Source organism: Arabidopsis lyrata (genome assembly GCF_000004255.2).
Source record: "Arabidopsis lyrata subsp. lyrata unplaced genomic scaffold ARALYscaffold_3, whole genome shotgun sequence".
Lineage (NCBI taxonomy): Eukaryota > Viridiplantae > Streptophyta > Magnoliopsida > Brassicales > Brassicaceae > Arabidopsis > Arabidopsis lyrata.
This window is the reverse complement of record NW_003302553.1, coordinates 19,858,600-20,002,778: the sequence shown is the minus strand read 5'-3', so window position 1 is coordinate 20,002,778 and position 144,179 is coordinate 19,858,600. Positions and strand designations below refer to the sequence as shown.

Genomic DNA, 144,179 nt, shown 5'->3' with positions numbered 1-144,179 from the left:
TAAAATCTAGCACTAGAATTTAAATTGATGAGTGAAATTAAAAAAAAATAAGATAGAAGTTATCCTTGGATCTTTGATGATTTTAATTAGATTGAAGTTCATATGGTTTTTATAAGATAAATAAATTTAGTTTGCTATTTGTAAAATAATATGAATTTTAACTATTATGTGAGAGTTTATATCAACAAACAAACAAATTATCTGTGAGTTTATATCAACAATTTATTTTGTAAAAGTAATAGATAACATATGTTTATTGATGTTTACATACATAAATAATAGTAAAGTAAAAAACAATACTAAAATATGAGCAAATGCAAGATATCAAATCTTTTTTTTTTGACATCTTTGGATTGACAAGACCCGATCCATAGCCAATCCCTACTACGCGAGATAACGCGACTTACTGGAGTCGAACTCCGATGGGGAAGGCGGAGTCAAATGGACTTAACCACTTGACTAAAGGTACATCCCCTGCAAGATATCAAATCTAAAGAGCCTTTAAAAAAAACTAGATGAATACTCACGCTATGCGTGGGTTTGTTTTGAAATTTTTTAAGAAAAATTATGTTGATTGTTCTTGTTGCTAATTTATGTTTATTTTTTAATTTGTCATTGTGTAATTAATAAAATTAAATTCATATTATGTAGTTACAATTTTTATGATTAGATTCATTTTTGACTTAAAATATTAATTTATACATTTTAATGTATAAATCTGACTATTTATATATTTAAGATAATAATATTTTTTCACAATCATGAATACATACAACATCAATATAGGATATTTTTATACAATCATATGTAATTATGTCATTTGTGTGGTTTGAAACTCACTTAACTTGATTATAAATATAATTTCTTGTTCTGTTAACTCTCCTGATCTAGTACTCCAACCACATCGTGATAGACTTATTATTAAATACTAGGATATGAACCGCGGTACACCGCGGGATAAATAAATTTTTTTTTGTGTTTTCTTATAACTTGATTAAACAAAATTTACATATTTGACTAAGAAACTTTTTGATTATAATCTTATGAATGTTTGTATTTGGCTTGTAATAAAGCTATATTTTACCCCACAATATACCTCATAGTTAATTTTGTTTGTTTTGTTTAGTATTTAAGATTGTATAATTATATTTTGATAGTTAATTCTAGGATTTCACCAGTGGTATAACGTCCCGTATTAATATCGACCCAAATCTATCCCACCATATAACCCCGTCCCGTGAAATTATACATCATTTTGTTATTTTTATTTCAATAATATTTTATTTTAAAGACGTATAATTCGAGTCAATTTAAAAGTTTGTTTTTAAATAGTTTCCATAATATTTATATTTTTAATTTTTATATAGTTTAAATATTATTAATATTAAAAAAATTTCTATAACTTAAATATTATAAATACTTTGTTATTTATGATTTTTAATAAATGAACAATTGGTTGTGTATAGTTTTGGTTGTTGTTTGTGGTGATAGATAATTCTTTAGAGAGGTTGAGTATCGTTTAAAAATCACTTTAAGTTTACGATAGTATTAAGTCTAATATTATTTTTGTCTTTTATTTATATGGTTTACATAATAATTATTTTCTTGTAAGCTAACAGTATAATAAGTTTTATATGGTAATAATTTTTTATTATGAAATTGTAATCTAGTTAACAGAAAATTAATCTACGAAGCCCAATAAGTAAAATTGAAGCCCAAACATTATAAGCCCAAAAGAAGTATTTGTTTTGGAAAAAAAAAATTAGGCCTAGCCAAATAAACCGAACTGAATGTACCGAACCGAAACCAAAGTAAAAAAAACCGAACCAAACTGAACCGAGAATTTGAAAATAACCGAATGGATACGCAATTCTATAACCAAAATAACCGTAACCGAATCGGTACCGAACCGAAATATTTCAGGTAACCGAAATACCCGAAATACAATAATTATATTTTCAAAATAATTAGTTATTTATAGACCAAATAATCAAAAATACTTGAAAAATATATATAAATAGTAAAAATACTCGAAAATAACCGAAATATATCCAAAAATATCCGAAAATACTCAAAAATAACTGAAATATCCGAAAATATTTTAAACAAAATAACAAAATGGATACTAAATTTTAAAACCGAAAGAATCGGAACCGAACCGAAACCGAACCGAAATTTTAAAATATCCGAATAGATATAAAATTTTGAAACCGAAAGAACCGAAACCGAATGGACCCAACCGATAACCGAAAGCCGAGGCCAAAAAAAAATGATGAAACCAAATTATAGATCTGCCACAATAAAACATTTCTCGGCACAAAAAAAAAAAAAAGGAAAAAAAAAAGAATTCGTAACCCGATGAATGACGAACTTGTTTATCTTCAAGCTCTCACCGATTATACCACCAAAACGCGATTTTTTTTTCTGTTTGAACTACATGATCCGATTGTAATCGGTTATACATGTTCATAGCTTGGCCAGTTGCTCGGATTTGAATCTAATTTTGGGTCAAACCATTTGTATTCACTCTTCGCTTGCAATTTTTTTATCGATTGAGTAGCTTCTGAACCATGAATTGATGGCTGTAATTTTAGTTTGTTTACAAAAACGAATTGATTTTGGAATTGATTAATAGTAATGGTCATTCGGATTTTTACACAACTTTTGTGATAGCAATTTCCATGGATAACATGTTTTCTTATAATTATATCTTCTCTCATTCTCAATAACTGAGTTAAGCTGGATTACCAATACATCTTATCTTTACAGACATGTTGTTTCTTATGACAGGAGCTTTAGTGTATGATCCTATGAGGAAGGAAGTTTATGTGGTTCGTAAGAAGATTGATAGTGTTAACAAAGAACTCAAACCCTTTAGGTTCCACTGTTCAAAAGAAGGTAACATTTGATTTCAGTTCTGTCCTCCATGAATACAAATCTATATGTCTTAAGTAAGCGTTTTGAAAGGATGTACACACACACACACCAATGATTTGATCTTTATGGTAACCAATTGAATCCCTAAATGCATAAACTTTAACAAAATTGGGTTTGCTAGACCTGAATGAACTATTTGCGTTTGTCGAAAGGCTGAACAAAAGCCGAATCTTTTTAAAGTTTGTAGGTTGTCAAGCGCAAATCCTTTCTTGTCATCCACAAATCTGCATGAAACAAAAAAACAAAAAGAATGAATTTGGAAACTGATTGTGATGTTTGAGTTCAGAATCTCACCAGTTTTGGTTGTGTATTGCCGTTATGATGCAGAATCTTAATTTGGACTTGTCATGCAATATTGTAAAGCCGCTTCTAAGATAGTCAAAAGAAACAACCATGGAGATATTGAAAAGCTTTCTTCATGGATGTAAAAGGTAAAATGTTTCTTGATGCCCTGGTGTTTTTCTTGCATGTGTTGGCATGTTATGTTATATATAGAGGTTGTAGATGTTTAGGGTTAGGTGTGATTGTAAAGCGAGAAAATCTTGGTGATCAAGTTCAAAATTTTGTTAACACAATTACGTATCATTAATCAAAATTTTAATCGTATAATTAATCAAAATTAGAATGATGCACAAATGTTTAAGGGAAGATTGCGAAATCATTATGAAACAAAAATAATATTCTTGTTAACACAATTACGTTAGAATGTTCTATATGTTTTAGTTTAGGCAATATTCTGATATTTGAATATCTTGAGAATATGCTTGTTGTTAGTTTACAAATCAAAACAAAATCAAAACGCAATTGTTAATGTAGTTTCCTTTTTTGTAGGGAAATCTTCTCAAAAGATACATTAACGACGATTGACGAAAATTTAGGAATATTCGAACTCAAGATTTGCGGTTTTATCACAGATTTTTTTTAGGAAAGTCTCTAATTATTCGGATCCAAATAATTAATTCCAATCCGGGTCGAAATAAATTAATTCCGGGTCAAAATTTTGACCCGATTTGGGTACCCCAAAAACTGCTGCAAAAATGTATAGTAGATTGGATAAACATAAATTGAACAAGATCTCAAAAGTTTTCATATGAAAATAGAAAAATAAAGCAAAACTAAAGTGTCATTTAGGTCAACACTTTTAGATCTTCTATCATTGCATACAAACATATAAGAGAAATAGTCGTGTCTTGAATTATTTGGTATGTATAACGTTTCAAAGGTCCATCGCTTGAAAAAACTTGCATGTCAATGTTACCAACTTATCATAAGACATAAAAATAAAAAGAGAGAAAGTCATATCATAAGTCATATATGAACAACAAAACGTAATCATATATATAAAAATTGGTCAACTCTCTCCATATGTATGAAAGTTTGTCAACTCTCTCCATGTGATAGCAAACAACCAAATTACAAAAAAAATAAAGTTTCAGTCATAATCTAGTGGTAACCATTGATAAAAAAAATTTATTAAAAAAAGAAGAGTATATTGAAAGTAGTGTTTTTTATTAACATAATTTTGTATTTTTTTTTTCAATTTTGAATAATTAACTTAAAAGTATAATTGATGGAGGATTTAATGCAATAAAGAACTTTTAATTTTTTCTCATTTAATTTGGCTAATTTTTTTTAAAATAATACAAAATGACACATGTCATTTTCTTGTGTGATAAATTACAAAAAAAATAAAGTTTCAGTCATTATCTAGTGGTAACCATTGACAAAAAAATTTATAAAAATAAGATGAGTATATTGAAAGTAGTGTTTTTTATTAAAATAATTTTGTATATATTTTTTTTCAATTTTGAATAATTAACTTAAAAGTATAATTGATAGAGGATTTAATGCAATAAAGAACTTTTAATTTTTTCTCATTTCATTTGGCTAATTTTTTATTTAAATAATACAAAATGACACATGTCATTTTTTTGTGTGATGATGTGGCACTCATATGGAGAGAGTTGGCCAACTTTCATATATATGATTTCAATCATATTTATATTGAAACAAATGTCATCCACATCATTAGCATGTAACAATTTAAGATTTTTCTATAATAATATATAATAATTATATTTATGTATTTTCTCATATTTTGTAACCTCCATACTAATAATAATCGTTATGTTGTTAATGCTCACACTAAATTACAACAATACTTTAAATACAATTAATACAAAATGATATTAACTTACTCATAAATGATATTTAAACATAATTGTTAAAGTTGAATAGTGTAAAACATAAATATTTTGTCTTCTATAAATAGTAATATACACATATCACTAACCATCATATTCCAAATTTCATAATATTGATAAATTTTATAACATTTTCTTTTATAATCCGACTAATGGTGTTTCAATATTACATTTTTGTCAATTTTGTAAGAGGCTGTGAAGAGGAGATGACATGTAACTAATAAACATTACTCACAATCAATCGTATGTGCTATTTTAGAGGTCTTTTAAAAGGAGCGAGTAGAGAAACCCGAAGTTTGTAATGCAACAAGAGAAGATATACTAAGGTTGGTTTTCTTTGTCCAAAACAATCAATCTATATAGACCTGAATTTTGATTGACTCAAAATAAATTTGATATTTTTGAAGTGAGCTTAAGAAGAAAATCAAAAAGACTAATGATGAGTAGAAGGAAAAAATACAACTGAGTATGCTACAACATAAATGTTAAGTGGTAGTGGAAACATACGCTTGAATTGTATAATTGAATAATTCATCTCTCTTCACTTATCTCTTACAATATAATTCATCTTCATTCCTACATCTATTTCTTAAAGTGTAAAAAATATTACGGAATAAATTATTTGTTATACATTTCTCAAATAAATTATGCTTTTACAAGTAGCATAAAATGGTTATTTTATTAACGGAGAATAAACTAATAAAATGGTGTTTCAACATTTGTTACGTCATTTATGTGATTTAAAATATTTTCATTAAGTAGATAAACAACTTCGAATTAAGTTGTATCAAAATATAATGGTATACTCAATTCAAAACTCAGCTCAAACCCAATATGTATAACATTTGGTTATGATATTTCTATTAAGTAGAAAATAATAGAAAATTTGTTGTATTACCATTATATTTAAATTCTTTAAAATGCAACAATAACTTTTAAAATTGGATAAATTTAGAATATTAACTTTACTATTAAAATATAAATTATAAATTGAAAACGATGTAACTTAATTTTCATAGTAGGGTTTAATATTTTCACATTTTAACAAAATAAGTATTATTTATGTATACGTATTATATTACTATAATCATTAATTTTATCATCAACACTCTTAAAATGTCTAATTGGCATCAAATATTGTATTGATTAAAAACAGTAATATACTCTTCATTATTTTTTAAAAAACATAAATATCATTGTATATAGATGAGTACAATTCAAATTTTACAGAAAAAAATCAAATTTGAATTTACTGTCATTCATTTATTTATTTTTCTTTAAATTTTAAATTCAAACAAAAAAACTAAGTAAAATAAATAGCAAACATATGACATAGTATGCAAGAAGCCGCGAGTATCGCGGCTAAATAACCTAGTATTGATAAATAATACATCATTAGGATAAAAATGTTCAACTATTAAGAAGAAATTATAAAATAGTTTAATAATAACGTTACGTGATTTTGAAAACTTAATAATTTTAAAAACTTAATAATTTTAAAAATATATGTCGAATGTACCAATATGATAAAAAAATATCTATTTTTAGAACTAAATTAAAAAAGACAAAATTAAAATGAAAGAGGACAAGTCACTACAAGAAAACACGTCATTAGCGACGTTATTCAGCGACTGATAAATTAGTCGCTGAATTTGAGGACTGAATTGCTACATTTAGGCGACTGAATGTTGCCTAAACAACATTAGTCGCTAATCCGTCTGCATTTGGCGACGGATAACAATAGTCGTTGTATAGTCGCCAAATTAGGCGACTAAGTAGCTTCTAAATATTTAGTCTATAAACTGGGCTACTAATTAGCCACTTTATAGCGACTATAATTTCTAATTGGGCCTTTTAATTGGTCTCGGTCCATTAGATTTACTGCGTTGGCCCATAGTATAAATTCCCTATTTCTAACCGAGGAAACCCTATTTCCGCATTTCTCTAACCCTAGATCCCTAATTCTCTCTATCTCGACGAACCCTAACCCTAACCCTGCAATTTCTCTCCAATTCTCTACAAATCTACTTCTTTTAGGTCTAATCGATGGCTCCTCGTGTTCGCGGTGGAAGAGGAAGCGGAAGAGGGAAGAGGGGACCGAAGTCTCCGGTGAAGCGACCCACTGTCGTCCCTACTCGACCCACATCTTCCGGTGTATCGAGTCGAAGACCAAGGAGCCTTCCGTCGCAGTATGAGTTCACGCCGGCGAACCCTGAAGATCCAAATCATGGGACTGAGCATCCGCCGAATCGTCAGCTTCACCGCAACTGAGTCTAAGAGACTATCCACCTCCGCTGCAGCTTTTCCAGTCGGGCGAAGGATCTCAGCATGCAGCTGGTGGATCTCCTCGGGGCTCTAGAACGACTCCGTTTCGAGCATCTGTCTCCTCTGTTCATCGTTTAGCATCCGGATCTCCCCGTGCCTCTCAGTCTCCAGCTCCAGTTCAGCCTCCAGCGCCGGTTCCTTCTCCAGTGGTTAATCAACAACGACCACCAAGAGCCTCTCTGTCTGGTCACAGTTCTCAAGCTCAGAACGTTGAAGAAGAATAAGCTGCATTGAATGAAGAAGCTGATGATGAAAATACATCGGAGGATGAAGGTTTGAGGGATTCAACACTCCCAGAAGATGTCCTCGCGACTTTACATGATACGCTTGTCATCCCAGGCCGTGAGCTCTATACTACTCTCATCTCTCCGACTTTAGAGCCTGGGACGACATGGTAAGGATTCTGAATGTTTATAGGATTGTTTGTATAGAATTGTGTATAGGATTGTCTAGAATTGTGTATAGGATTAGGTATGGTTTAGGTCTGTTTGTGTTAAGGTATGGTTTGTGTATAGGTTTAGGTATGGTTTAGGTCTGTTTGTGTATAGGTTCTGGTTCTTGTTTAGGGTTTAGGTATGGTTCTGGTTCTTGTTTAGGGTTTAGGTATGGTTCTGTTTAGGTATAGTTTGTGAAGAGGTTTAGGTCTGTTTGTATTCTTGTGTATAGATTGTAAGTTTGTTTATTTGATTGTAGGTTTGGTAAGGATAAGGGTAAGCTAACCCGGAAGGTCACCAAGTGTTTTACTAACAAGTTTGATGGACCATACTACAATTGGAGTTGTGTGCCAACTGGAAGAAGAGAAAGATACTTTCTTGAATTCGCTGTAAGCTTCTATCCCTCTTCTACTACTGTATTTTCATATTGTATTTTGATAACTAACATCTGCTTCACTGTCCTCTTGTTTTGGTAGAAAACACACACCTGGCATCCCTCAGTTACAGGTGTGGTTGAAGCCAAGTTCTACAAGATCATTGCACTGCGTATGAAAGACATGGTTAGTAAGGCAGGGTCAAAAAGCCCAAGAGTGAGGCCGTATTGGATTGAGAAAACTCTGTGGAGAGAGATGTGTAAGTATTGGGATACTGAAGAAGCCCAAGCCAAGAGTTCAACCACATCAGCAGCTAGGATGTCTGACCGTAATGGTCTTGGTCCTCACAAGCATGTTTCTGGTCCAAAGTCCTTTTTACAAGTGGAGCAAGAGATGGTAAGTTACATGTCTGTTTTAAATACTTGTTTTGTTTATTACTTGCTGACATCTCTGTTACTATATTTCATGAAGTTGAATTGGGAAGACCTCCTACTATTGGAGAAGTGTTCATCAGAACTCATACCAAGAAGGATGGGATATTTGTGGATAGGAAGGCGCAGGAAATCCATGAGGCATATCTCAAGAACAAGGCAGCTAAGTTGGCTGCCCTGCAAGAGAATGATGAACAGGATGATGGTAATTCGCGTCAGTCTGAGCTGTCTCAGGAGGAGGATGATGAGATATTTCTTCAGGTAGTAGTCTTGTCTTTTGCTCTGTAGTCTACTTTTATCTGTTAAGCACTAATGTTTTTACTTTGTTTTGCAGTCTACTGTCACAAATGATAGAGGGGATTACTTTGGAATTGGCAGCTTAGGGGTTTACATCAACGGGAAGCGCAAGTACGCAGGAAGCAGTTCTTCTTTCACAACCCTGCAGTCACAGCTTGAGGATGCTAACCGCAAGATAGAGGAACAAGCAGCTCTACAAGCAGCACGTGAAGCAGAGGCATTGCGGGTCGCAGCATCACAAGCAGCTAAGATCAAGCATTTGTCGATGGTGAAGAAGTACCTGAGTGAAACTGACCCTAATTTCCTGGCCTTCCTCAATTCCCAATCAATTCCTGTACTTATGGTACAAGTATGTTTGTATTTATGTCTTGTGAACTTGATATTTTGGACTTGTACTTTTGGTCTTGTGAACTTGTATGTTTTTATGTTTATTAAGAACTTGTATGTTTTGGTCTTGTGAACTTGTATGTTTTGTATGTTTGGTTTTAATTAGTAAATGCAAACGTAATTGGAATCAAAATAAGCAGGCAAAATCCAAAAATAAACCTCCAATAAGTCGCAAAACGATAGCCATTCAGTCACTAAAACATTCATAAAACAGTCGCCTTGTAGTGTCTTTTTGGCGATTCCACAGTCACCTATTAGTCGCCAAACCAGTCGCCAAATAGTGACATATTAGTAGCAGAACCGTCGCCACTTTAGCGACTCATACGCGACGCACAGGCGACTTCAAATAGTTGTCGCAGAATAGTCGCTATTTAGCGACTATTAGGCTACAATTTATTTTAGCGACGCAGTGTTCGGCGACAACGTTTATTAGTCGCTAATTAGTGGTTATTATGTGTTTAGCGACTCTTTAGTTACGTTTCTTGTAGTCGCTAAATCCATGTTTTCTTGTAGTGAATGTCATCAAAAGAGAGTGCCAAATATCGCAATGTTAGGAAAATTAGGAAAAGTTAGAAAAAAAACTTCTCATATTATAAAAGAGATATGAACACACCACAAACTTTCTCTAACCAAACAGTGGCTAAAGCTAGTCTTCAAAGACAAACAAGTTACAATCCATCTCACAAAATTTAACATGTTTTGTTTTTCTACTTTCGAACATTCAACTCTTCCATAAACTTGTTAACATCATTATAAGAAGACCCTCCTTCCTCCACAGCGGCTTTAGCCATCTCACCTAGCTTCTTCGCCCGTATCCGCCTTTCCTCTGCTTCTTCCCCAGCTATCACTTCCCTCACTGCTTTCTCCACTTCCTCTCTACTAATCATCTTTCCTTTTTTCACCAACTCTGTAGCTCCTACATTCACTCCTATTCTCAACACTTTTGTCAAAAGCTTCTCGTTGTAGAACTGTTCTGCCCCCATCGGCCAAGTCACCATAGGCAGCCCCGCAGCAATGCCCTCCATAGTCGAGTTCCATCCGCAATGCGTCACAAATCCTCCAATTGCTTTGTGGTCAAGTATCAGAACTTGCGGGGCCCATCCGCGTATTATCAGCCCTTTTCCTGTAATCCTCTCCTCAAACCCTTTAGGCAACCACTCTTCATTTTCACCTGTCCAACCACACAAACAGCAAGTCATAATTGTTAGGAGAATTCTACAAAGTCATATATAAATTACATGAACCGATCTACGCATTGCTATGGCCTCATAGCATATTTGCATTAGGAAACTATACAAAAATGTTAACATTGAGTATAATATGAAAAAGACCACGTTGATTAACAATGGTTAAGGAGGAACAAATTACCTTGGTTTTCATTTTTGCTAACCACCCAGATGAAATTTTGTTCAGAGCTTTCAAGACCGAAAGCGATCTCTAACAACTGTTTGTTCGGTAAGCCAGTTCCGCTGCCAAAGGACAAGTAAACTACTGAACCAGGTGTCTTAGAGTCAACCCATTTGAGGCATTCTTGCTCATCAATGTTAGCCTTTTTCCCTCTTCCAGCTTTCTCCGCAAACTCTCTGTTGGATAGCGAAAGCGGACCAATATGCCAACTTCTTTTTGCCACAAAACTACGGTAAAAATCAGCATAAGCAGATTCCAGCTCGTAGAAGCTATTCACCAAAACACCAAAGCTACTGGTCTCTGATTCCCTGACCTCTATCCAAAACTTTCCAAATGGCGTTTCTTCATCGGCAACATTGGCTTGGTCTTCTGTGATTACTATCTCCCCTGGGAGACCAGGGATTACAAAAGGAGTAGAAGTCGTGGCGACTTTCTTGTGTGGCTTATGAATCCTCATGTTATACGAACAACACAAGGCAAAGGATGATGTGCCGTGGAACACAAGTCTTAGGACACCGAACTTCTCAGCAGATTCTGTAGCCCAGGGGAAGAACATATCGGCTACAAGAGCACTTGGTTTGGTTGTTTCAATGAAACTCTCCAACTGCTGTTTCATATACTTGGTAGAGAAGAGAAACTTCAAGAACAAGTCACCTGAGTCAGATTTGTGGTATGAGTTGATGAAGTCACGGTTCTCGCATCCTTCTGGCAATCCAAGCTCCACACATGGGAAATTGAGGATCTTGATTCCGATTTCGAGATTAGGGTTTTGAAATTTGAATGCTTCAATGGGTTTCTCCAAGATCTTAGCATTGATTGGTGTTGTGAGGAGGGTTGATTTGGCTCCTCTTCTGGCGAAAAGCTTGGCCATGTCTAAAATTGGAATCATGTGGCCATGAGCCATGAAGGGAAAGAACAAAATATGAACTCGCTCTCTGTTCATGTTTGGTTGTAGTAACCAAATTCTTGGTTTTAGGACGAAGTAGAAAAATCAAAAGAAAACAGATCAAAAATGGAAAAAATTCTGCCAGACAAAACAGAGAGGGTTTCTTGTCGCTTAGCTTGGGACTTTCTTTCTTTGTCTGAATTGTTGTTCCAGTATCGGATATATCGAGAGATTTATACACACTGACACACACGTGTGCACGTAAAAGAAGACAGTGGAAGAAGATCAGATAAAATTAATTAACGAATCTTACTTACGTGTTTGCATACGTCATCTTTTACTTTTGTGTTGCCGTATTCTGGTTCGTCATCTTTGGTTGGCTACAAACCGGGAATCGAGTCAGCACATGGGTTGTGTTTCTCGTACGTGGAAGCAAACTTTGACTTCTCACATATGACCTAATAGGATAAATCTAAATTTTCGAATAAAACATTCTAGCTTTTTTGGATTCGGATTTGGGTTACGTTCGGATTTGGATTTTCGGATATATAGTTTATGATTCAACAGGATAAATCCAAATTCTCGGATTTGATTTCGGATTGAGTTTTTCGGATTATCATAGATTTCACAGACATTCTAAAAAAAAAAAAAAAAAAAATGGTAAGAATTAATGCTAAAAACTGGTTATTTGGCTCTTATATAAGAGCTGGTTCTTAAAATTTAAACCATTTATTTATTTATTTTTCGTAAGAATTAATGTTAAGAACCCATCGATAAAGATGGTCTTAGGCTTTAGCGATGAGTATTGAGCCAGGATTATTGCTTTTTCTTAGTACACCAAAAATTTCGAGTGCTTTGCATTTTTTAGAAGAAAAAAAAAACAGATATAGGTTGTTAGAAAATAGGGTTTGTGGAAACAGCAAGGAGTCTCTTTTCCTTACTTTTTAGATTTTAGAACTCGGTATACAGTTTTGTAAAATGCTAGGATAAAGCACCTAGATCAAAGCCCAAGTGACATACGCGAAGAGTTTGGTGGAATAACTTGAAACTATACAAGTTTAGGCCTTAGCCCTAGATTCATTACCTACGCATTAGGTAAAAGGAGTTAGTAAAAGACAAAGGTAAGTGGGAAGAGATTGGAAAAAAAAGAAAGAGAGAGTTAGCGCAGAGGTAAAAACAGAGAGGCAAATTAGTGTAGAGGTAGTTGACTGCTTTGACTCCAAGTATCGGAAAAAGAGCCTCACTTAGCTTCTGCTCTTCGATTTCTTCGAAATAACGAAAAAATCAGGCGCTTACGTATCCATGCGAGTGGGATAACAACTTTGACTTTTTTGGCAAAAAAGGGATGAAACAACGTCTCTCTGTTTCGGACATGACGGTTACGCGGCGACAGAAAGAAGGAGGCGACTTCCATTTAATGCAAACCTGCAGACTGTCTAAGTAGATCTGTGGATATCTACAATACAACAACCGATACTTGGCAAATATACATTAATAGATACAAATCTAAGTAGATTTGTGGATATCTAAAACAAACAATAGATGTTTGACAAAATATACATGAATAAATATAGATCTACAGGGGAAGTTGAATATCTAAACTCAGGGATAATTAAAAAATTGCAGATCTAAATATAGATATGTGGATATAGAGACGGAATTTAGTGAGGGAAGCGAGAAAAACACAAAAAAAAAAAACTAGATTACAATCGTGAAAGCAATGGAATGAAAACAAGTACATGAAAAAACTTTTGAATTTTGTCGCTTGACAACATTAAGTTGTCGGATTAACAGAAAGTGAGCCAATTTGCCAGAGAAGACAGGTTTGAAGTAGACATCAAGAAGTTTCCCGAAGCAAGGCCTAATGCTTTCAATCTCTTCAGGAGTAAGAGCTTTCAGCACAACCTTGATCATATTGAGCTTAAAGCACATATTCACCCTATCGCCAGCAGGTCCTCTCTATCGGCGAACAATCGGGAAAGCAGCTCCAGATCAGCCATATTTCTAAACAGGAAAAAAATTGAACAATAAGTTATGTATCAACATCAAGTGGAAATAAAAGAGAAAAAATAGACGTCTACAAAAAAAGATGCACATCAAAATACAGATCTATAAATTATAGATGTGGATCTAAGTAGATCTGTGTATATCTACAATAGAACAACAGATGTTTGACAAATATACATATACACGCATTCGTCTCGGAAGAAACAAAAAAAAAACTGTTGCGTTTCTCTTAGCGCGTGAAGCTAAAAACGGAAAGATAATGGGCTAATATTGTAATTGTTTTAGGCCCCGACAAGATTTTATCAAAAACTAATTTAAGCTCAGATCCTTACCTCTAAGTTAATTATCTAAAAAACAAAGGTCCTATTTATGTCCAATATAAAATTTTGGATCCCATCCCATTTAAAATTTGGGACGGGTATTAGTAGACTCATATATGAAATTTAAAAATAGTGTTTTATGAAAAGTTCAAAAGCTCAGATAATGGCCAATGTAACTAGAGTTCTTAACAAGATAAAGATTTCTATATGTAGTCTTGTAATGAGAATTTTAATTGTAACTTTGAGAATTGTCTCAAAACAACTCTCCTTCTTCCCCTTGATTTTGGTGACAATTTAAGCTTTGTCTCCTTTTAGTTTGTTTGCACAATAAAGTTCTTTATGAGCTATTCACTTTCTAATTTTAGATTTCTCTTTCAATTAATGATCATGAATTTATTTTTGTTTTGAGATTGCTTACAACGGAAACGGGATGAGAATTGAGAGAAGCAGAAATTCCCTATTACAAGAACTAACTAAGAAGCAAATGGAAAAAAACTGTGTTACAAGACAAACCAACCTATTAATCCATCAAATATAAATTACATAGTAAGATCACAAGAAGTAAAATATGTACAACGAAGATTGAAAATGCATGTCTTCCGCCTTCCGGTCTATTCTTTTTGACTTAATAAAGCTTTCTTATGTAGAAACACACACTACGGACTTTCTCTTACTAAACAGTGGCAAAATCTATAAGACCGTCTGTGACAAAAAGAAGAACTCCAAAGCGGAACACAAAGTCAACAATCTATCTCACAACATTAAACTTTTTTTTTTAAATTTCGGTAAAATCTCACAACATTAAACATTTTCTCTCTTCCTCTACTTTCTACCATTCAGCTCTTCCATAAACTTATTAACATCATTATAAGAAGACCCTCCTTCTTCCACAGCGGCTTTCGCCATCTCGCCAAGCTTCTTAGCACATAGCCGCCTTTCCTCTGCCTTCTCACCAGCTATCACTTCCCTCACTGCCTTCTCCACTTGTTCTCTACTAATCAACTTTCCTTTTTTCACCAACTCGGTAGCTCCCACGTTCACTCCTATTCTCAACACTTTTGTCAATAGCTTCTCGTTGTAGAACTGTTCTGCCCCCATTGGCCACGTTACCATAGGCAGCCCCGCGGCAATACCCTCTATAGCCGAGTTCCATCCGCAGTGCGTCACAAATCCTCCAATTGCTTTATGGTCAAGTATCAGCACTTGCGGCGCCCATCCACGTATTATCAGCCCTTTTCCTGTTGTCCTCTCTTCAAACCCTTCAGGCAACCACTCCTCATTTTCACCTGTCCAACCACACCAACACCAAGTCATAATTAGGAGAATTCTACATCATCACAAATAAATTGATACAAGGTAATATAAAATACATGAGCCAATCTACTAATTGTCATGGTATCAGAACATATTTAGCAATACGAAAATGTACACAAATGTTAACATTGCCATGTTGATTAATGATGGCAGCTGGGGAGTAACAAATTACCTTGGTTTTCATTTTTCCTAACCACCCAGATGAAATTTTGTCCAGAACCTTCAAGACCAAAAGCGATCTCTAACAGCTGGTCGTTGGTGAAATTAGTTCCACTCCCGAAGGACAAGTAAATTACTGAACCAGGTGTCTTAGAGTCGAGCCATTTGAGGCATTCTTGCTCATCAATGTTAGCCTTTTTGCCTCTTCCAGCTTTCTCTGCAAACTCTCTGTTAGATAGCGAAAGTGGACCAATATGCCAAGCTCTTTTCGCCACAAAACTTCGGTAAAAATCAGCATAAGCAGATTCCAGCTCGTAGAAGCTATTAACCAATACACCAAAGCTATTGGTCTCTGATTCCCTAACTTCTTTCATAAACTTTCCCATTGGCGTTTCTTCGTTGGCAACATTGGCTTGGTCTTCTGTAATAACTATTTCTCCGGGGAGACCAGGGATTACAAAAGGAGTAGAACTCGTAGCGACTTTTTTGTGTGGCTTATGAATCCTCATGTTATACGAACAACACAAGGAAAAGAAAGATGTACCGTGGAACACAAGTCTTGGAACACCAAACTTCTCTGCAGATTCTGTCGCCCAAGGGAAGAACATATCGGCCACAAGAGCACTTGGTTTGGTTGTTTCAATGAAACTCTCCAACTGCTGTTTCATATACTTGGTAGAGAAAAGAAACTTCAAGAACAAGTCACCTGAGTCAGATTTTTGGTATGAGTTGATGAAGTCAGCGTTCTCGCATCCTTCAGGCAAACCGAGCTCTACACAAGGGAAATTGAAGATCTTGATTCCGATTTCAAGATCAGGGTTTTGATTTTTGAATGCTTCAATAGATTTCTCGAAGATCTTAGCGTTGATTGGGGTTGTGAGAAGGGTTGATTTGGCTCCTCTGCTCGAGAAAAGCTTGGCCATGTCTAGAATTGGAATCATGTGGCCTTGAGCCATGAAGGGGAAGAACAAAATATGAATTCTTTCAGAGACTTCTCTGTTCATGTTTGGTTGTAGAAACCAACTTCTAGGTTTCACAATATGAAGAAGAAAATCAAAAGAAAACAGAACAAAAATAGAAAAATTCTGCAGATCTAAGAACTCAAATGTGTTATGTGATCAGACAAAACATGGAGGGTTTCTTGTCTGGATTGGATTTTTTTCTTACTCTGTCTTGAATTGTTCTTCCAGATTCAGACATTCGAGATATATATACACACACGTCACACGTGTACACGTAGAAGAAGACAGTGGAAGAAGATCAGATAAATTAATGGAGTTCCAGGCGGCGAATGTCACGTCTTTGCACACGTCATGTTGTAGTTCTTTTGTGTTGCCTTATTCTGGTTCGTTAAGGACTTAGTCTTCTTTGGTTGGCTATAAATTGGGAATCGAATCTGAACATGTGTTGTGTTTTGTAGAAGCAAACTTTGACTTCTCACTTTAGTGACGACGAGTAAGCCTTGACGTTTGCTTTTTTTTTCTTCTTTTTGTACCATATGTCTTTTTAAGGCTGGCATTTCCACAAGAAAATAATAAAATTGAATAATGCCATTCACTACTTTGATAAATATAAACGATTCTCTCTGATTGGTAAAACAATTGTGTGAATTGTAAGGTTTTGAAAATCTAATTAAATTATATAGTGCAGCCTCCATAAATTAACAGTGGAAAATTTTCGAGTCATGGCATTGTAAAATTTGAAAAATACGATAAATTGATAAAGTAATAATTTTAATAACTTTCTATGTAAATGAACGATCTCATTAGTATTATAAACTAGGATTCAGGATCCCCGCGATGTCCCGGAGATAATAAAAACCGTTTAACAAAAATATCAAACGAAAAATTATAATAAATTTTAACAATTTTGAATTTTTTTAATAATAAATTAATATATATATATATATATATATATATATATATATATATATATATTTTACGAAAATATGATAAAAAAAAACTCTCACAAGCATTGTTAAGTATATTAGTATTAGAAAAACATTAATTTGTAACTAAAAAATATTCCAATATTTAAAAGGCATGAAATAGATCAAATGTTACAATGGACAAATAAAAATAAAAGAAAAAAGAAAAAACAAAGTAAAAACACTTTGGTATTAATCGCGATGGCTGGACGACGGCGGATCTAGGGTTTTGAGATGTCTTCGGTTTGGTTTCTTACGGTTTTGCTTTGGTTTTTTGAGGGGTTTGTCTATGAGGCTTTAATCTTTGGTCAATCAGGTGACGGTGAGGGAGAGGGGAGATTGAGAGAGCTCCGTAATGGGTTTTGGAAGGTTCTTTTTTGGACAAAATTAGGAGGTTGGTCGTGGGTGATAAGAACCCAACGATGTCTTCATATCTGGGTTCGATTTGGGGAAGAAATAGTGGATTTGAGAACAATCTTCACAAGGAGATTGGATTTGGTGGTTAATTCTTATCGGTTGGGTCATGGGGATGATCTGGATTCAAGGTTGCGAGTATCTCGGATAGCTAGGACGGAAATTTCAGTGGCTGAATCTTTAGATAACAAGTTCGAATCCTTGTTTCTGGTGATTCAAGAGAGGATTGAGATTGTTCTAAAGATGAGAAATCGCTGGGTTACGATGGCAGTGCGGAGGGTTTTTGTATTTCAAAGAATTATGGTTTTGGAAATTTGGTTTTGGTTCCCGGATTTCCAAGAGATTGAGTCTTTAGATAGATCCAGATCATATCTCCTTGATCCGGCTGCATTTAGGGTATGTATACAAGGCACAGAGGTGATGTTTTGGATACTTAAAGGAAGCGTATCAAGAGCTTTCATAAATAAAAGAGCTCAAAGCATAAGCATGTGTATTGGTTTTGTTTTATTTGGAAATCTTTTAGTAACCAGAGAATTTTTGGAGGTAGTAAATGTAAAGAATGATGCCCTCTTGATTGAGGGAGGTATGTTTACTAACCATGTAATAGCTGATGAAATGGAGGTTGTAATCGAAAAAAAAAAAAAAATGGTTTTTTTTCCGGTTGTATTTGGGGTTTGAGTTTTTGGGTTTGAGCTTCGGTGGAATATATATTGTGGATAGGGAGGTGTTGTTATTGGAATTTGAGATTGTTTCAGCTGCAGTTTGGTCTTGGACTGCGGATCAAAGAGGTTTTCGGTTGAAAACGATTGAGGAGAGAAGGTCAGATGAAGGAGTTTTTAACAGATGGTTTTCCGGTGATAGGAGAAGGAGGGCTTTGAGTACTCTTCCATGGGCTATTGTGGGTGGTCGGAATATTTCTGAAAGTTATGATGTGGGTCGGTTGATTTTGGATTTTGAGTGTATCGAGTGGAGTTTCATTGGTTGTAACAAACGTTTTTACAACAGTTTGATTTCTGGTTTTTCATGGTTGGATGTGGATACTTTAAGGGTAAGAATATCAATGGTCAATTGTAATTTGGTTTCTCTAAGAAATAATCAAGGGAATGAAGGGCATAACCCGACGCACCATGGCACGGTGAAGGGATTAACAGGTGGACGCAACCCACTTAATCGAAAGGTTGATAATAAATGAAAGTTTTAAGTTGAAATTGTCAAGGGTTAGGAAATAAGGCAACAATTGGGTATCTTCGGGATTTGTGGAAGCAACATAGGCCGGATTTTTTATTTCTGTCGGAAACTAAACAATCCTCTTCTTTTATGGAAAAATTTGTAGGTCACTTTGGTTATAAAAATTTTAAAACGGTGGATCCTATTGGTTGTAGTGGCGGTTTAGCCCTTTTTTTTAATAATGATTATCATGTTTTGGTTTTATTTGCAAGTAATCGTGTGATCGATATTGAAGCAAACTATAAGGGCAAAGTAATTTATCTCACTTTTGTTTATGGAGACCCGGTTCCTAGTAAGCGGGAACAAGTGTGGGAGCGGTTAACTAGAACCGGTTTATCTCGGGATTCTCCGTGGTTTTTAATTGGTGATTTTAACGAATTAACTGGAAATCATGAAAAGCGAGGGGGTAAATTAAGACACGCGTCTTCTTTTATTCCGTTTAATCTAATGATTCAAAATTGTGGTCTTCTGGAATTTCCTTATATCGGCGATTGGTTGTCTTGGCGGGGGTGGCGGGATAAAAAACCAATACGATGTCGTCTAGATCGGGCTCTAGCGAATGAAGATTGGCATGAATTATTCTGCAACACATTTGTAGAATATTTACAAATGGTAGCTTCTGACCATTCACCGGTCTTAGCTACGATTGCGGATAAGATGCCACGCGGGAAACATAGTTTCAGGTTTGACAAAAGGTGGATAGGGAAAGAAGGTTTACTGGAGACAATTGCAGATGGTTGGAATTTTGATTCTGAACCAGGCGACGGGAAATTTGTGGAAAAGTTGACTAATTGCCGGCGAGCTATTTCGCAATGGCGACGAGAGTTGACTCCCTATGGTCGGCAAACGATTGAAGATTTAAATCGGAACTATATGCGGCGCAAAGAGACGATAGGCGATCACGGGAAGAAATTACGGATTTAACATTGCGGTTGAAAGAGGCCTATCGGGACGAGGAATTGTATTGGCACCAGAAAAGCAGAAGCTCTTTGATGCAATTAGGGGACAATAACTCAAAATATTTTCACGCTTTAACGAAGCAGAGACGGGCGAGGAATCGAATCACGGGTTTACATGATGAGAATGGGACATGGTCAACGGAAGATAAAGAGGTTCAAAATATAGTGGTTTCCTACTTTAAGACTTTATTCACTACAACAAAACCTGAGGTTTTTGAGGATGCGTTGGAAGAAGTACAAAGTCTGATCACAGATCAGATTAATGATTTTTTAATAGCCCCGGCAACAGAGGATGAAGTGAGAGCAGCACTTTTTATGATGCACCCGGAGAAGGCACCGGGGCCAGATGGTATGACGGCTTTGTTTTTTCAGAAAGCATGGGCTACCATTAAAGTAGATCTTTTATGTTTGGTTAATTCTTTTTTAGAGGATGGGAATTTTGACAAACGGTTAAATACGACAAATATTTGTCTTATTCCAAAAACGGAAAGACCGACTCGGATGACGGAACTACGACCTATTAGTCTCTGCAATGTTGGTTACAAGATTATATCAAAGATTCTTTGCCAAAGACTAAAGACAGTACTACCAAAACTGATCTCGGAAACACAATCAGCTTTTGTAGAAGGACGGTTAATTTCGGATAACATTCTTATTGCACAAGAGATGTTCCATGGGTTACGAACTAACCCATCATGTAAAGGAAAATTCATGGCAATTAAAACTGACATGAGTAAGGCTTATGATAGAGTGGAATGGATTTTCGTTGAAAAAGTTTTAACCAAACTGGGGTTTTGTGAAAAATGGATTAGTTGGATAATGTGGTGTATCTGTACTGTCCAATATAGGGTTCTTCTTAATGGACAACCTCGAGGACTAATAGTACCAGAGAGGGGTTTACGGCAAGGAGATCCGCTGTCTCCTTATCTATTTATTCTTTGTACTGAAGTATTAATTGCGAACATACGGAAAGCAGAACGGGATAAATTAATTACGGGTATCAAGGTGGCAACTGCAAGCCCATCGGTTTCTCACCTGCTTTTTGCGGATGATAGTCTATTTTTTTGTAAGGCTAACAAGGATCAGTGTGGGGTAATCTTGGGGATCTTAAAGCAATATGAAGCGGTCTCGGGACAACAAATAAATTATTCCAAATCTTCAATCCAGTTTGGGCATAAGGTAGATGACGGTGTGAAGGAAGATATCAAATCTACCTTAGGTATCACTAATATTGGTGGTATGGGTTCATATCTTGGGTTGCCAGAAAGTCTCGGTGGTTCAAAAACAAAAAATTTCTCTTTTGTTAGAGACAGGTTACAGACAAGGATTAACGGATGGTCGGCAAATTTTTTATCAAAAGGTGGGAAAGAAGTGATGATTAAATCGGTAGCTGCGGCATTACCAACTTATGTTATGTCGTGCTTCAGACTACCGAAAACAATCACTTCTAAACTCACTAGTGCGGTTGCTAATTTCTGGTGGAGCTCGAATGGTGCCTCAAGAGGTATGCATTGGATGGCTTGGGATAAATTATGTATTAATAAATCGGAAGGAGGGATAGGATTTCGAAACGTCGATGATTTTAATTCGGCCTTACTTGCAAAACAGTTGTGGCGGTTGATCACGGTTCCGGATTCTCTCTTTGCGAGGGTTTTTAAAGGGCGGTATTATAGGAAATCCAATCCTTTGGAAAATATAAAGTCATATTCCCCATCGTATGGGTGGCGGAGTATATGCTCAGCTAGATCTCTGGTTAATAAAAGACTTATTAAAAGAGTCGGATCTGGGAATTCCATCTCAGTTTGGGAGGATCCGTGGATTCCAGCTCAATTTCTGAGACCAGCAAAAAGTAATGGATCTATTAATGACCCATCTTTAAAAGTTAACATGCTTATAGATAGTCGATCTAATTTTTGGGACATTGATCTCCTCAAAGCGGTCTTTGACCAGGAAGATATCGAGTTAATAAGTGCCCTACCGGTGGGTGCGCCAACCAAGGAGGACACCTTGGGTTGGCATTTTACAATATCCGGCAAATATTCAGTTAAGTCGGGGTATCATACCGCACGGTTGGATAAGTTGGAGACCAACTCATCTTTCATTGGGCCAGATTTCAATATGTTAAAGGCTCATACTTGGAAAGTACAGTGTCCACCTAGGATACGTCATTTTTTATGGCAAATCTTAACGGGTTGTGTACCGGTTACAGAGAACTTACGAAAAAGAGGAATTGATTGTGACAGTGGTTTTGCCAGATGTGGTGCACTGGAGGAAACAGTCAATCACACACTCTTTCAGTGCCATCCAGCAAGACAGGTTTGGGCACTTTCTCAGATTCCTACGGTAATGGGGACTTTTCCCACAGATTCTATTTTTGCAAACTTGGATCATTTATTTTGGAGAATACCATCGGAGTTTGATTCTATAGCTTTTCCTTGGATTATTTGGTATATTTGGAAAGCACGGAATGAAAAATTGTTTGAAAATGTGGATAACGATCCGTTAGAGGTTTTACGGTTAGCGGAAAGAGAGGCACAATTGTGGCACTCAGCTCAAGTGGAGCTTCATACTGAAACTCCGGCTTCAGTGGAATTTCCAAATCGGCCTCAAACGAGGGGGGTGTCCCTAGATTCGGATTTTACAGGATACCGTTGTTTTGTGGATGGATCCTGGAAAGACAGCGACAAGTTTTCTGGGATAGGGTGGTTTTGTACACCATCAAACGGTGAGCCATCAACAATGGGAGCTGCCAACCTCCGTAGAAGCCTATCTCCGCTACATGCCGAATTCGAGGCACTCCTTTGGGCGATGAAGTGTATGATTGGTGCAGATAATCAAGAGGTAGCATTCCTTACAGACTGTTCTGACCTGGTGAAGATGGTGTCTTCCCCAACCGAATGGCCGGCCTTCTCAGTGTATCTGGAGGAATTTCAGAGCGACAAGGAAGAGTTCTCTACCTTCTCTTTATCTTTAATTTCTCGTTGTGCAAATGTAAAAGCGGATAATCTGGCACGAAAAGTTCGTACGGAACCGCTTCATATCACTTATGTAAACAACATTCCACAAGAATGGCTCTTTTGAGCACTATTTAATTACGGATGACAAAAAAAAAAAAGATCAAATGTTACAATGGTTTGATAAATAAGCGAAAATGTTCATTGGTTCGTCAAATAAACCAAATGTTACTATGTTAAATTAAAAGGTAGCAACAATTCAATTAAATATACTAGAAAATGACTCATGCGTTGTATGGGTTTAGTAATATATTATGTTTTTATAGAAGTCAAAATTTTATAATTATAACAGCTGAATATAACTCTAAATGTTAAAAATTTGACTAATATCTATATAAAAAATGTATATTTGATATTTTTAGACAATTTCTATGAAAATTTTATAGATTGCATAATCTAATGTTTAAATACACTTAAAAAAGTTTCTATGAAAATATTATAGTCTTTTTTTTTGTTTTCAAAACACTTAAATAAGGTGACTCATCTTCATCTGTAATAGTGTCATTAAGATTTCAAACCACTCTTTAGCCTACCATATTTTGTGATTTCAAACCACTATTTGGCTTACCGTTTTTGTTATTTTGAGTTATTAATCTTGTGATGCAACTTTAACATCGTTTTGTCAAATAAAAACATAATATACAATTTAAATATGCTTTTTTCACCAATTTTTTGGGTTAAAAAACATTTGATTTACGTACATATCACTTTTTTTGTTAACAACTTACATATCACTTTATGTATGTTTTGTTATACAATTCATGAATAATATAACCATTGTTATTATTAATTTTCTAAAAGATAGATTATAAAGTTTTTGAATTTTCATGATTTGTTTCTATATTTTATCTTTGTCATCGATTTCTTTCTATAGTTTCACAAAAAAGTGTGACTCTCTTTTAATGTCTTTGTCTTAAATGAAAATTTTAAGTTGAGTTTAGTAATTTTTTTTTTTTTTGATAACTCAGGTGATCCTAAAGGTTTTCTAGACCCAAAGACTAATCCTGGGGCCCGGAGAAACCATGTTAGAATTCGAACCCCGGTAGCCAATGCTACTCGAACCCAGGTGACGGATAATAGAATAGGAATACAAATATACGTTTGTGTATATTAGGAAAGCTTAGTTAATAGCCTTAACGGCTCTCTTGTACAATCTCTGTTATATATTCACATCAATACTATAGCTCCGATCATCGATTGGATTAACCTAATCAAACATGGTATCAGAGCTAGTACTCTAACCAGCCGCCTCCCTCTCAAAATTTTCTTTTCTCTCTTTTCTCTGTTATCTTCTAAAAACCCTCTCTGTTTCTCCTTTTATCTCACGAGTCTCTTGTTCTGTTTTTCTCTTCTCTCTCCTACTAATCCCTCTGCTCTTTCTCATTTCTTACTTTTTTTTTTTTTGTGACAAACCATGGCAGCCCCTAATCCTCCTGCTCTAGCCACCACCGATCGTATCCTAAGCCTCACTCAAATCAAAGCTCATATCCCAATCATTTTGGATATGAACCAAATGAATTATGATATTTGGCGTGAACTTTTCGAAACTCACTGTCATAGCTTCACAGTTCTTGGCCATCTCGACGGCACATCGGTTCCCACTGGCCCAACAGACACACAATGGTCACAAACCGACGGCACCATCAAGATGTGGATCTATGGCACTATATCTGAATCTCTCCTCAAATCAGTCTTGAAGACGAAGTGCACCGCACGAGAGCTTTGGACCACCATCGAGAATCACTTTTCTATCATTTACCACTAGACCAAGGCGACTTGGTTGAGTTTAGTAATTTTTTCTTAGGTGAACATTTAATAATAAAGAAAAAATCTTGTAGTATATTGCTCTTATAAATTAATGTTTCAATTTAAATTTTATTTTTCTCTTTAAAATTGTAGAAACACAATTACGTAAAAAAACATTTACTCTACCATGCACTTAAATTTGACTTCCATTCTAAAACTAATTAACACATTCAAAAATTTGAAGTATGATCATTTTAATTTTTTATTGTTAAAAGTTGAATTATATTATTATTACTAATAAAAATTTCATAGTATTACATATACTATTTTAAAATTTGATTTGTTACATTTAATTCATTTTTATTTAATTAAATTTCTATTAATTATAACTAACATCAAGATAAATAAATATGAATTAGATGAACATTGTAATTAGACTTTAATGTAAAAATTAGAAGATATTGAGTAATGACATGGCTTTTTTTAATTGGATGTTTAACATGATGATGTGGACACCTTAAGAGGAGAGAAAACTCTCCCATTATATATATATAGATTTTAATAATTAAATATTTGTTTTAAAATATGACGAACTTTAACCAAGAGACGCTACCGTAGATATCAAATATACCAAAATTTGTAACGATTCGTCAAATATACCACATCTTGCAATGGTTCATCATATATACTAAAGATTACAATGGTTTGTAAACAAAACCAAAATTTGCAATGATTCGTCAAATAAACCAAATGTTACAACAGTTCAATTAAACAGTTAAAATCTCATTTAAATACATTTTAGTAATTAAAAATTAAGAATTAAAAATTAAGAATCAAAAATCAAGAATTAAAAATATTAATTTAAAAGAAATAAATAGGATCTCTCTTTAAAAATTAAGAATATGGTGGTGCATGCGGAGAGGTTTAAAAGAATCGATTTGGCCACCTATGTCACTAAAGTGCACTTATCTTTTTGGTCAACTGTCCTGAGAGAACTCCACAATTAAGCATGCTTAAGCTGGAGCAATTTCACGATGGGTGACTTTCCGAGAAGTGATTATCGGAACTGTGTGAGTGAGGACAAAACACAGGGAAAGATCATGTGGTGATTTGTAGGGTCGGTAAACAAGTCTTTAAAGCTTCCCGGACGTAGCGGACCGGCCGTCGGAAGATGGTGGGCCCACGGGCTGAGAGAAGACGTGGGGTCCATTAAGAGAGATGGCGGTCGGGGCGTTACATTTTCCATCCATAAGATGTAGAGTAAGATTTTATTTGGTCCAGGGGATTGGATTTTCGAAAATACCGTCCTCTGAAAACCTTCGCAAAAACCGAATCAGGAACCGTAATTAATTTCCATAATTGTTTTGCTAATCGGGCCGAATTAAAGTCATCCACACTTCGGAACCCAAGCCCACCTTCCGATTTACCAATACATAGTTTATTCCAATTCATCCAATGCATACCCTTTGACTGACCATTGGAGCTCGACCAAAATTTTGCTAATGTACTTGTAAGTTTGGAAGTGATTGTTTTTGGTAGTCTAAAAATTGACATAACATAAATTGGTAATGCATAGCTACCGATTTAATCAACACCTCTGTTGATACCGGATCCAGCCCACTGGATCACTTAGTGCTTTGGAGGCCCGTCGATTTACAAGCCCAAGGAAGTCCATGTTGCACAAAAAACGTAGTCAAATCTTGACATTAATTTGTAGTTTAATTCATGAATTAATGACTATGGTCAAAGAAGTAAACTTGTCTTTCTTTTCAGATTTATGAATTGATTGTGGGAGTTATTTTGTGAGTTAATTCTAAGATTAATGGTCAAGTAATGACACTTTAGGAGAAGGAAAGTGGCTATAAAAGAGAAGTGAAGACTCCAAGAAAAGGGGGAGACATCCTACATTTTTACCAAAAATCTTAGACTTAAGCATTGTTATTTTGCCATAAATATATAAAATATTATTTTTTTTCTATTTTTGATTAAGATCTTTACATTATGAATACAATACCATTTTCTCTCTACAAACCGAGGAATTTGCTGTCACCACTTTTATACCAGTAATCAATTTATCTTGTTCTGCTTTCCGAATGTTTGCAATCAAAGCTTCTGTACAAAGGATAAATAAATAAGGAGATAGTGGATCTCCATGTCTTAATCTCCTTTCTGGTACTATTAGTCATTTAGGTTGTTTTTTAAAGAGAACTATGTATTGGACTGACGTGATACACCACATTATCCACGAGAACCACTTCTTATAGAAACCCATCTTCTTTAGTGACTGATCAATAATTTTCATTCGACTCGATCATATGCTTTACTCTTATCCGTTTTAATCGCCATAAATTTTCCTTTACATCATTGAATCATTCTTAGCCCATGAAACATCTGATGTGCTACGAGAATATTATCTTAGATCAAACATCCTTCAACAAAGGCAGATTGTGTTTCCGAAATAAGATTTGATAGCACCGTTTTTAGTCGTTGACAAAGAAACTTGGAGATAACTTTGTAACCGACATTACAAAGACTTATGGGGCTCAGTTCCGTCATTCGAGTCGGTCTCTCCGTCTTTGGAATAAGACATATATTAGTATTATTTGACCTCTTAACAAAAACCTCCTGTTGTAAAAATGAATTGACGGGGTATATTAAATCCGATTTAATGGTATTCCAACCTTTTTGAAAGAACAAAGCTGTCATACCATCTGGTCCAGGCGCCTTCTCCGTATGCATCATAAATAAATCTGCTCTCACTTTGCTTTCCGTAGCGGGAGCGGTTAGAAAGTCATTTACCTGATTCGTTATCATGATTTTAATCTCTTTTAAATATTATAGTTATGATATTATTAATTTCTTGAAATTTCCCTGTATAAAAATAGGTAATTCTCAGAAATAGTACAAAAATAAGTTTTGTGTCCAGATTTAGGAGTTCAAGGTTGAAACCGACAATTCCACCATCGACAAGTCTTTCAATAAAATAACAATTTTTCAAATTGAGTGTTAGAGATGTGGGCTGTACACCCTCCAATTAGCCCACTTTAAACCAAGAATATCCCAAAGAAATAAGAGATCGGTCCACGAACATAAGCTTCACGACTTTGCGCCAACCTATGAAGAAAAAGGAACAGATAGGATTAAATCTTGAAATGAAGGAAAAATCCGAAAATAGGAAACATGAGAGATATTTGCTCAAGAAATAAGGATGTAGTCCATATCGCAAACCAACCACCCCTTTGCATAAACAAAGAGTCTTCAATCAAAACAAGCCATCCTCAACTTACGAAAGAGACCTAGGCTTTTTTTTTTTTTTTTCTTATCTTTTTAAAAAACAAAAAGCTTACCCATTCATAAAACAAAGCCAAGAACACTTGACATCAACAAGAGTGCCTCATATATGAGTAACACCTGAAGCAAATAAACATAAAGACAACACAAGAGCACATTAAGGTTGGAAGAGTCCTAACCAAGTAGCTAAATATGATATTTTTGGAGGAGTAAACCGCTGAGCTCTCGAGAGAGGGTCAAGGTGACAACGAATGATGGATTTAGCTTCAAGGATTAAAGCAGAGGCCGACTTTGAGGAAGAGTTGTAAAGTCTTGAGTTGCGTTCTTTCCACAGGAGATAAACAGAAGCATGGAAAGCAAGTTTCAGAACTAAAGAGATGTTCTTATCCCTAGAAGGAGTCTTCAGCCAAAGGATTGCATCCTCAAAATGATTTGGAGGAGACACAACAGCCCTAGCTGTGAAAAAAGACCACACTTCTGCAGAAAAACAACAATCGAAAAATAGGTGCTGCCTTGATTCATCTTGAGTATTGCAGAGAAGGCACACTGAAGGCACAGCTAGACCCCAACCAATTAGCCTATCTCTAGTGTTTAACCTGTGACGAGCATTCACCCAAGCAATAAAGGCGTGCTTGGGAATCCTTCCTTTAAACCAAACTGCCTTAAACCAGTCCTTCTTTTCCCCTTGGGGATGTAGAAAATGCCAAGTCTTTGCAAAAGAGAATATCCCTGAAGCTTCACTGTCCCCCACCTTCCAAAGATAGCAGTCATCAAGATCCTCCTCCACTTGGGAAACAACACCCGAAGGTGAAGGAAGACAGTCTTTTAATAATCGGATAGTAGGATTTCTGCTTCTATTACTAGAGATCCACCAATCCCCATCTCTAATAGCATCCATCACTACCGCATCCCTTGGAAGAGATCCACCAATCCCCATCTATAATCCTATTATCTGTCCAGAATCTGCAGCTTATCCCTGTTTCCACCTTACACACAATGAAAGGCCTAGCTAAAGACCTTAGCTTGCCAATGCATTTCCATATCCAACGTCCAGAGTTTGAAAAATCCATATCCCAGAAACATTCTTTATCCTAGGTCTTTTAATAATCGGAAAGAGACCTAGGCTATATCATTCTTTACGTTAAAAAAACTAGTTTGTTACTTCGACGAGTTAGAATTTCCTCTGTACTCTTTGAGCTTCGATCTAAAATCATTAATAAAGAAAACACCTTTTCTCCTTACCTCTTGTTTATATCGGTTTGTTGAAATCTTACATCAACATCAAGTAAGGGCAATCTAGCTCAGATTTGGGACCCATGTGGATCTAATTTCATATATGTAATTAGTGTAAAGAAACTATGGCCAAACTATTTCAACAAAAGTCGTATTAGATCCTTCCCGGTGAGGAATTCCGGTGAGGTCGGTGCTCTCTTATTCTCAAAAAACTCAACCGATGACAGTGATATCCCAAAATCATTAACAATATATGGGGATGGTGGGGCTCTTTTCTTCCCAAGGTTATCATTTGCCTCTCAACCAATAAAAAAGTGCGAAGAGAGACTTAACAGATTACATATGTTGTCTACAAGTCTACCACAAGATTGACTTCTACTCTTTCATCCAAAATTATATCTACTAGATTTGTGACCCCGCGCAATACGCGGGATTTTACTTATAAACTATTAACAATATAAGACGTGAATATAAATATATATATTGAATTTTAAAAGATAAATCTATAATGACATAAACCTATTTAATTATGAATGATATATAACATAGATTTTATTGAGAATAATGTTTCTCTTGAAAAAAACCAACAAATTTTTAGGTAACACGTGGTAAAAAATTAGTTGAAAAAATTCAGAGAAATATAATACAATCTCGACCATGTCATGTTCATACATCTTTTTGAATTTAGTCAATTTCTCTTGAAATTATTTCGCTGTCATTTTATTCGTCATATTCTAATATGCAGTCGTCCACCTCGCGACATTTTATCTCTTTTCACGTTCTTTTCGTTAAAATAATTGATTAAATTTTTGATTCATTATAAACTTATATTAAAATTATATTCTCTTTATCTATTTCATTTTTATATTTTATTTTTTCTTGTCTATTATAAAATGTTCTTTTTCCTACATATTAAATTTTATATTTGGATTCTTCCTATTCTCATACATTGCATTTTCCATGAAACATTGCACTCTAACGTTATTGTTTAAAGAAATCTTGTATCTAATTGTACTTTTAAATCACAATTCTTTCCTTAAATATATTATACAATTTTATATATATTTTATCTTGATTTTGGATACATACTTTTTTCTTGAAAAATAGATATTCTTATTTCGTGTAATCTAAATTCTATAGTTTACTATCATATAAACTTTTTTAATTTAAATATTTTATAACTCTTGAAAAGGTTAATGTCTTTCTAGCGTGATAACATATTTTTTTGTTTTCTACTTCTCATATATAAATTATATGTATTTGAAAATTATCTATATGCTTCTAATTTTTATTCATATTGTTATCTTATATATTTTTGTGCTGTGTTTTATTAATTCATTAACTTCTATTTTTGAATTATCTATTTGTATATTAACTTCTATTCACATATTTTTGTGTGTTATATTATATTACTTTTTATTTATATTAAACAATGTTATTGTTTATGAAAAAATATTTTCTTTTATTAAAAGATGATAATATAAAAGTATGTGAAATTTTTTTAAATGTTTCTTCGTTTAATAAATAAATTGAGTGGGAGTTTTATAAAGTCATATATATAATTTAAATTTTGATATCAATCAAAACGATTTAAATGGCAATTTGGTTTGAAATGAACCTATTAAATGTATTGGGTAAGGGGTTCGAATCTTTTTGGTAACATTTTATACCTATTAAAAATGTATGATGACGTGTACGCTGATGTGTCGCCTATGTGGACACTCTAGATGGAGAGAAAACTCTCTCATTATATATATAGATTTCCTATATATGCGTTTCAACAATTGTATTGTAACGTTTCTGTATTTTGTAAACACATTTTGATTTCAATAAAATTAATACACATCAATTTTTTTTTTTTTTAATAACTCAGGGTAAATCCCCAGACTTATGGAGGGGTCTAGGACTAATCCCTGGGGAGAGGGTGTCTCACGGGTAGGGTCCCCCCCCAAATTTGCAAATAGGCCGTAAACAATGAGCCCAATACCCATGTGACCAAAGAGATAAAGCTGAGTAATTCTGTGTCTGGGGATAATCGATCCCTACCCTAAACCAACAGAACACTCTTCCACCAGACTAGAACCACACGTCAAATTTTCTAAACTAGTTACGTAAGTTTTCAAACTTTAACACGTCAACCTTTGCAAATAACCCATGTCAGCATCTATATGATGATGAAAGCGGTTTCTCATCATCATTTATATAATATATATATATATATATGGCATCTTATAAGTTTTGGCCAATAACACTTATCCAATTAGAATTTGAAAACATCATCAAATTCTATGTATCACAAATTTATCTATCGGAATTTTTATTGTCTTTGCTTAGGACGACTACGTTCTTATCAATCTCATGTATACTCGAAACATTTTTTTGTCAATTTTAAATTACTTAGATGATTCATAAGAGTCAAGCTAGGGGAATATTGTTTACATATAAAATAAAACGGGTTGTACACGAACTTTGCCTACCAACTTATCCACTTTAATATTATCTCCTCAAAAAAAAATAAGATATATCAAAAAAGAAAAAAAATACTCCTTTTTCTCTCTCAATGTCCTCCAAATATATATATAAAAAGAAAATTCTATGCATACCAACTTATCTGCTTTAGTTTTATTTTCATTTTTAATATAAAGTTAAGATATGAATGCGAAAAGAATAGTTTTTGCATATTCATATCATATTATATTTTGGTCATAGATAACTTATACACATAAATATATGAATTTGAATCCACATCATAATTCAATGGAGATATTAGCATAAAAATCTATACCACAAACCATATAAAAATGTTTTATTACTTTATATATTAATTTATTTTTATCTTTTGTCAACATTACAAATCTTGTGATTTGAATGTAACTGGTGACACAATGGTAATACTAATCCAACCACTAAATTACATGGTTTATAACTTTATTTTAAGGCATATTATGTAAGAATATGATATTTCTTAATGCTTTTTATAAAAAAACATTAAGGGCGTTGGCAAGAAAAACTGCAATTGCACTGCATGCCTTTTCCTTGAGAGATGCATTTACCCATTCCTTTATACTTGAGCTCACACAAAAGAGCACAACTTCCTGCAATACATTCTCCCTTCCTTCTTCCGAAAATTAGAGGCGTAGAACAATTTTGTTTTGGTTGTGCACTCACCATTCCTGATACCGTTATATTAAAACATAAATTTTGTGTTTTTATATTAAAAAGAAAAAAGTATTTTTTTTTTGTAAAAAATAGATATTTTGAATGTATTACAACTATATTACTTTTTCTTATCCGTTGAGATTTTTATTAAAAAATTTATTTATATTTATACTAAAAATTATAGCGCATAAATATTTATGAAAAATGGGACTTGAAACATTCATTTATGCGGTTTAAAACAGAGAAAAAAAACTGATAGTGAATAAGCGTAGATATATTCAAAGAAATCATATCACAATAATTATGAATAGATATAACGACAATGAATTTTTGAAAGAACTAACCAAGATAGGTAGAGAAATGATAATAATAATTAGTTTATTTTAGAAAGATTATATGTAATATAATAAAACTATTTTAATCTAAATACATACCTGCTACAAGAATGATGAAGATAGTTAGAACGGTGAACGAGCGTTGAAACGATTTCCTCATCTTAAATAATAAAAGTGAATTGGTGCTGTTTCACAAATTTTAAATGAAAGTACTATATGTTTTTTCCATTCAAACATATCTATATATGTTGTGGAACTTATGGTTGTATCTTCTCATTCCATGAATAATGATACATATATATAAGCATATAAACCTAGGGTTTTAGAATACATAATGAATAACCCTAATGGATTTATTGAGCCCGGTTATAAGTCCAATATGATGTATTATAACACTCCCTCTTGGACGGAGTAACCGGACCTGATGGTCAATCGGGATCTCGATAATGCGCTGGGGAATGTTGCCTCATTAAAACCTTACCAGGAAAACCCAGTGGGAAAAACCATGGTGAAGGAAAAAGAGTACAACACGCATTACTCCCCCTGATTAAAGCATCACCGTAGATCTCTAAGTCTACGCATTCCTATTTGTTGGATGAGCTTCCGGAGTGTTGAAGCGGGCAATGATTTGGTGAAAAGGTCGGCGGAGTTCTCGCTTGATCGGACCTGTTGAACGCTGATCGTACCATCCTTCTGCCAATCCGAGGTTGAGAAGAATTTCGGTAGGATGTGCTTCGTCCAATCTCCTTTGATATAAGCTTCCTTGAGTTGAGCAATGCAAGCCGCGTTGTCTTCAAACATAACCGTGGGCTCCTTATCTTCTTTCATACCACAATCTGATCGGATGTGCTGAGTCATGGATCGTAGCCAAACACATTCTCTGCTGGCTTCGTGAATGGCCAAAATTTCTGCATGGTTTGATGAGGTTGCAGCGATTGTCTGCTTCATAGATCTCCACGAGATAGTTGTTCCTCCATGCGTGAAAACATAACCAGTCTGTAACTTACCACAGTGCGGATCCGATAGATATCCTGCATCAACAAAACCAACTAGTCCATCCTTGTTGTGGTTAGTGTAAAACAGTCCTAAGTCTTTAGTACCTTGAAGGTATCTTAGGAGGTGTTTGATACCGTTCCAGTGCCTCTGAGTTGGACATGAGCTGAAGCGAGCTAGGAGGTTCACGGCAAAGCAAATGTCTGGTCTAGTGTGACTAGCCAGGTACATTAACACTCCTACAGCATTGAGGTATGGCTTTTCTGGACCGAGAATTTCTTCATCGTCCTTCTTGGGACCGAGTGGATCAGTGTCCAATCCTAGGCTCCGAACAACCATTGGGCTGGTCAATGGATGGGCCTGGTCCATGTTGAATCGCTTGAGTACTTTTTCAGTATAAGCCGATTGTTGCACAAGGATTCCTCCTTTGACGTACTCAAGTTGTAAACCCAAACAGAATTTAGTTTTACCTAGGTCTTTCATTTCGAATTCTGTTTTCAAGCAGTCGACTGTTTGGGAGATTTCACCAGATGTTCCGAGGATGTTTAGATCATCCACGTAAACTGCTATGATTACAAATCTTTTGTTTGAGTATTTCTTGATGAAAATGCATGGACTGATGGGATCGTTTTTGTAGCCTTCTCTGATGAGATATTCACTTAACCGGTTATACCACATACGTCCACTTTGTTTCAGTCCATACAAGGATTTGTTCAGCCTGATGCAGTACTGATCTCGAGATGCATGCTTATCTTTAAGCTCTATGCCATCTGGTAATCTCATGTATATTTCATTGTCCAGGGGCCCATAGAGATATGCGGTGACAACATCCATTAACCGCAAATCTAGATTTTCTCTTATGGCCAGACTTGTGAGGAATCGAAAAGTAGTTGTATCCACCACCGGAGAATAAGTCTCCTCATAATCGATTCCAGGTCTCTGTGAGAATCCTTGTGCTACAAGCCGTGCTTTATAACGAACAACTTCACCGAGTTCGTTTCTCTTACGCACAAAGACCCATTTATGGCCCACTGGTTTGACATTGAATGGTGTCCGGATGATCAGACCAAACACATTCCTGAGTTTGAGACTCTTTAACTCCACGTTTATGGCTTCTTTCCATTTTAGCCAGTCTGTTCTATGAGTGCACTCTGTGATAGACGTGGGTTTTAGATCCTCTTGCGTGTTCGCAATATCAAGTGATACTTTGTATGCAAAGAGTGCATTTAAGTCGACTTCTTTTCTGTTCCATTTGGGTTCCAGACATGTTGTAATTGATAGAGATCTCATCGTTATCGATCTCGTCAGAACCTAGAGATTCGGCGTCCCGAACCTCTTCTGGTGGTTCATTAGAGTGAGTCTCAGCGCGCGCTATGTCTGTTATATTGGGAATCCCGGTTTCAACTATTGCACCTTTCTTTGATTTCCGTGGATTCTTGTCTTTGGAACCTAGAGGTCTGCCACGTTTATTTTGTGATGCAGACTCTGTAGCAACTTGAACTTGTCCCGTTGGGACAGTGATTCGTACTGGTGCATTACAAGCTGGTATGTACGATTTGGTTACTTTGTTCGGGTCAGCAAAGGAATCTGGCAATTAATTAGCTAGCTTTTGATAGTGTATAATCTTTTGGATCTCTGAATCACATTCTAGAGTCCGAGGATCTTGCCAATTTAAGGATGTTTGATTCCATGATAGCTCTTTGACCAGCTTGTGTTTCTCTCCACCCAATGTTGGATATACCGATTCATCAAATTGGCAATCCGCATATCTGGCCTTAAATAGGTCTCTAGTGGTCGACTCGAGATATTTGATGATGGTGGGAGAATCAAAACCAACATATATTCCCATCCTCCTTTGAGGTCCCATTTTGGTTCTATGTGGTGGAGCAATGGGTACATAGACTGAGCACCCAAATGTTTTAAGATGGGAGATGTCTGGCTCATGACCCGTTAATAATTGGGATAGGGAATATCTATGCTCACTAGATGGTCGGATGCGTATTAATTCAGCAGCATGTAATACTGCATGTCCCCAAGCTGAGACCGGGAGCTTCGACCTCATGAGTAATGGTCGAGCAATCCATTGGATTCGTTTAATGAATGATTCAGCAAGTCCATTCTGAGTATGGACATGTGCCACAGGATGTTCAACGGTCACCCCCATGGCCATACAGTAATCATTAAACGCTTGGAAAGTGAATTCACCAGCATTATCAAGACGTATAGTCTTTAGTGGGAAGTCTGGAAAGTGGGCTCGTAATCTGATGATTTGAGCCAACAACCTAGCAAAAGCTTGGTTCCGAGAAGACAATAGGCAGACATACGACCAACGGGTCGAAGTGTCTATTAGTACCATGAAGTACCGGAATGTCTCAGAAGGTGGGTGAATGGGACCACAGATGTCTCCTTGGATTCTTTCCAGAAAATGTAATGTCTCTTTGGACACTTTTACTGGTGAAGGCCGAGTGATCAACTTCCCTTGGGAGCAAGCTATGCACGTGAGGTGCTGAGGGAAGACTCGGTTTTCTCGAATGGTGTGTCCTTGAGAATTTTGGATTAATTTACGCATCATGGTTGTACCGGGATGACCAAGCCGGTCGTGCCAAATAGTGTAGTCTTGGAACCGGGCTTTGAGAGCATTATTAGCCTCAATCGTACTGACCTTAGCATAGTAAAGGCCAGTAGATAATGCGGGTATAGTCTCGAGGACTTGTTTATGGCCAAGTGTGATCTTAGTGATCAGTAGGGATTCTTTGTTCCCTTCACCCTGAGTTTCTAAGTGGAAACCATTAAGTCTGATATCTTTAAAACTTAAAAAGTTTCTTTTTGAGCTGGGTGAGTATAATGCATCTGGAATGTTCAGATGTGTGCCGTTTGATAACAACACATGGGCCTGGCCGTGGCCTTCTATTAAGTTCGAGGTACCCGCTCTGAAAATAAATAGCAAATGAAAAATAAAACAAATCCCCAAAATGAAAAAACAAAATCAAAATAAGCAAGTGTTCAGATGATAGAATCAATCGAGGAGATCTGAGATCTCGTAGTCCATGGGATCGGTCGGCTCGGTGGTGGTGTCGTCAGCATCAACTTGCTGGGCCATGTTAGCTTCAGCAGGTGCTTTCCCATGTTTCTGATACAAATCGCAATGAAACTTGGGAGCACGACAGTTCTTTGTCCAGTGATTGAACAGACCACATCTGGTGCAGGCAGACTGATTGGTTGGGTGGGCAGGGCGGTTTGGTTTAGAGATACCACGGCCCTTACCGGAACCATAACCGAGGTTATGTCGGTTGCCACGTCCATTTCCGCGTCCACGCTTTCCACGTCCATTTCCATTTCCACGGCCACGATCTGAGGATCTGTCTCGCTGGACATTGTAGGATTCTTTGCGGGAATCTGGTACTGGAGCCGATCCCGAGGGCCTCTGGGCACTGTTCCTCATTAATAACTCGTTGTTTTTCTCGGCGAAGAGCAAACAAGATAACAAATCTTCGTACAATGTATGTTTCATTGCACGATATTGCTGCTGAAGCACAATGTTTTGGGTATGGAAGGTGGATAATGTTTTCTCGAGGAGATCATTATCAGATACCTCTTCACCACATAGTTTCATGATTGAAACTATCCGAAAGAGTTCGGAGTTGTAGTCATCCACAGATTTGTAATCTTGGAACCGGAGTTCCTTCCAGTCAAACTTGGCTTGTGGCAAGAGCACCGTTTTCTGGTGATCATACCGTTTTTTCAGGGCCACCAAAGTTCGAGTGGGTTCTCAAGAGTGAGATATTGCTGTTTGAGGCTCGCGGCCAAATGATGGTGGATATGAAATATCGCCTGGGACCGGTCTTTATCAGATGCGGTGTTATCCGCTTTGATACACTCACCCAGTCCCTCTGAGTTGAGGAAAATCCTGGTGTCCAGGGCCCATTCGAGATAGTTTTCACCGGAGACCTTGAGGGCCTCGAACTCGACTTTCTGAATGTTTGTCATCTGAAAACATGAAATTGATTTCATTAGGGGTTTTATTTAGGGGTTTCTAATTGAGGAAACTTTATATTTGAGGAAAGTTTCTAATTTGGGAAACTTTCTAAATGAGGAAAGTTTCTATTTCGGGAAACTTTCTAAATGAGGAAAGTTTTCATTCCGGGTCATTCGCTATTTGAGGAAAGTTTCTAATTTGGGAAACTTTCTAAATGAGGAAAGTTTCTATTTGAGGAAAGTTTCTAATTTAGGAAACTTTCTCGGGAATCGTAAATTTTAAGGATACGGTTTAATGGTTTAAAGTTGAACCGGAATATTAGATTCCGGTTTAGGGATTTTTGGTTGGGGTTGGGCCGAATTGATTTCCGGTTTAGAATAACCGGTTTGAACCGGCTTACCCAGATTGAGATCCGGTTATTATTTTCGGAACCGGTTTGATAATCGGTTTAACCGATGAACCGAATTGATATTTGGGTTTAGAAGTTAACCGAGAATGATTTCCGGTTTAGGGGATACACGAAAATTGTGGTTTTGGACATAGAAGCGGTTGAGCCGCGATTTTACAAAAGTAAGCGGTTGAGCCGCTAGGTTTCAATCGGTATTAGGGTTTATGTTTCAATGATGAGAACGATTTGAATTCGCGATTGTAGACATGCGGTTGAAAACGTTTGAATAAAACGCATTAGGGTTTTCGTTTCTCTTTGAGGAACACTACAAGAAAACACGACATTTGCGACCCCCATATTGGTTGCAAAACGGTCGCAAAATAGGGTTTTGCGACTCTTTCACGACTAACTAAGATAGTTGCTAAAAAACGGTCGCAAATTTTTCCAGTCCCAAGATAGTCGCTAATTTGCGACTCTTTTCCAACATAAATTGTAGCGTCGCATATTAACGACTAATCTGTGACGGGTTAATGTCGTTGTATATTTCCGACTAAAGAGCGACTAACGTAAGTTAGCAACTAGTTTGCGACTTGTTCGGTTCAAACGAAAGAGTTCTTGGATCGAATATTTAGTCCCACATTAGTCGCAGACGATATATCTTTTAGTACCAATTTAGTCGCAAAAGAGTCTTAATTGTTTGCGACCAATTAAGACTCTCATTGTTGTGTAGCAAAAGAGTCTTCTATTAGTAACCATTTTGATACTAGATTTGGAGTTTCTTGTAATAATGTGTAGTCACACATTGGTCACATTTGTTAATTAGTTTGGTCACATATTGGTTACACGTTAATAATCCCAAACCTGCAAATTCGCTTTAATGCAAATAATCCCAAACCTGCAATACTTCATTCAAATGCAAATAATCAATCATTCAAAAACACTAATAAAAACCATCCTAACAAAGTATTATAGAGTACAAAAACATAAGCAAATAAAAGACTAGTTTACAAGTTTACATAATATCATACCAAGTCTTATACTAATATCATAAGTGATGCCTAAGTCTAAAAACAAAATAAAACTAATATAGATAGAGTCGAATTTCTTGAAGTGAGCTAGCTTAAAAGAGTAAAAACAATCAACTTTCAGTGGTGAAGGAAAGTGACGAACTTCTTGAAGCCTTACTAGCAGCGTTCTCTTGTTCCTCTGCCAATGTTCAAGTTGATTAAGGTCTCCAAGAACTACATCAGTTATGGTTGGAGAGATGAGATGATTAAGGTCTCCAACTGTACAAAACAAAAAAGCTTATTACCAAAGTGAAGACAATCAAGAGCTGATCAAGCAATACATCAAAACTGTTGAATAATCTTAGTCATTTAAGAGACAGAACCATTCATGAAGCATACAATATTAGACCTCTTTAGGAAAAATTTTTATATTAATTCCGTGTGACATGTGTGTTCCTTATACAATGCATATCTAGTGAAGTCACAATCTCTTTCAGCTAAATGACTTTGAGCTGATTCTAATTCCTAACTTTTACGAATGCATAAAAAAGCAAAAGAACTTACTTTTGTATATCCTGACACAACCCAATGAACATCTGTAGGCCAACCACATAACCAAGTAAGAAACAATGACTTAGTGCATCTTTTGTTAATTAAGTAAACAAACTACTGGAAGGTCCAAAGTCACTAATTATTAAAAGGAAATTTGCTTTAGCCTTCTGGACCATCCTTCCTTTGGTCTCGATGTTAACACACCCATGTTTTAAACACATAACAAAGATGACCCAAATTCTTGAAATTATGATTTGACGAGTAGATAAACGTTGATGATAAGAAAAGAGATTTTACTTACTCTTCTCTGTTGCCAGTCCATTGTTCTTCAAGATTTCAGAGATTGTCACCATAGTATAATTGTGATTGCTGAATTCACTGAAGATTAGGTTATACATGTTTAAGTGATGGTAAGAGTCTTTAGATGAAGCTGAATCAACCATATTCAGCTCATAATATCTAGTTACTTGCTCCAAAACTATACCTATGATGGCAACATAAAAATTGAAATGAACCAGATTTAGCTCTAGTTCATGCTCCGGATTCACATTTATATCAACCTCTCTAAGATTTCATCAGCCGTAACAATACATACTCAAAATACGTTCTCATTGGATCAAAACCAGAAACAAAATGCATACTTAAAAGGATTCAATTTTAAGAGTTGAAAGAAGAGTAATTACCCCATTGGCAATAACGACCCCGGTGACCACATGGACAAGAGAGAAGTAAGTCAACCAAGCCTCTCTCTTAAGCCTCATCCGGTAAGCAAACACGGCGGTGAAAAACGGCGTCCAAGCACCAATCGCTTGGTTAAACGAAACAGGAAGAAAGAAAAGAGAGATGTTTCCAAAGACCACCGACATACAAAAAACGAGACTTAGATCTAAGATCTTAAAGAACTGAACTCGGGATCGAATCGTCTACATCGGCACCATCTTCAACCAAGCAATGGCGACGTAGATGAGTAGCGAACAAGCCGTCATGTGACACTTTTAGAACGATTCGGCTCCTGAGGCGGCGGTTGATGCTCCGGATTTAGAGGAGGCGGCGGTTGATGATGGGGATTCTGGTACATTGGTTGTGAAGCTTGAGCCGCAGGTTGTGGCTGACGGAGAGGTCATTTTTGAGACGATGAGAATGAAGCGAAAGAGAAGAAGAGAAGGAATCGATTCAGGGAGAGAGAGATTGAAACCCTAGATCGAGAGAGAAGAAGAAGAATCGCAGAGTTAGAGAGAAAAAACCCTAGATCGAGAGAGAAAGAAGATCGAGAGAGAATGAAGAAAGTGAAAAGTCGAGTGTGTGTTTTGCCTAGTAATTAACGAAAAGGAGTCGCTCTTTAGTCGCAAAACAATCGCAACATCAATTATTTGGGGGGGAAAATTAAGCGCCCAAATACTTAGGGAAAATTTCATAAGATTTAACAAAAGTTGCAAAACAGTTGCAATAATCGTCGGAAAATGGTCACAAAACTTGTCGTAATTTAGTCACAATAAAGGTACAGGTCGCAATAATGTCACACAATAGTCGCAAACTGTAACTAAGTTGAGACAGACAATAAAAAGTCACAACACAAAAAATTCAAAATATATGGATTTGATTCATTCTATTGATAGAAATCACTCATAAACACTCACTTTAGTAGCATAGAATACATGTATAAGTGTTAGGTTGGTCAAACCTGGCTTTCTCAACATATTTTATAAATTTTACAAAATTCTCTATCATGTTCATAAAGTAACATGATGAGTTCATATGGATTTAGAACTTTTGAATGTTTGGATTGTAAACATTGAATTTCAAGAGGTTGGTTGAGTCTTTTTTTACTAACTTCAATAAAATCAAAGTAGTAACATATAAGAAAACATGTAAACAAACTTCAATTTACAAATTTTGAATTGAAAATATCGAGCGTTGGTAATCAGTAGCAAAATAGTCGCTAATCTCAGGTGCTAGACGCGAAAGGGTCACAAAATAGTTAGCAAAATTTCTTAAAATATAACAAACATCGCAAAAGTCGCAAAACCGTTGCAATATTCGTCGGCAAATAGTCACAAAACCTGTCGTAATTTAGTCACAATATAGGTACAACCGCGAAAATGTCACAAACTAGTCGCAAAGTGTGACTAAGTTGAGACAGATAATGAGTAGTCACTATAGAAAAATACAAAAGTTTTGGATTTGATTCACTATACTGATAGAAATCACTAGTAAACACTCACTTTAGTAGCATAGAGTACATATATAAGTGTTAGGTTGATCAAACCTGACATTCTTAACTTATTTTAGAAATTTTACAAAATTCCCTATTATGTTCATAAAGAGACATGCTTAGTTCATATGGATTTGGAACTTTTGAATGCATGGATTGTAAACATTGAATTTCAAGAGGTTGGTTAAGTCTTTTCTAACTAACTTCAATAAAATCAAAGTAGTAATATATAAGAAAACATGTAAACAAACCTCAATTCACAAATTTCGAATTGAAAATATCGAGTGTTGGTAATATGTAGCAAAATAGTCACTAATCTCAGGTGCTAGACGCGAAAGGGTCACAACATCAGTCGTACAATGGTCACACAATATGTCGGATTATGGTCACAAACCTCAAATCTGATATTTCGAATGTTTAATATCGAGAGTTGTTAATATGTAACAAAGTGGTCGCTAAATCTCAGATAAATGTGATCGATTATCTTTGTTCGTCGCAAATATGTTGCAAAATTTGTGACCGTTTTGTGACCTTTAGTCAAATTGTAAAAAAAAAGAGTTCTATAGATAACAAGTCGCTAAGTGGTCTCAAAGTGCGACCTTGTTGCGACCAAAAATATTGAATCGGTAAAAGGTCGGATAGTAGTCGCTTAATTAAGACTTTTTTCCGACTACTTATTTCCGTCGCTAATAAGCGACCAGTTTCCATCTGTTTCGTTTGTAGTTGTTTAACAGTCGCAAAACAGACACAAAGTAGTCGTGCTTTTTTGCGACCATAAAAATAGTCACAACAAAGAGTCCCAAATTGCAGGTTTTCTTGTAGTTCGAAAACGATTTTAATTTTGCGGTTTTCAAACGCAAAAACGTTTTTAGGGTTCATGCGATTTTAGGTTTTGATTTCTATCAATTTATGCATGCAATCAATCATAGAAATAATCAATATAAACAACCTAAACAACCTCAATCAATCGATTTATATTTTAGGGATTTCGGATTTGATTTGATTTAGGTTTTAAGGTTTCAGCCATGGCCTAGTGTTTTCGAGTTTGAGATTTAGGTTTAAGCAATAACTTTTCTAACAACTTAAACGAGTCAAGCAATAGAATCATACAAGCAAAAGCAATCACTTAATCAATCATTATCCGTTTTTAAGATTTCGCTTTGCATTAGGTTCAAGTTCGATTTTTGGTCTTTAAGCTTTTAAGGTTTCGTTTTTACCTTTCACCAATTGGGGTTGAACGGATTGAACCGGGAGCTTAAGACCTCAGTAACTCACGCTGGGATGAACAGTGTCTATGAACAGTATCGATGAGCAGTACCGATGAACAGTGCCGATGAAAAGTGTCGACGTGAACAGTGCCGATGAACAGTGTCGACGTGAACAGTGTTTTACGATTTTTAGGGTTAGGGTTGATAAAAGCAAACTCATGCTGATAACGTGTTGTGAAACTTATGGTTGTATCTTCTCATTCCATGAATAATGATACATATATATAGGCATATAAACCTAGGGTTTTAGAATACATAATGAATAACCCTGATGGGCTTATTGGACCCGGTTATAAGTCCAATATTGATGTATTATAACAATATATACTTATTGGTGGAAGCTAAATGATCACAGATTCAACATACCTAATTTAAGTTATCTATTTTATAATTCCGATTTAAAATATATACCTCTTTTACTTCCGGTCTCAAGGGATATTGTTTTTCTTTGTACCATAGAAATATTTTTAGGACTTTTTGTAAATTAGATTACTTTAAATCAAAACTATAAGAGATATTTAGGATGTCAAAATGGATAAACCAACCTATAACCAGTGAGGTTACACTTAAATTGTTTATGAGTTGCCCAATTTATTTATTAAATGGAAAAAATCTATCCATAAACTCAATCAATTTGATGATTTGTAGTTAAATGAGTTGACCCATCAAAATAAAACAATCAATTAATTGATAAATAATTAATTAAAATAACAATTAATAATTATTCATATATAATCATTTTTCCATCATTTATCAATGATATAAAATATGGATTCATGTTTTAGACGAGAAAATTGTGAAACCGTGTTTTCAAAGAAAAAATATTTGACTCGCGTTTTTTGGCGAAAAAATTGTTAAACCGTATTTTTGGTGGGAAAAAATTGCAGAAACACGTTTTTGCCGAAAAAAATTGTAAAACCTAGTTTTAGGCGAGAAACTATGTTTTTGATGGAAAATGTAGACTCACATTTTTGGTGGAAAAATTGTGAAACAGTGTTTTAATGGAAAAATTGTGAAACCGTGTTATTGGCGAAATTTTTTATTGAGTTGTGTTTTTTTGCAGCAAAAGTATGTATGATGATGATGATATGGCAATGATAATATGATGATAATAGTATGGAGATAATGATGATGTTGAGTATCATAATTCAATGAGTTTATAGTTAACCATAAACAATTACAACCCAACCTATATAACCCAACAAACTCATTGACCCATCAATTCATTAGGATCCAAATAGTAAAATCATTAGCGTTGATGAGTTGGATCAGATTGGATAGACCAATAAAATTTGACCCATTTTGAGACTTCTAAAAATAGGTAGCCTAAATTAAACATTTTTGAATATGAAATCATCTAATACCATTAATTCATTTTTAACATTTAGATTCTTCACTATTTTGTTTGTCAACCATTTCTACGTGTGACTTTGGAACTAATGTCAATAAACCTAGTCGAAAACTTAGAATTAAAGGCATCATCACGTCTTCACATGTAAGTAATCTTTGGAGACTCATCTCGGAAGATACCAAGAGGTAAAGTAAAAATCTATAACTCATGGTGCGAAACTATATCGTTCCAACTGATTTTCATGTCATAGAAACGAAAAAGCACTTTAGAGACCGCTAATTTTTGGACAACCATTCTTAGCTATTACAGGTGCAGTCATTAGTTACATCAACAACAAAACTATCTTCATGAGGAGTCAACGAAATGGTTTATTACCCAACGATTTTCCATGAAGAACCAATTCTACAGAAAAAGTACATAGCAGACAAACCAGACCTACTAATTGATAAGAAGAAGATCGACGGAAAAAAACATCCAACATTGTGGTACAAAGATCGAGAGGATGTCACCACAGTGAACAATCCTGTTGCTGCCAATGTATGATACAAAAGAGAAACTCAAGATATGATTGAGCACATACAAATAAGCCTTCTCAAATCAAAAATCTTTAGAAACATTAAAGAATAATAGCTTTATGGTGAAAAATCAAAGAGTTGAATTTAACGAAACGCTGATTCTCTAGCAACTCTTTCTCTAGAATAAAACAAAGAGTTGAATTTAAATTTATGAAATCTTAACATTCAGTGATCAGAACCGCATGTTTTAAAAGATTTATGAAAATTTTACACTTAAACTAAATTTTAAATTTGTTTTTAGTGGGAATGGACATAATTTTTGATACGAGACAAACTTTGTATTCCCAATTGAGAACGAAACGTGATGGAAACATAAGTTCTTAAAATCCCCATTTAGACCAAATACAAATATTGATATATATATATATATATATATATATATATATATATATATTATTTTATAAATATTTATATATTAAATTTAAATTTATATCATATAATAAAAAAATTATTATAAAAAATTATTGATTTATTTATTCTTATTACTTTAACTTTCATCTAGATAGACTTTGTTTCTTTTTTCTTTTATTTGGGTACTGTTTAAGAACCCATAAAATATTAATTTTTTACTAAATTTGAATTTAGTTTTTATCAGTAAGATATGATTTTTGATTGGTTTAATTTTTTAATAAATTTGAATTTAGTTTAGTAAATAATTTTATTAAAATATTATTAAGATACTCTAATGATTTTTTAACTGGTGGAGATGGAGATGTTCTAACAGTTACTATGTCAGCTGACAATAACATCCGTTACAAAGTTTTCAAACCCACCGGTTCTTGAACCATAACCGAAACAAACCAAAGAAAAACCAAAAGCAACACATCTCTTTCTCTAAACCATCACCGGTTTATAAAAGCCTTCTTAAAGAGACGACAAAACACACATTTCGTTTCAATTATTTCTATTTTTTGTTTTATCGAAAAACAAAAAAAAATGAAGAGCAACACAAACACTAATCTAATTCTCTTCCACCACCACTCTCCACTAACTTCAAAATCATCTTCCGCCGTCGCCGCCGCGAATCACCACCGCCTCTTATTCATCTTCTTCATCTCTTTCTTCACTCTCCTCTTCTCTTTCTCTCTCTTCTCCTCCTCCTCAATCCACTCCACCACAACCTCTCACTCTCTCTCCTCACCTCCCTCCTCTCTTCCACCACCAGTCCTCGCCGCACTCCTCCACTACACTTCCTCATCACCACCAAACACATCAATGTCCTTTCTTGAACTCTCCACCATCTCCACCATCATTCACTCTCATGGCCCAACTTGTAACCTCTTAGTCTTTGGACTAACTCATGAATCTCTTCTCTGGAGATCTATAAACTTCCAAGGCCGTATGGTTTTCGTTGATGAGAGTCCTTACTCTGTTTCTAAGTTCGAACAGAGTAACCCTGGAGTTGAAGCTTATGAGGTTGTTTACTCAACTAAAGTATCTCAAGCTGGGAAGCTTCTTGGTTATTACAAGACCCGACCCGAATGTCGACCCGTTCAGAATCTTTTGTTCTCTGATTGTAAATTGGGTATTAACGATTTGCCTAATTTTGTTTATGAGATTGATTGGGATGTGATTTTGATTGATGGGCCTCGTGGGTATGCTTCTGATTCTCCGGGAAGGATGGCTCCGATCTTTACTTCGGCGGTTTTAGCAAAAAGTAAAGATTTTGGGAAGAAGACGAAGACTGATGTTTTTGTACATGAGTTTGGGAGAAAGATTGAGAGAGTTTATAGTGAAGAGTTTCTATGTGAAGAGAATTTGGTTGAAGTCGTCGGAGATTTAGGGCATTTTGTTGTGGCGGCGGCGGAGGAAAGGGAGAGTTTTGGTAATTGGTTTTGTCGGAATTCGACGAGATTGTCGGAGACTTTTACGGCGGTGAGTGGTGGCGATGAAGAAAAAGTTGGGGTTGATGATGAGTGAAAGTGGGTTTGGTTTTACTTTTTTTTTTTTTTTCGTCAAGGGTTTGGTTTTACTTTTGGTGGCTCTTTTGTAATTAAAGTTAGCTTTTGAGGTCTTTTTTTTTGTTTAGTCTTTTCATTTGTTTTTTGAATTTCGGAGAACGGTTACACTTAAAAGTTAAGATGTAACCAAATTCCAAAAGAAAACAAATGTCACTTTATTGATGAAAAACATCAAAACTTGTGATAAATTTTCACTTCGTATTAAATTGGGAAAGTAACTGAGAATGTAGTAGACCAATTTTGGACTTATATGGATTTGTTAAATTTTGAAAATATTACTTCTCTAGTTTAGTTACCATTAAATGTTAAGTCTTGAATTCCCATTTTACTTTTCTAAAACAAATCTGATATTCAGTAGACGTGTGACTTTGGACCGAATGGTTCGATTCGGTTTTAGATGATTTTTTCGTATAATTTGGTTAAGAGGCAATGTTACTGAATATAGCTAAACAAAATTATGATTTGGATTAGTATGGTTATCGGTAAATTTGGTACGGTTATGTCTCTAAAATCCTTACAAAAACTTCGTTCCGTTCAGTTTGGTAAACGGTTTGGTTCAAATAGAGATTTAAAAGTTTAGTTCGGATAGAGATATAAAAATTCGTGTAATTTAATAATTTCGGTTAATGTTGGTTAAAAAAGTTAACAAAAATAAAAACAAAAAGGTTTATCGGTCGGTTCCATGAACTGAACCAAACCTATTTCAAAAAGTTGTCGATCACTTCACTCTTATTAACCGGCTCCAAACCGAAACTTTCAAATCTCGGTTCGGTTCAGAAAAAATGATTTGGTTTTTCATCCCATGCCTAATGGGAAATTTCCTAAAAACAACCCCAACTATTTAATATTTGCCAGAAAAAAACCTGAACTTTTTTTGTTGTCAAACACGAACTATTTTTTTCTTCTAATTTCCTCTCGTCTCCGTTACGGCCGTCAACGCCGTCGTTGATGCCGTTAATATTTTTGGAAAAATTCCTTAAAAAAATCTAAGTTATTTAATTTTGCCAAAAAAATACCTGAATTATTTTTTCGTTGCCAAAAAAGTACACAGATCAACATTTCTCTCCTCTTCTTTTATTTCATTAACAATGTAAGGTGGTTAGAGCTCGTAACTTTATGTGTTTTCTTGAACTTCATACAAGTTCTCACTCTATTAGATTAATCGATTTTTAGATTTCCTAACTAGAACAAAAAAAAATACAATTAGATTAGTCGTGTTTTTAGCGTTGAGTTGGTTTGATTAAGCTAGCTTTTGCTTGATTTTAAGTATTTTTTTAATTTATGTAGAGAATTTTTGAAGATCTACAATGGTTTTTGGGGCTCTCATGAAATTTAGAGTTCCATTATTGATGATATCCCAAAATTTGTAAAGTCTAAATATATCCAAGAACAAATCTAATTGAGAAATTTTAAAATTGACTAATCTAATTGTATATTTTTGTTTTTAAATTTAATTGTCCTAAATAATAGTAAAAACTGAAAACTTCTATGAGGTTCAAGAGAACACATAAAGTTATTAGCTCTCACCACCTTACATTGTTGATGGAAGACAAGAAAAAAAAAATGTTGATCTGTGTACTTTTTTGGCAACGAACAAATAATTCAGGTAGTTTTTTGGCAAAATTAAATAATTTGGGTTTTTTTCCAAGAATTTTTCCAAAAAATAGTAACGGCGTTAACGGCCGTAACGAAGACGAGTGAAAATTGGAAAAAAATAATAGTTCGTGTTTGTTTTGTCAACAATAAATTAGTTTAGGTTTTCTTCCGACAACGAAAAAAGTTTAGGTTTTTTTTCTGGCAAATATTAAATAGTTGGAGTTTTTTCAAGGAATATTTCCCATGCCTAATATTACTCTCTACTTTCATTTGTGACTTGTGAGGTTAAAAAGAACATTTGTTTTCGCTCTTTTGTTACTCTTTTTTTGCTTTTTTGAGTCAAATTGTTTTAATTTAAATTGGAACAATTTATTTTAAAATGGTCTAAAAATGTGTCGGTGGTGACAGAAGTCCCTGGGAAAGCGGGACTTATCTCGCAATGTGGCTTCCCCTTTTCCAGCTCTATCACATACATTTAGCACTTTCAATTTTGTTAACTTTAATTTTTAGAACACTAGAAAACATATTTATTTGTTTCGTCCCATACACAGTTACAAGTGACAACTAATCATGTTTCGATTTATAAATACGATGTCTGAGTAGATTTGAGTTCCATTTATGTTTTCCGGTTATATGAACAAAATTGAATGCTACTAGTTGATGGTGGATCCATATACTATAATTATTGGGACATAATTTGAAGCAATGTTATACAAACCACCTAAAAGTAACTTGATACCAAAAAAAAAAGTAATTATAAAATTGAGTTAAAGAGCCCAATACTTAAGAACAAAGATCAATAAACAAACTGAAAAATGCCAACCAAATAGGTCTTAGGCAAAAAATATAGAAGAGATTTTTATTTGTAGTATTACTAAAAGGATTTCGGGAACATATAGACTATCGCGAGGCTACTAGTTTGCTTCTGCAAACTGTTACACTTCTCTAGTATGTCTTTCCTTTGCCCTTGATCTTGGAGAGACGGCATGGCCGCATGGGTTGGTTTTGTTCCGTGTATTGAGTTTGGTGATGTCCACATCGAGTTTGGGGAATGGAAACTGAACTATCATTTTGGTTTTGCCCAAAAAAAGAGTTCTTATTAAAAAATTTAGAAGGTGTGTTTGTCGTGCACTGTCTCATGTTGTCAATTTCCCATGGTTTGTTAGTTCTTCAAACGTTTAGTAGATTTCTGAATTCGTTCGATATATGAAAGTAAAAATCATCTTTTACGGATCAAAAACCTACGTTCCTGTCATAATTGGTGATATCTAATAGATAAAATTTTTCTCCAACAATATATATAATCTAAATCATACTGATCAATCCAAAATTTTTAAAATAAAAAATAATTAATTAATTTCATAATAACAAAAAATTGTTAGTGATTCTTATTATTGTGCCGGAAATGATATTTAAGATTCATAAATATTCCAACATTTATTTGAGATAGTAAACATGTATTTAGAAGAAGTTTGGACAACAGCTAAATTGATTAAATTAATGCAATTGATGTCAACAAAAAAATTCTTGTAATCTCAAACTTTTAAAAAATAAATTTATTATCTTGGTGCAATGGACAACAACACCTTTTATTAAATATAGTACACCAAAACTAAACAATTAATGTGTATTAATTAATGTTATGAACAAGGTGATACCAAAATGGGCTTTCTTCAAGCTAGTGCTAATGGAGAATTACCTCTGAAGTAACGTATATAAGTTATGAGCAAAGTTATTGAGAACAAGGAAACGTATGCGGATAAGAACCGAAGAACCTTCTTCAAGAATATACTATTGAATCCGATGTCTCCGACGAGGCTCGTGGCTCAAGAACAAGTCTCAAATCTTAAAGGTTGGTCTAGGTGCCACTAGCTTTCTTTATCACGTGTTGCACGTGACTAGTAAGCATATGTAATGAACCAAAACGATTAAAGAGGAGCTAAGAAAGTGAGTGAGGGGAGATAGCTGATAGGTGTCGGTGACAGTGATAGTGAGGGTGCATTTTATGGTCTGTGCTCTGGAATGTAGTGGATCATTCGTTTTCGTAAGATAATGTGTTATGGGCCGAATATGACCCACTAGGTTTCTTTCGAGTTGTAATGACTTTTTCTTGGGTTTAAGTTTAACACGAGTTGAAATGATTTAGCGGTATATAATAATATACACGATATACATTTTTCTTCTTCTTTAAAAACACTAAGATTAAAATCTGCGGTATGCTGCGGGATATCTTTTAAAAATTAAAAGGTTTATAGAATTCGGATGAAACTATGAATTTAAAAATCTTCTACAGTTTGGTATTTTTCAGATTTTAGTAGCTTTTAGTGTCATACTTTTTATATCTCAATAAAGTAACCACTTGAAAGGCATGAGAAAGATGAATCCTCATTCCTGTGTATATTTTAATTTTTATTTCTTTAGTAACTTTTTTTTCTTTTTTACAGCAAAATTGATCTTATATTATTATTATTCTAATTTCTAAGAAATATAAAAGGAAGAGAGAAATAGAATTAGAAAAGAAAAAAAAAGATATTTAGTGAGGCTGCCTAATAAAAATTTACTACCGTCGGCCATTATTTTGATTTTCACTTTCTCTGCTCGATTAAGTGACCTAGCAAAGTACTGTCCAATCCAATTCAAGGTTAACATCAGATGCACGGTTTTGACGGAAAAACGCAATTCCGCAAATTTTTCACCAAAATCGTGATTTTATTGGATTGGTAAAACACAATTTTACGGTTTTGACGAAAAAACGCAATTCTCCGATTTTACGGTTTTGGCGGGAAATTAAATTTTCCCGCCAAAATCGTGATATTATTATATTGGCGAAAAACACAATTTTACAGTTTTGGCGGGAAAACGCAATTCACTCTCATGGCCCAACTTGTAACCTCTTATTCTTTGGACCACCTAAAATAATTACAAAATTGAGTTAAAGAGCCAAATACTAAAGAATAAGACTATTTCCAATATGGGAAATTCACATTTTTAAACTTCAAAGTGTCACTGGGTAGCACTTTAAACCTCGAAAGAATTCCACTAACACTATAAACCATCAAAATAATTTTACTAATACTTTAAACCTCGAAACTAGCTTTCGTGTTTACATTGCTATAAAATATAGGTATCACCAATATCCACTTTTATATTTTCTTCTATTTTAAAAAAATTCTATTTTTGAGGAAATTTTATTCTAATGTATGTCTCTAAAATAGAGTTTCCTATAAAATAAAAGAGAGAGACATAAAATAACTCTATTTTATCTCTCCTCTATTTTAGAAGAAACTCTATTTTAGGGGCATACATTAAAACAAAATCTCTTCTAAAATATAGTTCCTCTAAAATAAAATAAAATATATAGAGATATGCGTTGAAGATGTTATAAAGATCAATAAACACATTCGAAAAATGCCAAACAAATAGGTCTTTTGCAAAGTAAAAGAAAAAAGTGATCTCGAGGACATATAGACGTTCCTGAGGCTTACTAGTAAACCGTTACATGTTGTTAACTACGCTTGATTCGTTAGTTCTTCAAGAGTTTAGTTGATTTCTAAATTCGTTCGATACTTTAATGTAGAAGATTGTTTCTCGTATCATCTCTTGCAGATCCAAAGTTTATGTATTCCCGTCACGATTGATTATTAGCATATAAAGTAAGCTAAATGAAACTTTACTCTTAGTATCAATAATATTAATATGCTAATATTATTGATAATAAGCTAATATTGGTGATACCTAATCGATGAAATGTATCTCCAACAATATATATAATCTTTATCATACATTCAATTCAAAGTCTCAGAAAAACAAAATTATAAATTATTTTCATAACATTACTATGTCCGACTGTTCAAATATACTAATAACAATTAACAACAAATATTTAACAATTTTATTATTGGCATGACGGAACACCTTTTTTCTGTACATGCATACCCCAACATTAATTTGAGATAGTAAGCATGTATTTTGAAAAATTTGAGAAAACACCTAAAATAAATAAATTTAATGTAATCTCTTTTTTTTTTTTTTTTTTTGACATCTTTGGATCGACAAGGTCTAATCCATAGCCAATCCCTACTACGCGGGGTAACGCGATTTAGTGGAATCGAACTCCGGTGAGGAAGGCGGAGTCAAATGGACTTAACCACTTGACTAAAGGTACATTCCCATTTAATAATCTCTTTAAATTATAAAATTATTATTTCGGTGCAATCGACGACAACACCTTATATAATTAAATAATGAAGTACACTAAATAAAATATTTTACGTTTATTAATGTTATGAACAAGGTGATATGATATCACCTTCTTCAAGAAAATACTGTGGATCCGATGTCTCCGACGCGGCTCATGGCTCAAGAACAGGTCATAAGTCTTAAAGGGTTAGTCTAGCTGCCACTAGCTTTCTTTAACACGTGCTGCACGTGACTAGTAAGCGCATGTAACGAACTAAAGTGATTAAAGTGAGTGTAGGATTTAGGTGTCGGTGACGGTATATAGTGATTGGTAAGGTTGAACCGTTGAATTGTATGGTGTGTGCTCTCGAATGCTGTAGATCATTGGGCCGTATATGACCCACTAGGTTTCTTTCGAGTTGTACGATCATGTTCATTTCATAATCGCCAGCGATTACGACTAGGGCTGCGATTGCGACTGCAGTTTTAAAATTGTGGGATGTTGTTTGTTTAGCAATCGCGTGAGTAGATACTGCGACTAATCACCATTTAAAAAGTCGCATCGCTAATTTTTCATGCGATCAAAAATTTGAGTCGTGCGACTAGTCACATGATCCTGCATCTGTCAAACGAACAACTTTCAATCGCAGTCGCAGTCGCGGATCTCATGCGACTACCAAACGAGCAGTACCGTAATGATTTTTTCTTGGAGTTCTTTCGAATTATAAATGATTTAGCACTAACCAATCGATTGATAAAACAACACCGTATTTTATATGTATTTTATATTAGGATCGGACTCGCGGTCCACCGCGGGAGAATATTGGTTTACATACGTTGCGTTTAATATTGTGTGTGTTTTTTAGTAGAACGAATCGTATAGGATACTTATAAATATTCATAATAACGAATTGTAGAGAAAATGTAAAATTGTTTATAAATATATATACCCATCGTATTAATTATGATTTACAAAATAGAATTGTGTTTTAAAATTCTAAAATTAGACGATTCATGGGAATTAGAGCAGTCAAAATAGATCAAAAATCGCGGGTCGAGCCCACATCATCTCACTATGGGGCAGATTTGGGAAAATATATTAAACCCGCAAATAAGCGGGCCACATGGATTAATTCGCAGTGGGTCATAGGTTTAATCGGTTTTCATCCGCGGGTTGGCGGATCAGCCCGCATATTAGTATTTATTGATATAATTATAATTTATTCAAAATGTGGTAATTTAAACAAACTTTTAATAGTATTTTGATTTATTTATTTATTTTAGTAGTATTTTAAATTTTGGTTACTTTAAAATTATTTAAACAAAATCCATGGACAATCCCGCAAATCCGCATACATTCGCGGGACGGATTTGTATTTCATATATGCTACCCGCGGGTCGTGCGGACCGACTAACTACAAGTCAAAATATTTTTTATCTATCGCAAAACGGACTTAACGGGACGAATCAACTCGCTTTGACATTTCTAATGGGAATATTATTTAGTCATACAACAAAATGAAGTTTGGACATAGTAATAATAGAATATGTATCTTATTTGTTAGATGAGAGATTGAAAGATGAAGTATAATGATTAAAAATTAATTATTATTTTCATGATTCACAAAATTTAATAAATACTTATCATCTTGTTGAATAATTCTAAAATCATATTCAAGAAATCTTTATAAATTGAAAATTAAACTTCTTTGGTAAGCTATAGGTATGAAAATATCATAATTTCGATTTAATCTAATTAAATTAAAATTAGTTACATAGATTTCATATATATTTAATTTACACGACCAAAATAAAAATATCTATTTAACTTACACTACCAAAATAAAAATATCAATTTAATTTATAAAACAGATGGGTTATTTGTGATAAATTTTCTAGAAATCTTTAGAAGCAAGTAAAATATCTTTCAATTAATGATAATTGACTAAAATGAGCGAAATTAATGACAAAAACGTTGATTGTTATGGAATTAGTCCCAAAAATATATGAACAAATTTATTATACGTAATTAATGTATAATATTGTTTAGAATATGCTTTTATTATTAGTTACCATAAGTACAATCAGATTTTATTTGATTTCCATAAATATTTGATTTTATTTCGATTTTTCATTATTAATTCGAATTTATATTCCAAAAAAATTTCAAAGATCCGATTTCAGAATTTCGGATCAATTTTCTGATTTTAACCCAACCCATTTTTCATTTGTACTTCTCTTTTAATAGTATAGAGATACTAGTTATATTTCGAGAAATTGCAGTGCATGCCATAAGATTGATAAAGATTAAGTCAAGTTTTTTGGCCCAATCGTTGCCTCGAGCGTGTATTTCTCTCTCTCTCTCTCTCTCTCACTCTCTTTCTCTTTCTCTCTCTCTCTTGCAGCCAAAAGTAGGGTTTTGCTAGATCTAGGTTCGTTCACTTGCTCTTCATCGTCGGCTGAAGGATTACATCGGAATCTTAGTGGTGAGTAGGTTCCCCTCTCTGTCAACGGTGGAGTGGACTTCCCCTTCCGATGTAGCGGTGGTTCTAATTTGGGCGGAAAAGATGCTCCGATGTCATGCCTTTCCGGTTGAGGACGCTGGAGATTGGATGTGGGAGTATCCTCGCGGCTCAGCCGTCGGATTAGTCACTACTGCTACGGCGGAAGTCGGAGGGGGAAAGGTGGGTTGCGTTGATTGTTACGGTGGTTAACCACAGATCTTGGCCGATCTTAGAAGGCCGCCGCGGAGTTCGTTTCCAGGTGGTGGTTGTTTGAGCCTTCAACTACTGAATCCGCCGCGGTTGGTGTCCACCGGACCAGTTGAAGGGTTCTGTTTCTCGGATTGATTGGTTAGGTCCGGATTTGGAAGAAAGGGGACAGATCTGAATTTGTTAGGTTGCTAGGTCGGGACCTGACAACGTGGACCTGGCTTTTCGAAGAGTTGAGGTGTCTGGGAGGGACTGTAGCGGGTCAGGCGGTTCGACGGTGAGGGATCGATGGTGGAAATTGGGTTCTTTCAACGTTGGCTCCAATGCTTTGTTCTGCCGCAAAGCCGTGGCCCTTGAATCCGCTGGAATTGCACCTTATGATTCTCTGCGGCCGGTAATCAACAAGTTCCGATCTTTTCATCTTTTTCTGATCACTTTTCTGATTAGACCTTTTTGTAACTATGTTTTCATTGTAAGCCCTATAGCCCAACCCATTTGGGACGATTAATAATATTTATTAAAAAAAAAAAAGATTAAGTCAAAGGAGACCTAGCATTTCTGTAAATTACGATAAAATCATTTACCCAGAAAAATGATATTCTTGTGCTGATATTCCTTTCTTTATTGTGGGTCCGATTGGTAACCAAAAGCTGTACAAGTTTTTTAGCTGTTAGTTTTACCGGAATAGTGCAAAGCTGTAAGAAAAAGCTGTACAAAAAAGTTTTATAAAAAAGCTGAGAGTAAAACTTTTAGTAACGCTATTAATAAAGCTTTTGTGATTGATAACTGTCAAAGATATACACTTTGTACCGCTTTTATAAGTGGTTACCATTCAAACCCTATATGACACTCTCTCTCTCTTATCTCTTTTAGATAGTTCTCTCATCTTTATTGATTACATATAACAAAAAATTTATGTGTGACAAATTTTTTTTTAAAATTCACAAAATTACTCAAAACTCTTTATAAATTAATAATTACTAATTAATCAATAAATTAATACTTCTTTAAATTAACAAAATTTCACGGTTCCGAGATTGTTTATTTATAGAGGATTTACTATATTTGCAAACATGTAGAACAAATTTAATCTTTAAAATAAGTTGATAAAAATATTAACTAGGTTTGTTACCTCACTAGATCTTCCCATCCTTATTTAAAAATCTCATAATTTTTACTTTTGTTGGTACTTAATATAAACTCCACAAATTCACCCTATTAATTAACCCATTCTTAGTTTCTGCGACCATTTGGTCCTGTTGATCAAAGCGATTGAGCAAACTGTTTAGGACTGCTGCAGTTTTCGGCAAGTTTGTATGCTCGTCACTTTCTCTGACACTAGTTTCCGTGCCATCTTAATCGTTGTCATCTTGGTCTCTTTCTTCTTCATCGGTGTTGGCCAAATAGATATTTTTCCGCTGGATTCAGTCCTATTAGATTTGGTTTCAACGGGTCAATGGGTTGAAAACTCATCACAACAGAGAAAGGTAAAGTTACGGACTTCATATCCATCTTTTAGTAAGGACCCTCTTACTACAACAGAGACAAAAAATAATAAAATGAAAGAAAGAGAAAAACAAATATATTGAATAGGGCAACATGGGTTTGATCGTGGATTTAAAGGGGGCAGAGGGAGATATTTCATCATTTTAGCTAGTAAAACACAAATGAAATCAATAAAAATACAACAATTTTTAAAATTTAACGGGGGCAGCTGCTACCCCTACTGCCTTCTTAGATCCGCCCCTGAGTACATGAATGGGTACCAGACTCGGCTGCAACAGCTCACATTACCATTTCCACTGCTCAGCTTCAGAACACACAACTCTACAGGGTGATGATGCTGTTGTTGTTGGTAACGGCGACTTTTTTCCTATCACACACATTGGTTCGATAGCTCTTCCCACTATGCAAGGTATTACCTTACCTCTAAACGATGTTCTTGTTTGTCCTAAAATAACCAAGTCCATGATGTCTGTCTCTAAACTTAAGGCTGACTATCCTTGTTCTTTCACCTTTGATTATGATGGTGTCATTGTCAAGGACAAACGGACCAAACAGATCCTCACATGAGGAAGCAGAACTAAGGACCTATATGTATTAGAGAATCCTCAGTTTGCTGCATACTACTCATCAAGACAACAAGCTACAACAGATGGGATTTGGCATCAGCGGCTGGGGCATCCTCACAGTAATATTTTGTAGCAACTAGCTACCAGTAAAGCTACAATAATAAATAAGACAAGCTCTCATCTGTGTGATGCTTGTTAGTTGGGAAAAACTTGTAAACTCCCTTTTTATGCATCAGATTTTGTCTCCAGTAGACCTCTAGAACACATCCACTGAGATTTATAGAGGCCATCTCCTATTGTTTCATCACAAGGTTTTTGATACTATGTCATTTTCATTGACAGTTATTCAAGATTTACTTGGTTTTATCTACTTAAGCTCAAGTTTGATTTCTACTCTACATTAATTCTGTTTCAACAAATGGTGAAAAACTCTTTATGTAGAAAATTGCCAATTTTCAGTGTGATGGAGGAGGTGCATTCACTAGCACAAATTTTCTGTCTCATCTTACGAATTGCGGCATCAAACAGCTCATCTCCTGCCCTCATACTCCACAGCAAAACGGTCTTGCTGAAAGAAAGCATTGCCATATTACTGAACTTGGCCTTTCTATGATGTTTCAGAGCAAAGTTCCTCAGTACTTGTGGGTAGAGGCTTTCTTTACTGCATAATTCTTCGGAAATCTTCTGCAATCATCAGTCTTACCAAACAACAAAAGCCCCTATGAGCTTCTAATGGGTAAAGCTCGTATTTGTACCTCTTTAAGAGTTTTTGGATCTGCCTGCTATCCTTACTTAAGGCCATATGCTAAGAATAAATTCGATCCTCGCACTCTTCTATGTGTCTTCTTGGGATACAATGAGAAATATAAGGGATATAGGTGTCTTTATCCTCCAACTGGTAGGGTCTATTGTAGCGTCCCGTCCCGAACGTCTCGGCGTCCGGCGACCATGGACACACATTCGTGCCTCTTCCTGGCCGGACCTCTATATTTTTCGCGATTTAACATAGAATTACCTTTACGAGGCTTAAGTCTATAATCACTTTGTTATTACCCAGCGGAAGTCTTTCTATCCTTGGTTTAGTTCTAACCAATTCTTGTACCGGTTTTATCGTCCTTGTCCTTTAGACTTTATATCGATCATTAACTCGGCCAAGACATGCAATTTGTTCGCTAACCATTCTAAGTCTAGCGATTGCATATTCCTTTATCCTTAATCCAACGGCCAATTCCCAAACGTCTATCTTAACTAATAAGTTAGATTCGTTTACATACCTTAGCCTACATGCGGATTGGATTCCTCTTCGATCCGTCCATTGATCCTTCTCTTAGCCCTTTCGTCACCTTATTCCATTCGTACAACGATTCTTAACCAATCGTGTATTGATGGACCAATCTCTATCGTTACTTAGCCATACATCTAACCAACCCCACTGGTCTAAGTCCCTATGATAGAGATTGGGGATCGTACGTTTCCCTTGGTTCACGGTGGCCGATTCAAGCTCTTGGATCATTGGTCTATCCTTCCTCCAAACGTACGCCCCTTCGGTTTCATGGTGGACGACCAAGCCCTCGGCTTATCGAACCATCCATGTTTCCGATCCGGTCGTTTATCACTACGACCGCCCACGGTTTATTAACCGTTTACCCGTCTAGTCCATGGTGGTCGGTAAAGCCTTCGGCTTATCGATCCATCCATGCGATCCGAACAATATCATTATCACACTCAAGGGTCCGTGGATTCATCCATCGGATTATCGTAGGCTAGCCCATGAAATCATTTGTCCGTCGGCCATTTGTTTACTCGCGGGTCCAACATCCGTTTTGTCCATCGGTTCTCACCGTAGACTTTCCCCTTGGTTATCCGTCGAGTCACCATAGGTCTTACTGATTTCCGATCGGTTCCACCAAGGCTGCGACGTTTGATTCATAAAGGCGGCCGCAATTTTTGATCCTTACGTGGAGAATCACGCGCCTTACCCTTTCTTGGTGCTTTCTCCTTTTCTCGGTGAGATTGCATCTATGGGCGACCCTTGGGTGTGTTCGGTTGCACTTATCCTCGTGCTTCCTCGAACACCTTTCCCTTATACGCCTTCCCGATTAACTTCCCGTTAACCATATCATTCTATCGGTCTATCTTTGGATACGTCAATACTTTCGTATTGACAATCTGAGATTTGCGGATCCATTTCCTTTCATGTCCTTCCCTCGACGATCTGATTTATAGAACAGACGATCAATCGATCCCATAATCGAGCTATCGATCCGAACCATCAATCGAATCGTTGAACTCTCTGTCCATTCCACTCCTTGATCGAATTGTCATTCCATCGATCCGATCCATCGATCGATACCACAATTCGATCATTCGGTTGACCCGACCATCTTACTCGATCTGACCCATCTCTCTGACGAACGATCCATCTGTTTCGGTCCGTCTCTCCGATCAATCTATCCAAACATTCCATCGAACTGTTAGATCGGGAGGTAGCATGCGCATCAGTTCGGGCGAGGCTCCAAGAATCCATTTTAAGGGGGGTAGACTTGTAACGTCCGCGTCCCGCGATGCTAAAGGGGGGCCGGTTTGTTTTAGGGAAAACTAGATCATGGTCGAGAAAGACCAATGAATAAGTTAACCCAAGGAAGGAATGAAACGTTTAAGTCATGAAAGGAGTAGATGACTTAGACGGTTTTGGGATAATCTAGTGATCATGGAGAAATGATCATGGAAAGATTAAGAATGGCGAAGTCAAGGCCGAGAAACGGACCGAAAGACTTAGCCGGAAAGAACGGACAGAAGAGTCCGAGCTAAACCAGCTAGATGAGATGGACAAGCTGGATGAACTAGCTAGCTTAGCTAGGTGAGCTGACCGACAGATCAACCGAGCTCGGTGAACTGATCGAGTACTGACCCAGCTGGGTGGTCCGGTCAGCTGACACTCAAGCTGGTGGACTGTGGTAGCTTGGGATGAAGAAGCGTAAGGTCGAGCGGTTACTAATGAACGGTTACTATTGGCCAAAAGGTGGATAAGGCCGAACGGTTACGATCAGAAAGACGCAACCTTTCGAAAGGGTGCAACGAATGGATGTGATGTTTTGGAAACACACCCATTCGGCCCCTATATAAGGGAGGACGTCCAAGGGCATTGGAATCACATTCACACATCTCACAATCACGATCTCAATCCAAAAGGAGTCCCAAAACACTCTACGAAGTTGTTGGTCGGAAAGGGGGTGCGGCTCGGCGAGTATCTCAGAAATCGGAAAGAATTTTCTGAGCCTCGACCGAACGTATGCGCATGCTACCTCCCGATCCAATGGTTCGATGGAATGTATAGGACGGATGGATGGGTTGGACCGATCATCTTAGAGACGAATCGGATTGGACAGACCGATCGTCAGACGGACGGATCGGATCAGAGAAGAAGACGGATTCGGATAGAACATCGCACAGATGGATTGAACGACCGGGATAGGCGGATCGATCGTCGTGTCAACAAGTCGGATCAACGTATGACCGGATCGGTATACGATCGGATAAACGGATCTAGGCTTCGATTAGCAGATTGATCGATCGTACAGATCGGTGGGATGATCGATGGTACATATCGGAGATCTTGTCGAGGGAACATGGCGGGTTACATGATCGAGGATTCGATGGGAACCGCCGGAGGGTTCGGCGACTTCATTGATAGTTTGGATCGATAGCTCGATTATGGGATCGATGGATCGTTCGTTCTATAAATCATATCGTCGAGGGAAGGACAAGAAAAGGAAATGGATCGGCAAATATTAGATTGTCAATACGAAAGTATTGATGAATCCAAAGATAGACCGATAGAAAGATAGGGTTAACGGGAAGTTAATCGGGAAGGCGTATAAGGGAAAGGTGTTCAAGGAAGCACGATGATAAGTGCAACCGAACACACCCAAGGGCCGCCCATAGATGCAATCTCACCGAGAAAGGGAGAAAGCACCAAGAATGGGTACGGCACATGGTTCTCCATGTAAGGGTCGAATATCGCGGCCGCCTTTATGAATCAAACGTCGCAGGCTTGGTGAAACCGATCGGAAATCGGTAAGACCAATTGGTGACTAGACGGATAACCAACGGGAAAGTCTACGGTGAGAACCGATGGACAAAACGGATGTTGGACCCACGAGCAAACCAATGGCCGATGGACGAATGATATCATGGGCTAGCCTACGATAATCCGATGGATGAATCCCCGGACCTTGGGTGTCATAATGATATTGTTTGGATCGCATTGATGGATCGATAAGCCGAAGGCTAACCGACCACCATGGACCGGACGGGTAAACGGTTAATAAACCGTGGGCGGTTGTAGTGATAAACGACCGGATCGGAAACATGGATGGTTCGATAAGCAGAGGGCTTGATCTTCCACCATGAAACCGAAGGGGAGTACGGTTGGAAGACGGATCGACCAATGAGGCAAGAGCTTGATTCGGCCACCGTGAACCAAGGGAACGTACGATCCCCAATCTCTATCGTAGGGACTTAGACCAGTGGGGTTGGTTGGATGTATGACTGAGTAACGATAGAGATTGGTCCATCAATACATGATTGGTTAAGAGTCATTGTACGAATGGAATAAGGTGACGAAAGGGCTAAGAGAAGGATCAATGGACGGATCAAAGAGAAATCGTATCCGCATGTAGGCCAAGGTATGTAAACGAATCTAACTTATTAGTTAAGATAGACGTTCGAGAATTGTCCGTTGGATTAAGGATAAAGGAATATGCAATCGTTAGACTTAGAATGGTTAGCGAACAATATGCATGTCTTGACCGAGTTAAGGATCGATCTAAGTCTTAGGGACAAGGACGATAAAACCGGTACAAGGATTGGTTGGAATTAAACCAAGGGTAGAAAAACTTCCGCTGGGTAATAAGAAAGCGATTATAGACTTATGCCTCGTAAAGGAAATTCTATGTTAAATCGCAAAAAATATAGAGGTTCGGCCGGAAAGAGGCACGAACGTGCGTCAATGTTCGCCGGACGCCGAGACGTCCGGGACGGGGCGCTACAGATATCCCCTCTTGGAAGGATTGAGAGCACCCTCACAACTACTTGCTATGCCGATGTGATGGAAAGAGCTATGGCTTTTAAAGTTCGATGAGGATGCAGGTTACTGCAAGCTTTTTTTCGGAAAATCTATGTGGCCAAGCTTTAATGTGGTTCACCCAATTAGAGCCGGGTTCGATCAACAATTTCGACGAGCTATCAGCTATATTCTTAAAGCAATATTCCATCCTTATGGATAAAAGCGTTTTGGATGCCGATCTTTGGAACTTATCACAAGGATCAAATGAATCACTTCGAGTTTTCATCACCAAGTTCAAAAGAGTGCTGTCAAAGCTCCCAAGAATCTCACAAACAATCAGCTTTATCTGCCTTACGAAAAGGATTGCGACATGATTCAAGATTTAAAGAAGATTTAATACTTCATAAACCAGACACAATTCAGGATGCACTCTTCCGCGCAAACAACTGGATGGAGGTAGAGGACGAAAAAGAAAATTTTGATAAAAGAAATAAGGAAGAGAAGCCGGCAATCACCGTCCCTACCAAGAAGTTCGAACCCAGGGAGAACAAAGGACCAAAGAAATTTGGGTCGCAACCCTTCAACAGTACCGTCGGAAAGCAATTCCAAGGGAAAGGAAGATCAAACACTTGGGTCCGTGATGAAAGTTTCTATTGCGACATTCATAAAGTGACCGGACATTTAACCAAGGATTGTAGCGTTCTTAAAAGGCACCTCGCAGAGCTTTGTGCCAGTGGAGATCTTTCCAAATTCGATATAAAAGATTTTGTGAAGGAATACCACGAAGCAAAGGAAAATTCCAAAGATCAAAATTCCAAAAGACCAAGGTTAACCAACGAGGAAGAACCAAGGAATTCTAAGGGTAAGATCAATGTTATTCTAGGAGGTTCTAAATTTTGTCGAGATTCGATAAGTTCCATCAAGAAACATAGACGAAATATCCTACTCAAAGCAAGCTTGAGCGAAGAAGTCGATTTTCAAGGTGCATCAATATCATTTAATGAAGAAGAAATGCGACACCTCGAAAGACCTCATGATGATGCCCTAGTCATTACCCTAGACGTTGCCAACTTTGAAGTATCAAGGATCCTTATAGATACAGGCAGTTCGGTCGACTTGATCTTTTTAAGTACCTTAGAAAGAATGGGAATTAGTCGGGCGGACATAGTAGGACCTCCGTCTCCATTAGTTGCATTCACAAGTGAGTCAGCCATGTCTCTTGGGACAATCAAGCTACCGGTCCTTGCCAAAAAGGTATCGAAGATCGTGGACTTCGTTGTCTTCGATAAGCCCGCAGCTTACAACATCATCCTCGGGACTCCCTGGATTTATCAAATGAAAGCAGTCCCCTCTACATATCATCAATGTATCAAATTTCCAACATCAAGAGGAGTGGAAACAATTCGGGGAGATCAAGAAGCTTCACGAATGTGTTATCTAGCTAGCCACCGTATGAAGATTCAATAGCAATTAACGAAGCCCGCAAAAGAGGGACTAAGAACAAAATTTCCTAGCGGGCAGAAAAAAGATGATGTAGTAATTGAAATGGTGTTGGAAGAAGACAAACCGGACCGGAAAATTCGAATTGGGGCAACTTTGACTGGCCAAATAAAAGAAGCTTTGATCAAACTTTTGAGAAAAAACATAACATCATTCGCATGGTCAGCGGCATAGATCCAAGCATAATTTGTCATGAACTAAACATGGATCCAAGCTTCAAGCCGGTGAAACAAAAAAGAAGAAAGCTCGGAGTGGAGCGAGCAAAAATAGTAAATGACGAAGTAGATAAACTTTTGAAAATAGGGTCCATAAGAGAAGTGCAATACCCGGAGTGGGTAGCAAACACTGTCGTTGTCAAGAAGAAGAATGGGAAAGATAGGGTTTGCATCGACTTCACAGACCTCAATAAAGCATGTCCCAAAGACAGTTCCCCGCTCCCGCATATAGATCGACTTGTAGAATCCACCGCTGGGAATGAGCTGTTAACATTCATGGACGCCTTCTCGGGTTATAATCAAATAATGATGAACCCCGAAGACCAAGAAAAAACGTCATTTATCACTGATAGAGGTATCTATTGTTATAAGGTAATGCCTTTCGGTTTGAAAAATGCAGGGGCAACTTATCAACGGTTGGTTAATAAAATGTTCCACCATCATCTCGGGAAAACAATGGAAGTCTACATAGATGATATGTTGGTTAAATCGTTAAAGAAAGAAGATCACGTTAGGAACATTTCCGATAATACCATTATTTACCTACACCTTTGAAAATAATAATAAAAAAAAAATAGTTTGAAAGAGAATAAGTCTAGGGGAGAGAAAGAATACCTAAGTGTGTAAAATGGTTGATTTATCATGGTATAGTGAGTCTAGAAGGTTCTTGAGTACTGATTTTATTGATGAGATTTATGCGATGAGGCACTACAAGAATATGACGCATTTATAGCATAAGAATATAGCAATTAACGTTGTTTTGCTATGATTGACAAACACCGTAATATGTTATAGTGTTTGGTAAATTTTAAACGCTATACTTTATTTCTCAGAGAAATAAAAGGACGCGGGTCAATGTTTTTGGATTTAGGTTTAATATTTGATAGCACTATTTTAGATTAAACGCTATTTAATCTATAAAGGGGTAATCATTAAAAAGTGTCCGCCTCTTAGAAAAAAAAATCGTGGGAAAAAACGCAAAATTTGCCTAAGGCACAAAGACTCGACTCTTCACTGTTCTCCATTCTTTTTCAGTCTCGACTCATCTCCCTCTGTTAATCTGTTCTCCAATCTTCATCTCTTTCCATTCTTCATCTCTCTCTGTAAATCTCTCTCTGTTCTCGACTCTCCATCTCTCTGTTACTCGACCCTCCATCTCCATCTCTCTGTTACTCGACTCTCCATCTCCTTTTCTCAGTTAATCGAGTCTCCATCTCTCTTCTCACTCGACTCTCCATCTCTCAGTCCCAGATCTGGTCGTACATTGTAAAGGTTAGGGTTTTGAAATTGATTTGGGGTTTTGTTTGTGAAATTAACATATTTGAGGTTCAATTTGGGGTTGTAATCGTTTTAGGGTTTTGTTTTAAGGTACTTTGGAGTTGCAGAAGCTTTCGATAGCCGTTTCTAGAAGCTTTAGGTGAATCAACATGTATGTAATTGAAGGTATTGAGATGTTTTGCATGTTGTTTTGATTTGTTTTAGTGTGTGTTGGTTTCAAACTTGCATGTGTGTTGGTTTCAAACTTGCATGTGTGTTGGTTTCGAGTTAAGCTACTGTTTTGATTTGAGTTAGTGTTTCTCTTTGTCAGTTTCAAACTTCCATGTGTGTTGGTTTCGAATTAAGCAACTGTTTTGATTTGATTTAGTGTTTCTTTGTTAGTTTCATACTGTTTTATTAAAACCAAACTTGTTTCTATTTTTGTTAGTCATGTTTCTCTTTGATAGTCATGTAAATTGAGCTACTGTTTTGATAAAATCAAACTTGTTTCGATACCAAACTTGTTTAAACCAAATTTAACTAAAACTAAACTCGTATGACACTATATTATAAGAAACAAAGTATTCTGCTACTTTGTTATGTATGTGTTTGGGTGAAGAACAAGAATACCACTGCCTTCAAGGTTTTGTATGCTTGCTTTTAAATACTGTTACTTATGAAAATGCTTTTGACTAATTCAAATATACTTCTGTAGGAAATAAGTGAGAAGTACAGAAAGTTGAGGCAAGCCCAGATTCCACACACCACCAGTCGCAAAGGAATGATCCGCCTAGCTCATGAGATGGTATATGTCATCTCTCTGTTTAATAAGTTTTGTAATGATGAAAGTTTTCACTAATGCCTACTATCTTACTTGATAGAAAAAAAAAGAGTTCAAACCCAAAACTGGTGAACAAGAAGCAAGGTTTGGGTAGCAGGTCATACACACTCAGATGGGAGAGCAGTCAGGCCTGAATTTGCAGAGACTATTGTGAGATACTGTTTTAACTAATTTTTCTTTTTCTATTGTGAGATTTTGCTTTATATTGTTGACATTGTGGTATTATTAGGAAAAAATTAAATCGATTGACAGTGAAATGGGCTCTCAACAACAATAAATCTCAAAGAAGATGATGTTAGTCAAGTTTTGGGAAAAAACAAGCCTGGAAGACTTAGAGGAATGGGCAGAGGGGTTGCTGCAACTAAGTTAGCATTCATGTTAGCTAAAGACTCTCATGTGGAGAAGCTAGAAGCTTCACAAGCTGATTTACGGATAAAGCTTGAGGAATTGCATAATGTACTGACTGGCTTAACTGGGAAAAAGGTAAGTTAAAACTAAACACTTGTGTTCTGTGAAGCAAAATTAAATGTTATTGAACAATGTCCATTGATTCTTGGCAGGACCAGTGTGAAGAGGTATCTAAATCAGAGGCTAGTGATCATAGTAAAGGTGTTAGATGCCAGCTTCTTGATTGGTGTTCAGAGGATGATGTTGTTGTAGGAGAAGGGGAATTCTGCTCAGCTGAACAATGGTACAAGATTGGTCGTATTCCACTTGGTCGTCATGCTGCGGTTGTTATTGTGAAGTCAGTGTCTGATGAAACAGCCTCTCTATGGAGACCTACACCATTTGTATTCTTACTTGGTGAAGCTTTGGGGACCAAGATTGCCTGGCCTTTTGATAAGATCATTCTAGACAATGATGCAGACTCCCCTATTGAGAATAAGATTGTAGGATCCTCAGTAAGGTTTTCTTTCCTTTACTTGTCAAATATCAGTATAATATATAAGCTTAATCAATTATTATTTATGACGAAAAAAAATAAAAATCAATTATTATTTATGAATCATTAGGCTACAGATGGATCTCACGCGAAAATCCTCATAATTGATTGGAATTTGGCTGACTCTGTGGTTGCTGAGGGACGATTGTGTTCAACTGACAAGGACGAAATGGTCAACAATATGCCTCTTGGTCATTTTGCTGGAACTATTAATGTTGAGAAAGTGTTTAACAAGAACGCATATCTGTGGAGACCAAGTCCGAGAAAGTTTTTGATGAAGGATGTACTACATGAGAACATCGCATGGCCTCTTCAGAGTATACAATTTGTGAATTCCTCACCAAGGGATGAATTAGCAGCAGCAGATAAAAGACCATCTCCTCCACTGGTAAATTTTTTGAACTTTTTTACTTTAAGTGAATTGATGAATGATGGATTTAAGTAATTTTTGATTTTTGCTTATTGTAGAGCTTAAGTAACAGCACTGGTAGCACAAGCAAATCAGTCAAGAAGAAATGCATCTTGTTAGATTGCAAAAAACTCCATAGAAAAAGTAGCAGAAGGAAGAGTATGTCCATCTAATCCATCTGACACAGTCCATCATATGCCTCTTGGTGCCAATGCGAGCAAGGTTTGGGTAGAAGTGTCAAAGGTTGGAGATGCAGCTGTGTGGAGAACAAACTCTGAAATTCAAACCATTGCCGATGCAATAGGTAGTATTGTGGCTTGGCCTAATGATAAAATCATGTTTGTCTAAATTGTTTGAGTACTTACATTGTTATTTTTGGTGAATTCAGTACTTGCTAAGGCATGATCATGTAATTTGAGTACTTACATTGACATGTTTATCTAAAATAAATTTCATTTTGTCTTTTTAAATCTGTGTTATATAATATTCAATTATTAATAATTCGATCGAAACAAAATTAGAACTGGAATAGGATGGTCAAATATTGCATAAACAAAAATGCCATTAATTGAAACAATTGCAGTATATTAACTGCTATTGTCATTTTATATGTAGCAACATAAATATGCTGTCAATAACAATATTTAATATCGAATATTCAACGCTATTATATTATTAATAATTGCATGAAATAAAGCGCTGTAATAATGAACTTTATGGTAGCATAACAAAAAACCGCTATAATTTGTCTCCGACCTATTATGACGGGCGATGATAGAGCGCTTGTTAAAACACTACAGTATAGTTATATAGCGTTATTCAGGGGCTATAGATACTTCATTTTCCTGTAGTGAGGGCTATAGGATATAGTTGTAGAATTTGGTTTGGAATTTGGAATGTTGAAAATGCTTGCGGAGAATTACATGGTGGTTATCATTTGATGCGATCTGCTAGGCATTTGGATTTGGTTTGAATAATCAAGGTAATAGGCTAGAGAAATTGGGAGTTTCTGTGTTTTCAAACTTCTTCCACGGGTTCGGTTTTTGTGTTTTGCTTGAGGGCAAGCAAAAGCTAAGTCTGGGAGAGTTGATATATCACGGATTTTACCGGTTTTAACCATGATTTATGTGTCAGTTTTAGAGTCTTTTTGTTGTATTTAGTGTCTTTTCGAGTCTTTTCAGTTTTTTACACGTTCGGAACAAATTTGGAGAAAAGGAACCATTCTGGAGCTAAACTGAAGATTTAGAGCTGAAGGAACGATTTCGGTATCAGATCAAAGCATGAGTGTCGACCGACACCCTTTGGTGTCGCTCAAGGCCCAGCAAAAGTCTCGGCGGTTTAAGAGTTTTTAAGCCCGAAGAATCAACCCAGAAGACTTCTCTATTTACAACTTTAGTCCCTGCTCGTGTTATTAGCTATAAATAGGTTTTTAAAGTCATTGTTTAGACCTAAGCTTTATTTTTACTCTGTTCTTAGGAGCTTGAACCCTTTGGGAGATAATTGGAGAGAGCTCCTCCAGAGAAGATCCTTCTTAACTCTATTCTCTTCTTTGTTTTTTTAATGCAATTTTATTTAATCATGTTGTTTGTTCCATTCTTTATGTTTGAGTAGTTTGCTTGTTAGGTTTAGGGATTCTCATTAGGGATTTAGATGAATTAGTAGATCGATAAATTGTTAGGATAATATCTTTAGAGTTCTTCATCTTTGATTGTTCTTAATGTTAATTCTAGAGTAATTAACTAGAATTTGATCATAGGATAATAGGTAGATTCGAGAGGTCATCTATTACTGGAACTATCTTAGGTGGGCAAAAATTACTAGATACATTCGAGAGGTGGTCTAGGAATATTTGTGAACATATCAAACCTGGTATTAATGCTAGTCTAATTATAGGAGTTTACATTCGAGAGGTGAAACTTCCTGATATTAGGTTCGTTAATAATCCTAATTAATTATTTATTTCTTTCTTGAGAAATCCCTAAGCCTGACGTTTTCATCCATCTGCTTTACAACCGATTTTAATTGCTTTCTTGTCTTTTAATTTACCTAATTTCCTGTTTAGCTTAATTCAAAACCTATTAGTCTATTGTGTGAACTTGAAAGCTTTGTAGATTTCGACCCTAAAGTACTGTAATTGATCTCTTATTTGAGAAAGTAGTCTTAGGTCTTAGTTTGACTCACATCAGTAACCGACTCTTTGTGTGGAAAGGAGAAGCCACGCTTGAGCTTGTCCGTTCTTGTATAGCCGATTTAACATGTGGCTGAGAATGCTTCATACGTTTGTGCTTATCCGTTCGTCGTGTTTATCCGTTCATTGAGCTTATCCAATCATCGAGCTTATCCGTTCGTTGAGCTTATCCGATCGCCGAGCTTATCTGTTCGTTGTTCTTATCCTTATCCATCTGTGATGCTTATCCATTTCCCCAACCGACCTAGAGGTACTATAAATACCCCCCATACTTTGCCCTTAGAACATAAGTCCACACTAAAAATCCCCAAAGCTCTTAGAAACCGTAGATCGTCTAGAAAAGCTTCCAGAGACCTAAAACCACCCATCCGAGTTTCTGTGAGTTCCGGTCATGTGTAGTAGCACATGATTAGGATTTATTTATTTAATTAAGTGCTTAGTTAATTATTTAGTTAATTATGAGGTTTAGGAGTTATACTTAGTATAATTCATGATTTATTTGTGATGATTGTTGATGGATTATGAGTGTTTCTTGTTGTTATGTTATGTTGCTTGTTAGTTATTGTTAGTTAGTTAATTAGCATTAGCCAGATCATGTTATCCCACATGTATGTTGTGCGTCGTATGTAACTCTGTTGTGTTATGGCATACGAAGGCTCGGGGCTGATTCAATATCGACCGGACGCTACATGACGATGTAGTATCAAGGAATGACAGATCTTCTATAGACATTGTGTCTAGGAGTGTAGAGCATTACTTCGAGAGATCGTGAATTCCGTAGAAGGCCTTAATATTGTCATTATTCTAGATAGTCTTATTAGTCTTTCTTTTCATGTGGCTTCTAGCTAAGCCGTTCTTTGCTTGTCATTATTATTTGCTTGTGATTGGGGTTTGGGTTGGGAAATTATAACTGTTAGAGATCCCGGACTAAGATTACTCATGATTCTACCATATTTGTTTTGCAGGTGACCAGTAGAGGGTTATTGTAGAGGGAAGTTGGACGCTAGGGAAGCCTGTGAATGTTTTATGCCTTTTGTAAAATATGTTTGTAAGAATAAGGGTTCGTAAATTCTTTTTGGAGGCTAGCTCCCGACCGAAAAACCTTAAGCTATTTTCGTTGTATTTACTCGAATGATTTCATGTGAAATAAATAAAACTTGTTTTATATTCGAGTTGGCACTTATATGATTATGGTCTAGTCCGGACCGCCAAACATTCGTTCATGGGAAAGGTTGGCAAGCCGGACTCATGTTGGCAAGATCGGCAACTTTATTCTAAAAACCCTAGTTCTTTCATTGTTCTTGAGCAAAACATAACATGTTCTTAAAGCAACTCTTAATTTCTTTGTAATCGAGTCTTTAATCGATATTTTAATAAAGAGAGTCCTTTTAATTTGTTTTCCCCTTCAAAATATTCTTTGGAGAAACCCTAGTTTCTACACACTATAACAAACAAATATATCTTTTGATAAATAGGATGACGTCGAATGGCTTTCACTGCAACATGCCACAGATCTTTGATAGGCTGCAGTAGGATACTTGTAGCGTCCCGTCCCGGACGACTTGGCGTCCGGCGACCATTTACGCACGTTCATGCCTCCTCCCGGCCGAACCTCCATATTTTTCGCGATTTAACATAGAATTGCCTTTACGAGGCTTAATTCTATAATCGCTTTCTTATTACCCAGCGGAAGTCTTTCTATCCTTGGTTTAATTCCAACCAACCCTTGTACCGATTTTATCGTCTTTGTCCTTAAGACTTAGATCGAACCTTTATTCGGTTAAGACATGCAATTTGTTCGCTAACCATTCTAAGTCTAACGATTGCATATTCCGTTATCCTAATTTCAACGGCCAATTCCTAAACGTCTAGCTTAACGAATAAGTTAGATTCGTTTACATACCTTGGCCAACATGTGGATTCGATTCCTCTTCGATCCGTCCATTGATCCTTCCCTTAGCCTTCTTGTTTCCATATTCCATTCGTACAACGATTCTTAACCAATCGTGTATTGATGGACCAATTTCTATCGTTACTTAGTCATACATCCAACCAACCCCACTGGTCTAAGTCCCTACGATAGAGATTGGGGATCGTACGTTTCCCTAGGTTCACGGTGGCCGAATCAAGCTCTCGGCTCATTGGTCCATCCGTCCTCCAAACATACGCCCCTTCGGTTTCATGGTGGAAGATCAAGCCCTCAGCTTATCAAACCATCCATGTTTCCGATCCGGTCGTTTATCACTACGACCGCCTACGGTTTATTAACCGTTTACCCGTTCGGTCTATGGTGGTCGGTAAAGCCTTCGGCTTATCGATCCATCCATGCGATCCGAACAATATCATTATCTCATCCAAGGGTTCGTGGATTCATCCATCGGATTATCGTAGGCTAGCCCATGAAATCATTCGTCCGTCGGCCTTTGGTTTTCTCGCGGGTCCAACATCCGTTTGTCCACCAGTTCTCACCATGGACTTTCCCGTTGGTTATCCGTCGAGTCACCATTGGTCTTACCGATTCCTAATCGGTTTCACCATTGGCCATGGCGATTGATACATAAAGGCAGCCGCGATATTAGATCCTTGCATGGTGAACCACGTCACTTACCCATTCTCGGTGCTTACTCCCTTTACCGGTGAGATTACATCCATGGGCGACCCTTGGGTGTGTTCGGTTGCACTTATCCTCGTGCTTCCTCGAACACCTTTCCCTTATACGCCTTCCCGATTAACTTCCCGTTAACCATATCATTCTATCGGTCTATCTTTGGATTCGTCAATACTTCCATATTGACAATCTAAGATTTGTCGATCCATTTCCTTTTCGTGTCCTTCTTTCGACGATATGATTTATAGAACGAACGATCCATCGATCCCATAATCGAGCTATCGATCCGAACCATCAATCAAGTCATCGAACTCTCTGTCCATCCCACTCCTTGATCGAATTGTCATTCCATCGATCGATACCACGATCCGATCATTCGGTCGACCCGACCATCTTACCCGATCCGTCCCGTCTCTCCGACGAACGATCCCTCCGTTCTGATCCGTCTCTCCGACGATCGGTCCATCCGTTCCGATCCGTCTCTCCGACGATCGGTCCGATCAATCCATCCAAACATTCCATCGAACTGTTGGATCGGGAGGTAGCATGCGCATCAGTTCGGTCGAGGCTCCGGGAATCCGTTCCGATTCCGAAGATACTCGCCGAGCCGCACCCCCTTTCTGACCAACAACTTCGTGGCGTGTTTAGGACTATTTTCGGATTGGGTTTTTGATTGGGAAGTGTGTGTGGATGATTCTGAAGTCCTATGGACGTCCACCCCTTATATAGGGCCGAATGGGTGCCTTCCCGAAGAAGCACATCCGTTCCTTTCACCCTTCCGAAGGGTTGCATCTTTCCGATCGTAATCGCTCGGCCTTATCCACCCTTTGGCCAACGGTAACCGTTCGTCGGTAACCGCTCGACCTTACACCTCTTCATCCCCGAGCTACCACAGTCCACCAGCTCGAGTGTTAGCTGACCGGACCACCTAGCTGGGTCAGTACTCGATCAGTTCACCGAGCTCGGTTGAGCTGTCGGTCAGCTCACCTAGCTGAGCTAGCTAGTCCTCCAGCTGGTTTAGCTCACCTAGCTGAGCTAGCTAGTTTGTCCAGCTTGTCCAGCTCACCTAGCTGGATTAACTCGGACTCTTTTGTCCGTTCTTTCCGGCTAAGTCTTTCGGTCCGTTTCTCGGCCTTGACTTCGCCATTCCTAATCTTTCCATGATCATTTCTCCATGATCACTAGATTATTCCGAAACCGTCTTAAGTCATCTATCCCTTTCATGACTTAAACGTTTCATTCCTTCCTTGGGTTAACTTATTCATTGGTCTTTCTCGACCATGATCTAGTTTTTCCTAAAACAAACCGGCCCCCTTTAGGATCGCGGGACGCGGACGTTACAATACTTCTAGTAATCTGCAATAATTTGTAATTTCTGAAAATCGAAACTCAAATTCGGTATAAAAACTTTAATTAACACTTGGTCATAATGGACTTACAAAAATATATAGTATTTGTATTTTTCGTCAACGCTCGTGGTGTTCCATTATATGCAAATTGTGAATGCAATTTACAATCTTACACCGAACCGGACCAAGACACATTAATATGAGGCATTGCAATGGGGCCCCCATTTTCTAGAGGCCCCACATAAATTTTATTTTATATATATATATATATATACTAGTTAGAAATCTCGACTATACTAGTTTAATGAATGAGTTTGCAAGAAAAAAAGCAAAGAGAGTTATTTTTGAAAAGAAGATTTAGGGTCTAAATGGTAACCGAAGAATCTAGCTGAATCTGGCTGAATTGCTGAATCTGGCTGAATTTTTAGTGATTTTTAGCTGAATCTAGCTGAATTTTTACATTTTCAAATGGTAACCGCTGAATCTAGCTGAATGTTTTTGTGATTTTTGGTAGAATCTATCAACATAATAAAGACTTTAACTGAAAAATATCGTCAAATAATTATGAATATTAATAAAATAATTAAGAAAATATCAAAATAAAATAGATAAAATTATCTAATGATCTAATTAACTGTTATACTAATTAATAAATACTAAATTATCTAAAATAAATACTAATATAAATAATATATTGGTTAGTAAAATTGAGTTATTCTTCCATATTTAATTTTTAAACTATGAAATATGTAGATAATTATTGAAAAGCTTTGTAAAGTAATATTGATAATTTATTTTAAGAAATTAACATGGTAATATAATATAGATTATCTAATTGTATATTTTATGTTTTTTTTTGCGAAATTTTACATTATCTAAAAATTATTAAAATTATCCAAAAATGTCTATAGTTATTCGAATATGAATTCGTTTCTTGTATATTGTGGTAGTGATATATTATGTATCTGAATTATTTATATATCGTATGTGTATAATCTGACTTATTTTAAAAATATAAATTTGATGTGTAATTTTTGATATCCAAAATATTTTAATTCGACTTATGTGCTCGTTATTATCCAAATTTTTACTAGATATAAACGTATCTACGTATCTGTTGGTGCTGAAAAAACTATTGAATTTGGCTGAATTTAGTTTTATGTAAATAGTGACTACGAAATTGCTGAATCTATCTGAATCCGGCTGAATATTTTTGTTATGTTACCATTTAAGGCCTTAAGCTGTTTTTTCCTTTTTTCAAAATATTATTGTACTTTGTTTGGAAAACAATAGTTTTGTTTGAATTGGTTTACTTTAGATCCTTTGGTAGGACTCTGTTTTTAAGACAAGAATACTTTGTTTTATTAATTTAAATGGGCCCAAATTTTATTGGTCCGACTCTGATATCACAGAACAAGATTCGGAGAGAAGACTTCATATCTTTTAGTGATAAGACCTATTTAATTAATATTTAAAATAAACTTAATTGTTTTTAAAACGGCTATATACTATTTTGGACTTCAGAAGTAATAGTCATTAATACATTTGTAAAAGTGCCAAAACTTGTATATTGTAGATCACCGTAGCCTCTCTCTCTTCATCAGCTCTCTTTCTCTCCACCAACATCAGAGATTCAGAGAATCAGAGGTCACCTCTTTCTCCCTTCCTCTCTCTCTTTCTCTCTCTCTCTCACCCATAAATTACTGATAGCTTTATGTAAATTATTCTAATCGTAATATGAGCATAGATATATAATAGTTGAAAATGCATGCTTTACACCCAAGAAACTTGGATCTTCGTCTACTTTGTTTATGGAAATGGTCTTATTCGTTCAATTTAAAACTTGTTTGGTCCTTAATATGAATGATATATGTAACAGAAAGAGAATGAGAAAGAGTATAGAAAGATCTAGAAGATCTTGAATGTATCATAAGATATCGTAAATATTTGCTATTATTATTATAAAGATTTTTATCTATTTATTTAATGAAATTATATGTATATAATATTATGAAAATCCATAAACAATTCTTCCAATTCATAAATTCTCATCACTAGAGAACAGAGAGAATTCGGAAATTTCAATGACGATAAATAATACACCACTTTATTGTCCCAATACACTTGTTCACGTTTTCAAAACCGCTATCTTTTACTAGTCTTCGGAGAGTTAGGGACCCACCTCTGTTGTACGTCAACGGTGGCTGTCTTTTGTACATGCGGTCTGTCCTTATTAAGCACCGCAAAATCAATCAAGATTGTATGTATATATGAGCCAATACAATATTTTTCTAAGACCATCAGCAGTAGCAAATGTGTTTGTGTGGGTGTAAGTATTTTTTTAGTATTATAATTTAAAGCAAAAGAGAAAAGAGAAAGAGAAAGAAAGAGAGAGATAGAGAGAAAAAGTGTTACACCCGAATGTAAACTTACACCTGGATGTGAAGAGAGAGACAAATTTTTCGTTTTTTTAATACCTACACCCCAAGACTCACACCCATCTGCTTGTGCCACTGCTGATGCTCTAACCCTAAACGCTCATCACTTTTCCCTTTCTTTACGTAACTTCATTACTGCTTTTAGAAACTATATTGGCTGTATGTTAGAAATCCAAGAGATAAGATCATCATTATTTTTTTATTTTTTGTTTGAATCCATTTGTTCTGCAAAAATAATGAGCACTCTTTAGACCATCTCCAATAATCAATAATGATATATTCTTTGAGTTTTTAAACAAAAAAATATATTAATATTTTAATAAATTTCAGTTATATAATTATTTTTGAGAAATTGTCTCTAATAGCCTCAAATCAAGTTTTTGGGACAAGAATAGCACTCAAAAGTTTATTGGACAAAAATAGCTCTTTATTTTTTATTTTTTAAATTAATAAATAATTATAAATAAATACAAAAAATCACAAATTCATCGTTAATATTTTCCCACCAAAACAAAATCCCGTCAAAATTTTCTCGCCAAAAAAATTTCGTCAAAATTTTCCGCCAAAATATTTTCCGTTCCCAGAAAAAAAAATATCGTCAAAAAAAATCCAAGAAATTCAGGAAGGATAACACGAAATTTAGGAAAGATTTCACGTAATTTAGGAAGGATTTCACGAATCGGGAAACCCTTCCTGTATTACGTGGAAACGTTCCTAAAATTCATGAATTCATGAAAGCCTTTCTGAATTACGTGGAATCCTTCCTGAATTTCGTTGAATCATTCTTGAATTTCGTGTAATCCTTTTAGGAATCCTTTCATGAAAGTCAAGGAATCCTTCCTGAATTTCGTGAAATTCTTCCTGAATTTTGTGGATTTTTTTGTGGGAAAATTTAGACGGAATTTTTTTGCGGGAAAATGTTGAAAAAAATTTAGCGGGAAAATATATTTACGTTGCGGAAATTTTTTGGCGGGAAATTTTTCAATTTTATTTATTTATTTATTTTAATTCAACTAATTATTCATATTTAATATTTATTTAAAGTTTATAGTGCTATTTGTTGAACTTTTCAAATGTAGTCCTATTTTTGAAAGAAAAACTTATTTTAGTGCTATTTTTGTCAATCTCCCATTATTTTTTACTTACAAACATAAAATTGAACCAATAGATTTGAAACATGTGGTTTAGTGGTTTTCTCAAAGTTTTTCATTTGAGAAACTCTATCCCTTCTCTTTCTTACTTTTCAGATTTTTTTTTTATTTTTATAATAGACAGTTTCTCATTGAGAAACCATTGATGGAGATGCTCTTACGCTTTTCCAAATTGTAACTAACTTCGAATAAAATGCATCAACATCCATAGATCCTAAATTTATGTAGTGTTGCTTAAGATTTGATATAGACGTAGAACATCATTCTGCTGAAATGTCTTCAACAATATTTTCCAAACTACATTTTCAGTCTTAAAAATTTCTATACAAAACACTTTGACCAAGTTCAGTCTTAGAAACAGAAATCATAAGTTAAGAATCTATCACATCATTATAACGGTGCCAAGTTCGCATCATAATGATGATCTGGTTGGTTAATGTATAGTTTTGTATATATTGACGAAGAAAATTGAGTCGCCATCCACAAAATTGATGAGATTGACGAATGGACAGAAACTCGAAGAAATGAAACTGAACTGAGATCACGCTGAAATCAAGCTCAGAAACAAAGAAAAAGTTAGGAAAAAAAAAAGATATATAATTTTCATTTTGATCTCAGACCAAATGGGATTTGTAACAAGAAGATAATGAGAGAGGGGTCGAGAAGAAGAGATAATTTCAAAATCTTTTTAATGACTTAACCAAATGTTATTGTACACGCTTAATACTTTAAGCTTAAAACTTCTAAACTACCTATTAATAACGCGGGTTGGCTGATTTTTCAGTCCTTAACTATTTGCAAACTCAATGATTCCCCCTATATTTTTTTGCTCTTAAAAAACTATCAACAACTAACATTTTTTCTCAATAAACCATCACATACTTTCGAATTCATCTTGAAAAATACGCCTCCAATTGAACCGGTCATTAAACCGGGTTTAACCACAAATCCGCGTTTATTGTACCGCGATTAGGATTACCCGTATGATTATCCATGACCCGAGAGTGAAAACGGCGTCGTTTTCACTCTTCTCTCAATTTCTCAAACTCGCAAATCGTCATTGTTCACCCATTTCAAAATTAGGGTTCTTCAGAGAAAAGGTGAAAGGGGATCCTCCATCTTCTTAAAGTTCACCCTCTATCTTCTTACTCATCGCATCCTCCATCTTCTTAAATTTTTTGTTTTGGAGCTTCATAGTACCCATCACTTCCATCCTAAAAGCATTGACATCCTCTGCAACTAACTTACACTTCTCCTCGACCATCCTAATTTCTTCTAAGAGAGCTTCATCAACCCATTTGAACAAGTGATCCTCATTTTTTCTCTATACACATAACCTCCGATCAATAATACTCCATCGTCTTTTCAAATCAACAATTTAACCAAATAGAAAAACGTACCTTCATTGCAATCGCGCATCGGTAGAATCTCCGGTATGGATTCTCCTTCGTTTTTGATGTGAATGTGATGATATCCTCTCCACACCAGGAGGAGAAAACCGATGCGCCGGAATTTAAGCGGATGAGTAGTAGCTCGTTGTGCTCATCGTCTCTGCAATTTCAGAAATTTAGTACCAAATATTGATGAAGATGAACCCTAAACCCCAAATCGATTTTATGTACAAGATCGACGTCGTTTTGGTTTCGTTTTGAGACATAGAGAGACAAGTGAAAACGACGTCGTTTTCACTCTCGGATCATGGATAATCATACAGGTAATCCTAATCGTGGTACAGTAAACGCGGATTTGTGGTTAAACCCGGTTTAATGGCCGGTTCAATTGGAGGCGTATTTTTCAAGATGAATCCAAAAGTATGTGATGGTTTATTGAGAAAAATGTTAGTTGTTGGTGGTTTTTTAAGAGCAAAAAAGTATAGGGGGAATCCTTGTGTTTGTAAATAGTTAAGGGCTGAAAAATCAGCCAACCCCTAATCATGCATGCACACAACAAATAAATGGTTATGTTGTTACAGCTTGAAAGGGCATTCTTTTAAAAAAAAAAAATCAAACCTAAATTAACGAAAATAGAAGTGTGTATTCATGCAAATTATTGACTACCCATCCATAGCTCAAGATTCAAATCTGTTCAAGATGACCCAACGGTTGGAAGCGCAAGGGACTAACGATCGCAATTATGAGTGGGATGATGGATCGGACCATGATGATGTAACAAAGATATCTGTGAGAGGTGACATTAATGGCATACAATACATCCGATTCGACTATATCAAGAGTGGACAAATAAAATATGGATCATTTCATGGTTGGACGAGTCCAGGTCTCTCACAAACGGTATGACACTTTGAATAGTAACTAAACTCCCTTTATTTCTTGTTAGTGTGGATAAAATGACTTTGTGATCTGATTTTTGTTTCAACCTTGCAAGTTTTGCAGTTTGAGATTAACAAACTAAAAGACGAACAACTTGAATCCGTTGAGGGTTACTACGAACCCAACTCGGGTGTGATTCAAGGAATTCAATTCAAAACCAACTTAAGGATTTCTGAACTAATAGGATACGAAGAAAATGGTACTAAGTTTTCACTAGCTGTGGATGGAAAGAAGATCATTGGGTTTCATGGATCAAGTTCATCAAAGCTCAAATCTCTTGGAGCATATTTCACTAGGATTTCTCCAACTAGATTGGAAGTGAAAGGGATAAAAGGAGGCAAGGAGTGGAACGATGGATCCGATCATGAAGGTGTTACAAAAATCCATGTACGAGGTGGTCCTGAAGGTATACAATACGTCAAGTTTGATTATATTACGGATGGCAAACATATATATGGGCAAGCTCATGGTGCCACAGGTAGAGGTTTCACGCAACCGGTATGTATAACTAGGAAAATACTAATCGTTAGATTTGATGCCACGAGCATATATTTATTGTTAACTATTAACGTAGTCTTTGTTTTATCAACTGTTTATGCAGTTTGAGATCGACCATTTCAACAAGGAATATTTGGTATCTGTTGAGGGTTACTATGACAACGACAAACATGGGGTCATTCAAGGGCTTCAATTCAGAACTAACAACAAGACTTCAGAATTGATGGGATACGACAATGGTAAGAAGTTTACACTAGCAGCTAGTGGAAAGAAGATAATTGGGTTTCATGGATTTGCTGAGAAGAATCTAAACGCTCTGGGAGCATATTTCACAACTTTTCCTTTTACTAAATTAGAACTCAAAGGTGGTACTACTCTAGGAAAAATTTGGGATGATGGTGCTTTTGAGGGCGTAAGAAAGGTGTCCGTTCATTCTAAAAACTCTTATGTAAATTGCGTCACATTCCATTATGAAAACAATGGCAAAGTGGAAAAGCGTGAGCATGGGTCGATGGCTGGAAAAGAAGAAGAGGTCATAATTTCCTACACCTCAAAATATTCACCGAAGTTTATATATAATTTGCATTTTTTGTCGAGTATGTTATTGAAAGCCTTTCCTAATTGCAGTTTGCGGTCGACTTTCCAAATGAATTTATCACATCCGTGGAAGGGACTCTGGAAACCGATGGTTATACGTGGATTGCGTCCTTGACTTTCAAAACATCTAGAGGGAGAACTTCTCCACCATTTGGAAGTATGACTAAAACTAAATTCGTACTTGAGAAGAAAGGTTGCGCTGTGGTTGGGTTCCATGGACGGTCTACTGGTTGTATTTTGGCTCTTGGAGCATATTTTTATCCGCTGCCTCCTCCGGTTGGTGTGGAGAAACTAGAAGCAAAAGGTAGTGATAGAGGAGACTCTTGGGACGATGGAAGTTTTGATAGTATTAGAAACATATACATGGGACACAACGAGATGGGTGTTGCATTTGTCAAGTTTCTGTACGACAAAGACAGCCAGACAGTGATCGGAGATGATCATGGGAACAAGACATTACTTGGAGTTGATGAGGTGATTACTTCAGTTTTCTTATACACCTATGCTCTTAATAAACATATTTATTGGTGGTTTTCTTGGTTTTGCAGTTTGAGTTGGAGTATCCGAAAGAATACCTGATATCAGTTGAGGGTAGTTGTGATGTTTTAGACGGAAGTGAATATGAAGTTATACGCATGCTTAGTTTCAAGACCAATATGCGAACCTCTAAAATTTTTGGACTCGAGACAACCTCAAGCTTCATACTCCAGAAGGAATGTCATAAGATCGTTGGGTTCCATGGAAAAGTAAGTAACATGCTTCATCAAATTGGTGTCCATGTCCTACCTATTACTGACTGATCTTTTTTCATATATTTTCATATATATATATATATATATATATATGTGTGTGTGTCTGAACTTGAGGCAAAACATTCTGGACCAAGTATGATCATATTTTTTAATTATCTCCTATCTTGTATACTCTGTCGCGTATTATTTCGTATGTTTTATTGGCGTGTCTTTCCCAGCCTCATGTAAGTTAATATGAGTATATGACCGTTAAAAATTTCTTTAAGTTCTTTTAAATTTCCCAGCCTCATGTAAGTTAATATGAGTATATGACCGTTAAAAATTTCTTTAAGTTCTTTTAAATTTCCCAGCCTCAAGTGTTATCCCTACCAAGCTGCATGCACATCAGATTATCTCCAATGCCATATCTTTTTTTTTAGGGAATCAGATTTGAGTATGGTGGGTAAACCAAATAACTCTTCTGCATGCACATCAGATTATGTCCAATGTCATATCTACGGGTTAACATGATGTCCAGAAAACCTAGCCAAAACAAAGGAAGTAAAGCCCCAAACATAGCTATTCAATGTATTGAATTTAATCCTATATTCTCATAGTTGATAACTAGATTTTTGTTTTCTCTTCAGTTTCAAACAGTTTCCATTTTCAGTGCTTTTTTCGGATTATCGACTAACAATAACCTAACTTAACAAGATTCAGGAACAGAAGGATCATAGCTCCGGAACAAACAGAAGAATGTTGCTTCATTCTAACAAGCCAGTGCGGCTACGGTTAATATACTAGTCTGGTCTTGAAGAAACTTAAACCCGAAACAAACGGGTAAAACAAAGAGCTTGAATTAACCATGAGTTCATCCTCCACGCATATGGGCACCGAGTTCACCAAACTGATCATCGGCTTCTACAGTGTCATCTGAGAGACGGACTGCATCAAGCTTCTGCTTCAGGATATCTATCGCATTTAGCACCAGCTGGGAAGCCTTCACTGCACCTGTGGATTCAACAGTGAATATAAAACTATCATCTTTCGGATGGATCTCAATGAGCCCCGGTTTCCCCATTGCTTCAGCTTTCTTGATCACTTCTTCATCATAAGTGTATGCTTCAGGATCAACCACCACAACCTAAAGAAACAAAGTATCATAATTACAATTTGTACCTTACAATTTTGATGATTCAAACAATAGACTGCAACAGAAATGGCATACCAAATTCCAACAATAAATTACTGTAACTGTTATAATCATAAACAATGTTCTCTCGCAGTTTCAGTTGTGTTGTGGCGAGTCATAGTGGACACTGAACCACTAACATGAAATAAAAAATATCCTCCCCTTTCTCTATCCCCTTACCCATCCATTCGAATGGTGATTCATATAATTTGCAGTGATTAGACATAGAAAGATGTTTCAGTTTGGTACCAAAAGTCTAGCAGTTATTTGATTCATTCGAATGACTGAAGTAGTTCTCCAAAAGAGCTAAGTAGTGCTATCTAACAGAAAGAGAAGGAAAGAAATGAGCTAAACGCACTAACCACCTAAAGAAAACTCATACACCCATATCATATATAAACTAGTACAATCATATCGAAGTCTGAAAGTTATAAACTAACCTGTCTGGTGACTGGGTCAATGCCAAACACTTTGGTAGGACTGCTCTCAATCAAGTCGATTTTTTCCTCGTCTGACAAAGTGTCCATCATATCTTCATTGATAATAATGTCAGGCTCATACATAAACGTAACAGTAGCTGCAGGAGACCATTTTGCATGATCTTTCCCAATCCCTTTCCTCGCTATCGCCCTAAGCTTCAACTCTTGTCCCCGACGCAGTTTCACAATGATAATTCCCCTGAAACCAAAACAAAAACAGTCATTAACAAAGACTAAGCAAGCAAAACCCACACAACTACCAAACCAAAAGATCAAACAACCAAGAGCAAGAAGAGTCCTGCAAAGGGCCATCAAAACCGGCTTAGAAATGACAACTTTTGTTTAGCATTGTCTAATCTCTGAAGTTTAGCAGATTCATAAAGACAAAAGAATCAACTTCACAATCTTTAATCAACAGATAAACTAGAACCAATGATGAAAAGTAACATACTTTTGCTCGCTTGAATCAGAAGCAGACGAGTCAATAGTGAAATCAACCGGAGTAACAGTAGGATCAGCACTGTACAAATCCCTACTAGTAACATCTAGGGTTTGGTCAGTAACACACTTAGCACTAAGCCGAAACTCAACAGAGCAAAACTCGCACTGTCCATCTCCATCACAAGCATCACAATCTCGAGAGAACCGCATGCTCATAGCACGCTCGCTAGTGAGAGGAATGAGACCTAATCGATGAGCAATGAACTCGTCGTTGAGAACAGAGGAATTAACTTCGATTTCGACGAGATCTATTGCGACTGTTGGGACTTCGGAGATCATAACGCGACGGAGAGCGTTGGCCATGGATACGTCGGTTTCACGAAGCTCGAACTTTGCGTAGTCATCTTTAAGCTCACGGATCGTGATCTTTGGGAATCTTTGGTAAGTGGCACCGTCCATTGCAGAAGCTGCTCGGTGGTTTCTGACGAGTGTTGAGCTTTATTAGGGTTTTAGGGATAATGACTTTTCAATTTCTTCGCCGGAGAAGAAGATAAAAATTAGGAGAAAGTGTCTATATGGGCCTTTTTATTATTTTATGGGCTTTTTCAGGCCTCTCTTAACAATTTTTGGGAATGGTTCAAAATGTCTGTCTACATTCTACAATGGATTTTCATGATTATATGAACCAACACCAATTCAGATATGATGTTGTGACAAAGAGTTTTATCGGGTGAGAGCGAGGTTAGTGTCTAAACATTTAAGCTTATATACTTAGGTTAAAATGTTTACTTATCCGATCGGAATCACAGAACCGAACCGAACAAAAATACTAAACATCAATTGAAACCCTTCTGATCTAATTGTGTCTAATAACATAACCTTAACTGAAACCCATAATTATCGGTTGATCGGGCCGAAAAATCTTCTGATTTTAATCGCAGGACTACTCTGTGTGGTTGGAAGAAGAATCAAAACTTCAAAGTGACCTCTTTGATAAGATTGGTCCTTAGATTTTGGTGGCCTCAAGCATTACTTAAATAATGTGATTTTTTTATATAAAAACTAATATTAGAACAATTATCATTAAAATACTAATATATATATATATATATATATATATATATATATAAGATTAGAAAAAGTCATTGAATTTCTGAAATTCTGTTTTGTTTGAAGAAGCTAAGAATATCAAAATATTTGGAAATTTTGTTGATTAAAAGAAAAAGAACTAAACTAAAAAGTATATTTTTTTTATCAACAGAAACAGAAAAAAATGTAAAATGAAAGACTGGACATGCTCATGTGACTCAATAATAAAGTAAATAACCAACTCACCAAAACCAAACATGTTGAACATGTGGCCCCAAAAATTTTGGTTATTATATTTGGAGGCCTAAAGCATATGCTTTGGCTGTTTTATGGGCAGGCCGGGCCTGCTCTTTGATCACCCAAAAATTTACAAAATCTAGATTTATAAAAGTTATTAAAAGGTGATAAAGAGATCATAAATAATTTAATAACACTTACAAAACATTTTCAGTATGCTCAAATGGGGAAGGAAATGAGGAGACAAGAAACAAATATTGTAATGGCATCAACGATGCCGTTGACGGCCATAACGGAGACGGTGAGAATTTGAAAGAATTAATAATTCGTGTTTGTTTTATCAACTATAAAATAGTTTGAGTTTTTTTTCCGATAACAAAAAAAAGTTTAGTTTTATTTCTGACAAATATTAAATAGTTTGGGTTTTTTTTTTTTTGGAATTTGCTAGTTAACATAAACGGATCAGAGGGATCATATAAATTATAAAGGCCAAAAAGTGTCACAACCAGTTGAGCAAATGGACATTGGAGCATCACATGATTATTTGTTTTCTTTTGTGCAGCACATCTCGGCACATGCATCATGGTAAGTCTCTTCTTTGCAGTTTGCTAATGCTCTCCACAAGAAATTTTGAATCTTAAATAATATCTTAACTTACCCATATTACTCAAGTCCCATACTGCTTCAATTTTAGTACTTGTTACCTCACCACATCTTTCCATCACTTAGGCTCTGTCCTTTTTCCAAACGCTGCGACCAAAAGAACAGTTGCTTAACACACGATTACGTGGAGTCTGTAGAGAGTTGTGTGGAGAGGAGTCGCTTGATGCTAATAACAGCGACGTATAAGGCATATACAGGTGTCGCTAAAAATAACAGCGACTCAACATCTTCACTATTGACGTTGCCGGCGACTAATTTTTTATCTCTGTTATATTTTTGCCCTCGTCGGAGTCGCTGTCGCTGTCATTAACAAACGAACAGGCCCTTCATGGTAACCTATTCAAACACATTCCCTTTTTCGTGCTTTTTCCCGTTACGACTAACACTAACCCAAATTATAACAAGATCTTCACATGTTGTTACCAAATAAGACAGTGCCCCTACAATTATAATAAGATCTTCACATGTTGTTATCGAATAAGACAGTGCCCCTACAATTAATATATTACTCTGATCTTCACATGTTGTTATCGAATTAGCCACGAGTTCATCCTCCACGCATATGGGCACTGAGTTCACCAAACTGATCATCAGCTTCTACAGTGTCATCTGAGAGACAGATTGCATCAAGCTTCTGCTTCAGGATGTCTATGGCATTTAGTACCAGCTGGGAAGCCTTCAGTGCACCTGTGGACTCAACAGTGAATACAAAACTATCATGTTTCGGATAGATCTCAATGAGTCCTGGTTTTCCCATGGCTTCTGCTTTCTTGATCACTTCTTCATCGTAAGTGTATGCTTCAGGATCAACCACCACAACCTAAGAAGCAAAGTATCATTATTACAATTGTGATGATTCAAACAATGCACTGCAAAAGAAACGCACAGAAATGAGCTAAACCCACTAACCTGATATGAACCTTAAATTTCAAGAATGATTTAAGCAAAAGCTTCCCTTTAACCCAACTCTCTCTTAGAGAATTAGGTTAATTGTTGGAGGTTAGTTTCTTATTGATCATAAGAGAACAACCAATCATAAACCTAAACTAAAAAGGAAAAAACACCAAAAATAATACTCAAAACTTAATAAGAGACTTTGGGCTCACGTAAAGGCCTTATGGTTCTAGTGATACCATGATCCATATCATAACCACCTAATAAAAATTCATACATCCACATCACATATATATAGTACAATCATATTGAAGTCTCAAAGCTATAAACTTGTATAGATGTTCTTCTTACAGAACATCGAAATTAACCTGTCTGGTGACTGGATCAATGCCAAAAACTTTGGTTGGACTGCTCTCAATCAAGTCTATTTTCTCCTCGTCTGTCAAAGTGTCCATCAAGTCTTCATTGATAATAATGTCAGGCTCATACATAAACGTAACAGTAGCTGCAGGAGACCATTTTGCATGATCTTTCCCAATTCCTTTCCTCGCTATCGCCTTAAGCTTCAACTCTTGTCCCCTGCGCAGTTTCACAATGGTAATTCCCCTGAAACCAAAACAAAAACAGTCAAAGAAACTTCAGAAAAAAAGCCACACAACTACCAAAGTAAAAGATCAAACAACCAAGAACAAGCTAGAAGGCTAATGCAAAGGAAGTATTTTTCATCCTCGAATTGCTAAAAGATGTCAAATTTGTTTAGCATTGTCTAATTTCCAATCGATTTATAAAGAACAAATAATGACCACATTTCCAATGATGAAAAGGACATACTTTTGCTCGCTTGAATCAGAAGCAGACGAGTCAATAGTGAAATCAACAGGAGTAACAGTAGGATCAGCACTGTAGAGATCTCTACTAGTAACATCTAGGGTTTGGTCAGTAACACACTTAGCACTAAGCGGAAACTCAACAGAGCAAAACTCGCATTGTCCTTCTCCATCACAAGCATCACAATCTTGACAGAACCGCATGCTCATAGCACGCTCGCTAGTGAGAGGGATGAGACCAAGTCGTTGAGCAATGAACTCGTCGTTGAGAACAGAGGAATTAACCTCGATGTTGACGAGATCTATTGCGATGGTGGGGACTTCGGAGATCATTACGCGACGGAGAGCGTTGGCCATTGAAACGTCGGTTTCACGAAGCTCAAACTTGGCGTAGTCATCTTTAAGCTCACGGATATTGATCTTTGGGAATCTTTGGTAAGTGGTACCGTCCATTTCAAAAGCTGCTCGGTGGTTACCACAGCGGGGCATAAACTTTTCGAAGTGTTAAAAGAAGTATTACAATCTCTAGATCTAGATATCCATAACGTGAGATGTCAATGTTATGATAATGGATCTAATATGAAAGGAAGCCAACAAGATGTACAAAAAAAAACTTTTGTATATAAATCCTAGAGCATTTTATACACCATGTGTTTGTCATAGTCTTAATTTGGTTTTATGTGATATTGGAAATAATTCTATAAAGGTAAAAGATTCTTATGGAGTTGTGCAACGCTTATATTCTTTGTTTGCTAGTTCAATAAAGAGGTGGGATATTTTGAGAAAGAATGTAAAAAATTTAACGCTTAAACAATTATCAACAACAAGATGGAAAGTTATGTTGAAGTATTAAAGCAATAAAATTTCAAATTGTGGATATAAGAGAAGCTTTACTTGAAGTGGCTGAAAGTGATAATGATCCAATGATTCAAAGTGAAGCTAAATCTCTAGCAATGAATGAGCTTCGTAGTTTTGAATTTTTGTTATCAACTATTATTTGATTTGATATATTGCATGTGGTGAATATTGTTAGTAAGAAGATACAATAAAAAAATATGCAAATTGATGTGTGGCAATGAAAGAGATATTAGTGGATTAATTTCTTATTTAAAAAATATAGAGAAAATGGATTTGTTGATGCCATGGCAAAAGCTAAGGAAATTGCTAATGTAATTCGTATTGAACCTATATTTATTCAAAAAAGAGTTATTCGTAGGAAAAGAATATTCGATGAATTTATAGGTAATAAACCATTATTATCCATAGAAGAAATGTTTAGGATTCAATTTTTATATATATTATAGATCATTCTATGATAAGAGGTTTGAGCAATATCAATCGAATGAACATATATTTGTTATTTTTGTTTGATTCTACTAGATTGAAAATGTGTGATGATGTGAATTTAAAGTCTCATTGTAGTTATTTAGAAAATAGTTTGAAAAGTGGTGATTTACTAGACATTGATGGAGATGAACTTTTTCTTGAGCTAAAATTTCTTAAGGAGCTTTTGCCAAATGAAAATATGAGAGCAAGTGATGTATTAAATTAAGTATCTTGTACAATCTTATAGTTTCCCATATACTATGATTGCGTATATAATTTTACTAACGGTTCCAATTACGGTTGCTATTGCAGAAAGGAGTTTCTCTAAACTCAAGCTATTGAAGTCATATTTAAGGACATCCATGTCGCAAGAGAGATTGATTTTTTGGAAGAATTAGATGTAGAAATTTTGATTGATGATTTTGCTTAAGATCATTAAGATAGAATGGCATTATTCATTCAGCCAATGTACTTTACTTTCCTTTATCCGATTGTTTTTATACAAAATAGCATTTTTTTTGTTACCACACCGGGTCTCACCGATGAGTAAGCCAGACCTGTCTCGATTGTAGGTGATGGGGGGATAAAAAACGTAAACAAAGACGATGAAGATTTATAGACAATTTCTTTAACCTTAAGCGCATCTATGGTTTTGTGCTGATAATGTGTTATGAACAAAGAGGATTAAAGAATTGTTCTCCTTGATATTGATATATTCCACTAGATACAAGATATATACTAGGGTTTAGGTTAGATACCAAGTAATCTAGAACCTTTTAGAATCTACTAATGGACATCGATATAACAATCATATTATTCATAACACTTTATTCTTTATGATCCAATGCGATTTTTTACCATTTTTCCTAAGTGTTTATTTCTCGTTTTTTTGTTTTAAATGTGAAATTCATTGATATGTGATAATCACTTCATATAATAACAGACTTTAAAGCTTAAAAACTGAAAAACATAGTATGATGTGAGAAAACAAAGCCGTTTACGGTTTTTCCGTTAATCACGTTTTCCAGTTATTTATCGTTTTTGATTATATATTTTTTTTGGTTTATTTCACACTTTTTTCCTTCATTGATTGAGTAAATTATGTTCGTTTTTAAGAATTTGAATCACAAATAAAGATTTTATTTACTATATGATCAAACAAAGATGAGAGGTTAATTTTTAATAAAATCTTCGAATATCTTTGAATTAATTAAAGAAATAATTTTGTTGTCAAAATTAGTGGAGAGAAAAAATTTAATATTTCCAAATAGATTCATTAAAACAAAATTGATTTGGATTCAAAATTTTCAAATTCCAAAATTATTCTTTCTAATTGCAATTAAACATTTTCTACAGATAAGTTTAATGGTGATTTAAGTAATTATGTGAATGATTACAAAATTTACTTCTCTTTTAGTAATATAAAGATGTATGACATCAAAATATTTTTGGCTATTTCATCATTATTCGCCTTATTTAAATCAGCATAGTTAAATCTTAACCTAATCGAAAGGACCACAAGTAACATATTTTATTCAAATTATAATATAAATCTAATAATAATAACAATCCCAATAAATGTTTTTTACACTTTTGAACCGTTTATTTTTTTTGGGTAAAAAGTTAAATTTTATACCAATTTTCTGATTTTATCTGTACAATGCTGAAACAGCTTATTTAAAGAGACATCAACTAGAAAGGGAAAGAAATACAGCCAAAATAGAAACCAAGAAGAGAAGAAGAGCACGAAGGAGAACCAGGGAAAGAGAGAAGGTGATCACGAATCGCACAGTCCAGCGCAGCTTGAGCCACAGAAGAAGGAGAGGAGGTGTTGGTGAAGATTCTTGCATTCTCGCCAAATGAGATAGCACGCAGCCTGGGCGATCAGCTTGATGATGACTGAGGCATGATGATGAGGATGAGACTTGCGTTGTCTTTTTGAACAGTTGTCTTTTTTATCACAATTTTTCCTTTTTTAAAAAATAACTAAAAATATATTTTACGATTGTGTTTTTAAAAGAGTTGCAATCCGAATAAATGTCTTCTACGATTGCGTCTTTTCATCGTAACTCTTCATAAAACAACTACAACCGTTTAGTTAAATCATTGTAAGATTTAGTTTATTTCACAAACAATTGCAGTTTTTGGTTTAACGATTGCAACTGTTTAGCTGAACCATTGCAACATTTAATTAATTTCACGAACAATTGAAACTTTTCGTTTCTTTTGTAAATCGTTATAAACTTTAGTTATCTACAATCGCGTCTCTTGGTGAAACATTTCATAAATTATTATTTCTCATTACTAAAAATGTATTTTAAATAATTTATAACCGTTTTATTGAACCGTTGTAATATTTAATTTATTTGACGAATCATTGCAACTTTTAGTTTTGTTTTATGAACCGTTGTAATCTTTAGTTTATTTGACGTATCGTTGCAACATTTGATATATTTAACGAACCGTTGTAACTTTTGGTATATTTGATATCCATGGTCGCGTTTCTCGGGTATAGTTTTCATAATTTTTTCTACGTTTTAAATACTTAAATATATTTTTGCTACCGTTTAATTCAACATAGTAATATTTGGTTTATTTGACGAACAAAAGAACATTTTGGCTTATTTGAGTAATTGTTGTAACCTTTAGTTTAATTGATTAACTGTTACAATATTTGTTATATTTGATTAACCGTTACAAACTTTAAAATTCACCAAAATCATCTCAAAACTCATTAAAACTCAAATCACTCTAAATTCTTTCTTCGATACACCCCCCTTAGTTGATGAATTACTACAATTTTTGGTATATTTGATGAACCGTTGTAACATTTTCACTTTATAAAAGATTTTTTGAACATTAGTTAAAGTTTTATATGTTTATTTAGAGTTGTATCTTTTCACCATGTTTTATTATTTTTTTTCATCACAAACGCTACGTCTACTCATTAAAACTTTTCACTTAATTTTTAAATTTTTTGTAATCGCATCTTTTCACCATGATATTTCTAATAATAATATAAATCTTAATAAATGTTTATGAGAGATTGAGAGTTATATCTCTTTATTATATTTTTCGTAAAGTTTATCTTGATTTATTGTTAATTTTTTTTTTTTTGAAAAGTAGTCTCAATTTATTGTGATTTTTCGTTTGATAATTTTCTTTTTAAAGATTTTTGAAATATTTTTTGCCGTGACATCGCGGATGGTCTAAGTCCTAATTATTTTAAAAAATAGAATTTTAATCAACATTTTTAAGCATGACTCTTTGAACTAGTAATACCGGATCGCGGGTTTTACCATTACCGGATTTACTAGAGATTTTCAAATTTTATCAGATTTAAAATTAGAGGATTGTAGCATTGGAGCCAAACATGATTAGTGACAGGGTCAAGAGTTTTACCGGTCCAACTGCGGTCGGGATCGGATCTAAAAACATTTCCGTTTATTAAACTCCGGTGTATCGGAGTATATCGGCGATAAGCAGAGACTCGCTTTTGGAGATGTAACAGAATCCAAAGACTTTTATTTAACAGAATCAAATCATTATTAGTTACAATCTCAAGTCTAATTACTGTATACTTTAGCTTATATATACAACACAAATTATACCAGTAAACCAATATTCAGATAACGGGAGATAACCAGTCAAACCATGATCGTAATACCCTTGTTAAAAGAAAACTCAGAAGAGGATTGGTCGATGAGAAAAGCGTTTAACAAAAAAAAAAAGAAAAAAAAAAAACGAAGAAGATGAAGAAACGTCGTTTAGATTTGTAATAAGACCTTCATGTTTTGTTAAGGACAAAAAGGACATACGGGGACCTTTAAAGTGATGACGTGGCAACTCCCGGAGACTTTCATATAGGAGATTTAGCAGCCTATTAAAGTTTTTTATGCACGTGAATATCAAGTTTGACATCTAAAGTCGTATGAATTGCGCGTGTTATGTCGTAGTTAGTCGTTCACGTTAGCAATAATCTACGTTTACCGTTTGTGACTTTTAAACTACGTTCATGAACCTATTACATATAAATCAAAATCTGGACCATAATTCTATTGGTGTATTGTTAGAAACTTAAAGTTCATATCCGATCCCTTTCTGGATGTTTCGTGGCCTACTTGCAATATTTTTGGAATCTTTTGACCATTTGTTTATCGAGTTTAGGACTTTAATCACTAAGGGAAATCATTTAAACAATTTGGTCACTTATTGACATGATTGTATGTTTTGATTGGGCATGTAAACAGATCTCAATATATATGTAACTACAAATTGTTATATATTTCAATACATTAATTTCAACGTGCCTGACAAATCCCAGTTGTTTGGATTCCAAAATTTCATTTTTTTATAACGCTAGCTTGTTAATAATTCACAAAAGCTCTCTCATAGGAAGTTTCATCGTCAATTCTTAATATATATATTATACAAAATCACAATTTGGAGTTAAAGACTTTTCTTCCATTAAACTAAAGTAGAGTCACGTTTGGAGTTCGTTGATAGTCACAACTCAACAATGACACATTAGAATATTCAAAGTTTTATCTTATTAAGCTGTGATTGACAATAAAAGTTGTAATCAAGTTATATAAGAGTTTTGAATCATCTTCATATTAGAACTAAAGTCAACATGTATCATATATTTCAGATCTCCGGCGAAGTTATCAAGGCTTTGGGGTTGAAGACGAAAATTCTGATAACAGTCGTCTTTAGTACCTTACTAATTTTGTCTGTAATGTTATTATCATTCTCAAACAACTTCAACAATAAACTTTTTGCTGCTACAATCAACGGTACAAAAATATCATCCATCTTTTGTCATTCATTGTTAACTCAAAGAATCCTCCTTTTGACTTTTTTTTCTTCATTTTCTCCTAATATATTCAGATGAATCCGAAACACCGGGGGATAAACTGATAGGAGGGCTTTTAACCGCGGATTTCGATGAAGGTTCTTGCTTAAGTAGGTATCATAAAAATTTCTTGTACCGCAAGCCTTCGCCATACAAGCCTTCCGAATATCTCGTCTCTAAGCTTAGAAGCTATGAGATGATTCACAAACGTTGCGGTCCAGGGACAAAAGCTTACAAGGAAGCAACAAAGCATCTTAGTCATGATGAGAGTTATAATGCAAGCAGATCAGATGGTGAATGCCGATATGTTGTGTGGCTCGCGGATTACGGTCTTGGAAACCGACTACTCACTCTTGCTTCTGTGTTCCTCTACGCTCTCTTGACTGATAGAGTCATTCTTGTTGACAACCGCAAGGATATTGGTGATCTCTTATGCGAGCCATTTCCAGGTACTTCATGGTTGCTTCCTCTTGACTTTCCATTGATGAAATATACTTATGGATACAACAAGGATTACCCTCGTTGTTACGGAACAATGGAGGAAAATCATTCCATCAACTCGACTTCAATCCCGCCGCATCTATATCTGCATAACCTCCATGATTCAAGGGATAGTGATAAGATGTTCTTCTGCCAAAAGGATCAAAGTTTGATTGACAAAGTCCCTTGGTTGATTTTTAGAGCCAATGTTTACTTTGTTCCATCTTTATGGTTTAATCCAACATTCCAAGCCGAACTAACTAAGCTGTTTCCGCAGAAAGAAACCGTCTTTCACCACTTGGCTCGGTATCTTTTTCACCCCAAAAATCAAGTTTGGGATATCGTCACTAAGTACTACCATGATCACTTATCCAAAGCAGAGGAGAGACTCGGGATTCAAATTCGAGTTTTTCGCGATCAAGGTGGATACTACCAACACGTCATGGACCAAGTCATATCATGCACACAAAGAGAGAAACTTCTACCTGAATTGGCTACACAAGAAGAATCAAAAGTCAACATATCGAACACACCAAAACTTAAAGCTGTTCTTGTCACTTCTTTGTCTCCTGAGTACTCTAAAAAACTAGAGAACATGTTTTCAGAGCGATCAAATTTGACAGGAGAGATTATTGAAGTTTATCAGCCAAGTGGAGAAAGGTATCAACAAACAGATAAGAAGCAACACGACCAAAAGGCGCTTGCTGAGATGTATCTTTTGAGCTTAACCGATAACATTGTTACAAGCTCAAGGTCTACATTTGGATATGTTGCTTATAGTCTTGGAGCATTAAAGCCATGGTTACTTTATCTGCCAAATGATCTCAAAGCTCCTGATCCGCCGTGTGTTCGATCCACGTCGATGGAGCCTTGTTTCCTTACTCCTCCGACTCATGGATGTGATGCCGACTTGGGAACTGAATCGGGGAAAGTTGTTCCTTTTGTTAGGTATTGTGAGGATATATGGGGGCTTAAGCTATATGATGAATTATAGATATTGTTTATCACATTTGATTTCATTGGATTGTTGAATTATTGAAACATAGGATAAATGTTATATATCTTTCTTTTCATTTTCTTCAATTATAATCTTTTGTATGAAGTTATGTTACTGCATGGAAAGAGTTAGTTGTTTAAAACGTTTACGAGGTTTTGTTTAGTCTAAAATAGTAAAAAAGAAAGTAGATTATGCAAAATTAAATGGATAACTTTAAGGAGGGGTTGATATTCTAGCCTTTGGGATTGGATGCGCCCGATTTGGATATCAAAACTTGTGGGGATGAGTTAGTCAATGAGGCAAGTCGTGGTGGTCTCTTTCTCCAAGTGAATCTGTGCGTTTTGAAGTAACAAAAAGCCGTTGGTGAAGTTGTCAAGTGTGAACACGAGTGCGAAAACCTTCAAATATGGCAAGTGGAGATCCTTCTTTTTGACTTTTGTCTTCTTATTCTTTGGATGAATTGGGACCAATTCCTGGGGAACAAAAGGAAGCTTCTAAGACTCCGAGTGGGTCTCCAAGTCATGGTATTAACTGGTGAGAAGTTTAATATACGAGATTCTCTTTGAACTTTGCCATTTCTCTATTTTGAGGTCATCTCCTAAACCAGCTCGAACATGTGATGGTTTCCTTCGATCATTCCTCATAAAATTGGTGATTTGTCGATGAATATTCATGGTCAGCTCAACAATGGACAAATATCTCTTGTTCAAAAGGCTTAAAATGTGTATGCAAAATTGGTGTTGGGTTGTTTTGGTGAGCTTTCTCAGTCATGTCCGGATGGGAGTTAATGGTCTAGTACGGTTGTGAATGTAACTACATGGGTAGTTAGTCTTCGGATAGGTAGATTGAATTCTAGAAGTAACAAATCTTGGACAGTCATTTCTTCTTTTCCCTTAACATGTTCCCCAAAGAAGAACGTCTCTCCTTTCTCTTCGGCTAAAACATCATGTCCGTTTGATTGCGGCTTTAGTACAGTCCATTAGAAGAAGAACAAGTGTCACTCTCTTTATTGGTTGCATGTGTGAGTCTCACATGAAGATTGTTAAACTGCTAAAAAGTACTTATGTCTCTTCTTCTTTCTTTATCGTGTTGTATCGTAGATCGGACAAAGGTTAGCGAAGGGAGATCATAGAAAGCTTGTAACAATCTTGTGGGAGCTCGAGATTGACCTAAGTACTAGTGGATTCTGTAGTCAATCTCCACCGAGACATTAGCTTCTGGTTTAGAATCCGAACTCATAAAATATTTGTGTTCTTTCTTTTGCATGTGTTTCATTCTCTTGCAAATCTTATTCATATCGAATAAGCAATGTCTAATAAGGAACTAGTAGTTGATTAAGATTCACTGTTGCGATACAAACCAACGTGAAATATTAGAAAATAATAGTCTAATATATATGCTAAGTCCAACTATAATTAGTATGAGGCTTTTTGAGAAGAAGCCTAAAAACAAATCCGTGCGGACTTAAACACTTGGGCTCAAAGCGGACAATATCATATTAATGGGGAGTTGGAATGGGCTTAGAGAACCCAATAATTGGTATGAGAGCCTAGATCGAGAAAAGTGGACCTAGGAGAGTGGGCTTAGGCCTATGATCGGTGTGGGAGAAGTCCTCAATGTGGATGTAGGATTCACACTCGATTGTCTTTAAGTATTTCAGTGGAGAAAAACTCTTGTAAAATCAGAAAATGAATATGAAAATTCGAAAGGGAAATTAACCAAGAAAAGAAGTAAAGAAATTTGACAAGAGCGAAGTACAAAATGCCTTGCGAAAGTAATAAAGAGAGAAAGTATATTGTATTGCTTAGAAGTAATCAGTAAAAAGATTCGTCCCCCAAACTCATAATCGCATTGATCCGCATTAATCATGTAGGTTACAATTTGACCGAAACGGCTTGAATTTGAACTATCTTGGGCTTCGCATGGATCTACTGAACTCTTTCTTGCTGACTCCGAACTCCCGCGTTTTGACGCTATCGCGAGCCTCGAACAATATTCTCCTCGTTTCGACATTTCTCTATGCGAACTGTCTGTCGAATAAGAGCGAACTCCATACTGGCAAGGATCGAGCTCTTCTACTAGACTGAACCGAACTCCCGACTGGTTAAGCTCGATTCTTATAATAAAATATCTTTAATTCCAAGAGGATTATTATGTAATAATGACGTGGACAGATCCAAGTGGATCCTACCAAAAATGTGTGGGATCCGACCCCAATATTTAGCCCCCCAAGTCTTGTGAGCTGAGTGCTCGGTTGGGAAGACTTAAGTAAACACTAATTAATGAATTGAGATCTTTAACACTCTGGAATTACTCCATGTTTTACGCTGTTACGCCGATCTCGGATAATCAAGTGATTTGATATCCCTGACAACCGTCATCATTAATTTCTTAATTTTATATTAATACTACGGAGAAAACTGTCCCGCTTCCCAATATTCTCGAGGCGGTCTTCTATCATACTTTAGGATTCTAAGAGGTAATATTACTTTTCCTTCTTATCTTCTTTACCTAGAAAACTTTCATTCTCATTACAGAGGTCGTTGTTTTCTTTCGGTAAAAACCCATTTCATAAAATGTCGAACCTCCCTTCTGAATTTCGCGAATATGAGGCTGATGATCTCGAAGCTCTCATGGGTGAGGGAACCGAACCTCATACCCAAACTGGAGGTGAGTTTGATCTTCACCCTCAGAGTCAATCGACCGTTGATTCTCTCAACGATCTCCGTCGCTTATGCCACATTCCCCCCGAAGTGGAGATGGTGGTCCCAGAGCCTTACGAGTCTCCAGAGTCGGGGCGCGAGGGTTATTGCTGCGCCTATGAAATTTATTTCAAAGGGTGCGGCTTGTTCCTTCCCCTTCCTGAGATACTTCTTACCTACCTCAACCATCTGGGAATTGCCTTCTCTTAGATGTTGCTTAACATGCTCCGGTATCTTATGTGTACCTTCACTGTTGCGGCGGAGGCGGGCTACACGTTGGGCCTTAGCGAACTCTTGGAATTATTCTAGGCTCACGAATCCCAAACTTCTGGGTACTATGCCCTTTATCCGATCGCAGATCGGAACCTTATTGATAGCCTGCTTTTAAAAGACAACGCCTGGAAGAAGTTTTGGTTCTTCTTCCGTATAAATAGTTTTTCCGTTCAGAGTTCTTCCGAACTGCTCCGAACTCACTGGTCATCGAATTTGGGTAGAAACTAGGACTTAAATAAATAAGTTTCTCAGGCTATTTCAAACTGCGTTAACACTTTCTCGTTTTCCCGCAGGTTCCCAAATTCGGCCAGTTCCCTCTGTTGACTTCCTCAACTTTTACAAGGCCTTCCTTGAGAGGCTAGTTACTTAGAATTCTTTTACTTTGGAGAGAATTCATGGTGCCGGACATTTTGTCAGAATGGGCCTTACTCATCCCGTCGACCCTCCTCCTGCTGAGATTGATCTCTCGAGTTTGAATGCCCAAGATAGGAGAAGGATCAGAGAAGCAGACAAGAAGATCAAAGATCAGATCTCCCAGATTGGAAAAAAACAAGAAAAATGCATCCCTCGTCGGGGACGACAAAGTCTACCGGAAAACTCTCCTAGTTGATGACGGGTCCCTTGAGGGTTCAAAGTCAATGGTGGTCACCATAAACAATGCTCCTTCCTCTACCCCAGCAGCAGACATCATGGTCCCTGCCACTGCTGAAGAAGGAGGTCCCTTAGATGGCTCCTCTTTTATGAAGATGAGGAAGGCTGAGGGACCTGAACCCCCGCTTCAGGGAAGGTCCAAGAGCACGAGGAAAGCCGAAGCCATTTCTTCAAGTCTTCCAGTTCCTGAATCTGCTGACGTTCAGGGTAGAAATCCTGATTCAGGAATTGTTTTGAGAGAGCCGCTGAGTTCAGGGATGCTACCCCCTAGGCGTCCTCGAGGTAATACATCTAGAGCTCGATCATCTCCGAGCTCAGGACTCGTTGCCAGAGCTTCATCTCCATCAGGTAATCCTCAATTAACCTTTTGATACTGGAGATTAACTGATTTTTTAAGGAATTCTATATTCATACAAATATCTTTACTTTAGATAAAAAGAAGATTGGAAACATCTTTAGATGTTTCCACACTCGCTCTGGGAAGAAACTTCCGTCAATTGGGCACTGGAGGGATGACATCAAGAAGATGTATATCAGTCATTCATTCCACTCTTCTCAGGTTTGACTGTTTGAATCTGTAAATATTTTATTTTGAATCTCCTTTTTCTTATCGCATCTTATTTTATCAGGAAACCCTGGATGTGAACAGCATCATCAACCATTACGAAGAGGAGCTCACCAAAGTTTCCAAGAGAGCTGCTATTGCCGAAGGAGAGATTGAGAAACTCCAATCTTCCAACCAGCTTGCGAAGGAGACGACTGGTCTCGACTCGGCTCGTCAGAAAGAAATCGAGCAACTCGAAAGATCTGGCGAGGAGACGAGGAAGAATTTGGCTGAGACAAAGCAAAAGCTAAAAACTGCCCTTGCTGACCAAAACTTCGCAAAGGGCGAGATCGAGCTTCTGAAATCAGAGCTTAGCAAGGTCAAAACAGTTGCTGAGGAGTTCGAGCGAAAAAATGAGTCTCTTTCCAAACTGAAAGATCAGGATGTTCGCAAGATATCTCATGATGGTCGGAAAGAGGTTAAAGGAGCTGGGTTCCTTCTTGGCATGCAGGAATTTATCTCTGCAGATAAAGCTTGGAACAAACTTAACTCTGAACGTGATGAGATGAAGAGAAATCTCGATCTGATCAAGGAGATAAAAGAAGGAAAAATTAATTTGGCTGAAGAAAAGGAGACAGTTGGCGCTGAGCTCGCTGAGACTGAAGCTAAGCTAGCTACTGCTCCTTAGCCATATTTAGATTTGCAGAAATTTGCCTCTGAGTTCGCTGATTCCCCTCCACTAACCGAACCTAATACCGGTTTGTCTTTGGACGAGATGATGTTAACTGGTTCCCCCAGTGCTCATTTTAATGAGTTCGGAACCAATGTTGACAAAATTTCTTTGGAACGAACTCAGGAGTTCTCTGGTCAGGATCCTGCTATTTCCTCGCTTATGGAAGATGACTTTAGATCGAGGAGCAAAACTCCTCAGGACGCTAGCTCGCTTAACCCTGAGGTGGTTCTTACAACTCAAGATGCTGCCGTCGGGGGTGCTCTTGTCTCAAGCCAAGTAGGAGATGGAGGCGGTTCGCCTATGAATGAATGATGGTGATTGTACTCACCTTTTATGGGAAATGTCCCTTTAATTTAAGACATAAAACTTGCTTTGTTGGCCATGGGGCCGTTTGTTACTCTTTGAGTTTTTTGCCCAAGGAGGCTTTTATTACTGTTTTGAATAATTTGCCCAAGGGGGTTCTTAATTAAAATTTCTTTAGAAAGAAATATTTAATTTTGGTGGAAAGCATCGATTTTACCTAGAGGGTTTGCAAAGTTCTCCTAACCGAAATGGTTTAGAATTATAGGAGAGATAGGCTGATCAGACCTACTTGCCTTTTTTAAAGAAAAAACATTAGAATTTTTCCTCGGTCTCTCGGTTGCGAGGTTAGAGCTCGGCTTACAAAAATACTTCGTGATACTTCGAAATGTGTTCGATTAGAAAAATCTTAGTGAGAACTGTTTGCTTTTCTTGAAAAGGACAAAAAAAGGTTTAATACCATTTATTAACTGCCCTTGAATTTCACGTTCGAAATTTAGTTTACCTACTAGGTGTTAAGTGATACTTGAATAACTTATGTTTTGTAGGTCTTGTTTGTGAATGTACACGAAAATCGAAAGGTCGTAACTGTCAGATCAATAGATTGACGTTTAAATTCCTTTTTCAATAAATACTCAAGTGAGTAATCTTATATATTTTTCCTATATAAGGAGAGTAAGATTTTGGGAATTTCCCAATAAACCTTTTCTTCACAAAGAACTTTGCAGTTCTCCTTTTCTGAATTTCTTGTTTTTGATGGCCTCTCCCCAAGGCGAACCTTCTGATCCTAATCCACCACGATTCCCTTTAAGCGAATCTCTTTTTTCCCACGAGGGATGGATTCACTCCACAAGGGGTGGCTATTCCTTGTTTTCTTTCTTCCATGTCTAAGGAAGAACAGATCGAGTGCCATGAATTCATGGAGCAGGTTTGAACCCGGTACCAATTGTTTCAAGGTTTTAGTTGATAGATTTGTAATGCATCTGTTCTTTGCAGATCACGGAAAGGTATGTTTTCCTCTGCTCCGAAAGGCAAAGCCTGAGAAGGAAACGCCATAACCTCGAGGACCGAATTGCTAGAACTGAAAGGAAGATCCGACGTTTGGAGTCGGATGTTCACAACTAGGAGAGAAGGGGATTTGACTCTATCGCTCGCATTCCCGGCTGTCTTCGAGAACACATCAGGTTTCTGAAGAAGCATTGGGATATCTACCAAAGGAGCCTCGAACCCGACGAACGCGAAAACGGTTCATCATCCGACGAAGTTCCTTCTGCGAACCCTCCTCCTTCTTAATTATTTATTATTTTGTAACATACTATTGGGCTGGCGGCCCAGCGACATTAATTATATTTCCCTTTTTGCTTTAAATTTGCCGATTTACTCAAATCTTATTTAATACGTTTAATCTAGGGAATATAATTAGTGATTAACTCGATTACATTTTCCACGAAGATAGTAATTTCAGAGTTTGGGAAATCGTCAATTGATCCTCTTAAATGTGATTGAGTATATTTCGAATATAAAGTAGGTGTAGCTCATTATTGAATTTAATCAACAATAATTCTACAAAAATGTTCAAGGAAGGTAATTCTTCAGAGAATCCCTCCGACTCGTTTAAAAAGATAAGCGATAATCTTCTGGAAACGTCAGACATCGAGTTTGTAAAAACAGAAGCAGCCGGCGAACCAGAAGAGTCACGCCCATTGGGGTGGGGAACCAGCATTCAGGTTCCAAATGTGTTAATCAAGAGATTATCAGCTCAAGATCGTGTCAAGGCTAAAGAGTTTATTAACAAGGTATTGTTCAACCTAGTAACTTGACTCCTTTCGTTGTTTGTTAAACGAAGCGTTTTGTTTTCTCCAGCTTATTACTCGGCATAACGAGCTCGAAGATGAGAAAAAGAGATTAGAAAAAAGAGAATGGAACTAGAGAAGCGTCGCCTCGATATTACTCGCGAGCTTCATCGCCTCGAAGCCCATCCTTCTGATTGGATCGAGATAGGCCTACATGAGTACGGAAACATGCCAGGTTGTATCCTGAACATCCTTGACCTCGCAGGCCAAGGAGCAGAGCTATTCCGTAATCCAAGACCCTTCTAGATTTGGTTTTTGCTTTAGCTGAAAATATTTCTTCATACATTGTTCGCAACGTATTTTTATATTTATGCTCGAATATTAAATTTATAAAAACAAGACTCCATGATTGGAATAATATTTTTATTTTATAGCTGGACTCGTGTTGAGCGAGCTGGCTACGTACCCAAAATAGGATCAAGCAAAATCGTAGTTCGATATACTTGTTTTAGCAATAGAACTTTTTCAAGTTGATGATGTTCCAAGGCCTTTGAACGGGATTACCGTCAAGGTCCTGTAAACGGTATATGCCATTTCGGATTTTTTCTATGATTTGATAAGGGTCTTCCCAGTTAATACCGAGTTTTCCAGCTCCTTCTTCTTTTGTGTTATCGAACACTCGCCTTAAAACAAAGTCTCCTACATTTAAAGGTCTGTTTTTCAACTTTGAGTTATAGTATCGAGCGGTCAACTGTTGATAGTTCTGAAGTCGAATAAGGGATTGGTCTCGCCTTTCATCAATTGTATCGAGAACGTCTTCTAATAATTTAGAATTCAGTTCTTCGTTAAGTGGAGCTTCGCTCCGGCGTAAACAGGGAACATTCAGCTCGGCTGGGACTACTGCTTCCATCCCATATACTAATGAGAATGGAGTTTCTCCCGTTGCTCGTCTCGAGGTTGTTCGATATGCCCACAACACAGGTTGCAGCTCGTCATACAAACCACCTTTTCGAGCATTCAAACGTTTCTTAAGATTGCTGAGAATGGTTTTATTGGAGGCTTCCGCTTGCCCATTTCCTTGAGGATACCTTGGCGTTGAATAGCTAAGTTTTATCCCCCAAGAGGAACAAAAATCTTCAAATTCATTTGAAATGAACTGTGGACCATTGTCCGTTACTATTTCGTAAGGAACTCCATGGCGACAAATAATGTGTTTCCACAAGAATGTCTTTACCACAAAATCTTGTATATTTATGTAAGCTTCAGCTTCGATCTATTTGGAAAAATAGTCCGTTAGAACTAATAAGTATTGGACGCCTCACGTTGAGCGATGCATCGGGCCAACTATATCCATTGACCATCTCATGAAAGGGTATGGAGCGGATATAGATGATAAAAATTCAGATGGCTGGTGAATAAGAGGAGGGTGCATCTGGCATTTTTTACACCGTTTGGCGTACGTAATCGATGCAGTCAGAAATCATAGTTGGCCAGAAATATCCTAACCGTTTGATTTTGAAAGCCATTGCTCGTCCTGAAGAATGACTGCCGCAAAGCCCTTTGTGGACCTCGCTTGTCACTATTTCAACTTCGGGCCCAAAAATACATAAAAGATAAGGATCACTGACGCCTCGCTTGTACATTGACTCTTTAATTATACAATACTTAGCGCTGATGATTCTTAATTTGCGAGCTTGCCATTTGTTCGATGGTAGTTCTCCATGAAGAATGAAATTTTTGGTGGGTACCCTCCAGTCAGCCTCCCAATCATTAGCGGAAGTATTATCCTTGAGTATAAACTTCCTTTGTTCCGGCTCAGAAGGAATATCAGGATCATTAAGCAAAACTTCTTCATTATTTGCGGTATCCGGAAGTGACTGTTCAGCTCGAGATGGTTCTTTAATGGGAACCACTTGATCTTTTAGTTTTCTTCTCGGCTTTCTTTTAGGAAGTTCTGTTTGTGGATTAAGCTCGTCATTTTGAGACTTTGCTCGTGATCTACTGACAACAAGCGAACTGTTCTTGTTGTCGGTATTTAATTATGGAGTTTCGATATGCTCGACCTCCAAAATATTATCGTTTCCTGTTTCTTCATCCAAAGTACTTCGTGAAGTAATACATTCAACTGGAATCACTCGCTTAAGTTCGGGATTTGAGGTAGAAGCTAGGGCAGCTAAAGCGTCTGCCGAAGTGATCTCGCCTCGAGGTATTCGAACTAATTCGAATTCTTTGAATCTTCCAGCTAACTTTTTGACGGCCGAAAGGTAGGCTTCCATTCGAGGTGTCTTAGCTTCATAATCTCCAGCGAACTGGTTTACAACTAGCTGAGAATCACAGTAAGCTATTATTTTTTCTGCTCCAATTGCAAGAGCAAGCCGAAGTCCTGCTAAGAGAGCTTCGTATTCCGCCTCATTGTTCGAGGCTGGGAACATTAATCGAAATGATTGTTCGATTATTTCTTTTGTCGGACTTTCGAGCCTAATACCGATTTTGGATCCTTGTTTAGAAGAAGAACCATCTACGTGTAATTTCCATGTAGAGTTTGTTTCGATAAAGGTTCCATCATCTAATGGCAGTTCGGTTAGAAAATCAGCTAGAACTTGTGCTTTTGCGCTAGTTCGACTTTTATATTCTATATCGTACTCACTGAGTTCGATAGCCCATTTCGCCAATCTACCGGACTGACTTGGTCCGTGAAGAATTGAGCGAAGCGGATGAGAAGTTAAAACTTCTATCGGATGAGATTGGAAATAGGGTCTAAGTTTCTAGCAGATATGACCACTGCTAAAGCTAATTTTTCCATCATGGTATATCTCGTTTCCGGACTGGTAAGAGATTTACTTATGTAAAAAATCGGCTTTTGATCACCTCGATCCTCTCGAACTAAAACCCCACTTACAAAATGATTAGAAACCGAGATGTAAAGATAAAGTTTCTCATCTTACTCAGGTTTTGAGAGAACCGGTGGTGTTGTTAAATAAGTTTTGAGTTGATCGAAAGCTGCTTCGCATTGATCACCCCACCAAAATTTCTTGTTTCCTTTTAAAATTTGATAAAAAAGGGAGACATTTATCGGTAGATTTCGAGATGAAACGATTCAACGCAGCAATTCTGCCCGTCAATCGTTGGACCTCTTTAATGTTTTTTGGCGAAGGCATCGTGACGAAAGCGTTAATCTGATTGGGATTTGCTTCTATTCCTCTTTCCGTGACTATGTAACCTAGGAATTCTCCGGAAGACACACCAAAAGAACATTTAGCTGGATTTTATTTAATTCCGAATTCATTCAGAATTTTGAAATATTGCTCAAGATGAGTGATATGCTCGGATTTCTTAAGAGATTTCATGAACATATCATCGATATAGACTTCCATCAATTGGCCCAAATGTTCTGCGAACATTTTGTTAACTAAACGCTAGTATGTTGCCCCGACATTTTTTAGACCGAATGGCATAACTTTGTAACAGTAGATTCCTCTATCTGTTATGAAGGACGTTTTCTCTTCGTCTTCGGGATTCATCATGATCTGATTATATCCAGAAAATGCATCCATAAATGACAAGAGTTCGTTTCCGGCTATTGATTCTACAAGCCGATCAATATGAGGGAGAGGAAAGCTGTCTTTTGGACATCCTTTGTTAATGTCAGTGAAATCGACACATACTCTCCACTTTCCATTCTTCTTTTTGACTACCACGGGGTTCGCTAACCAGTCCGGGTACTTTACTTCTCTAATTGAACCAATTTTCAAAAGCTTATCAACTTCGTCATTGACCGCTTGAGCTCGGATAGGACCCAGTTTTCTTCTTTTTTGCCTTATTGGTTTAAAACTGGGATCGATGTTTAATTCATGGGTAATGATACTTTTGTCGATTCCGGGCATATCTTTTGCCGACCAGGCAAAAGTATGTTTATTCTCTTTTAGAAATGTTACCAATTGATCTTTGATTTCTGAATCTAAAGTAGTACTGATTTTTACTTTTCGATCTGGAAATTTGGAATCAATTTCAACTTCTGTGGTAACTTCATTCGAACTGAGACCACTTGGGTAACGCAAGGTGCTTCCTTGCTTAGCATTTATCATTAGTTGCTATTTGAGCTTTAAACGATGTCCCATGAGGTAGCAAGAACGCGACGTTTCCTGATCTCCTCGAATGGTTCTGATTCCTCCGAGAGTCGGAAATTTCACACATTGGTGATAAGTTGAAGGTATAGCCTTCATTTGGTATATCCACGGAGTTCTGAGAATTATGTTGTAAGCGGCCGGTCGGTCGAAAACAATTAATTCTACAATTTTTGGAACCCCTGCGGCGAGCACTGGTAGTTTTATGTTTCCTAAGGACATAGATGTGTCACTCGTGAAAGCTACTAATGGTGCCGGTGGACCGATAATGTTGGCTTTACTGATTCCCATTCTTTGCAAAGTACTTATAAATATGAGATCTACCGAGCTTCCAGTATCAATTAGACACCTTGTCACTTCGAAGTTCGCAACATCTAAGGCTATCACAAGAGGATCGTCCTGAGGCCCTGTTACTCCTTGGGCGTCCGAATTGTCAAAAGAGATAGAAGGTATTTGTTCATTTGACTGAAAACCCATAGCCGTTTTGAGTTGCTGTTGATTTCTTATGCCTTTTGATTGATCTGATCGAATCTCGGCATAATTTGGATCCTCCCATTATAACATAGATCCTTTTTTTAGGAGTGTTCGGAGTTCTAGGCCCATTGGGCTTATGTTTATTTTCAGGAGGATTAGAAGCTTCAGATTCTTCTTTTTCTTTGTGATAAGACTCAACAAATTCCTCTATATTGAAATTAGCGAGCTCTCCAGCTGCCCACAGTTCGGTGAGGTGCTTCTTGAGTACGCTGCAATCTTTGGTGGAGTGCCCGTTTACTCTGTGAATATCGCAATAGGCACTCTCATCTCTAACCCAAGTATTAGGAGGATTGTATCTTCCTCTGCTTGGGGAGGGTTTTCCTACAGCATTAGTAGCAGGATTAACTCCGAACCTTTTTTTATCTTTAGGTTTGAACTTTTTTGTCGGATTCACAACGACTAATTTAGCTGGCTGATGTTTCTTAGCGAGACTAAGTTTTTCTTCCTTTGCCTCCATCCAATTGTTAGCTCGGAAGAGAGCATCCTGGATGGTTCTTGGACGATTGACAATGAGTCTTCCCGAAATCGGGATTCGTGCCAGAGTCCATTCCTTAAAGCGCATAGGGCAGCAGCATGCGATACCCCAGGAATTTTGGCTATCACTTCTTTGAATTTAGCGATATATTTGCGAAGTGGTTCATTCTAACCTTGGGTTAGATTCCAAAGATCTGCATCAGAAGTTGCCTTTTCCATCAACATGAAATATTGTTTTAGGAATGCAGAGAATAATTCCTTAAAACTATCAATAGTTTCTGGTTCTAATTGGGTGAACCATAGCAGAGCCGGTCCGGATAGATTCTCGGAAAATAGTTTGCAAAATCCGGCATCTTCTTCGCCTGGTTCTAGATCAATTCTGCCTACGGCGATCTGGAAAGTAGCGAGGTGATTTTTAGGATCTCCTTTACCATCATATGTTGGTAACTTAACCTTTCGAGAATCTTTGATCCGAAGGTTCGAGATTCTCGAGGTAAAGGGTGTTCGACGAATTTCTTCGGTTACTCGATCGATCTCAGGCGCCGAACTGGCCGCCTAATGAAATTTCAACTTCATTTAATTAAGCTCTTGACGAACTTTGATGAAATCATCTGATAGGGTGACATCAGGATCTTCCATAAGGAATCCGTCGTCAATAGGATGATTTCCCTGACCCTGGGGAATTTCTTCCCCGGTTGGATTAGTCTCATCCCCTGCGGCTGCCTGATTGCTAGTACTAGCTGGCTGGCCTATTGGAGGAGTTTGAGTAATCTCGGGCCTGTTTTGTGCGCGAGTTGCGAATAGCCTGCGCTGATGCGTTGTTGTTCGCGCTGAGGACAAATTATCTAAACGGCTTGAAACAACGTTCTGCGCGTTTGACAAATTTGTCTGGCTGGTTTGAACACTCGTTAAGGTTATCTCGATTGAGTTCAACTTTTCACTAAGAGTGGTGTTGGCACCAACAAGTGTACCCATCTGATTGGTCAGATTGGTGGTTATCTGAGTAAACAAGGTAATTGCATCGCTTAATGCTTGCTGATCTGCCATAGTTTCTTGGTTGGGAAAAAAGGATTAAAGAGTTTTGTGGTAGGTCCCCACAGGCGGTGCCAAAATGTGGATGTAGGATTCACACTCGATTGTCTTTAAGTATTTCAGTGGAGAAAAACTCTTGTAAAATCAGAAAATGAATATGAGAATTCGAAAGGGAAATTAACCAAGAAAAGAAGTAAAGAAATTTGACAAGAACGAAGTACAAAATGTCTTGCGAAAGTAATAAAGAGAGAAAGTATATTGTATTGCTTAGAAGTAATCAGTAAAAAGATTCGTCCCCCAAACACATGCGTTTGAGGTTTTTTTTTTATAGAGAAAACATGATCAATGCGGTCATTTACTACTCATAATCGCATTGATCCGCATTAATCATGTAGGTTACAATTTGACCGAAACGGCTTGAATTTGAACTATCTTGGGCTTCGCATGGATCTTCTGAACTCTTTCTTGCTGACTCCGAACTCCCGCGTTTTGACGCTATCGCGAGCCTCGAACAATATTCTCCTCGCTTCGGCCTTTCTCTATGCGAACTGTCTGTCGAATAAGAGTGAACTCCATACTGGCAAGGATCGAGCTCTTCTACTAGACTGAACCGAACTCCCAACTGGTTAAGCTCGATTCTTATAATAAAATATCTTTAATTCCAAGAGGATTATTATGTAATAATGACATGGACAGATCCAAGTGGATCCTAACAAAAATGTGTGAGATCCGACCCCAACACTCAATGTGACACGACAAGAAACGTGCTTCAAGAACCTCGCGAATAAAGGGTGCCGATGCTAGGGTGCCAAGATTTTGCTAGAAGGGAGACCTAAGGTTCATGGTTCTTGCTTCGAAGGGAAGATTGTTGGGATACAAACCAACATCACATATCGGAATATTAGAAAATAATAGTCTAATATATAAGTCAAGTCCAACTCCAATTAGTATGAGGCCTTTTGGGAAGAAGCCCAAAAACAAATCCGTACGGGCTTAGACACTTGGACCCAAAACGGACAATATCATACTAATGGGAAGTTGGAATGGGCTCAGAAAGCCCAATATTCACAAACTGGTATCATTGCGTTTTGATATATCATGGATTTTAACGTTTTTAGCCATACTATATGTGTCAGTTAGAGTCTTTTTGTTGTTTCTAGTGTCTTTTCAGGTTTTTATACGTTCGGGACGAATTTGGAGATAAGGGACCATTCTGGAGCTAAACTGGAGATTTAGAGCTGAAGAAACGATTTCGGTGTCAGACCAAGGCGTGAATGTCAACCGACACCCCTTGGTGTCGATCGACACCACACACGGCTCAGCAAATGTCTTGACGGTTTAAGAGTTTTAAAGCCCGAAGAATCAACGCAGAAGACTTCCCTATTTGCAACTTTAGTCCCTGCATGTTTTTGGAGTCATTATAAATAGTTTTTAGGGTTTTTCTATTTCATTATCTTAGATCTTGTTTTTGGCTTTGTAAAACTCTGTGCTTGAATCCATTGGAAGATAATTAGAGAGAGCAACATTTCAGAGATTTCAAATCTCTGTAGAGAGAAGAATCATTCTAAACTCTATTCTCTTTTTGATTTCTTTATTGCAATCTTATTCAAACATGTTTTATGTTTCATTAATCATGTCTGAGTAATCATCCTGTTAGGTTTAGGGATTCTCATTAGGGATTTAGATGAAATAGTAAATCGATTACCTGTTAGGATTAATCTAAAGAGTTCTTCACCCTAGGTTGTTCTTAATGCGAGTTCTAGAGTAGCTAACTATAACTTGATCATAGGATAATAGGTAGATTTGAGAGGTCATCTATTACTAGAACTATCTTAGCTACTAAAGGGTTCCATGAGGAAAAGCAGGTCAGGAAACACCGATTTACGGATTTCCATAATTCTCTGGACTGTCATGGGATTCCCCAACCCACAACAGTTTCAGCTCACCTTTTAACTAGAAGACAAACATTTGGTCAATCACCTTCTCACCAAAAACCAAACTGCTGCTCTGGAAAATGGCACAAAAGCACTTCGAGTTGGTGAAAACCTTGCCCATCGTCAAGTTATCGATTCTGTTATGTGCCCGCACTGCGGACAGAGTGAATCGGAGGTTCATTTGTTCTTCACCTATTCTTTTGCTGCCCAAATATGGAGCCAAGCACCTTTCAAGGAAAGTTTTTCCCCTTCAACCATCCGATCTATCAAAGAAGGAATTATTGCAATGAGCAAGATGACCTGTCTACCTCCTTTGGGTATCGACAGTGGCCCTCTCTTCCCCTGGATCTTCTGGACCATTTGGACATCTCGCAACCAACTGATTTTTAGCAAGAAATCCATCCCAGCAATGGAAGCCCTTGGTTTAGCCATTCTCAGGGCAAAGGAATGGCAACGGGCCCAATCACCAAAACCCTCACTCATATCTATTCGCCAATCAACCATCTCGCCTCCTATCCCAGGGAACTCAATTACCTGTTACACTGATGCTTCTTGGAAGGCTGATGAAACCGCTGGATGGATCTTCAAGAAGCGACATAACCAAATCCTCAGGCAAGGCTCAACTCCGAAGCCGAATGTCTGCTCTCCACTAATGGCCGAAGCACTGGCAACTCTCGCAGCCGTTGGAGTTGCAATTGAATTGGCCTTTACGCACATCTCTTTCGCTTCAGACTCGTTAACCCTAGTCAAAGCTCTCAATTCGAAGGAACTTCACGGGATTCTCCAAGATATCCTCTCTATCTCGTCTAATTTTACTTGTTGCTCTTTCAATTTCATATCTAGCTAACATTTTACCAAAAAAAAAATTTCATCTCTAGGGATCGTAATCGCCAAGCTGATGCGTTAGCGAAGGCAGCTCTGTTTTACTCTTGTACGGAAACCTAATTTTAATATAAGAGAATCATTTGTTTTAACAAAAAACAGTTTTATTTTAATTTGCTTAATATTTTATTTAGCCTAATTTCGAGACTGTTAGCTTATTGTGTGAATAAAAGAACTTTGTGGAATTCGACCCTTAAGTGCTGCAATTGATCTCTTATTTTGAGAGAGTAGTTCTAGGAGTTAATTTGAACCATATCACGTTTGTTTGCTGAGTCTGCTCAATTCAAGATGACAAGCTCGCAGCTCAAAGTGATTGATTCGATGCGAGACTTAGGAGACCGAAGTAGATCCATTCATCTTGATTGATGTCTCACATTGTCAAATTAACAAATTGATAAGTTTTGTAAAGCAAAAGACATAGTAAGGCGTAAAACATAGACTTACACGTACGCCACATAAGAATGAGGCTGCGGAGAGGTTAAACAAAACAATTATAAAAAATATGAGAAATATGTTGAATGAGAATGGACTTGGTCAAAGGTTCTAGGCGGAAGCATCTTCCATAGCCATGTGCTTAATGAACAATCTCACCTGTAAGTGCGGATGAGGTAAGATAAATTGCAGAAAGTAAACGAGACAAGAAATTTGTTAACAAGGTTCGGTTTTCCTACTCCCCGGGACCAAGTCCAGATTCGATTTCACTAGAACAAGAAAACAAATTTCAACTAATTCGCAAACGCGTAAAACAAGCACAACCCTCTTGATTTACCGCTCCCTTCTATAAATTGAAACCTTAAGGATAATCTCTACCCTTAACTAGACTTCCCCTGAGTCTAGATTTAATCAGGATAACCTAGCCCTGAGCTAAAATCCCCTTTAGCCTAGACTTCGAAAACAAAACCACTTGATCACACAAGCACAAACCCGCAAAACTAAGTTGCACACAATCTCACAAAAGCTCTCAAAAATTTCTTCTTTATGCCTCAGCTCTCTTGCCTCTCTAAGACGTCTTCAATTCCTCCTTATATAGTCAAAACGATTTTCTAATCACTATAGGAGAAGATTTCCAATTTCCAGAAGGAAAAGTAAATTTGCTTTTATACTTTTCTTTTTTCTCATCAAACTCCACTTTCATCAAGTCTTCCAAATCTCTTTAAGTCATTTTTTCTTTGTGATTCATCCTCTAAACACGCTCCAAACATATCTTCTCAAACCTTCTAGAAACCGACACTCACACAAAAACAGTCGCTTCTTGAATTACTTCTTGAATCATTCAGCAACTTCATCAGACAAAATCTTGTATTACTTCTGGACTCATTCAACAACTTCATCAGACATCAACTACATCTTCGTCACCTTCATTGACAATCGATTTCATCAAAAAGTTTTGGGCTCTTTATTTTCCCAAGTATGCACCCTATTGTAGATAATTTTTTATTTTCAAATATTGAACTTTAATTTTTTTTTTGACAGCAAATATTGACCTTATATGTGAGATTTTTGTTTTTAAAATTTTATTTATATATTAATATCTTTCTCTAGTGTGTGCTTCAACTAAAATGATTATTAGATGCGAGAAAACAACTGTTAATGATTGAATTATTGGCAAAATCATGACTCATTTAAAAAAAAAACTGCCACCAATAATCAATGAAAATTTTTACGTAATTATATGCTTTGTGTTGCAAAAAACCTCAGTATCTGGACATAAAGAAATGGTAGGCGTCCCGGCGAACCTCCCATACCGGCTCAAAACTCATTAGCATCATCAACAATAGTATAAGGAATAAACTCAGCTCCATACGAAACCAAAACACATACGAAGGCGGTCTCCGCCTATGGTTCCAAACTCGCATCACCTAATCTTATTTTGGCTTTGTGCTAGGATATAATTAAATCTCTCAAACTCTTCAGCCCTCTACGATGCATTCGTTGTAAAACAGTTTTTTTTGGTTAGATATAATTTTACATTAACTATGCGAGTGTTACATATGAAGTCGTCTGAATTGATTGTGTTATGTTACTCATGTTTATCGCTTGTGACTTCGGCTTATATACGTTCATGTACACATTTAATGAACCTGGACCATTATTTATTTTATAGAGCCGTAAAGTTCCTATGCCATTTCTGATTGTTTCAACACCGATTTGCAATCGTTTTGGAATATTCTTTCTTTGAGCCTTTGTTAATCGAGTTAGGACTTTTGACTATGGTAAATCGTTTTATTCAATCATTTGTTGATTCTGAAAATCACACAATGAATTTGTTTAAGTGAGGAAAACAAATTCAATGACTCTCTCGTGTAAACTCCGATCAAAGACTCAAAAAGAAGGGTGAATTTTATTGCTTAGAGACAACGCTAGGGTTTAGCTCAAGAACAATTAGGGTTTTAGTGTCAAAGTCTCGGATCCTATGAATAGAGGACAAACCCCTCAATTTATACAAGTTTTTGGCGTTTTAGAGATAAGTTAATCTTCTAAATTGATAAAGTTAAATCTTCAAGTTTCCCTTTCTTTTCGGGATCTTCCTTGATCTTCTAGGAGAATATCCTTTTCTTGATTGTGGAAGTCGGTTGCAGGCGATCTCTCGTGTCCGAGTTGAGCTCGTCTGGCGATCTCCTTCTTCGGCCCATTAACAGGTTTAACCGGGATTCCCCGATTTTCATTGAGTTCTCAATTTAATTAGTAATTCGCCCGGTTTAAGCCGGTATTGTCGGAGGTGCTAATTCCTGCACCAACATCATTCATCGACATGACTTCATTCCTATGGATCAAAAATAAGCGATTTCATTTGAAGATTGGGCATGTAAACAGATTAGTAAAAAATGTTGCTTATTTTCACTACATTATTTCAAATTTGTACAATGTGCCAGACAATCCCTAGTTGTTTAGATTCCAAGATTTTGACATTGTAACGCCCGTTAATAATTCACAACAGCTCTCTCATTGGCAATTTCTTTAATAATTATTAAATACATAAATACAAAATCACATTTTGGAATTTAAGACATATTTACAATTAAAAAAATGTCGAATCACGTTCGAAGTTCGTTGATGGTCACAACTTAACAATGACGCATTAAAATATTAAAAGTCTTATTTAATTGATCTATGATTGACAATAGAACTTGTAATGAAACTATATAGAATCATCTTCATAATCATAACCGATCAAACTCAAGTCAACATGTATCACATATTTCAGATTTACCGAAAAAGTTTCAAGGCATTGGGGTTGAAGAAGAAAATTCTGATAGCAGTCGTCTTTGGTTGCTTAGTAATTATACTATCATTCTCAAACAACTTCAACAACCAAATTCTTAATGATACAACCAAAGGTAAGAAAATTATCCATTTCTTGTGTTTTATAGTTAACTCAAAGAATAATTTTCATATTGACTTCATATTCTAATTTTCTTGTAATAGATATAGAAGAATCCGAAAGACCGGTGGATAAACTTATAGGAGGGCTTTTAACTGCGGATTTCGATGAAAGTTCTTGCTTGAGTAGGTATCATAAACATTTCTTGTACCGCAAGCCATCCCCGTATAAGCCTTCTGAATATCTCGTCTCTAAGCTTAGAAGCTATGAGATGCTTCACAAACGTTGCGGTCCAGATACAAAAGCTTACAAAGAAGCAACAGAGAAACTTAGTCGCGATGAGTATTATGCAAGCGAAGCAAATGGTGAATGTAGATACATTGTGTGGGTCGCAGGTTACGGGCTTGGAAATAGATTACTTACTCTTGCTTCTGTGTTCCTCTACGCTCTCTTGACCGAGAGAATCATTCTTGTTGACAACCGCAAGGATGTTAGTGATCTCTTATGCGAGCCATTCCCAGGTACTTCATGGTTGCTTCCTCTTGACTTTCCAATGTTGAATTATACTTATGCTTGGGGCTACAATAAGGAATATCCTCGTTGTTATGGAACAATGGAGGAAAATCATTCCATCAACTCGACTTCAATCCCGCCCCATCTATACATGCATAACCTCCATGATTCAAGGGATAGTGATAAGTTGTTCATCTGCCAAAAGGATCAAAGTTTGATCGACAAAGTCCCTTGGTTGATTGTTCAAGCCAATGTTTACTTTGTTCCATCTTTATGGTTCAATCCAAATTTCCAAACCGAACTAGTTAAGCTGTTTCCGCAGAAAGACACCGTCTTTCACCATTTGGCTCGGTATCTTTTTCATCCGACAAATCAAGTTTGGGATATGGTCACTAAGTACTACGATGCTCATTTATCCAAAGCAGACGAGAGACTTGGGATTCAAATACGGGTTTTTGGCAAACCTTCTGGATTTTTCCAACATGTCATGGACCAAGTCGTAGCATGTACACAAAGGGAGAAACTGTTGCCTGAATTTGCTACACAAGAAGAATTAAAAGTCAACATATCGAAAACCCCGAAACTTAAAGCTGTTCTTGTGGCATCTCTCTATCCAGAGTACTCTGGCAACTTAACGAACATGTTTTCGAAGCGACCAAGTTCAACAGGAGAAATTGTTGAAGTTTATCAGCCAAGTGGAGAAAGAGTTCAGCAAACAGACAAGAAGATACATGACCAAAAGGCGCTTGCTGAAATGTATCTTTTGAGCTTAACCGATAACATTGTCACAAGCGCAAGGTCTACATTTGGATATGTTTCATATAGTCTTGGAGGATTAAAGCCATGGTTACTTTATCAGCCAACAAATTTCACAACTCCTAATCCGCCGTGTGTTCGATCCAAGTCGATGGAGCCATGTTACCTTACTCCTCCGTCTCATGGATGTGAAGCTGACTCGGGAAAAAACTCGGGGAAGATTCTTCCTTTTGTTAGGCATTGTGAGGATATTATGTATGGGGGGCTTAAGCTATATGATGAATTTTAGTTCTTGTTTATACATCTCATTTCATTGGATTATTGAGTTTTAAAATCAAAGGAGAAATGCTATCTTTGTTTACAATTTACACATGTATCCTCTGCTTTAATATGTTTTTGCACAGACGACGCATTTAGTTGTTTAAAACGTTTATTACTTGTGTATGGTGTATAATAATAACTAGTTGTGTATAGTATTTACATTTACTTGATAACTTAAAATCATTAAGGCTCTACTTTAGTTTATATCCTCGTGAGGTTTTATGGAGGTTACTTTATGTGTCTAGAGGAAAAAGTATAAGTTGGAAAATACAGAGAACACTAATTCACAACGAGATTTGAAAGTCCTCTGTTTTAAAGTTTTTGATTTCAATGTCAAATCTAAGATTATTCTACTCTCGCATCAATAAATTCTATGAATAACAACTTAAGATTTTAAACTCACGTTTGAATTTAGGAAGCAAACCTAACACAACTAATAAAACTACTCAATCATGCATCATCAGGTAAAACACACAAATTATGTAAAGAAGTTCACAATCATAAATCAAAAGTAAAGAGTAAAAGGCTTAAAGAAAAGTACTTGTCTATATCTAGACACAAAGATGTGATTGTGAAATCAGATCAAGTAACTTTCAGCAATATGTTTGTCTCTCAACTTACTTGAAAAAAACGATGGCTAAAAAAGAAGAGCTACCGCAATTACTAACAAGAAATCAGAGACAATTTATCCTAAAAAAAGAGTAGTGACAACTGTCACCACCAAAACAAAATTAATTAGGCAAAAACCTTAATATATATGTACTATAACTCATGAATAATACAACAAGAACAATCGCAAAACCCTATTGTTCACAACACGTTATCAACACGAAGCCCTAGCCATCCGAGCTAACAAAAACCTTCACCGTCTTTGTCCGCTTTTGATCTCATCGTTACCGAGATAAGTAACCTCATGTTTAATAATTGTTGGTGTCGGATCCCGCACGGGTAGTTCGGGACCAACCAAAGATTGCCACATAGGCAGGACAGAAGCCCATAGAGGACAAGGCCCGTTAGACTTATAAGCTCAAGAACTTAGTCGAGGTGGTTATACCACGAAGAGGGATCGGAGTGGTTTAACCTCGAAGAGGAGACGAAGTCGAAGTTAAAGATCATTTCAGTTCGGGGCTTTTGGGCTGAAGGGCGAAGCCTACGAAGATCGGAATTAATTCAAATTTGAACGTTGAGCATTAAATCTCAAAGATCAAAACGGATGCATTTAAGAGAGAATAATTGTACTTAATTAGCCATTTAATTGACATTTTTCTATGTATAAATATAAGGGCGAATGGCCATGTAAAGGGGATCTTTTCCTCGAAGAAGAAATACTATAGCAATTTTTGTAGCAACTCATAAGCTTTTTACACATTCATTTTTGTCCCTCAAGAGTAATCTTTCCTACTTAATAAAAATACTTGAGTATGCGAATCCGACTTCCACATTTTGGCGCCGTCTGTGGGGATAGAGGATTCTTGAGTGGTCAGATTTTTCTTTACCGCATTTCCATTTCCGAGATAGGCAGCAATGTCCGGAGGAGACGCAGTTGAGCCGTCATTGGCCGAAACCCTCAAAGCCAAGCAACAAACTATGTCGGAAATGTCGCAGAAGTTCTCGAATGTGGAAAAGGTCGTCGACACGTTACAAACATCCCAGGTATCTCTTAGTCAAAACGTCAGTACTATACAAACTCGTGTTCACTCTTTAAGTGCAGGAAATCCTGTGGGAATCCGAAGAAGGATATTCAACTCGCCAAGTTCCGTTGCGCGAAATGAAACCAGCGGACAAACAACTCCTGGTGCTACTAATAATGTAGTTCAGCCATTGGAGGGAGAGACACAGCTCGAAGATGAAGTTTAACTTGCAGATCAATACGAGCAGGAAAACCTCGACCAGTTCGAGACTATGAGGAAGGTTAGCCAGGAACTAAAAGAAATGAAGTCAAAGTTCCATCAGGCTACGAGTTCGGAGCCGGATATCAATCGAGTCATTGAAGAAGCTAGGCGAACACCTTTCGTTCCACGAATCGCAAGTTTGAGAATCAAAGATTCCTGGAAGCTCAAGTTAGACCCTTACAGCGGATTGGGGGATCCAAAGAGATATCTCGCAGCTTTTCTGATCGCTGCTGGAAGAGTCGAATTGGATAAAGCTGATGAGGACGCATGGTACTGCAAGCTCTTTTCGGAAAATCTATGCGGCCAAGCTCTAATGTGGTTCACCCAATTAGAGCCGGGTTCAATCAGCAATTGAGCTATCAGCTGTTTTCTTAAAACAATATTCCATCCTTATGGACAAAAGCGTTTCGGATGCCGATCTTTGGAACCTATCACAAGGATCAAATGAGTCACTTCGAGTTTTCATCACCAAGTTCAAAGGAGTGCTGTCAAAGCTCCCAAGAATCTCGCAGCAATCAGCCTTATCTGCCCTACGAAAAGGATTGCGACATGATTCAAGGTTTAAAGAGGATTTAATACTTCATAAACCAGACACAATTCAAGATGCACTCTTCCGCGCAAACAACTGGATGGAAGTAGAGGACGAAAAAGAAAATTTCGCCAAAAGAAATAAACAAGAGAAGCCGGCAATCACCGTCCCAATCAAGAAGTTCGAGCCTAGGGAGAATAAAGGACCAAGAAAGTTTGGGTCGCAACCCTTCAACAGTATTGTCGGAGAGCAATTCCAAGGGAAAGAAAGGTCAAACACTTGGGTCCGTGATAAAAGTTTACATTGCGACATTCATAACGTAACCGGACATTTAACCAAGGATTGTAGTGTCCTTAAGAGGCATCTCGCGGAGCTTTGGGCCAGTGGAGATCTTTCCAAATTCGATATAAAAGATTTCGTGAAGGAATACCACAAAGCAAAAGATAACTCCAAAGATCAAAATTCCAAAAGACCAAAGTTATCCAATGAAGAAAAGCCAAGGAGTTCGAAGGGTAAGATCAATGTGATTCTAAGAGGCTCTAAATTTTGCCAAGATTCGATAAGTTCCATCAAGAAACATAGGCGAAATGTTTTACTCAAAGCAAGTTTGAGTGAAGAAGTCGATTTTCAAGGTGCATCAATATCATTTGACGAAGAAGAAACGCGGCACCTCGAGAGACCTCATGATGATGCATTAGTCATTACCCTGGACATTGCCAACTTCGAAGTATCAAGGATTCTTATCGATACGGGCAGTTCGGTCGATCTAATCTTTTTAAGTACTTTAGAAAGAATGGGAATTAGTCGGGCAGACATAATAGGGCCCCCATCTCCGTTAGTAGCATTCACAAGTGAATCAGCCATGTCCCTTGGAACAATCAAGCTACCAGTCCTTGCCAAACGGGTGTCAAAGATCGTGGATTTTGTTGTTTTTGATAAGCCCGCGGCTTACAACATCATCCTCGGGACTCCTTGGATTAATCAAATGAAGGCAGTCCCCTCTACGTATCATCAATGTATCAAATTTCCAGCACCAAATGGAGTGGAAACAATTCGGGGGGATCAAGAAGCTTCGAGAACATGTTATCTAGCTAGCCACCGTTTGAAGATTCAATAGCAATTAACGAAGCCCGAAAAAGAGGGACTAAGACCAAAATTTCCTAGCGGGCAGAAAAAAGATGATGTAGTAATCGAAGTAGTGTTGAAAGAAGACAAAACGGATCGGAAAATTCGAATTGGAGCAACTTTGACTGGGCAAATAAAAGAAGCTTTGATCGAGCTTTTAAGGAAAAACGAAACATCATTTGCATGGTCGGCGGCGGATATGCCTGGCATAGATCCAAGCATAATTTGTCATAAACTAAATGTGGATCCAAGTTTCAAGCCTATAAAGCAAAAAAGAAGAAAGCTCGGAGTAGAGCGAGCAAACATAGTAAACGACGAAGTGGACAAACTTTTAAAGATAGGGTCCATAAGGGAAGTACAATACCCGGAATGGGTAGCAAACACCGTCGTGGTTAAAAAGAAGAATGGAAAAGATAGAGTTTGCATCGACTTCACGGACCTCAATAAAGCATGTCCTAAAGATAGTTTCCCGCTCCCGCATATAGATCGACTCGTAGAATCCACCGCTGGGAATGAACTGTTGACCTTCATGGATGCTTTCTCGGGTTATAATCAAATAATGATGAACCCCGAGGACCAAGAAAAAACGTCATTTATCACAAGCTGGGAATGAACTGTTGACCTTCATGTATCTATTGTTACAAAGTGATGCCTTTTGGTTTGAAAAATGCAGGAGCAACTTATCAACGGTTGGTTAACAAAATGTTCCACAATCATCTCGGGAAGACAATGGAAGTCTACATAGATGATATGTTGGTTAAATCGTTAAAGAAGGAGGATCATGTTAAGCATCTAGAGGAATGTTTCGATATTCTCAATAAGTATCAAATGAAGCTGAACCCCGCAAAGTGCACATTCGGAGTCCCATCCGGGGAATTTCTCGGCTATATTGTGACAGAGAGAGGGATTGAGGCCAATCCAAACCAAATCAACGCCTTTCTAAACATGCAGTCTCCGAGAAACTTTAAGGAGGTACAACGTTTGACTGGGCGGATCGCGGCTTTGAACCGTTTCATCTCGAGATCAACAGATAAGTCGTTGCCTTTTTACCAAATTCTAAAAGGAAACAAAGGATTCCTTTGGGATGAAAAGTGTGAAGAAGCTTTCGGGCAGCTTAAGACATACTTAACTACCCCACCTATATTATCCAAACCGGAAGTGGACGAAAAGCTTTATCTGTACGTGTCAGTTTCAAACCACGCGGTTAGTGGAGTCCTGGTCCGGGAAGACCGCGGGGAGCAGAAGCCGATTTACTATATAAGTAAGTCAATGACGGATCCGGAAACCAGATATACAATGATGGAAAACTCGCACTCGCGGTGGTGATTTCGGCTCGGAAGCTGCGCCCATATTTTCAATCTCATCCGGTTGAAGTACTAACCAACCAGCCACTTTGAACAATACTTCATAGTCCAAGTCAGTCCGGACGTTTGGAGAAATGGGCGGTGGAATTGAGCGAGTACGACATAGAATTCAAAAGCCGGATCAGTATGAAGGCTCAGGTTTTAGTAGATTTCCTGACCGAGCTACCAATACCTGGAACAATAGAGCAATCGGAGAACCAAACTTGGAAATTACATGTAGATGGGTCTTCATCAAAGCAAGGATCCGGAGTGGGAATCAAGTTGGAGTCTCCAACATCGGAAATTCTAGAACAATAATTCCGATTGTTATTTAATGCTTCCAACAATGAGGCAGAGTACGAAGCCCTAATAGCCGGACTTCGATTGGCACAAGGAGTTGGAGCTAAGGAAATAGTCGCTTATTGTGATTCGCAATTAGTAGTTAACCAGTTTAATGGAAACTACGAGGCCAAGGACTCAAGAATGGAAGCAAATCTCGAAGTGGTGAAGGATCTATCCAAAAATTTCTAGAAATTCGAATTAATTCGCATACCTCGGGGAGAGAATACAACCGCGGACGCACTTGCCGCATTGGCATCAACATCAGATCCTGAGTTGAAAAGAGTTATTCCAGTGGAATGCATTTCGGAGCGAAGCATTCAGGGCAACAAAGAAACCCTCATCGTTACTAGATCTCGAGCAGCGGCACGTGACCATGGCGAATCAGAGGTCGAACTACCACCCATCAAACGGAGGAAATCAAAGGGATCGAACACATCTAGCGAGGAACCTGTTATCTTAGCGGAAGATGTGATTCCAGAAACAGTATTAGAGACCGAGCCATTAATCGAGGAAGATATTCTTGAACCAAACGAGCATCCTGAACCAGAGCCACGAGTATTTCACAAGGTCGACCTCCGGCTAAAGACTGGGGGGCTGACTGGAGGGAGCCAATAAAGCACTACATCATGACAGGCGAGCTCCCAAAGAATAAGTGGTAGGCCAGGAAAATGAAAATCATTAGCGCGAAATTTTGTCTATCAAAGGACACATTGTATAGACGAGGTGTCAGTGACCCTTACCTATTGTGCATTTTTGGGCCCAAAGTCGAAGTCGTTATGAGCGAAGTGCATGAAGGATTATGTGGGAGTCATTCGTCAGGAAGGGCTATGGCTTTTAAAGATAAAAGAATGGGATATTATTGGCCCACTATGATCACAGATTGTGTTAAGTTCGCCCAAAGATGTAAGCGCTGCCAACTCCATGCACCATTGATCCATCAACCTTCAGAGTTATTCTCCTCCATCTCCGCCCCATACCCGTTTATGAGGTGGTCAATGGACATCATTGGACCATTGCACAAATCAACTCGAGGTGTACAATACCTTTTGGTCCTGACGGACTACTTTTCGAAATGGATTGAAGCTGAGGCATATGTTGGTATCAAGGATTCGGCGGTGAAGACTTTCATTTGGAAAAACATTATATGTCGACATGCAGTTCCGTACAAAATAGTCACTGATAACGGGCCACAATTCATTTCGCACGAGTTTGATGCCTTTTGTGCGGACTGGGGAATCAAAGTCAGTTATTCTACTCCACGATATCCGCAAGGAAATGGTCAAGCTGAAGCCGCGAACAAGACGATACTGAGCAATCTCAAGAAACGCTTGAATCATCTAAAGGGAGGATGGTATGAAGAACTCCAACCCGTCCTATGGACCTATCGTACAACCCCTAGGCGACCTACCGGAGAAACTCCATTCTCTTTGGTTTATGGCATGGAGGCAGTAGTACCAGCTGAACTCAACGTGCCCGGACTTCGCCGAACAGAAGCACCATTAAATGAGGAAGAAAATTCAGCAATGCTTAATGACTCACTAGATACCATAAATGAAAGGTGTGATCAAGCTTTGATTCGGATTCAGAATTACCAGCAGGCAGCAGCCCGATATTACAACTCTAAAGTCAAAAGTAGGCCATTCTTCGTAGGATATTATGTTTAAGGCGCGTCTTTGACAATAAAAAAGAAGAAGGCGCCGGTAAACTCAGTATTAATTGGGAAGGACCTTACATTATTACCGGAGTGGTTCGGAACGGTGTTTATAGGCTGAAAGACTTAGAAGACAGGCCAGTCAAGCGACCTTGGAATGTGATCAACCTAAAGAAGTTTTATGTTTAAAGGCTACACGCATTTTTTATGTACATGAACTACGGTGTGGCTTGATCCCGAAACGGGTACGTAGGCAGCTCGGAAACGAGTTCAGCTATTAATAAAATATTTTGTTTTATTTCTTTATGAAAGGAAAAGGTTCGACTATGCGAACATACAGGAGATTGGAAAAAGAGCGTTATTCAAAAAAAAAAAAAAAGACGGAATGCCTCATCTTACACTTCGGATTAGGGAGATCTCGTTGATGAACAAAACACTTCAACTCCTTGACCAGCAAGGTCGAGGATTGGCATCATGCAGTCCGGAATACGAGCGAAGTCAGAGATTCCAAGCTCGATCCATTCTCCGGGGTGAGAGCCAAGGATGTGAAGATCTCTTGATACCGTAGTAAGTCTGCGTTGCATTCGGTTAATCCTCTTCCGGAGTCTCCTGTTTTCCAACGTAAGCTTTCAATGACAAATCGCAAGCGCCTCTATAAATGCCATCGCTGTTCCTTGGTCTATGATTGGGAGATCCCTGATCAAAGCGCACGGAGCTCGGATCTGGGATCTGAAGAAGCCGCGAGGTGGAAGAGGCTGCCTATTTGACTCGTTTGGAACATCTTCGTTTATCATTCCGATCCTGGAAAAGTTGGGCATAGATTCTGAACATCGAAGGTTGGATTCCATACCAGCTAAAATGAAAAAGATTGGTGAGGAGTAAAGGGAAATTGAGACTATAATTTATAGGGACGCCATGTCCCTAGTAAACTACGAATTCTATCCTAGGAATGGAGTGATTCGCGGAGAGATTTATGATCTTAAACCGATCCTGCATTAAAAGATATATCCCCGAGAATATTTTGAAGAATAAAGAAAATTACAAATGTTTCCATAAATAAAAAAAGGGGGCCGAAGCCCATTACGAGTTCAAAATAGGAGCAGAATTAGAGAACATTTATGGAAGAGGCTCAGGAACAGGTTCCTTCATCGCCGGTTTAGTGTTCGAAGTGGACGCCTTGTTCTTGGCATCCACTTCGGGATGATCCCGAACGCGTTTCCCACGGGTGCTGGCATCTTCCTCGTCTTCTTCTTCGCTATCAGATGGAGCGGTATAGACCGGGGCATTCACGGGCCCCGGAACTCCCTTAGCACGGAGATACATCCGGAGCATCTTCGGGATCTCAGCAACAGAATCAAAGTTCCGCCATTCCCATTGAAAGGGGTCACTTTCCAGAGCTCTTATCTTCCTCTCCACACGAGCGATGCGAGCCTCTAGTGTTTGCCTTTTGTTACCTAGCCGCTGCCTCTCGTCACATAAACGACGGTGCTTGTCGACGACCTAGAATAAAGATAAGTAGGTAAAAAGAAGAAAGCGGAAAGTTTTGTTCAAAGAAGATAAGTACTAAACCTTATCCAGGAAATCGCAAGCCTCTTTCTTTTCTTTTGAATGGAAGTGAAACACGGCGTGCAGGAAGAGAACACCAGCCGGCTCAAAACCATCACCAGACAGAAAAAGCGGGCTGCCGGGATCAACGGGGACTACGTTTTTGTTTTCTATTGATATGGTGCTTATCGAGTGAATTATGAAGTTTCTTGAGGAGAGATCAAAGGCAAACAATCTCCTATTTATAATAGGAATAGGGTTTGTCTTGGAAACAAAGAATCATTAATGGTGGCGTGCCCTAGTAACTTAAACCATTTTTGGAAATCAAGAAAAGGCAGTTATTGCCTTAAAGACGAGCCGCTTTTCCTACTTTCAAGAAATGAGAAAGGAAAAAGCAAACGTCGCATCATTAACTATAAAAGTTTTTAAGGCCCAGGCCCAACAAATTCACCGAGTTGACCAAACCCGAAGTGGGGAACTCGCGTTAAGCCGAGCTCAGTTCTCACATTCTAAAGAGAAAGGCCTGATCAGCCTAAAACTCTTGAAAGCATAACCACAAGGCCACAAAAGGTTAAAAGCGGACTTTGCAAACCCGCACATAGTTTTAACCAAACCCTCTTGGGATCATGACCTAAAAAAGTTTAAAAGCCTCGGCAAATATTTTGTAAAATGACAAAAAAGCCTCCTTAGGCAAAAACATGTTCAAATTTAAGTTTTGAAATTAATGGGACAATCCCCAATTTAGAGTGGACACAGCCACTACGGATTAACAGCCACCTCGGACTCCGTCTCGGCTGTCAAAGTTTTATTCACCTCCTTGGCTAGTGCTTGATCAAATGAAGCTCCTGGTCCGCTCTCCACAGTACAACCATCCATCGGGGTGACCTCCGGTGCAGCTGGAACGGGAGGGGCGGCATCTTCCGCCTCAATTGAGCCTAGGAAGGACAGTTCCAGTCAACAAAAGAAAATAATAATAATAATAATAAGGCAAGAAAAAGATAGTAAGTATCGAGAACTGGAGATTACCTGCCCAGTCTAGACCCGATTCACTTGGGGGAGGTGATTCAGTGAAGAATTCCTTGAAGTGCTGTGGGTTGAAGGTTGAAGCAGGAAGAGCTGCCAAGCGACTCCGTTTTTCAGATAAATTAGCGGTCAATTCGGACCTTTCTTGCGCTTCAGAGAAATCTTTGTCATGGATCTGATCCAACAGGATCAGGTTGCTCTCGTGCTCTTTGATGTCAGATTCCAGATCTGACCTAGATTTCTCAGTTTGAATAAAGCGGATGGCCCCTTGGATCAATTCCATCACGCATCTCTTGACCTCTTTCCTGGCCTTCGATGTTGACCTTGCTAACTCGGAATCACGCAACTTGGCGATCGCCTGGTACTTCGCGTGAAGCTCAGTAAGTTGGTTGTTTAGGGCATCGGCGGATGATTCAGATTCATGAAGTCTACCCTGAACACCAGAAAGTTCATCCTGGAGCTTGTAATTCTGGTCGTACTGGTCCTGCAGCTCCCCCTTTATCTTCGCAAGCTCGGATGTTAGACCGTCAACCTTGTCCTCCAGATCGTAAGCTTGCCTTTCAACGAACCAATCTCCTGTAGCTGGCTAAGAAACAGTCCCTCGTAGTGCTCAACTATATCGTTGAGTTCGCTGTTTGCCTAACATTTCATATAAATTCGGGATGGAGAGTCAGTATGAAGGGTAATAGCGAAACCAAAAAAAAAAACTTGGAGAAACTAACCCGAGACGAATGATACGCATGAGTAAATAGCATTCGCGAATTGCAGGACACCATTTGTCGAATTCCGGCAGGATCAGACACAATCGGGTCTTAAAGCATCGGAAGACGTTACCTTCTTTTTCCATAGCTGTGAAGGTAGAAGAAGGGGAATGGTAAGATTTTGAATCAAGATGGGGTGAAAACCTTTAAGAATGCAAATTCGTCACCTGTAAGAGATTTGATCTGGGGGACAAGAGCAGGTTTTGACTTCGAGAGAACATCTTGAGGTCCAGAACTTTCCTTCTGGGGAGATGCGCTCCGGGCAGTCCACTTGCCACCATGTTGAGAAGAGGAAGACATGTCAACGGGAGCAGGAGGACCCATTGGTTCAGTAGGAGAGGACGATCGAGGAGAACGGTCAGTCCGGGCCCTCGATTTCTCCCTTCGCGGAGAAGAATCACTGCGAGATGACTTGTCTCTCTTCTTGCGAACCAAGTTCTTAAGCGGTTTGTTGCCAAAATCATCTCGGTGAGGACGAGGAGAGTCACGACGAGGAGATCGAACCCTCCGAGGAGAACGTTCTTCATGACGTTCACGGCGAGGTGTTAATCTGAAAGCAGCGACGGATCTGGCTCCCTCGGTGCTATTGTCATCGACCAGCAGGGTCCTGCTATAGTCTTTTTTATTAATGGCGGCCGCAAGGAACGCCTTGTTTTCATCGCAAGCCTCAGCTATCGGCTTGGAAAGCTTCTTACGATGGGCAGTGAGGGCCCGAGCTGACATTCGCTGGGTTGAGGGAGGGGGCGGAAGACGATGAAGTTGATTGGGAGGGCTCATCCTGAGTTTTCGATTGGCTTCAACGAACCGATCGAGGGTGAAAGAATTCCAAAGGGTTTCCCCTTTAAGGATTGTTTTGAAGAACTTGATGAATTCTTCAGTCGGAAGAGTCGAAGCGATGAAAGCTGCGAAGTGAAACAACGAGTTCGGTCAGTAAAAATAAAATAACCAGGAAAGTAATATACGACCTAATTTCTACCAGGCTTCGCAGACCACTTCGATGGGAGTACATCGGAAAGATTTCCAATTGAAGCAGGAGTTTTTTTAATCAGGAACCAAGGATGGTGCCAGTTTTCATCCTTGTTCGTGAGGTGCGAAATGATGTTCCTGTTGGCATTTGGATACGCCGAGAAGTACCCTGTTTTCTTTGATGAACTTCTCACGCTTAGCAGTTCATTCAGCTCGGGGACTCCAATAACGTAGCCAGCCTCTGTCGCAACGGTTATGATCCCGAGGATGGTTCGGAGGAGATTGGGGGTTAGTTGAGGTAAAGCAATCTCAAGAGCCGCCAAGTATCGAACTAGGGCTTCGGGAAGGGGGAAGGTCAATCCGCAGCCCTTGGAGTAGATTTCATAAACACAAAAGTAGCCATCGCGGTGGTTCTCCGGGGATTCCGTAGGGTTGGCTATCTACGCTTCCGCTATGATTCCAAAAGGAATTTGGCAAAGCCCCTTTAATCGCTCGAGGGATTGAAGAGTACAGGTGGATTTGTAATGCGGACCAGCAATGTCGTTAGAACGAGTGCATTCGTCGTTGCTAGAACGTCTCTCGTCGTAAGACGGAGACTCAGGTCTCTCAGAATCGGAAGTCATCGGAGAAAAATAAAAAATTCAAGATTCGGCGAAGAAAAGTAGAGATAAGTTTTGATTAAAGCGCAAAAGTAAAAGTAGAAAATGATGATGAAAGGAAGTTACCTTACACAAGCTAAATGATGGAACCGCCTCGGAAGTTGTGTGGGAAGTGGGAAGGTTTTTTCCCGTTTTAATAGTAATTAATTAATATACGGTCATAATGATGACAGATGTCACTCGGTTAAAAATGGCTAGTGCCAAAATTAAAGGAGTGATGAGATTTTCGGCGGGAAATCAGAAGATTCTCAAGCGCAATCTTTGGTCATTTCAGCATTAAAATCTTCCGAATTGAGGTAGCACTTCGGAAGACTTGGGGGGCTAATTGTTGGTGTCGGATCCCGCACGGGTAGTTTGGGACCAACCAAAGATTGCCACATAGGAAGGACAGAAGCCCATAGAGGACAAGGCCCGATAGACTTATAAGCCCAAGAACTTAGTCGAGGTGGTTATACCACGAAGAGGGATCGGAGTGGTTTAACCTCGAGGAGGAGACGAAGTCGAAGTTAAAGATCATTTCAGTTCGGGGCTTTTGGGCTGAAGGGCGAAGCCTACGAAGATCGGAATTAATTCAAATTTGAACGTTGAGCATTAAATCTCAAAGATCAAAACGGACGCATTTAAGAGAGAATAAGTGTACTTAATTAGCCATTTAATTGACATTTTTCTATGTATAAATATAAGGGCGAATGGTCATGTAAAGGGGATCTTTTCCTCGAAGAAGAAATACTATAGCAATTTTTGTAGCAACTTATAAGCTTTTTACACATTCATTTTTGTCCCTCAAGAGTAATCTTTCCTACTTAATAAAAATACTTGAGTGTGCGAATCCGACTTCCACAATAATCATTAGCCGATTGATTATTAAACATGAGGTTATTTATCTCGGTGACGATGAGATCAAAAGCGGACAAAGACAGTGAAGGTTTTTGTTACCTCGGGTGGCTAGGGCTTCGTGTGTGGAAGTCGAAACTAACACAATCGAGATTTGTCTAGGGTTTTAATTTAGAGATACGATTTGCGAGAATTGTCAAAGAACGACAGAATCAATTGATACCAAAGATGGTGTTCTTGATATTATTAAGAAAAAGATGACTTTGATCGTACAAGAGTTTGATCGTAAAAGAAAAAGATGTTTGTGCTGTGAGAGCTTTGCGTAGTGTAAATTCTAGAGTGATCTTGCCTCCCTCCCTGTGTGAGCTTTGAGTCTCTATATATAGGGATGGTAAACCGCCTCTCCAGCGATATTCTCGGAAGATTTCCATTTATCTTGAAGTCGGCTTGGAATATCGCGGATTTAGGATAGTTTCCTTATTCTTCGGAATTTCTTGGAAGATTTCCTGATTTAAGTCGATCCTTCGAGATTCTTCCTCATCATTTCCGAGTCTGTCGGAAATGATCCCTCTTTTTCGGAAATGACGCCTTGTTTGGAAATGGTACTTTGAAGATGAATATTTACTAAGTCTTTACCTCGGGTAAATCATGAATTCTCCTCGGGTAATTCGGAAGCTGATCGGTGTTTGGCTCAGAGATAAGAGAGGCGCGGCCCAGGCTTCCGAGGAGAAACGGCTCGGGTATGCGGAGGGAACCAGCTCGGGTGTCCTGGCGTGAACCGGCTTGGGTACTTGAAGAGCCGGTTCAGGTTTCCGAGCTTGCCTGTTGATCCCGAGGCGATTGATACATTCTCCCGAGGGGAATGGCTTGCTGCACCGAGGTGATTGATATACTTCCCCGAGGTGTCTTCGGAAGCTCCTTAAAGTGTCCTAAGTCCGGCTCGGTATTTGAGGAATGGAATCCGACCCCAACAGTTAGCCCCCCAGCTCGTTGACTTGAGAAGTAAGTGTGACGAGCTTCACGATTGTGGGGCCGAGCCATCTATTTATGCCGAGGCGATTTATGCTTCGAATTCGGTTAGTATTCTTTTGGCAATTCGACTTCTTTTGTTAGTTCGAATTCTCTGGGACAATTCGAATTCTTTCGACGTTTCATCTTCTCTTTGCGTGTGACGGTTGAGTTTCTTTCTCGAGAAGTGGAAAGGTTTTCGCGGATTCCCGAGATTTCTGGCGGACGCGAGGCATTTTATTCGATGTTTGCGTACCCGACACGCCTGACACTCGGGCGGATGCGAAAAGCTCTAAGATTCACGCGTACTCGACGCGCCGAGGCATCCTATAAATACACGACTCTTACTTCGTTTTCTCATTTCGCAATCTGCAAGGAAAAAATTCTAAGGTTTGCTTCTTTTTTCTCTGATCTTGATTTCTTTATTTTCCCTTGCTCCGCTTTATTTTCCCGTTATTTCTCCGCCGTGTTAGATCCTAGATTTGATTTCTCTGATCTCCTAATCTTGTTTTTCCGACTGTTCCTTCGATTCACCCGAGCCAAAAAAATGTCGCTTTCAGACTCAAGCGATTCGTCCCGAGGTAGAAGTATTCCGGTTTACAAACGAAAGATGGTTTGGAGCAGTTCAGATGGGTCCGAGGCCAATTCGTCGGGTCGATCCGAGCCGGGCAGCGGGGCGGAATCGTCATCTGAGCAACGAGGAGATCCGAGCCACTTTGTGGCTCGGGAAGATGCAATCGCTGATATAGCTCGGGATGAGGATCTCCCTGATGATCCCGAGGCGGTTTTAAATAGGAGGACGCATCCTCCGGCTTCGGATGAGGCTGGAGTCTCTCGTTGGCAAGATGTGCCCGAGCTGTCGGTTTTACCCAAGGTGAAGGGTGAAATGGTTACCTATGATCCCGAGGAGGGAGCCAGACTCCTTCAGTTGGCAATTCAAGGTGCAATGGCTCAAAGGAAGAAAACCCGAGCCAAGAAAGTGAAAAAACCTGATCCTCCTGGTTCCACTCTGTCGACTTCAGACTCTCTTCGAGACTTAAAAACACGTTTTAATTTCGGCGAAGGGGTGATTCTGCGGTTGCCAACCCCTAATGAAAGAGCCGATGATCCTCCCGAGGGGTTCTTTACCTTGTATGAAGGATTTTTCTACTTCTGCTTCCTCTGGTTTCCAATCCCGAGGCCAATCATCGAGTATCTGTGGTCGTATAAGCTTGCTTTGGCCCAGATTACGACCCGAGGCCTTCGATATTTGGTTGGGATCTTAGTACGTGGGTTTGAGACGTACAATAATATCGGCCTTGATCATCTAAGGAATTTGCTGGAGATTTGCCGTGTTACGAGCTGCGAGATGGAGAGGTATTATATTTCTCCTCGCCCGAAGCGAAGGGTTATTGGCGGTTTCTCGAGCAAAGACGAGAAGTACACCGATCATTTCTTCTTCGTCGCCCTTGATGAAGATTGTGTACCCGAGGGCTGCCTTGAAAAGATGATTGGAAAATGGAGAAAGATTGGTAGTTTATCCGAGATTCTTGTTTGTTTTCTGTTATAACTTGGCTTCTTTGATTGACATTTCGATTTTCTTTTGCAGATCGAGGCCCGAGCTTCTTAGATCGTATTCCCGAGGACTTTTTCAGTGTACGCGAGGAGTTGGCTGCTCGGAAGTGTCACTGGATCAAGCATTTTTCGCAAGCAAGGGTTGAAAAGGCGTTGAGGATTCTTCACGGCGCGTCTTGCTCTACTTCCTCATCTTCTTCCGACCAGAGGCTCAGTTTTTTAACGGAAATGCAAGGAGTCAAGATGTCTCTAAGGGAAAAGAAGGCCGCCGAGAAGAAGGCGCGCGAAGAGGAGCGAATGATCAGAGCAGCTTCCGGGCCTGTAAACCCGCCCGAGTTGATTGGGGGGAGCAAAATGACCGTTGACCCTGAGGTGATAGTCGATCCAGTGGGATCGGGGGTTGACCTGGCCGTTACTGCGGCTCTCAGCCAATTTCTTGAAGGTAATAACTATTCTCTTGTTCTGGGATGAGCCTGCCTTGTTTCGTATTTAACATGTCTTCGTTTCATGTTTTCTAGGCCTTTTCCTCGATGAACACCATGGTTCATTCCTATGACTCTGCGGCTCGCGAGCATGCTGTGGCTAGAGAGCAGTTCGATGCTGCTCGGGCCGACACTGAGAAGAAGGTTGCCGAGGCGGTAAAAGCCATAGAAACCGCCGAGGCGAAAGTTGTCGCCGAGGAGGAGGCGCGCCGAAAAGAAGCCGAGGAGAGCGTTCGCATCCGTCGGAAGACCAATGCAGAGATCGAGCGACTTAAGCGACTGCTTGTCGAAGAGAAGGCTCTTCGTGAGACAGAGGTAGCTCGAGCGAGGAAGGCTGGTGAGCGGAAGATCGTCGGAGAATTCGTCGAGAAGGTCAGAATGACCGAGGCGAAATTGGCTGAATTTGACAAAGTCTCCGAGCGGTACATCTATTTTTTTCAGGCGAAGGCTAATGCCGAGCTGATCGAAGCTCTCGAAACCAGGGGAAAGATTGAAGAAGAGAAGCTCGAGGTCGCCAAGTGGAAGGAAGAGTTCAGAGATGCCGAGGCCGAGTATACCAGGCTGGGGGCCGAGCTCCTTGGACATCTGAAGATGACTCCGGTGTCTCCCGACTCTACTCATGACAGCTTTGGGAACAGGCTAGTATAAAGCGAGGCAGCCAACGCTGGAGTGCTCGATCAAGCGGGCACGAATTTGAATTCCGAGGCCGGAGATGTTCCTGATGGAGAGCAGGACGAATGAGCCCGAGGCGTCTCCATTTTTTTTTTTTTTGCTTTCCACTTTAAGTTTCTCTTGTAAAACTTATGCCTGGATGGCTTTATCCATTTGAACACGTTCTTTTTAAGTATTCGAGTTGTTTCGCTTATCCTGAAATGTTTCCGAACTAAATTTGATACCAGTGTTAAGTAACCGGTTTTTCGTAAATCTGACTTGTTCATCGAGAAGTTAGTCTTTCCCGAGCAGTTTTCACTTCCGAGCCAAAAACGACAAGAATCGTGCACCAGTGTTAAGTTAACTGGGTTTTGGTAAAGATGACCTTCGGTTCAGTAGAAGTTAACTTCCAGGATTATCTTAACTTCTGAACCGTGACGATGAATAGCGTACCAGTGTCGAGGTAACTGGGTTTCGATTACATGGGACTAATCTTTGTCGGTTGCGACCCGAGCCGATATAGTTGATTGCCAGTGCTTAGAAGCGAACTGGGGTACCAGTGTCGAAGTCGACTGGGTTTTCTGAAGACAATTTCTTTATAGCAAGATATCTCCCACCGAATTGTCTTGAATGCTTATATAGCGTGCTGTAACCGAGGCGGTGAAATGAGCTCTCTGTTCGTGGACGTGGCCATCGTCCGAACGAACTGTTGGCTTTGTGGGTCGACAAGAAGACCGTAAAGGTTCCCGAGATGAGTTTCGGGATAAATGTCGAGGTTGATAAAATTGAAAATCCGAAGGGTAAAAATTAGAGAGTTTAGGAAGTTCAGTGGGAGTATATGTATACGGACCCACTCCCCCCTTTTTTAATTAAGGGGGGGGTAGCTGAACTCGTCCAAGGACGAGCTGCCTACGTACCTGTAACACCCGCGTCCCGCGATCCTAAAGGGGGCCGGTTTGTTTTAGGGAAAACTAGATCATGGTCGAGAAAGACCAATGAATAAGTTAACCCAAGGAAGGAATAAAACGTTTAAGTCATGAAAGGGGTAGATGACTTAGACGGTTTCGGGATAATCTAGTGATCATGGAGAAATGATCTTGGAAAGATTAGGAATGGCGAAGTCAAGGCCGAGAAACGGACCGAAAGACTTAGCTGGAAAGAACGGACAAAAGAGTCCGAGTTAATCCAACTAGGTAAGCTGGACAAGCTGGACGAACTAGCTAGCTCAGCTAGGTGAGCTAAACCAGCTGGAGGACTAGCTAGCTCAGCTGGGTGAGCTGACCGACAGCTCAACCGAGCTCGGTGAACTGATCGAGTACTGACCTAGCTGGGTTGTCCGGTCAGCTAACACTCGAGCTGGTGGACTGTGGTAGCTTGGGATAAAGAGGTGTAAGGTCGAGCGGTTACCGACGAATGGTTACCGTTGGCCAAAGGGTGGATAAGGCAAACAGTTACGACCGGAAAGACGCAATCTTCCGGAAGGGTGTAATGAACGGAGGTGATGTTTCGGAAACACACCCATTCGGCCCCTATATAAGGGAGGACGTCCAAGAGCTTTAGGATCATCCTCACACACTTCACAATCACCATCAAAACCCAAAAGGGGTCCCAAAACACTCTACGAAGTGTTGGTCGGAAAGGGGGTGCGGCTCGGCGAGTATCTCCGGAATCGGAATAGATTCTCGGAGCCTCGACCGAACTGATGCGCATGCTACCTCCCGATCCAACGGTTCGATAGAATGTATTGAGGGATGGATGGGATAGACCGATCGTCTTAGAGACGGATCGGCGGACGGATCGTCTTAGAGACGTATCGGCGGACGGATCGGATCAGACAGAACGATCATCGGACGGATCAGATCGGATAGACCGATCGTCGTACGGATCGGATCGGACAAACCGATTGTTGGACGGAAGGATCAGGTCGGAGAAGAAGACGGATTCGGATAGACCGTCGCACAGATGGATCGACCGACCGGGATAGGCGGATCGATCGTCGTGTCAACAGGTCGGGTTGACGTATAACCGGATCTGTTTACGATCGGATAAACGGACCAAGGCTTAGATCGGCGGATTGATCGGTCGTATAGATCGGCGGGATGACCGACAATACGTATCGGAGATCTGTTCTAGGGAACATGGTGGATTACTCGATCGAGGATTCGATGAGAACCGCTGGAGGGTTCGACGACTTGAATGATGGTTTGGATCGATAGCTCGATTATGGGGTCGATGGATCGTCCGTTCTATAAGTCATATCGTCGAGGGAAGGACACAAAAAGGAAATGGATCGGCAAATCTAAGATTGTCAATATGGAAGTATCGACGGATCTATCGATAGACCGATAGATGATATGGTTAACGGGAAGTTAATCGGGAAGGCGTATAAGGGAAAGGTATTCGAAGAAGCACGAGGATAAGTGCAACCGAACACACCCAAGGGTTGCCCATGGATGCAATCTCACCGGTAAAGGGAGTAAGCACCGAGGATGGGTAGGTGATGTGGTTCACCATGTAAGGATCTAATATCGCGGCCGCCTTCATGTATCAATCGCCATGGCCAATGGTGAAACCGATTGGGAATCGGTAACACCAATGTTGACTCGACGGATAACCAACGGGAAAGTCCACGGTGAGAATCGGTGGACAAAACGGATGTTGGACCTGCGAACAAGCCAAAGGCCGATGGACGAATGATTTCATGGGCTAGCCTACGATAATCCGATGGATGAATCCACGGACCCTTGGGTGTGATAATGATATTGTTTGGATCACATGGATGGATCGATAAGCTAAAGGCTTTACCGACCACCATGGACCGGACGGGTAAATGGTTAATAAACCGTCGGCGGTCGTAGTGATAAACGTCCGGATCGGAAACATGGATGGTTCGTTAAGCCGAGGGCTTGATCGTCCACCATGAAACCGAAGGGGCGTACGTTTGGAGGACGGATGGACCAATGAGCCAAGAGCTTGATTCGGCCACCGTGAACCAAGAGAAACGTACGATCCCCAATCTCTTTCGTGGGACTTAGACCAGTGGGGTTGGTTGGATGTATGGCTAAGTAACGATAGAGATTGGTCCATCAATACACGATTGGTTAAGAATCGTTGTACGAATGGAATAAGGCGACGAGAGGGCTAAGAGAAGGATCAATAGACGGATCGAAGAGGAATCAAATCCGCATGTAGGCCAAGGTATGTAAACGCATCTAACTTATTAGTTAAGATAGACGTTTGGGAATTAGCCGTTGGATTAGGGATACAAAGAATATGCAATCGTTAGACTTAGAATGGTTAGCGAACAAATTGCATGACTTGGCCGAGTTAATGATCGATCTAAAGTCTAAGGGACAAAGATGATCAAACCGGTACAAGGGTTGGTTGGAATTAAACCAAGGGTAGAAAGACTTCCGCTGGGTACTAAGAAAGCGATTACAGAAGTAAGCCTCGTAAAGGCAATTCTATGTTAAATCGCGAAAAATATGGAGGTTCGGCCGGGAAGAGGCACGAACGTGTGACCATGGTCGCCGGACGCCGAGACGTCCGGGACAGGGTCTCACAAGTTGGTATCAGAGCATGCTTGATCCTAGGATGGATAAGTGCTCGGGAAAATGTCATGGTAAATGACTACTAAGGTGGAACTTAAATGATTGAGTCCTCGGGAAGCCGAATTATGAACTTGAACATTAGTGTTGGTGAGCCGGAAGGGAATTGAGGCAAGAACGCGATTACATGCTTGGGAACCAAGAGAGTTTGCCAAGATGAATTGGTTAAGCCAAGATGATTACCCAAGGGGCAAGAACTACACGTGTAGCAAGTGAATAATTATTCGGAAAAAGGGGCTGATTATAGAAGTTGAAAATGTTATGCTAAGTGTTTGGCGGATAAGGAAGTTGAGGTGAATGAGATCGATGTGCGTGAGGAAAGATTACCCAAGGCATGATCGGGCACCAAGATATGACCCTTATAGTCAAACGACTTAACATAACGGGGAAATAGGTATTGATCTATTCGGAGAATGACCAAGATCAATAGAAATTAGATCTCGTCGGAATTTGACGAAGATCGGGAAAGACTTGATCTATTCGTTGAAAAGATCAAGGGGTATTGACCGAGTCCGGTAAAAGGCCAAGGTCGGGAATTATTGACCAAGTCCGGAAAGGACCAAGGTCGGGAATTATTGACCGAGTCCGGTAAGGGACCAAGGTCGGGAATTATTGACCGAGTCCGATAAAGGACCAAGGTCGGAAATTATTGACCGAGTTCGGTAAAGGACCAAGGTCGGGAAAAATGACCAAATCCGGTGTGGACCATGGTTGGGAAATTATTGACCGAGTCCGGTGTGGACCAAGGTCGGGAAAAGTGACCGAGTCCGGTATGGACCAAGGTCGGGAAATTATAGACCGAGTCCAGAAAGGACCAAGGTCGGGAATAATGACCGTGTCCGAAAAGAACCAAGGTCGGGAATAGTGACCGTGTCCGCAAAGGACCAAGGTTGGGAAATATTAGCCAAGTCTGGGTTGGACCAAGGTCAGAAATTTGTTCTAGTCGGAATTAGACTTGGACGGGTTACATTTAATTGAGTCCGAGAAATGGACAAAGATCGGAAAAATGGATCGAGTCCGAGAAAGGACAGAGATCGAGAATTTGATCGAGTCCAAGAAAGGACCAAGATCTAGAAATTTGATCGTGTGTCGGAAAAGACCAAGATCGGGGAAACTTGATCAAACTCGGAAATAGATATTTTATCAAGTATGGAATCTAAAGTCTTAGGAAGACTAAAGATGGGAAAATGTTAAGGAGTAACTCTAACACCCGCCGAATTCGAGGACGAATTCATTTTAAGGGGGGTAGACTTGTAACACCCGCGTCCCGCGATCCTAAAGGGGGCCGGTTTGTTTTAGGGAAAACTAGATCATGGTCGAGAAAGACCAATGAATAAGTTAACCCAAGGAAGGAATAAAACGTTTAAGTCATGAAAGGGGTAGATGACTTAGACGGTTTCGGGATAATCTAGTGATCATGGAGAAATAATCTTGGAAAGATTAGGAATGGCGAAGTCAAGGCCGAGAAACGGACCGAAAGACTTAGCCGGAAAGAACGGACAAAAGAGTCCGAGTTAATCCAGCTAGGTGAGCTGGACAAGCTGGACGAACTAGCTAGCTCAGCTAGGTGAGCTAAACCAGCTGGAGGACTAGCTAGCTTAGCTGGGTGAGCTGACCGACAGCTCAACCGAGCTCGGTGAACTGATCGAGTACTGACCTAGCTGGGTGGTCCGGTCAGCTAACACTCGAGCTGGTGGACTGTGGTAGCTCGGGATGAAGAGGTGTAAGGTCGAGCGGTTACCGACGAATGGTTACCGTTGGCCAAAGGGTGGATAAGGCAAACAGTTACGACCGGAAAGACGCAATCTTCCGGAAGGGTGTAATGAACGGAGGTGATGTTTCGGAAACACACCCATTCGGCCCCTATATAAGGGAGGACTAGCTAGCTTAGCTGGGTGAGCTGACCGACAGCTCAACCGAGCTCGGTGAACTGATCGAGTACTGACCTAGCTGGGTGGTCCGGTCAGCTAACACTCGAGCTGGTGGACTGTGGTAGCTCGGGATGAAGAGGTGTAAGGTCGAGCGGTTACCGACGAATGGTTACCGTTGGCCAAAGGGTGGATAAGGCAAACAGTTACGACCGGAAAGACGCAATCTTCCGGAAGGGTGTAATGAACGGAGGTGATGTTTCGGAAACACACCCATTCGGCCCCTATATAAGGGAGGACGTCCAAGAGCTTTAGGATCATCCTCACACACTTCACAATCACCATCAAAACCCAAAAGGGGTCCCAAAACACTCTACGAAGTGTTGGTCGGAAAGGGGGTGCGGCTCGACGAGTATCTCCGGAATCAGAATAGATTCTCGGAGCCTCGACCGAACTGATGCGCATGCTACCTCCCGATCCAACGGTTCGATAGAATGTATTGAGGGATGGATGGGATAGACCGATCGTCTTAGAGACGGATCGGCGGACGGATCGGATCGGACAGACCGATCGTCGGACGGATCAGATCGGATAGACCGATTGTCGTACGGATCGGATCGGACAAACCGATCGTTGGACGGAAGGATCAGGTCGGAGAAGAAGATGGATTCGGATAGACCGTCGCACAGACGGATCGACCGACCGGGATAGGCGGATCGATCGTCGTGTCAACAGGTCGGGTTGACATATAACCGGATCTGTTTACGATCGGATAAACGGACCAAGGCTTAGATCGGCGGATTGATCGGTCGTATAGATCAGCGGGATGACCGATAATACGTATCGGAGATCTGGTCGAGGGAACATGGTGGATTACTCGATCGAGGATTCGATGAGAACCGCTGGAGGGTTCGACGACTTGATTGATGGTTCGGATCGATAGCTCGATTATGGGGTCGATGGATCGTCCGTTCTATAAGTCATATCGTCGAGGGAAGGACACAAAGAGGAAATGGATCGGCAAATCTAAGATTGTCAATATGAAAGTATCGACGGATCTAACGATAGACCGATAGATGATATGGTTAACAAGAAGTTAATCGGGAAGGCGTATAAGGGTAAGGTGTTCAAAGAAGCACGGGGATAAGTGCAACCGAACACACCCAAGGGTCGCCCATGGATGCAATCTCACCGGTAAAGGGAGTAAGCACCGAGGATGGGTAGGTGATGTGGTTCACCATGTAAGGATCTAATATCGCGGCCGCCTTCATGTATCAATCGCCATGGCCAATGGTGAAACCGATTGGGAATCGGTAACACTAATGGTGACTCGACGGATAACCAACGGGAAAGTCCACGGTGAGAATCGGTGGACAAAACGGATGTTGGACCTGCGAACAAGCCAAAGGCCGATGGACGAATGATTTCATGGGCTAGCCTACGATAATCCGATGGATGAATCCACGGACCCTTGGGTGTGATAATGATATTGTTTGGATCACATGGATGGATCGATAAGCTAAAGGCTTTACCGACCACCATGGACCGGACGGGTAAATGGTTAATAAACCGTCGGCGGTCGTAGTGATAAACGTCCGGATCGGAAACATGGATGGTTCGTTAAGCCGAGGGCTTGATCGTCCACCATGAAACCGAAGGGGCGTACGTTTGGAGGACGGATGGACCAATGAGCCAAGAGCTTGATTCGGCCACCGTGAACCAAGAGAAACGTACGAACGGATGTTGGACCCGCGAGCAAGCCAAAGGCCGATGGACGAATGATTTCATGGGCTAGCCTACGATAATCCGATGGTCCATCAATACACGATTGGTTAAGAATCGTTGTACGAATGGAATAAGGCGACGAGAGGGCTAAGAGAAAGATCAATAGACGGATCGAAGAGGAATCAAATCCGCATGTAGGCCAAGGTATGTAAACGCATCTAACTTATTAGTTAAGATAGACGTTTGGGAATTGGCCGTTGGATTAGGGATACAAAGAATATGCAATCGTTAGACTTAGAATGGTTAGCGAACAAATTGCATGACTTGGCCGAGTTAATGATCGATCTAAAGTCTAAGGGACAAAGATGATCAAACCGGTACAAGGGTTGGTTGGAATTAAACCAAGGGTAGAAAGACTTCCGCTGGGTACTAAGAAAGCGATTACAGAAGTAAGCCTCGTAAAGGCAATTCTATGTTAAATCGCGAAAAATATGGAGGTTCGGCCGGGAAGAGGCACGAACGTGTGACCATGGTCGCCGGACGCCGAGACGTCCGGGACGGGGTCTCACAGTACCCTTTTCAGGGATCAAGCCACCCCGTAGTTCAAGAACATGCGTACCTTAGGTTCTTAGCGATAATATTTCTTTAGATGCATTGCGTTCCAGGATCTAGGTACCGCTTTGCCGTTCATGTTGATGAGTTCGTAGACGCCGGGACGGATCACCTTTTCGATTGTGTAAGACTTGGGGGGCTAATTGTTGGTGTCGGATCCCGCACGGGTAGTTCGGGACCAACCAAAGATTGCCACATAGGAAGGACAGAAGCCCATAGAGGACAAGGCCCGATAGACTTATAAGCCCAAGAACTTAGTCGAGGTGGTTATACCACGAAGAGGGATCGGAGTGGTTTAACCTCGAGGAGGAGACGAAGTCGAAGTTAAAGATCATTTCAGTTCGGGGCTTTTGGGCTGAAGGGCGAAGCCTACGAAGATCGGAATTAATTCAAATTTGAACGTTGAGCATTAAATCTCAAAGATCAAAACGGACGCATTTAAGAGAGAATAAGTGTACTTAATTAGCCATTTAATTGACATTTTTCTATGTATAAATATAAGGGCGAATGGTCATGTAAAGGGGATCTTTTCCTCGAAGAAGAAATACTATAGCAATTTTTGTAGCAACTTATAAGCTTTTTACACATTCATTTTTGTCCCTCAAGAGTAATCTTTCCTACTTAATAAAAATACTTGAGTGTGCGAATCCGACTTCCACAATAATCATTAGCCGATTGATTATTAAACATGAGGTTATTTATCTCGGTGACGATGAGATCAAAAGCGGACAAAGACAGTGAAGGTTTTTGTTACCTCGGGTGGCTAGGGCTTCGTGTGTGGAAGTCGAAACTAACACAATCGAGATTTGTCTAGGGTTTTAATTTAGGGATACGATTTGCGAGAATTGTCAAAGAACGACAGAATCAATTGATACCAAAGATGGTGTTCTTGATATTATTAAGAAAAAGATGACTTTGATCGTACAAGAGTTTGATCGTAAAAGAAAAAGATGTTTGTGCTGTGAGAGCTTTGCGTAGTGTAAATTCTAGAGTGATCTTGCCTCCCTCCCTGTGTGAGCCTTGAGTCTCTATATATAGGGATGGTAAACCGCCTCTCCAGCGATATTCTCGGAAGATTTCCATTTATCTTGAAGTCGGCTTGGAATATCGCGGATTTAGGATAGTTTCCTTATTCTTCGGAATTTCTTGGAAGATTTCCTGATTTGAGTCGATCCTTCGAGATTCTTCCTCATCATTTCCGAGTCTGTCGGAAATGATCCCTCTTTTTTCGGAAATGACGCCTTGTTTGGAAATGGTACTTTGAAGATGAATATTTACTAAGTCTTTACCTCGGGTAAATCATGAATTCTCCTCGGGTAATTCGGAAGCTGATCGGTGTTTGGCTCGGAGATAAGAGAGGCGTGGCCCGGGCTTCCGAGGAGAAACGGCTCGGGTACGCGGAGGGAACCAGCTCGGGTGTCCTGGCGTGAACCAGCTCGGGTACTTGAAGAACCGGTTCAGGTTTCCGAGCTTGCCTGTGGATCCCGAGGCGATTGATACATTCTCCCGAGGCGAATGGCTTGCTGCACCGAGGAGAATGGCTTGCTGCACCGAGGTGATTGATATACTTCCCCGAGGTGTCTTCGGAAGCTCCTTAAAGTGTCCTAAGTCCGGCTCGATATTTGAGGGATGGAATCCGACCCCAACATCGTGCTGATAACGTGTTGTGAACAATAGAATTTTAAGATTGTTCTTGTTGTTAGTACATATATATAAGGATGCAAAGATAGGGTTTTACCTTGGAGAATAAATAGTATATAATCTTCTAGAATATTCTATTAGGCCTCATCTATACAATCACTCATTATTTATAACACTACTCATCATGAATTGAAAAAAAAAAAAAAAAAAACTCATTATAGACGAAATTTGGCATAAAAATACTCTTGAGATAGAAATCTATAACGATACAAGTCAATTCAATTGTTACACTAAATTAAAATAAAATAAATACCGTTTCTTTCACACATTAAATTGAATCAATAATTCATAAGAAACACAATTGGGTCAATATTTCATTAACAACACCAAGATAGAGCCTAGAAGTTATGCTTTTGCTATCCCTAAATGCATGTATGCAAACAAATTAAGCACTCCCCACATTTAATTAAGATTACGCATATACGTACATATTAGTTTTTGAGGTTTAGGACTTGGTATTTAGACTTTAAGGCATAAGGGTCTTTTAACAAAAACAAAATTGTTAATGAAAAATTTGCATAAGTTTCAGACTGCTTTATTTTTTTTTTGGTCAACAGACTGCTTTATTAATTTTTAAAAAATCGAAGCTATATTCCTAATTTTGTTATAAAATTTTAGACTATTTTAAAATTCCTTCTAAATAAAATTTGTTACTGAAAATTAAGGTGATTTTTTTCTTAATAAGGTGGACATCCTAATTAGAGAGAAAAATCTCTTATAAGTTATATATAAGCACTTCCCACATCTAATTATTTTTCCACATTCAAGACAATGGCTTGTTCTTGTGTCATAAGACATATATTTTCAATTCTTCCTCTTCTCGTTATTCTATCAATCACCCCTTTGTCTTCATCTTATTCTATAAATGACAAAATCACAAAAGAATTAATCAACCAACTCTGCTCACAACCGACAATTTACAACCATTTCTGTGTCGCTTGGGTAACCTCTGTCGCAAAAACATTCAACCTTGACCTGCAAGGTCTTGTCTATCTGCTCTATCAAAAGACGGAATTGTTGGGCTCTAAGAACCTAGAGATGATTAAAGACTTAGAGAGAACCGAGACTGAGCCAAAGCTCAAGATCCCATATGGGTCTTGTGTGAAAGAATATGAATTATCGAATAGAGCAATCGAGGAAGCTAAAGAGTTTGCGAGTGCGAACTCGAAGGCATACCTGTCAGCATCTAAGGCGGCTTCTAGAGCCTTCGATAGTATATCTATGTGCGAAGCTTATCTTGAAGGACTCAAATTGCCGGATCATGTCTCGACACGCAATTTGTGGTTTGAAGGAATGTGTAACATTGACAAAATTTTCTCCGACCTTTTAATTTGATTCTGTGTTTTTATTTACATGTATGATGTGAAAAAACTATGAAATGTCATCAACTTTGTTGTAATAACTTAAAAACCAATAAATTAATAAAGTCATAGTTAAATTACTTCGTCTTCCGAGTTCACCATGAATGGATATGCAATTCATCTCTCATTACCTCTAGTGTACCAAAACCCATCAAAACTTATTATGGAATGCATATCTATCTACCTAAGGAAGAAAACATAAGAAAGTAGTTAGAAGAATAATTATATAACTTTCTCATTACTATTGCTACGTATAGCCTAATTTCTCTCTTTAATATTAGGACTTATGGTCTAACTAAGAATCAGAAACATCAACCATTCTGTCAAAGAACTACTATTATTCATAGGCTGAAACGTTGTTTAGATTTTGAAAATCTCTCTTTATATGTATCTATCAGCTGCTGATAAATGGCAAAAATGAGCAAATCCCTTTAGGGGTATGCTACTTCCACTCGGACGACAAACCGGGTGGGAGTGCGCAACTAAATCTGTAAGGGATCATATAAGCACAAAAACGCTTTAACAAAAATGTCTATTCAGAATCCGAACGGAACAAGATACCTTCAGCGGTTGTGGTTTTAAAAACAACGGACGACCAGCAAAACAACTTCCCAATGAGCTTTATGCGGAGTTTGCATAAATTGAGATAAGATGTGAACCGAGTAAGAGAGATCCGGACGTGTTGTTAAGAGATAGATAAGACGCCCTACTAGATGATGATAGCGGGCAGGCTGCGTAAGAAAAGGTCTCGTATCCGCGGCGAGACAATGGTTAGTTTCGTTAGGAGATCATATGCCGGTTTTTGATCCAAGTAAACCAG

The 144,179-nt window shown here is 38.0% G+C and overlaps 10 protein-coding genes, 2 long non-coding RNA genes and 2 pseudogenes across 12 annotated transcripts; 8 read left to right on the top strand and 6 right to left on the bottom strand.

Annotated features, from left to right (window-relative positions):
• The first annotated feature begins 2,217 nt into the window (after window positions 1–2,217).
• Window positions 2,218–3,866, top strand: LOC110230287. The gene is made up of 4 exons (XR_002333400.1): window positions 2,218–2,519; window positions 2,791–2,898; window positions 3,265–3,368; window positions 3,769–3,866. It is a non-coding gene; the product is annotated as an uncharacterized LOC110230287 (long non-coding RNA).
• Window positions 3,867–9,956: 6,090 nt separating this feature from the next.
• LOC9319965 (UDP-glycosyltransferase 73B4) lies at window positions 9,957–11,895 on the bottom strand. Its single transcript, XM_002883852.2, has 2 exons — window positions 10,758–11,895; window positions 9,957–10,560 (listed from the first exon to the last, which is right to left on the bottom strand). The coding sequence occupies exons 1-2, from the start codon at window positions 11,737–11,739 to the stop codon at window positions 10,097–10,099; spliced, it is 1,446 nt and encodes a 481-aa protein (XP_002883898.1). The 5' UTR covers window positions 11,740–11,895; the 3' UTR covers window positions 9,957–10,096.
• A 2,758-nt stretch (window positions 11,896–14,653) lies between these two features.
• LOC9322030 (UDP-glycosyltransferase 73B5) lies at window positions 14,654–16,878 on the bottom strand. The gene is made up of 2 exons (XM_002883851.2): window positions 15,496–16,878; window positions 14,654–15,295 (listed from the first exon to the last, which is right to left on the bottom strand). The coding sequence occupies exons 1-2, from the start codon at window positions 16,484–16,486 to the stop codon at window positions 14,832–14,834; spliced, it is 1,455 nt and encodes a 484-aa protein (XP_002883897.1). The 5' UTR covers window positions 16,487–16,878; the 3' UTR covers window positions 14,654–14,831.
• Window positions 16,879–28,204: 11,326 nt separating this feature from the next.
• Window positions 28,205–29,457, bottom strand: LOC110229689 (annotated as a pseudogene).
• Window positions 29,458–45,870: 16,413 nt separating this feature from the next.
• LOC9322028 (protein IRX15-LIKE) lies at window positions 45,871–47,345 on the top strand. The gene is made up of 2 exons (XM_002885916.2): window positions 45,871–47,040; window positions 47,076–47,345. The coding sequence occupies exon 1, from the start codon at window positions 46,046–46,048 to the stop codon at window positions 47,027–47,029; it is 984 nt and encodes a 327-aa protein (XP_002885962.1). The 5' UTR covers window positions 45,871–46,045; the 3' UTR covers window positions 47,030–47,040; window positions 47,076–47,345.
• A 22,983-nt stretch (window positions 47,346–70,328) lies between these two features.
• LOC110230295 lies at window positions 70,329–71,218 on the top strand. Its single transcript, XR_002333404.1, has 2 exons — window positions 70,329–70,427; window positions 71,015–71,218. It is a non-coding gene; the product is annotated as an uncharacterized LOC110230295 (long non-coding RNA).
• A 6,446-nt stretch (window positions 71,219–77,664) lies between these two features.
• Window positions 77,665–82,032, top strand: LOC9319963 (jacalin-related lectin 16). Its single transcript, XM_002885914.2, has 5 exons — window positions 77,665–79,886; window positions 79,989–80,423; window positions 80,527–80,955; window positions 81,051–81,494; window positions 81,569–82,032. Exons 1-5 carry the CDS (start codon window positions 79,635–79,637, stop codon window positions 81,818–81,820), a joined length of 1,812 nt encoding a protein of 603 aa, XP_002885960.2. The 5' UTR covers window positions 77,665–79,634; the 3' UTR covers window positions 81,821–82,032.
• A 306-nt stretch (window positions 82,033–82,338) lies between these two features.
• LOC9319962 (DNA-directed RNA polymerases II, IV and V subunit 3) lies at window positions 82,339–84,415 on the bottom strand. The gene is made up of 3 exons (XM_002883849.2): window positions 83,874–84,415; window positions 83,384–83,621; window positions 82,339–82,895 (listed from the first exon to the last, which is right to left on the bottom strand). The coding sequence occupies exons 1-3, from the start codon at window positions 84,320–84,322 to the stop codon at window positions 82,623–82,625; spliced, it is 960 nt and encodes a 319-aa protein (XP_002883895.1). The 5' UTR covers window positions 84,323–84,415; the 3' UTR covers window positions 82,339–82,622.
• A 1,851-nt stretch (window positions 84,416–86,266) lies between these two features.
• On the bottom strand, window positions 86,267–88,392 carry LOC9322026 (DNA-directed RNA polymerases II, IV and V subunit 3). The gene is made up of 3 exons (XM_002883848.2): window positions 87,578–88,392; window positions 87,115–87,352; window positions 86,267–86,672 (listed from the first exon to the last, which is right to left on the bottom strand). Exons 1-3 carry the CDS (start codon window positions 88,060–88,062, stop codon window positions 86,400–86,402), a joined length of 996 nt encoding a protein of 331 aa, XP_002883894.2. The 5' UTR covers window positions 88,063–88,392; the 3' UTR covers window positions 86,267–86,399.
• A 5,041-nt stretch (window positions 88,393–93,433) lies between these two features.
• Window positions 93,434–95,379, top strand: LOC9322025 (probable fucosyltransferase 4). The gene is made up of 2 exons (XM_002885913.2): window positions 93,434–93,695; window positions 93,790–95,379. Exons 1-2 carry the CDS (start codon window positions 93,533–93,535, stop codon window positions 95,226–95,228), a joined length of 1,602 nt encoding a protein of 533 aa, XP_002885959.1. The 5' UTR covers window positions 93,434–93,532; the 3' UTR covers window positions 95,229–95,379.
• A 3,303-nt stretch (window positions 95,380–98,682) lies between these two features.
• Window positions 98,683–100,446, top strand: LOC110230142. Its single transcript, XM_021032140.1, has 4 exons — window positions 98,683–99,205; window positions 99,289–99,416; window positions 99,487–100,038; window positions 100,108–100,446. Exons 1-4 carry the CDS (start codon window positions 98,683–98,685, stop codon window positions 100,444–100,446), a joined length of 1,542 nt encoding a protein of 513 aa, XP_020887799.1.
• Window positions 100,447–114,387: 13,941 nt separating this feature from the next.
• LOC9322024 (probable fucosyltransferase 5) lies at window positions 114,388–116,164 on the top strand. The gene is made up of 2 exons (XM_002885912.2): window positions 114,388–114,545; window positions 114,634–116,164. Exons 1-2 carry the CDS (start codon window positions 114,395–114,397, stop codon window positions 116,085–116,087), a joined length of 1,605 nt encoding a protein of 534 aa, XP_002885958.1. The 5' UTR covers window positions 114,388–114,394; the 3' UTR covers window positions 116,088–116,164.
• Window positions 116,165–124,117: 7,953 nt separating this feature from the next.
• On the bottom strand, window positions 124,118–127,931 carry LOC110230141 (annotated as a pseudogene).
• Window positions 127,932–142,769: 14,838 nt separating this feature from the next.
• Window positions 142,770–143,333, top strand: LOC9319961 (pectinesterase inhibitor). The gene has a single exon (XM_002885911.2). It carries the CDS (start codon window positions 142,770–142,772, stop codon window positions 143,331–143,333), a length of 564 nt encoding a protein of 187 aa, XP_002885957.1.
• Window positions 143,334–144,179: the final 846 nt, after the last annotated feature.

Excerpts from the sequence above, each read along its gene's own strand:
- LOC9319965 (XM_002883852.2), bottom strand. The coding sequence starts at position 11,739 with ATGAACAGAGAGCGAGTTCATATTTTGTTCTTTCCCTTCATGGCTCAT. Across the intron at positions 10,561-10,757 it reads TAGCAAAAATGAAAACCAAG|GTGAAAATGAAGAGTGGTTG; the intron begins GTAATTTGTTCC and ends GTGGTTGGACAG.
- LOC9322030 (XM_002883851.2), bottom strand. The coding sequence starts at position 16,486 with ATGAACAGAGAAGTCTCTGAAAGAATTCATATTTTGTTCTTCCCCTTC. Across the intron at positions 15,296-15,495 it reads TAGGAAAAATGAAAACCAAG|GTGAAAATGAGGAGTGGTTG; the intron begins GTAATTTGTTAC and ends GTGGTTGGACAG.
- LOC9322028 (XM_002885916.2), top strand. The coding sequence starts at position 46,046 with ATGAAGAGCAACACAAACACTAATCTAATTCTCTTCCACCACCACTCT.
- LOC9319963 (XM_002885914.2), top strand. The coding sequence starts at position 79,635 with ATGCAAATTATTGACTACCCATCCATAGCTCAAGATTCAAATCTGTTC. Across the intron at positions 80,424-80,526 it reads GTAGAGGTTTCACGCAACCG|TTTGAGATCGACCATTTCAA; the intron begins GTATGTATAACT and ends CTGTTTATGCAG. Across the intron at positions 80,956-81,050 it reads TGGCTGGAAAAGAAGAAGAG|TTTGCGGTCGACTTTCCAAA; the intron begins GTCATAATTTCC and ends TCCTAATTGCAG.
- LOC9319962 (XM_002883849.2), bottom strand. The coding sequence starts at position 84,322 with ATGGACGGTGCCACTTACCAAAGATTCCCAAAGATCACGATCCGTGAG. Across the intron at positions 83,622-83,873 it reads TCTGATTCAAGCGAGCAAAA|GGGAATTATCATTGTGAAAC; the intron begins GTATGTTACTTT and ends TTTTGGTTTCAG. Across the intron at positions 82,896-83,383 it reads TTGACCCAGTCACCAGACAG|GTTGTGGTGGTTGATCCTGA; the intron begins GTTAGTTTATAA and ends TTGTTTCTTTAG.
- LOC9322026 (XM_002883848.2), bottom strand. The coding sequence starts at position 88,062 with ATGCCCCGCTGTGGTAACCACCGAGCAGCTTTTGAAATGGACGGTACC. Across the intron at positions 87,353-87,577 it reads TCTGATTCAAGCGAGCAAAA|GGGAATTACCATTGTGAAAC; the intron begins GTATGTCCTTTT and ends TTTTGGTTTCAG. Across the intron at positions 86,673-87,114 it reads TTGATCCAGTCACCAGACAG|GTTGTGGTGGTTGATCCTGA; the intron begins GTTAATTTCGAT and ends TTTGCTTCTTAG.
- LOC9322025 (XM_002885913.2), top strand. The coding sequence starts at position 93,533 with ATGTATCATATATTTCAGATCTCCGGCGAAGTTATCAAGGCTTTGGGG. Across the intron at positions 93,696-93,789 it reads TTTTGCTGCTACAATCAACG|ATGAATCCGAAACACCGGGG; the intron begins GTACAAAAATAT and ends TAATATATTCAG.
- LOC110230142 (XM_021032140.1), top strand. The coding sequence starts at position 98,683 with ATGCCCAAGATAGGAGAAGGATCAGAGAAGCAGACAAGAAGATCAAAG. Across the intron at positions 99,417-99,486 it reads ATTCATTCCACTCTTCTCAG|GAAACCCTGGATGTGAACAG; the intron begins GTTTGACTGTTT and ends TTATTTTATCAG. Across the intron at positions 100,039-100,107 it reads TGGCTGAAGAAAAGGAGACA|AAATTTGCCTCTGAGTTCGC; the intron begins GTTGGCGCTGAG and ends TTAGATTTGCAG.
- LOC9322024 (XM_002885912.2), top strand. The coding sequence starts at position 114,395 with ATGTATCACATATTTCAGATTTACCGAAAAAGTTTCAAGGCATTGGGG. Across the intron at positions 114,546-114,633 it reads TCTTAATGATACAACCAAAG|ATATAGAAGAATCCGAAAGA; the intron begins GTAAGAAAATTA and ends TTCTTGTAATAG.
- LOC9319961 (XM_002885911.2), top strand. The coding sequence starts at position 142,770 with ATGGCTTGTTCTTGTGTCATAAGACATATATTTTCAATTCTTCCTCTT.